The sequence below is a fragment of the Simochromis diagramma genome, unplaced genomic scaffold (assembly GCF_900408965.1).
Source record: "Simochromis diagramma unplaced genomic scaffold, fSimDia1.1 OVJJ01000685.1, whole genome shotgun sequence".
NCBI lineage: Eukaryota > Metazoa > Chordata > Actinopteri > Cichliformes > Cichlidae > Simochromis > Simochromis diagramma.
In genome coordinates, this window is record NW_024387477.1 from 14,404,213 (window position 1) to 14,526,108 (window position 121,896).

The window sequence follows — 121,896 nt, forward strand, 5'->3', positions numbered from 1 at the left end:
ATTGTACACCTTGACAGTGATACGTCTATCTTTCCGAGCAAGTTCATGACTTTGTTAAATGTTGGGAAGCTGTTTTTCTTAATCGTGGAAATCATTCTGTTATCATTTGGTGTTGCTGAGCTGGCCACTGTATTCCTTCTTTTTAAGAATGGATCAGGTTGTTGATTTTTCCAGTTTTTTTCTACGTCTCTTTGGGTCTCATATTTAAAATTAAAGTGAAGTTTTTTATGAAGTAACAAGGAAACAGGCCTCACCTGCTGATGACTGGGCTGGATTGGTACCAATCTGTTGTGGTCGAGAGAACTGAGCATAAAAACGTAGCTGTGGATTTACCGGTCTGTCTATGTTCCTGCACTCACCTGTGGTCACCTATGGTCACGAGCTCTGGGTAGGGACTAGACGAATGAGGTCAGAGATACAAGTGTCGGAAATGAGTTTCCTTTTGAAGGATGACTGGGCTCTCCTTTAGAGATAAGATAAAGAGCTGAGTCATTCAAGATGATCTCAGAGTAGAAGTGTTGCTCCTCCACCTCGAAAGGAGTCAGTTGAGGAGGTTTGGGTATCTGACTAGGATGCCTCCTTTTGAATGATTTAATGTCCTACCAGAAGGAGGCCCGGGGCAGACCGAGGACCCGCTGGAGAGATTACATATCTCGGCTGGCTTGGGAAAGACTTAGTGTCCCCCTGGATGAGCTGGAAGTGTTGCCTAGGGTAATGGAAGTCCAGGTTTGTCTGTTTAGACTCCTACCCCCGTGACGTGAACCCAGATAAGCAGTATAAAATGGATGGATGGTATCTGATCTTCAATCACATCTCGATTGTTTGATTTAAAATCGACTGTAGTTGTTTATACAAAACTACAAATTATGGACCCAACTGTATCTGCTGTTTAACAGCATTTCACAAAATAGTTTGTTATTCTATGTTATCCTCTTGATTTGTGTTCCTGAAGCTACAATTTTCAGTTTATCAGGTTCTTGAAGATTATCTGAGTACAACAGTTGCTGCTTCTTCTAAAGCGTCCCTGCCAAAGATTCTTGACAGCATATGTGCTCCACACACAAAACACTTATCACTGAAATTAGTGTCCAAGTTGCAGTAAAAAACAGGACAATTCAGTCACGTCAAGTGACTGCTGTATTACCAGCAGCAGATTTTCCTTTCCGGTGCTATATTGTTCAATGATACTATGTAAGATCATAATATCCTGCTTCAGATAGGATGATCTGGTCTAAACGGTTTGTTTTTTAGCACATTAACTGCTTCTATCGTATCGTTCACTATTTTGAGTGAAGCTGCCTGTAATGACTAACGCCATCGATGTGAGTAATCTATAGTTACTGAAAGAAGATACAAATCATAAAAGTGAAAGAACTTAGAAAGATCATTTCTAGGTAATTTGGTTTTGGTTTTAGCTTGTAACATTGTTTTAACTTCAGTAAGAAGGGGATTGCTGCTGTGTTACTTCTGTAGATCAGGTGGGGTCATTCAAACATACTCCTGCTTCAGCCACATCCCACATTAATGGCCTGTGTGTTAAGGTTTTATACCTATATATCCTGGTTATCTTCCATAGCATTTTGATGGTTCAGCACCGGCCCCATTAGAAGATGAAATGATAGAAGCCCCATTTTGCTCTTGGCCTGACCTCTGGGCTGTCCTTACGTCACTTCAGTTAATCTTAGATACTGCAGTGCCCTCTTGTGGTGGTAAAAAGCATCCATGTAATCTTAATGGTAAAGTTTATATTCACCCTGAGATGACACCAGATTAATCTACTTTTGTTTTTTTTGTTCCAGGGAGAGTGTTTTCTGTACACCCATCACTACCTGTGTTGAAAGATAACCACTGCTTTCATTCATATCCTTCTCTTCATGGCCAGGGTCTGCCCCCGGGGGCCGTGCAGCCGCTACCAAAGAGGCCTGTCTTAGAGAAGAGCAACGGAGCTGCTGCCACCGTCTTCAATCCCAGCATGTTCCACTACCAGCAAGCCCTGGCTAACATGCAGCTCCAGCAACCAGCCTTTATCCCCACTGGTGAGTCTCTGGAAACCTTAGCAACACCAGTAGGAGGTCCCTTGGATTCATACACCCTCAAACCTTGAATCCAAGAAGTGGCCTGTGCACACAAACACAAAGGTGGAGAACTGTAGGACGAAGGAGTTGCTGTGTCTGTTCAGGGCTTCTGTGCTGTGTGACGCTTCTCTTCTGTTCCACTGTCTGTTGTGTTGCTTGATTCGGATTCACTCTTGCTTGGCTTGTGATGAGGCCATAGAGTCAGAGGACACAGCTTAAAGAGACAAACACATTAAAGGCCTAAACCACGAAGCAGGATTAGGTTTTTAGCAAGGTTCAGATTTAACTTAGAGTTTTGAGTCACAAAGGTGGTTCATTAGTCACTATGGCAGCTAAAGCTGCAAACCTAACCTGCACGTAGGAAACAACCGCTGAGTCACTAACCAATTCTCAGGAAAATGCCATCATCAGTCCTGGAAAAACAGGTGGACCTTAATATCCAGGTAGGAGAAGGCCGTGCTTTAGAGAAATATAGATCCTTAAGAGCAACGTTAATGCTCATTTTTATCTAGCAAGCAGTTTTAAAGCCATTTTATTTATTTTCATTTGTTCTGCAAGGCTTAAAATCATGTCTGATCCTGAAACTGAACACTTAATACTCGTTATTACTGACTGTTCATAAAATCTGCACACCTACTGGTTTCAATTCAGTTTTTTAATTGTTCTGTCCTTGCTCTCAGACGGTTTTACACAGCCGGGGCTGCAGCTCAAAGAATAAGGTTACAAGTGTCTTGTGCAGATTTCTGAATATGTCAGATCCTATTGAGCCTTAATGATTGAGCTTTGATAATGACAAGTCAGTTAACCTAAACATTTTCTATTGTAGCATTTTTTTCCAGTCTTTTGTAGCTTTGTCTTCCTTTGTAAAATCAGCTGTTCTGCTGCCATGTTTGTGATTGGTCAGATGCTGCCAACACCACCTCTTTCATGTGAACCGGCTCCAAGATAGATTGAAGACACCTCGGGTTTACTGGTGGAGTTGATAATCACCTTCAGCTTGACTGCTGATTGTTACGTTCTCCAGGAAGTCTGGAGGGAATGCGGGGAAGTAAAAATAAAAGTGTCTGCACCAAGGAAGCAAATTTGGCAATAAAATAAAGGTTTTTAATTACAATTAAACTGAGACGACAAAGCTACCATCACCAACTAAACAGAGAAGCATAGCAAAACCTAGACGTTTGACCAATAGGATAGTACATGTGCACATACACACTTGGCATGCAGTTTTTATTCCTCGATACTTGAATGCCATTTTCTTCACTACAGCATCTAGAGATTTGAGGTGTTTCCACTTTCACTTTACCAGCAGCTTGCATCAGTGTGTTTTTGTGCGCCGGTACACATTGTGCACTAACTCCATGTTGCTTGCTTGTGCTACCTGCTCTAACCTGAACCTGTGGGCACACCTTTGTCTGCTCTCTCGTCTTAACTTTCGCTGTCATCTGTTTCTTGTTTTATGTACGTGTTTGTACAAAATGTGACCAGCCGTAGGATTGGTGTGTTAATCAGAGGCCTGCACGACCATACAGGTGACCATGTTTCGCCCAGTTAACTATAAATTGTGTAGTTCGTACATGTGCAGTAGAATTGATTAGCAGGGATTCAAGTTCATGCTTCTTGTGTTTTATGTGAAACGGTTTTCCTTTAGGGGAATGAAATTTCAAAAGCAGACAGACCTAAACCTGGAAGTGTTACATGGACGATGACTTTCTATTTGCAGCATAGTTCATGGACTATGCGTTATTTAATCAAAACCAAACTACTGGATGACCTGACAATGAGAACCGACTATTCTCCGTTGCTGAAGTCGAACACTGATTTTCTCCATCCAGTTTAACAAACAAGTCTTAAGTGCAAGTGTTTAATCATTTAAGCATTTGGATTTACATGAACTGTGCCAGCTCCGGTAGCTCAGACTGCTGGGAAAGCAGGGAGTGGAAAAAAAACCTCATCAGCTTCCTGTCAGTGTCTGTACTCACAGATTAAGGGACCTCCTTTTTTTGCTCACCACACAAGGACCCCACCTGCACCACCCTCCTTAGAGCTTCCAGAAGCTCACTTCAGGGCTGAAGTGAAGTGCCAGCTGGTTTAGAGGAAGGTTTTACAGATTTTCTTTTAAATGCACGAAACAAATGTTCACTAAACTGATGTCAGAAATATCAGAATATTGTAGTTTAACCATGGAGGATTAGACTATGTCTGAGGTCAATGCTGTTCAGGATTACATAACCGTGGAACAGCAGCAGACTGATGCAGGGTTTCTATTCAGATAGTTTAGGGATACCAACAGTGATGAGAAGCACAGACACACGATTCACTCGGTCAGTCCATCTGAACTGAAAATCTGGTAGATTAGAATCACAAAAAGTTTGCAGAAGATGTTTAGTCATGCATACGTCTGCGTGTGTGTGTGTGTGTGTGTGTGTGTGTGTGTGTGTGTGTGTGTGTGTGTGTGTGTGTGTGTGTGTGTGTGTTTCCTAACTTCAGCTCCACCTTTATTACATTTCCCAGTGCTACATACTGATATTAGGACATAAATTTAATACATTTGGAGAATAATTTTGACATAAAAGAAAAAAAGAAGCAAAATATTTTCATGTGTCTTTGCTGTTATAAATTGCAGTAAAATACTTTTTCAGGATGGTCCGAGTCCCTCTCTGGTTTTGTTTTTGGGTTTTTTTGCTGAATTTTGTCCACTTTAGTTTCCAGCATTTCTATAACGGTGGGAAACTTTGTTTGTGCTTTTGCTTACCTCACTTGAAAATATAAAAAAAAAATTAAGCAGAAGAGATAGTCTCACTTTAGTGCAATATATGGGTCAATACATGGGTATGGTTGCATGAAAAATTAATCAGAGCCTTCCACACGATCCCCTCAGAATGAGCTGGGGGTTTTTTCTTTACATGCAGTAAAGATATCGAGATTTTGGTTTGGATATCAGATTGATTTGATGCCCTTTTTAACAATGCTTAAATGTCCTAAAAATGTTGTAGTGCCAAGCTCAGGGAAGCATGTGGAAATGGAATGAATTAAAAAGGATCATATTTCAACCTGCACAGCATAGATCTTTAATGGCTTTAAAAAACAAGAATTTGTTGCACAAGTTTGAATTTATTGGGGATTTGCTCTAATCCACACAGGTAAACAGACACTCTCAGTTATATACACATAACAAACCCGCTAATATTTTGGTTAAATATTCCTTAACAGATTCCACCTCAACCAAATGCTTTTAGCAGTCATCAACAAGCAGGTGTTAGCTCTGTGTTGGGCAATCCAGTGAGTGAGCAAAGAGACGCTACCAGCCCAAAATGACCTCAATGATGAGTGTATGAAAACTTCTGACTACTACATCTCTCACAATGCAACCAAAAAAACATAATTTCATTGTATCCTTCCTACTTGCTAAATGTACAAATAGAACATAAAAGCAATAACAGTGTTTGGTGTCCCTGCTCTTCATGTATGACGACATTAATCCCAGTGTATACATCCTCACAGTCCTCAGTCGAGCTATAATTAAGAAGCTGGGGTGAAAACACCAGTTTGAGTGTCACAGTGCCGATCTATTGTATAATGAATCCACAAGTGGATGTTGTCACTGTCCTGCATCCTGCCATAGATTACAGAAGTGCACATCCTGTCCAGGGTGACAGGTCAAGGAAAACACAACAATCAAGTAACTGATCATGCCGGAAACAATACAAAGTCAATATAAAAAAACCCTTTTAAAGTTACATTGATAAAAGTGCAATTAAAAGCAACATATTAGATTAAATGTGACAATTTCAGTTCTTGTTTATGCTGAAAAGCTCCAGCTCAAGGTATGAATCAACTATATGTTTCTGTGGAGCAGTGAGACGATGACCTTATCGCCTCTGGGTGTGAGAGATGCTTTCTAATGTTGCTGCAGAGCCACAGCTGTGCTGTGTATGATGATGGACAATAGCACAGTGCATGTTTTGTGTACATATTTCAGGCTTATGTTCATATATGTGAGTTTGGTTGGTCTGACACACACCAATTGAGAATCTTAATAGTATTATTATAGTATTATACATCTTAGACAACATGTGTGCTGTTTTCAGACTTGTTGGTCTTCGCAAGTAGTCAACTAAACTTTGATTTGTTCCAGTGCCTTTTGTTTAGTTAGTAATAATAATAATAATAATAATAAAAAGCGACTCAAATGAGGATAAAAATGGACCAGTACTTTCAGTCTTTAGCACCTTCAGCTCAGGACTTCAGAGCAACGATAAAATATGATTGCCATTAAATCACTAAATTCTCAGGATTTCTCTTCCATTGTAATCGAAAGGAATAAAAGTATTTCTTATGGATCATTTGCTCTTTCCATACACATGCTCCGTCCATTCAATACAATTATCAGATACTCCAGTCTGATTAGATTGTATGACTGTGTATTGCTTTGTTTGTTTAACTGCCATTTTGTTGGTGAGCAATTAATTTTTTTTTTTATTTTGTATCCTGTCAGCTATTTAAATATGTATTTTTTTCCCCTTTTATCTCTGATTTTGTTTGCATGTGTCCTGGTACTTGTTCAAATTCATCCTGGCAATATCACTTGACTTGTGCCATGACTTTTGATCCTACACATTTTGCCATGGTAACCATATCATTCCTGTTCCCCCTCCCTTCCCCTCCCCTCCCCTTCCCTCCTCCCCGCCCATATCCTCGTCCTCTGTCTTTCGTCTGACTCGCCCGAATAAAAGTTCCCATGATGCACGGTGCCACCACCTCCACTGTTTCGTCGGCCTCGACCCCAGTCACCAATGTTCCTTTCGCTGAATCTGCCGCCTCGAATCAGGTTTGCTCTTTCATTTCAGTCCTCTTTTGATTTTAGCTCTGTAGGATCTCAGTCCTGTTCACTGTCTGCCCGTAGTGTCACGTGTTATCTTCACATTTCATCTCTCCTCACGTTTCTGTTTCTTATGATGCGAGCAAATGAAAACAACTCGTTTTGAGAGGAATCTTGAAATTGACAACTGTTTTCATCTGAGTGTCTTTGTTTGGTGTTGAATCACATCATGTCTGTCTCAGTCGTTACTGTGTGCAGTATGTGGCCTGGCATTAAAGCATGCCAGCTCTCATCTCTGTTAAAAAATATATATCATATAAAAATAAATGTTTGCAGCCAAACAGTTACTTAATTTGCTTGGATACAACCTACCAGTCAAATGATTTAGGGCACCCTCATTATTTAAATTTCTAATAAACTTGAATGGTACGAAGGTCAGCAGGTCACCAGCAAAGGAAAAAGGAAAAGAAAAATGTGTAAATTTATTCAAAAATAAGTCTAAGTTTAAGAAAACTGGTTGAACTACAGCTTTCCTGCAGCTCTGGAAGTTAATAAATTCACCCGTAAGTGTCCCAACTTTTCTCAAATACTAGAAACCCTTGGTCTGTACAGGAACAATCTACACCCTCTGATGCACCGTTGGCCCTGAAAAGCCTGAACTGTGAAAAATGGCCAGAAATGTTTTATTCTTTTTGAAACTGGAGCGTTTATTGAACCTTCTGACAAATTAAAAAAGAAAATAAATATCAATTTGCTATATGTGGTATGTTTTATTGCTTAAAACATTTTGTTTTTGAGAGGGAATAAAACAACACTGACGATGCAGACATTTCAAAAACTCACAAAAACTTGTGTATCAAATATAATACAGGGTTGAAGCAATCTGGGTCTGCAGTTTATCCCACAGCAGCACAGAGACCTGAAATTTCTGAAGAAACAAACTGGACAGAGAGTTTAACTTCGATTAACCAGACAGGTCAACCCGCAAGTGCATTGATGTGTGCGCCACTGTGGAAAGACCGGTACAACACAGACGTTACAAGAGATATGTGACAAAAAAAAATCCACAACACAAAAAGATGAAAAATGCTTGTTAAACCTTAATTTTGGCACAAAATTTTAAGCAGTTTTTTTATCAAATTTGCCTCTTCATTCTTTATGTGTGTTTTCTTTTATGTCCCAGTGATCACTGAAATTAAAGCCCAGAGCCCACCTAACAAGTGAAGGAGTCCCGGTTTGATCCCAGGAGGAGATCCAGATCCCTTTGGGGCTGCATCAGGAAGGGGATCCAGAGTAGAAAATCTGCCAAATTAAAGCTACCTGCTGTGGTGACCTCTCGTGAATAAGGAAACAACTGAAAGTGGCCACAGTGCTTCACAAATTTGTTAGACCACCTGACAAAACACCAAAAAAAATCACAAATATTTTAGAAATCTGTCAAAAACTTGCTTAAAACTAAAAATTATGTTTTTATTTATTTGGCAAACAACAAACTGAATTCACGTTTTTATTCCCGAATTTGAGCCAGCACACTTAATCAAGCGTTAGATAGCATTCAACCACCAAAACTAGTAAATAGCTGTAATTTACCATCTCGATCAAAAAACAAAAATGTGCTTTACTAATTCTTTCTGCTTTTTTGTAAAGCAGTAAATTTGATATTTTAGCAATAAAAACATCACTTTGATTTAAGAGCTTGCACAAACTGAAGGATTAACCATTACCATTATTTGCTCAGAGTGCACTGAGATATTACACAGTGTAATTGCCCTTAATATGTATAAAAATGAGAGCGCTCTAAAATCCTTTGACTGGTGGTGTTTGCTGCTTTTTGTTGTTTACTCACAGCTGAAACAGAAGTCCGTTTGCTTTGATTTTTACGAAACATGATGGGGATTTTTAATTTCAAAACCAGCAGGAAAAACTGTTTCACATTTAAGATGAAATCACATGTGGCTCGACTCTACTATGCAGCTTTAATGGAATTTACCTGAAATGAACTAAATTTGCATTCTTTCGGTTTACCAGCATCATACCAGGCCATGATTTTGAACTAACCTGCTGCTACTATGGATGAGTGCATAACTAGTCGACTAGGTATCACAGATTTTGTAAACTTTCGTTCCTGAGATGTTACACCCAACCCTCTCTCTTTTTGACGTGAAGATTCAAACAAGCAAAGGTGTAAAGTGAGGTGATAACACGCATTCGGCATTAACATCTATAAAAACAACCTCAGTGCTAACTTGACTATTTGCTTTGCCCATAATTTTAAAAGATCATTATAATTAAGCACAGATATCAGTATAAAATAATCTGCTACAGAGGTTTGCCTGCATATGTTTGTGTCTGTAAGAACTCACAGCTCCTCCTCCTCCTCTTCCCCCCCTCTCTCTCTTCCAGTAGACCCCTCAGAGCTTCTGACTTCAGATCCGGTGGAGCTCCAGTGCATTCCCATGGAAACCCATTTCTGCCCCGTCCCCAAACTGCTGGTGGCAGCTCCTGTGGCACTAAACTCAGTAAGCCTTTCCCGAAACCCCAGTTAAAGTCCCATAAACCCCGAGCACTGCAGCAAACATGTGCCTCGCCCACAGTGCACACCGACTGATATCATGTTGTGAACGTAAGAGAGCTGCGATGGTTCATGCAATACAGACCTGGACGTATTACCGTTGCTTTAAAGCAGCCACCCTGATGCATACTGACTCGATCGGGGCAAGCAATAGAGCTCCCTCGTCCTTACAGCCATACATGCCCACACCTTAAAAGTGCAGCACATGTGCGCACACATAAACACACACACACACACACATATATATTCAAGACTAAATGCCCTTTATGGGTCGGAGCCATCACATGAGGCCACCCAACACATTTGACTGTTCCAAAGTAAGAAACTCTGAGAAGTTCATTGTAGAAAATTCAGACGGACCAGCTGCCGGTCTCCAACCATGACGGGCTGTCAAAGTGAAAGAGTGTTTCATATCATGTCACGTTTACGTTTCGAGATGAGTGGAAATGTGACGTTTGTGTTGTACGACGTGTACCGCTCAGTCTGTCATCATGGTCTCATTTTGCCCGGTGATACGTCAGTAAGGGGTTGTTGTTCATTTGTTTGTGCCTTTGATTTTTTCTGCTCAGCTGCAGAGGAGACTTAGTGTCCCAAAAATAATTCAAAGAAGAATTAGTTACGTAAATAGAGTGTATTAGCCTGTAGCTGCTATTGGGATAAAGTCTACTGGTTACAGCAAATGCCTCTTAAAATGTATATTAGAGTTTCCTAAATGCAATGAATGATTCGCCCCCCCTGTTTTATTGAAAAATGTAGACTGGGTGAAAGTAACTTAGTATGTAATTACTTCTTATAAAGAAGATGGGATGAGGGATATCTTTAGGATGTGTTAAATAAACTGCCTTAAAGCAGCTGAGGTCATGTTCTCTATGTAAGGGCCCCTCTCTGTATAGTACTCTCCAGTAATAGACCAGACAGCTCCAATCGTCAAAACTGATAAACCTGAGCTGTGAAGTTTCTTGAATCGTGATTTCCGATCAGTGATTGTGTTTCTTTTGTGATGGGTAGCTGTGTAACGACTAAAAAAGGAAAGGTTCATCCTGTTTCCTCTGTGATTTGAAACCTGAACACTCTTTGAAACCGATTCTGTGTGTGTTCAGCTCGCCTGTAAATGCCACTTAAACTTTTACACCTGATGTCAGTTATTGCACAAGATGGAAGCGAGATCGGTTTCCTTTTGTTGTGCCTAAAGTCTGCGGTATATGCAAGGAACTGCCCGTTTAATGCAATATCTGGATAAATCCTCCAAATAAATGTTTCCCTCTCTAATGCAGAGATGTATTTCAAAAGGCTGTTTGTTTAATGTGGCTTTTGGACTAAATAAGTGGCACAAGATTTTTATGTTTTATGGTTCTGCAGGGAGAAAGCTTCGAACTTGAAAATGTCCTGTCTGACTTTAAAATGTCATGTCTTTCTACTGCTGTCCTGTTTGTCAAAAATGACGAGACTCTAAATATTCTTATAACCAGAATCAAGTTGTAGAAAAGGATGAACAATTCTCATGCTTGATGTCTGATGGTGAAAAAAAAATTTGGGGGGGACTTTCAAGTGTGTAAGGAATTGCTTTGTAGGTGTATACAAAAAAATGAACTTAACAGCTTTGGAAACTGGGCTGAAATCACTTATATCCAAATTCAAATGTGCCTCTTTCAAGTCTCCTCAAACAAAACTGTCAGTACACTGTAAGACCAGACCAGTGCTCAAAGACAGATGTGTTATTTGGTACATTATTATAATATGAAATCACATTTGTATCAGTTTCTTCTCTGAGACAGCTGTGCTGTCTTACTGTCAATGTAAGGAAATAAATCAGAGAGTTGTGTGCATACATACGTGTGTCAGAAAAGACGATGGATCACATATTTGGTTAGATGTAAATGCTGCAGATATTACACATCTCCCATTGAACATTATTCATTTTAAATAATGTTAATGTGTCGTGAATGTATCTAATGCAAAAACTTTACACATGCCCTTCTAAAAGACAGGCATGCTGAAATGTAATGGTTCACTCTATATAGACTATTTCAGAGGTCACATACTGTAGGTACCATGATGAAACTGTGTTAAGACATATTAAAGTATGTGTATTGTTATATAGATTTATATTTAATGTTAATGGGTGGTGTGACTACTTTTAGAAATATCTTTCACTGTCAGAAAAGGTAGAGCAGACTGCTGTACTCTTTGAAGTACAAATGTACACAATTCAGGTACATTTCAGTACCATTTATTGCTAGTCAGTTTTTCTACCCCTACCCTCTGTAGTATCCAAAGCACTATAAACAAAGCATATTCTCATTAGGCAGAAAGTCAGCATGCTACCTTTTTTCTCACATGTATTTCCCTTGTCCCAGTACTGCAGCCCTGATTCTGTTAACTTTTGGTGTGGAAAGGCTTTGTGGAGACATAACTGTGCAGAAAACCCACCCAGCCAGAGCTGCAAGTTCAGCACCAGGTATAATCCTGGGATTAACCCTCATTTTGGGCGTGTAAAAGCTTTTCCCTCCTGACCACCTAAATGCCCCGAATGGCGTATTTGTGGCAGTTTAAGAAAAAGTACACATATCTGCTTACTTTTTTTTTAAAGACAGAAGATCTGAGCTGCTCTTATGTTTCTGTGCTAATACTAAGCTGGAAAGAGCTGCTAGTTAACACAGAGAAAAGGCCAGCACACCTTAATAAACAGTTGTGCAAAAACAACCGCATTACACATCGTGACTGCTTGTGAACAGTGAGGTTGCCAGGCAACCAGCAATATAACCCAGATGGATTGTAAACTGTCCATGAAGAAATAATTACAGGAGGAAAACATCTATAAAACTACAGAGTGCCCTCTTTATATCCATTTTAAAGATTAAATGTGCAGTCTTGCATGGAAGGTGTTTACACCTTTTAGATAACTAAAAGTTAGCTTTTGGACAAACTGTGTAATGTTTGTAATAACTTAAGCCAACTTAAACAAGAATAGAGTGCCCTCTATAAGTGCGTTAACAGATATTATTGGATAATTTGTGCATCTGAAGTTGCTATTAAAGCACAAAAATGAGACAAAACAGTAGGTGGCTTTAGCTCTTATATAGTATATAAGTAAGTAAAGTTTATTTATAAAAGCACTTGTCACAGAAATGAAGTTATAAAGTGCTTGGCAAAAAATAGTGTAAAATAAATAAAAACTGTGAAAAATCACAATAAAATATAATAGAAAATGATAGACGTATAAGTAAATGTCATCTGCATAGAAACGATAAGAAACTTCTGAAAAACCCTGAATGATGCCAGCTACAGGAAGAAAGCAGAAAGAAAATAATAACTGGCTCAGGATTGAGCCTCGCATTTATCTGAGCCTTGCAGATAAATAAGAAGAAAGTTAGTCAAATGGAAACCGTAGGTCTACTAAGGAAAGTATCATGGTCGACAGTATCAGAGGCTGTGCTGAGGTCAAACAGACCGAGCAGAGAACAAATCCACAGATCCTCTACATCAGAAGCCATATGAAAGCATGTTGACTGAACAGCGAAAAGGTAGCCTAAAGTAAACGCTACTGAACTGGTCTACAAATATCAAGATGCATAACTATCTATTTCTGTGCTGTTTGTGTATTAAATAGCACATAATAAAAGCTAAAGCCAGTCTGTATTTTATCTCATGCAATGCTTTCATCCTAAAATGCTAAAACTGAGGTTTAAAATATCTATTTCAGTTTACATACTTTTAGAGGACACCTTATTTGTAATAACCTAATACCTGTTAATTTATCTGTGTAGCTCCACTTTGTATGGAAACAGGCTAGTGCCCCATACAGCTGATTTAAGCTTCATATTTACTATACAGACATAAGAGTGATATAAAATCTTGTGAATAAGTGTATCTCCCAAAATAGTTGAATAAAGTATTTTTTAAAGTATAGCTGACTTTTTATCTGCATGGTGGATCAAACAGTATGTAGGCTCATAGCTGTCTCTATGAACCTGATGATCAGAATGTCCAGACAGGTCCCTTTTTCTAAAGACTAGCTTCGTCCAGCCAATCCCCTCCTTAAGTGACCCTACCCCTAACATCAGTATGCCTTCACTGTCCAGCTGGAAAAACAGAATACTTGATTAATAAACTGTGCCTCTCGAGGGCATTTGAGGTTTTTAAATACATTTAAATGTATCTATTAAGGCTCAAGAGTGTATTAATTTGAGGATTGTGGAGCACCATGAGTAAAAAAAAAATACAAACAATGTTTTTACCTCTTAATTTTGTTCCCTCATTCATTCTCTTGTACTTGATTACCTTTGGGCCTGGTTGTAATTTTTTTTTTCCCACACGGTCCTGAATCATAACTGTTCAACGTGTGCAGAGCTCTGATCTTCGCTGTCCTGTGATCAGATCCTTCAGCATGTGGACACAGTTAACTCAGTCCTGAGAATACAAACAAAGGGCCTTAATCCTCGATCATATGTCACAGATGTGTATGAAAATGTAATAAATGTAAGATTTTTTTTTCTGACATAAAAAAAAAAAACGCGGCATGAAAATAATAATAACAATAATGACAACAAAAAAAAATCATTTATATGTAGTTAATAGTTTGTGTAGACCAATATGAAAAACATTATGATATGAAAATCGTTTGTACACAATGATGGAGTCATTGTTAATGGTAATAGTTGCTGTTGCTATGGCAACAAAATGACAACATGGCTACCTTTTTATTATCCTAATAGTGATTTTTTTTCCACAATAATTGAGATGACATACAGCACTAACCTATCCGAAAAGGGAATGTCTAATTATTAGTTTGTCTTGTTGCAACGTGATTGAAAAAACTTTAATCCTTGTAATATCCAAAGGTCCTTAGGGGAGGTCAGCCGTTTATTTTGTTTTGTTTATTTGACGTTCATTTTATATTTAGGTTTTTTTCTTCTTGTACATGGTGTTTTTGAGAAATAGGAATGAACTCTGGCTTTTAGAGCAAACATCTGTCAGGGAGGTAAAGAGACCCTTGGACTAACTGGAAGATCTTTTTTCTGTGGAGGCGAGCGGTTTTTGCCGTTTGCCTCCTACAGACCGAGAGATCTGGCTCAGGTTTTGGCCAAGAAGGTGGTCTCGAGGTCTCTTACTGCCCAGCTGTGCTGGGTGATGTCGATCCTCACTGAGGTGTATACGAATGTGTGATGTTCACCTTGTTTGCACTTATGTACATAACTATGTCAGAATACTCAAAATTTATTTTGAATAAATACAGATAAAAGAGTCAATTAAAAAAAATCTAATCAATATATTGTTAACGATATGTCTATTGTTTTCTTACATCTGCCCTTTTGTTTGTTGCTAGAGCCCTGTTCTTTGCTAAGCATGGCACTGCCTAGCTGTAAACTACAAATGATTTGCTTTATAAAGCTATTTTTTTTTTCAGTTCACTTCAGTTGATTGATCCTCTGTGGTTTAATAATATGCGACCCTGACATCAAACAGGAGAGGTGGATCATATGTAAGAACCTAATCTGAGCAGATGACATGCAGACACATTCCTCTCTCCAGTAAAGCACCGAAATAAAGCACAGAGTAGCTCCATCTGCAGGCTGGAAAAAACAAAATAGGAGCCGATATTAAATCTGACCACAGAGGAACAGAGATTTAAATTCTCCTTCATCTCTGTCATTTTGTAATTTTTTTAAACTCTCCTGTTTCTTGTCATTAACCAAAACAACAATAAATCTGAAATCTCCTCAGGATTTTAGACTAAATTGCAAACAAACGGCTTTTCCAATATTTTCCTCTCCCAGCAGCAGCAGCAGCATCCTCACATGACTCTGGTTCTGCTGATTTGAACATGTGATCCTCTTTATTTGCCCCCAAAGCCAGCGATTTTGTTGCCATGGCACTTCTCCTAGTGTTGAACTGACTGAGTCATCCTGGAGAATCGGTTCACAGCCCTCTGACTGTTGAATATTGACTTCAAAGAGTTTGTGAGCAGGGACGGGTCTCTGAACGACGTGTACCCACAACTCACCAAAGCGTCTCTACTGACTCACCAGCTCCCCTCATCATTACTGTCCCAGTTTAAGTACATGCTGTGGGTTTTAAATCACTGTATTGTTACGATTCATTTTAGTTGTGATTGTGCCTTTAATGTGCAAACTGGACTTTTAGGTTCTACATCTCAATGACTAAAACCGCCACGTGAACTGAGCGTGTGCCAATCATATCAATTTAATTACATCCTCTGTTGAGTCCACAACTTATTTTTTAAATTGGGTACAATCGCCGACTGAACGACACCCCCGTGGAAGATGATGAGGGCCAAAGACTGTTCAGGACTAAGCCATAAAAAACTCTGACACTCTTGGGCAGACTTGAACGTGACTGCTGTTTCTTTGTTTCACTCTGTTTTCTGCTTGTGGTGCTTGTATGTGCTGCTGTGCTACATGCCAATATATTTTGCAGTGTATAGCTAATTATGAGTAAGTTACTGTGCCTATGATGAGTTCTGCAATTTCTGTTTGACCTTAAATAAAACACTTCATTGTGATCCTCTTGTGTGTTTTTTCTTTTTGTCTCTTTCATTGCAGACATACACATACAGCAAAAGAAGTATACAAACCACAACGTACACCCTGAACATCTGGTAATGCCCCTAAATGTGCATATATGGCCTTAAAGGACCCCTTTATGCAACAACTGTTAATAACTAAGACTACAATAACACACATGCATCTCAGGGGCTTATCTGTATATAAAGTGTTTTGGCACCCGGGAAAGACCTTTTAACCTTTCACAAAAGAGAAATCAGGTCATTGGGATCAAGATGAAAATATTATGGGGTTAAATTTATTCAAGCATAGGGTATAGACACACTGGACATTTTGTTAGGTACACCTTGCCAGTACTGGGAACTGGAAACATTCCTCAGAAATGTTGTAGCTTCAAATCGTGGCCTCAGTTTCCTGTTCTTAGCTGACAATACTGGCACCTGATGTGGACTTCTGCTGCTGCAGCTCATCTGGGTTCACAGATGCTCTTCCTCCTTGGTTGTAACGAATTACTGTTGACCCTTATCAGCTTGACATAGTCTCGCCATTCTCCTCTGACCTCAGGTATCGACAAGGCATTTTCCCTCAGAAAACCATGCTCTGTAAACCCTGTGATTGTGTGGGAAAATCCCACTAGATCCACAGTTTCTGAAATACTCAGACCATCCCATTCATGCCATTTTCAAAGCCCCTTAAATCACAATTCTTCCCTATTTTGATGCTCAATTTGAACTCAACATGTCAATACACTGAGTTGCTGCCATGTTATTGGCTGATTAAATATTTGTGTTGATTGAGGAGTTTAAAGGCATACCTAAAGATCTGCCCAACAACATATAGTTTAAATCAATAAAATAGTCTATAGCTCAATAAAATTAAATAAAACAGGATCAAACAATTATCTTAATTATCTAAAAAATAAATTAACTCAAATATAATGAGGTAATATGACTATGCATTACAATAAAAAATGCAAAATGGCTTACTAAAGACAGTATGGCAAAAACCAGATGAAATTAAAGTTTCTTAGATAACAGAGTGCAAAGTGTGATGAATGATGCAGTTTTGAAATTAACTGCACTGTAGAGAGTCACTGTCTTCAGTATGCAGAATTAATCTGAATTAGCAGACCACTAACTTAATCTATTGCAGTTAAAAGCACTATAGTAAAGCTATTCAGAGAACTTCACCCAAATATAAATATAAAAACAGGAATCGAAACTGCTCTCAGAGGAAGTGAGGATGACCAGCTTCCTTATGCTGCTGATGTAAGACTGCAACCTCTGAGTGTGACATCCTCAGTAACACGGAGAAATGGTCAAGATGGACCTGCAGCTGATTCATTTTGTGGCTGTTTCTTTATACAAATTCTTCCTTCATATAACGGCAACATTGTGATTGCACATTAAACCACTCTTTGCTCACAACGTCCAGTCTTGGTGTTTTTCACATTGTGAACTAACCCACACTTATGCATCAGTGAAGCTAATCCCCTGGAGGATAGTGTGTAACTGCGGGAAAATAAATGAAACCACTTCATGTGACAACAATCTGCTCATTTAGATAACTTGTGTGAATAAGATAGGTCTGCATGATAAATCGCTAAATATGTAGGTTAGCAATTATCATTATTATTATTGTTGTGTATTCAACTAAACTGTAATAAAAACTGAAATGTAACAAACTGTCTATTGTGTGTGGACATAAAACTAGCTCATCACTTGTTTGAATGACTCAAACGTCAGTGTAAAACTTTTTTTTTTTAAATTGTCATCTGAAAATGGTCAGGTACAAGGACTGGACTGAAAATGAGTGAAAAGGAAAAAAGATTTTCTTCAAAAAGCCTGGAGAGGGCGCATTTTAAAAAAAAAACTAATTTAAAGGAATAAGGGGTGGCTCAAGGCATTTGCACAGTACTGTATTTAAATAAATAAATAAATATCAAGGAAAGAACATGATCAAGTCCCCGCGACCCAGAATTGGCTAAGTGGAAAACCTGGATGGATGTTAGAAACGAAAAATCGTAATTTTCTGTAACGCTTTTCTGTGCTTTTATTATGAAAACCGTCGCAGCGGAAGTCTGATTCTCGTTAGCGGAAACAGGTTGTTAGCTCCAGGAAATCAGATGGTTGAAAAAAAAGCCTTTCTTTCTGAAGCAGAACCCACCCTGTACACAGTCACATATATACCGGATCAGTAATAAACTGTAGCCAATGGACGGTGGGATTATAACACTGAGTCTGCGTCGATAACGGGCCCGGTTGCTAGGGCGCCGGGCTGGGCCGGAACCAGAACCAGGCCCGGACTAAGGGAAGGACGCAGTCAACGCTGCGGCGATACCGGCGGGCTGCTGTGGGGACTGTCATGCGGTTTGGGGTGAGGGTCTAATGTGTACCACCGTGACCTGCCGTCAGTAGACAACAAGTTCACTGACCAACGCCGGCGCTTGTGGTGAATCACATCGATCTAACGACTGAAAGCGCGAGGATGGCACAGCGGGAATTCAGCCAGGCGCGAGCTAGCTTTAACGCTAGCTAACGCCGGAGTTGCCGGACATCAACTTTTACTGTCTCACTAGCTGGAAAACGTAGAAAAACCCAAGTATGAGCGGTTGAACTGTTTATGTGAATGAGGGGGGTTATTGTATGTTGTCTAACTTTTGTGGCTTCTCTCGTTAGCTCTTGTAAAGGCCTGATAAATGTTTGTGGAGCGAGTATAGCAGTCGTTAGCTGCTGAGTTAGCCCGCCTTGACCGCCCCAATGAAAGAATACAAAGTTGTCGTGCTGGGCAGCGGCGGCGTCGGGAAATCCGCGCTCACCGTGCAGTTTGTCACCGGCACTTTTATCGAGAAATATGACCCGACCATCGAGGACTTCTACCGGAAGGAGATCGAGGTGGACTCGTCGCCCTCCGTGCTGGAGATCCTGGACACGGCGGGGACGGAGCAGTTCGCGTCCATGAGAGACCTGTACATCAAGAACGGACAGGGCTTCATCCTGGTCTACAGCCTGGTCAACCAGCAGTCTTTCCAGGTACCCCAGATGCACCACACACACCTGAAATCTGCAACCGTATGTGGTTAATCAGGCTGTGATTCATACTTCTCATGCAGGGAATGCTACAAGCCACATTATCGAGATTAAAATGGGAAGGCTAGGGCTCATTTGGACCCCCAATATCTCCATATAGCACTCATTTGTTGAAGGATGGCACCACACAGAAAACAAACAGTGCATAAGAAAGCTTAGATAACTATGAACCAGGTCTACTAAAGAAAATAGTCATCCCACGTCCTGATATTTTAGAGCCTTCAATATTAGCACTCGGTATTTAATGGATAATTACTTTTGAAGTACCAATAAATAAAAGTGCTTTAACTAGATGTGAAAAGAAGTTTTGGCCTTCCCAAAAGGAAATGTTTAGCAACCTTAAAATAGATATTTGCATATTTCCAAAACTTTCATGAAAATTCACGAATGTCTGCTGGGTAAAACAAAGCTTTATCTCAACAATGTGACCAGTTTTGAGCCAGAAAAATCGTAATTAAATGTTTGCATCGTGAAGAAATTGTGCCTGTTGAGAAATAACCAAAGTTCGCATCTGCTTGATGATTCATTTTTTGTTTTGTTTTTTAAATTTCAATATCTCACACTTCTTATTTTTCTCAATCTTTAAGGACATCAGACCAATGCGAGACCAAATAGTGCGAGTGAAGCGCTTTGAGAAGGTGCCGCTGATTCTGGTTGGTAACAAAGTCGACCTGGAGTCTGAGCGTGAGGTTGCCGGATCAGATGGACGGGCTTTGGCTCAAGAGTGGGGCTGCCCTTTTATCGAAACCTCTGCCAAGAGCAAGACGATGGTGGATGAGCTGTTTGCAGAGATTGTCCGGCAGATGAATTACTCCTCGCTGCCAGAGAAGCAGGAACAGTGCTGCACAGCCTGCGTGGTACAGTGAGGAAAAGGTAGGGACATCATCTAGCAGGGCTGTACCCATGCTCTGGACACACAGCACAGTTGGCCCCTTACTATTTTTACGAAATGTGATAAAATGTCCCTGTAGAGACGGTTCACAAGACTGTGTGGTGTTTTGAGCGCAGTGTGAGGGAGAGAGAGATTCGGCTGGAAGTGAGAAAGAAGAGTGGGTGGTGCTGCTCTGGGCAAACTGTTTGGTTTATCTTGTTATCATAAGATCGCAGAAAGTATGCAGCATGAAGAATGCAACTGTCTGAATGCTCAGGGCCGGGAGGAAGAGCAGGGGGCAATGAAGCAGATGGTCCTATGAAGCGAGTCGCAGAAAGAGGAAAATGTGACATCCTGAAAAATAATTTATGTTCCAAAACAGGAAGTTCAGTTTAGATTCTGTGAGAGATGCAACCGCGGTTTAAAACCCACCAGCCTTTTAAATCTTATACAGCTGTAGGATTCTCGCCGGTCATTTAGTCTCAAATTAAAACAAGAAAATAAAGATGGCTGCTTTAAAAATTCTGAGTGCTAAACCTTTAATCATTACTCTGTTAATTCATTGTCATCTTATGGTGATATATGAGGTTGATTCTCCATCAGTACCTTTAATTTGGACTTTTAAGTTGTTTTTAACTAATGATGACATCTGTGAAGTTCAGGATCCAAAATGTGTCAGATAATCAATAATAAGTAATCCTTAAACCCTTTGGATTTTCTTTGAGTCCATCAACACGGTAGATTACGTTTTTTGAAGTACTTCACATTTTCACGCTAGAAGTAAACACAGAACAAAACATACAGCTGAGTTTAATAGATGCTTCTGTAGACAGCAGGCACAGATGTGCGTTCCAAATTTTTGAGTTAAGACTGGAACGATATCTGATCCAGTTATTAGATCAGTGGATCCCCAGCTCAGTGTTTTAAAAAAAAAAATCCCAGTGAGCCAACAGATCAGACATTTTAATTTATTACGTATTTATAAATTAAAATGTCTGATCTGTTGGCTCACTGGGATTTTTTTATATATTATATACTGCTAGCTAAATGCACAACAGTATCATAAATGCGTTTTGGGGCATAAATAAATGTAGTAAAATAAATGATGCGCCTCTCTTGAGAATGCTGCAGATATTGTTACTACTGTAGAAAGAGAGTGCCTGCTGTTGTCATTCTGCAGCAAAGTTAAGAAATTGCCAGATCAAACAAAATTTGATATTAGATAACCCAAGTAAAAACAAAATAGAGTTTTTTATTATGGGAAAAGATCTATCCAAAATCACGAATTAACTGTGATTAATTCACAGGGGGTAAGTTCAGTTTCACTAGTACACCCTACCAGACATGTTGAATCAGGAAATCACTTAACGAGAACATGTCTAACAAAGTGAAGTAGGCTAAATTAACTCAAAAAGCAACACATCGTGCTGTGAGTTAAAGAAACTCAAACTGATTAGAAACATTGACATCTCTTAGTATGGAAAGAGTTAAAAAGCAATTTCTAAGGCTTTGGAACTCCACTGAATCATGTTGAGAGTCATAATCCATAAATATAGAGAACTGCAGTGCACATTACCAGCAGTGGATGACCTACCAAAATTACTCCCAAGAGTGCATCAACAACTCATCCAAGAGGTCACAAAAGAACTCAGAACATCTAAAGAACTTTAGGCCTCACTTCCTGCAATAAATGTCAGAGTTCATGATTCAGAAATAAGAAAGAGACAAAAGCCACCGATGAACAAAACAAACCCAAAGGCTTGATTTGTGTTTGGCTAAAAACAAATGTGAGCTTAAAATATTTCTGTTACATTAGGTGGAGAACTAACACAGCATTTCATAAAAAGAACATTGTATCAACAGCCAAACATGGTGGTGGTAATGTGATGCTTTGGGGCTGCTTTGCTGCTTCAGGACTTGGATGACTTGATGTAATTGATGGAACTATGAACTCTGCTCGCTACAAAAACAGAAACAAAAAAACCTGAAGAATATCCTGCCATCAGATCATGCTTTGAAGCTCAAAATCATTTGGGTTTTAAATTGGGATGGGAATTGAGAACCTTTTCCCAGTATTTCAGTTTCTTGCCTGCCAATTAAGCCCGGCTTATTGTCCATTCATTAGGATAGGGATTTGTGCTGATGCGTGGGACTGTAGCCTGAGGTTTATGTTGTTAAATGGTAATTATGAGATGGTATGTTTCAGGTCATTTTACTGAGAAACGCGAAAGTAATGTGTCAAATTACTTCCTCAAAGTGTTCTGCATAATATATGTAATACATTATTTGTTTTTAATGTCCACCAACACATCAAAGACAGGAAAAGCCTCCAACATGCACAAACATTTAACCACACAGCACTATCAGTAAGAATTGAATCGATAAGGAATCAATCAGTAAATGATATGGATAATGGAATCTGAATCACTAAATTCTTATCAATTCCCATCCCTGGTTATGCAGCAGCACAATGAGATAAGTCCACCTCTGAATGGGCTTAAATCAAATTGAGATGCTTTGGTATGACCTTAGACTATTTATACTTGAAACCCTCAAAAAGTATTAGTGAATTAAAATAGTTCTGTAAAGAAGAGTGGGCCAGAATTCCTCCAAAGGGATATGAAAGACTCAATGCCAGTTATGGCAAACACTTGATTGCAGTTCTTGCTGTGACTAGCTCTTATAATTAGAGGACAATTACGTTTTCACATGGGGTCAGGTAGTTTGGGTTAGTTTTCCATAATATATGAAATCATTAAAAGCTGCTATTTGTATTTTACTTGGGTTATCTTTTTCCAATATTAACATTTGTTTGATGACCTGAAACCTGTAAATGTGGAAAAAAGAAAGAAGAGAAGAGAGAGCAGGGGCAAATACTTTTTCTCAGTACTGTAACTTCACTGTAACCTTTAAGCATCAGTTGCAAGCTTTACGAATTTCCTTTCCTTAAACCGCAAAACTCAGTAATTTAAAAATAAAACATCGAGCATTACCGCGTACACAGTAAACACAACTCAAAATACCGCCATGTGAGTATCAGTTTTTATCCACAACTTGATTTTATCACACAAACCGTAGCGTTCCTTAAACATCGTTCTGTTTGGGCATTGACCTGCAGGAGGATGTAACCCTGCGTGTATTACAAATAAAGAAGAAATATACCTAAGAACAGTAAATACTGTTGCACTCCAGGATTCAAATTAGTTTAAGAAAGTAGGTTAATAAGCTACATGAGCAAATTTAATTATGTTTAAACAAAAATAATCCAGTATGAAGGCAGCCATTTTGGGTCCAGCAGGCTGCAGTACACTGGAAGAAATTCACTGGACAGTAATCCAAACAGTTTTTTTGTTTTCTTGTTTTTGTGTTTTTTATTGTGCACAGAGTTTTTAAGTTTGAGAGAAAACCATTTTCTTTATGCACCTCGGACATGGAATACTTTATGCCATATCCTTAGTGGATTTAAAGCATCATAAGGATTGTTAGTAAGGAGACGTTTGCCGTCGATGACTTTTAGTTGTACATTTTGTCTGAGCAGCAGTCCAGAAACCAGGGAAGCTTTAGTTTACCGTTACATATGGCAGAGAAAAGCATAAAAAACTGTTAAATAATCCAAACATGACTCTGACTTGTATTTGAAAATAATAACTTTGACATGCTTTGATCTTAAAAATCATTGCGTTTAACTTCACAAACCCTGAGCTAATGGCCTCCTGTGTTTCTGTTTCACAGACTCATCATTTGTCTGGATCCACCTCAAGCTTTTCGATGATCCGTTAACCCGGGCACAACCTGACTTCAACCCTGCTGATTAAAAACTTACCGCAGCTGGCAAAGTTTCTGCTTGAGGTGGTTTCTGACTTCCTGTCTCAGAGCATCTGACAGGAAAGACGTCGGTCCTATTTTTGATATCATAACTGTTAGAAGATGTTTCTGCTGCAACCTCAACGGCCTTCGCGATGACCCGGGATCAAGTTGGACTGACTGACTTTTACGAACGGCCACCTGTGAATTCGTCTTTTCGGGTTTTTTGTTTTGTTTTGTTTTTTATGTGTGTGTGGTTTTTTTTTTTTTTCTTCTGAAATATCCCTGAAAGCAGGAGTGTTGTGAGGTTGCAGCATCTTTTTAAAGCTGCTTAAATCATTACTATATACTTTAATATTCCTTGTATTATGTCTCAAGTTTGGAATTTGAAAAAATTATTTCATATTATTGGAGCATTTTCACTTTTAAGCATGCTTACTTCAGCCAGTTTCCCATCCTGGTGTACTGTGCTGATCTTATTTTGAAAATCTTATTCCGTAAAACTGACACAAATTAAAGTAACGTGAGGTTTTTTTGTTTTTGTTTTTTTTAGCTCAGCAGGGTGAATAACTGTATTAAACCAGTGATGCTTATTTTTAATTTTTCAGTAGTGTGAGGCAGTGAAACTCATCTGAAAGCACGCACGCTCAAAAGTGAAAATGTTTTTTACCGCTAATTCAACTTGAAGTGATGTGGATGAGCCATTTTGCTGTTTTCAGTCTCTACAAGGTGTGACTTGCGTGGACGCCGGTCTTCCATTTTCAGCTTTCTTGAGGGCAGTTTTTTATTTTGTTATTTTATTCTATTGGAGGGAGGGGGGAACGACTGCAGGAAGTTCAGCGTGCATATTTGTGTTTGACTCCATGACGCGTGTCACTTTAAATATTCAGAGACGCCGATTCCTTATCATTTAGAAAAAAATAACTTCCTCTGAAATGTGGATTAATAAGAAGTTCTGACACAGTTAATCAGATTTTACTTTGTATTCTTCTTTTTCTTATAGTAACCTATTTATTAAGAGCTAATGACACGGGCTAGCCAGTTTTAAACTTATACTAGTTATTTGCTTTCTGTGCATTTTTGGGATACATGCTATGTTGTATCTTTGTTTTGAAGCTAAGAATTTAACAGAGCCTTAAGATATCTGTTGCACCCCGTTTGGCCTCATATTTCTTTTGTTTGTTTGTTTTTTTTTTCCCCCTGGAAGATAACATTTGTCATCATTTGGTAATAAACATGCTGGAATCTGCTTTTGTGATGTGACACAAATTTCGTCTTTTACTTGACTAAATAACCCTGATTTGATCATTTATACACTAGGGTAAACAAGTCATTGCTGAATTATTAAATTCACCAGCAGTCCATAATGTAATTGGTGGGTTTATTTTAATAATTTAATTAAATTCTCAACAAAACTATTAGATTTACAAAAAATGTACATTTTAGTTAGTGATGTAAGTATTTGATCACCTTGTAAGACGTGATTTGGTGCTTTGTTGTCAGATGTGTCATGCATATTTGGTATAAAATATGGACATAGCGTGCGTGAACCACTGCATAATTTTGAGCCAGAGGTTACCATTAACTGGGTATTTATTATTTAATTAGTGCTAATTTCACTCATCAAAACTGGAGAATAATTTCTTGCGTGATCTGTACTTCCCAGGAAGCTGTAATGTTAGTCAGATAATCCAGAAATGATCCAAAAGGCACCAACAGCACACAAACAGTAAAGAGGTCCAGTTTAATGGCTCAAAATAGTAGCTGAGGCCTAGCAGACCCCAATCTGATCCAACTGCCTGTGTCAGGACATGCAGCTGTGATGAATGGGAGAATTATCCACAGAGGCCAGGCTGTAAAATTAGGCATATTAACATGGGAGTCTCTTTTGGAGTCGCCCTCAAGTGGCCAGTAGAGGAACTGCAGTTTCTCTTCCTCATTCCAGCTGTCAAGCATGGTGGTGGAGGGGTGATGATCTGGACTTATTTTCCAGCCACAGGCCCTGGGCATCTTTTAGTCACTGAGTCAGCTCAATGAACTCTACATAAAAGTATGCTCAAATGAGTCAAATGTGAGGACATCTGACAGATAAGCTTGGCCGAAGTTGGGTCATGCAATAGGTCAGTGATCCCAATCACACTAGCAAATCTACATTAGAATGGCTGAAATGGAAAGCAAGCACTGCACAGAGACACCTTTATTTTTTTCACATGACTGCTTATATACACAGAAAGATGGAGTTTAATTTTCTTGACTTATGAAAGTAACAAGAAATATTAAGGATGGTTTGTTTCCCTAAAGGAGAACTAAGAGCTTAAGATCTCCTCAGTTCTGCTGTGAGGACAGTTCATACTATGTGAAAGGTGCACGGTACCTGAAATCAGCTCTACCGAGGTTTCCCAGCAATATCTGGGGTTTGCAGTCAACGTGAAAAAAATGGGCCTTGGGTCCTCTTTACTGCACCTTGATACATAAATGTGTGCATGCAGGTTTTAACACCATACCTGACATGTGCACCAATAAGGCCCACACAACAACTTTTGTGATGTTTCTGGTAAATGAGCAAGAAGAGTTCCAACTTTTAATCGTCTAAAAATAAACACTGCCAGTAATAGGCGACACTTTCCATTTCCTTGTTAATGTGTTTGTTTTTTCGTGCACCAGCCTGGCAGTTTGTTATCTGTGTGTGCGCGTGCGCACCATTTGCAGAGTTTTTTTTTTCTTGCAGATTTCACACATGATGGTGCTGCAACTTCCCACACAGCAGAAAACTGGCTCATCTTCATTGCTACTGCTATTTGGCTGTCAGGTGGAGCTGTTGGGTGCACACTGAATCTGCATCCTGCACTGAGCTGGCAGATGCTTCAGCTGCTGTGTGGGGTCGCTGATGTCTCACAATCAGCAGGCTCATCTCAGCTCTTCAAGGAAACTAAAGTCCCGTTTTCCTGCTGAGTTTATCTCAATCTGCACTGTGAGTACAGCAAAAAACACCACATCAGCCTACAGGGAACAGGAGTGTGTCATCATAAATGAAAACATGATTACCACAAACAAAGTGAGTCTTTTAAATTCACCGAATGAGAAACAAGTTCAACTGTGACCATCTAAATCAGAATTTTCGTCTTTCCACCCACATCAGATGTGCATCATGGAAGAAAAGAGTCTGAAGTTTAGGTGCTACGACCTGAAAAGTGTTATTGCTTCTGGATTTAAAAGAAGCATGAATTGGTTAAAAAGGTCCTGAGCAGATGTGAGAGGATTTTGTGGTTGTTTAGCTTCACAGAAAACTAGCAAAAACCGTAAACTTTTAGGTCACTAAATACAGCACGATTTATGCAGTACACATGAGATCTCAAAGTGTGGACTCCTGGATGTCTCTTGACCTTCAGCTCCTTGATGCTGCTGCTCGTCACTTTATGCTGGTGCCCTGATGCCTCTGCAGAGCTTTGTCACCACATTTGCTGCTCTACACCTGCATGCCCCAGGTACAGGAAGTCTTTACACCACAGGCCGCCCACACTTTGATGCTTTACATTGCAGGAGAGTCTACTTGGCATAAATTGTCGCTGGCACTGGTTTTTAATGTCAGTGATGTTTCGGTTGATGTCAGCCTACTTGTTAAGTCTAATTGTTGGTTGTTTGTCATTATGCTTCTTAAATTTGTAAGGTCTTAGTTCAATCTATAGGATCAAGACATTCCTTTGTCCCTGACCACCTCTCCAGCCACTCTGTGCGGGGGGAGGATTATTACACATCCCCTGTTTGAAGTTTGGTAAGCTTCCTGCCCTTTGTATGGCTTCACTGTGTTATCTATGGTGAACCATACATTGGGTGTGGGGGAGACTACCCTCTTTATGACCAGGATGTTGTAGAAACAGTTATGATCAGGAAGACACACACACACATACACACACACACACATATACATACAGTGCCTTGTCTTTGTAACCAAGGGGGGTTTACGAGGGGAGGTACTACTGTTTATTGTGAACGTTTTCAATAAAAGGCAGCGAGAGGAGGCCGTCGTCGGGGTCATTCGTAATGAGATTCGAAGTGCGTTTCTTGCAAGTAAATCGATCGATCGCTGACTGTCTTGTTTTCTTCATGATGAATAAGTCTCTAAACCAGCGGAGCCTGTGGAAACACAGACCCAACACTACTCATAACTTGGTAAATGTTTGTGAGCAAATTATTCAAAGCATGAATGCCCTTCCTATGTCATTATACTTCTTTTTCTGCTTTTCTGAGGCTTCGTGACCCCCCCATGCCCACCTTTTTTGTCAATTAAAATGTCCATGTAACTACAATCCACCAACCAAGGCAGAGATCACCAAAGCCATCAAGTCCTTGAACAATGGAAAGGCACCGGGGCCTGACAGCATCGTTCCAGAAGCTCTCAGGGCAGACGTGGCAGCAGCAGTGGAGATGCTGCATCCTCTCTCAGTGAAGATATGGGAACAGGAGCAAGTGCCTTCTGACTGGAAGCTTGGGTACCTGGTGAAGCTCCCAAAGAAAGGCAATCTATCCCAGTTTGGCAACTGGCGAGGAATTATGCTGCTGTCCATCCCCAGCAAGGTGTTGACCAGAATCATCTTGGAGAGACTGCAGGAGGCATTGGACAAGAGACTGAGATCAGAGCAGGCAGGATTTAGACAAGACAGATCATGTACAGACCACATCGCCACTCTGCGCATCATCATCGAGCAGTTTATCGAATGGCAGTCTCCCTTGTACACAATCTTCGTCGACTTTGAAAAAGCCTTTGACAGGGAGACCATTTGGAAACTGATGCAACACTACGGAATCCCACAGAAGCGCATCAACATAATCCAAGAGCTATACGAAGACAAGTCCTGCCAGATCATCCACAACTGAAAACTGGCCAACCACTTCGCAGTGAAAAACGAAGTGAGGCAAGGCTGCATGCAGTCACCGACGAGCTTCCTGATCGTCATGGACTGGATCAAGAGAAGAACCACAGAGGGCAGCAATACCGGTATCCAGTGGACCTTCACCAAACAGCTGGAGGACCTGGATTTTGCAGATGACGTCAGCCTTCTGTCCCATAAGCAGCAACATGCACAGTCCAAGCTTACTCGGCTCGGTGAAGAGGCAGAAAAGACCGTCCTGAAGATTAACGTCAGAAAAACAGAGGTGATGCGGCTGAACAACCGACAAAAACATCCACAGCAGCTACAGGGAGAAGACTTAATGGGAACTGACCGCGTTGTCTACCTAGGAAGCATAGTCAACAGTGATGGCAGTGCAGATGAAGATGTTAGGAGCTGGATCAACAAAGCAAGGCTTGCATTCAACATCCTGCAACCCATCTGGAACTCCAAAGCCTTATCTCAGCGCAGCAAGATCCGCATCTTCAACACCAATGTGAAAGCAGTCCTCCTGTATGGGTCCGAGACATGGCGGGTGACCAACACCATTACCAGTAAGATACAGATCTTCATCAACAAGTGCTTGCGACACATCCTCAACATCAGATGGCCTGAGAAGATCTCGAACACAGACCTGTGGAAGAGAACCAGACAGAACCCAGTTGGTCATGACATCAAGAAGAGAAAATGGGGCCGGATTGGCCACAAAATTCGAAAAACCTTTCGACAACGTCACAAGGGTTAGGGGAACCCACAAAGAAAAAGGAAAGTGGGGAGACCCAAACAGACGTGGAGAAGATCTGTCGAGAATGAAGTAAAGGCCGCTGGAATGGCCCCTTCAAGTGACCAAGTGGAGTTATTTATGAACAAAGCCTGTATATTCATACGTCTTTGTGTTATTTTTAACCAATAAACATTATTCCTGTCACGTAAATTTGACTATTTGCCCTACAATGTCCCATAAAAAGTACAACATATTTACAGGAATTGGCCCACTGAAGTGGAAATATACAGTACTGTATGAGAATTTGATGGTTGTCGTTGCAGCATGGACAGCTTTGAGCCCAGCCGTGTTGTTGGTGCCGTGTCTGTGAAAGAGACCTGGCAGGGCTCACTGTAAAGCCACAGTGAAGTAAATGGACAGCAGCTTTTCATCATTAGTAGTCCAGGTGTGCCTGCAGCTACCAGTCCTGCATTCATTATGATGCTACACAATGAGTGTGTGCTGAGCTTTCAGGAGCTTGTTCAGGTGTGGCCAGCTGGTGCTTAATCCGTTTGCACTGATGTTTAATCAGATTTCACAACAACCCCTTTGACCTGTCACAGGAAAAACACAGCTGAAACAAAAACAAATGACTCAGCCTTCCAGCCAGAGTTCACCTGGTAACAACCCAGCACGTTATCATTTAAACCAGAACTACAAACCAGCTCTTACTGGACTGTCGTGAAGATATTAAAGGCAGGATGATAATTAACTTCCTCCAGTTAAACAGTGACAAAACTGAGGCTATCATCTTTGGTCCTATCAAATCTAGGAGTGCTTTTGACAGCAATTTAGGTAATCTCATCCCATATTTAAAGTCTCATGGAAAAGACCTGGGTATTATTTTTCATCCGGGGCTTTGCTTTGACAAACAAATTTGTTCCGTTGTCAAAAAATAGCTGCTATCAGTTAAAAACCATTAGCAAACTCAAATCTTTCCTTCTTTAAATGATCTGGAAACAGTCATCCATGCCTTTATTACTTCACATCTGAATTAATGTATCCATCCATCCATCTTCATCCGCTTTATCCGAGGCCGGGTCGCGGGGACAGCAGCCTAAGCAGAGAGGCCCAGACCTCCCTCTCCCCAGCCACCTCCTCCAGTTTATCCGGGGGAACACCAAGGCATTCCCAGGCCAGCCGAGAGATATAATCTCTCCAGCATGTCCTGGGTCTGCCCCGGGGCCTCCTCCTGGTGGGACATGCCCGGAACACCTCACCCAGGAGGCGCCCAGGAGGCATCCTTGTCAGATGCCCGAACCACCTCAGCTGGCTCCTTTCGATGTGGAGCAGCAGCGGCTCTACTCTGAGCCCCTCCCGGATGGCCGAACTTCTCACCCTATCTCTAAGGGAGAGGCCAGCCACCCTTCGGAGGAAGCTCATTTCTGAATTAATGCAACTCTTTAAAATGTGAGCACATCACTCCAGTCTTGGCCTCGCTACACTGGCTGTCTGTCTATTTAAAAATTCACTTTAATATCACACTGATTGTTTTTAGGGCTCTTAATAAACAAGCCCGGCTTATATTACCTTCTTTTTCATTTTCATTCAGCTCCCAGGTCTGTCAGATCCACAAGCCAAGATCTCATGAATATGTTCCAAGGTGAAACAAAGAGCTGACAGTCTTTGCAGTCGCTGCTCCACATTTGTGTTGAGCATCCTTCAGCTCTGCTTTTAAGTCTGGGCTAAAACCCCACATTTTCACTCATTTGTTGTAATATCTGTAACTCTACATGCCACCTTACTGTCCTCTGGTTATTGTTGACTCTATGTGTCTCTTTTGTTCTGTATTCTGTGCCAATTTTTACTTTTTTATAATGAAATCACATTCCTCTGTGTGTATAGGTGTCCTTGGGTCAGTTAAAGCACATGTATTTATGTGCTTTACAAATACATTGTTCTTACTCCCTTTTATATTGTTGTCTTTGTCACCATTATCTGCTCTCTGGATTCCTTATGACATAATAATTGTTTATTACGATAACCTGAAAAATGTTGAAATGTAGTCTGATTATACTATTGTCCTCATCATAATCAATATTATTAGTATAAATAATAAACATGGGACATTATGTTTGTGTTTCATGGTGAAAAATATGTTGAAAAACCAAACGATTCCTGGAATTATTAATATTTTTTCATTCATATCACCCTGCTCTTGCTTAACATTCCTGTCACTGAATCGACACCTTCCTGCATAAGCAGTAAACTGGTATTTTTCCATGCTGCAGCTCACACATACACACAGTACCCCTCGCAGAAACACCTCCGGTCCTATAGGTGGCGCCATGACGCGTTGTACGTCATAGCTGTGACGCCATCGGCTCTGAAGCGGAAGTAGCTGTCAGGGCTGCCGGTGCACGACGAAGATGTGGATGAGATGAAAACTGAAGTGCGTAAATTTAGAAAACCCGGGCAATTTCGCTGAGCAGACATGAAGACGGTGTTTGTAACTGTCGGCACCACGAGCTTCGACGAGCTGATTGAGAGCATCACTTCCTCTGAGGCCACTCAGGTGAGGAAAGTTACCTGAGGAGTTATTGAAGATGTGAATAGTGTGCAATGAAACCACTGAAATCAGCAGGGCATAGGCCGTAGAGCTTTTAAAATCTATGAGCTCCCTATTATTTTTATGCAGGAATACTTTTATCTGTGACCGATATAAGTGGGCTAAATGTGCTCTGTTATTGTGCGGACAACCTCCCAGTTTTATGTTTAAAAACCAAGTGGAAGTTATCTCTGGCCATCTGTACATGTGTTCACCGGTCAATTTATTAGGTAAACCTTGCAATGACTGGTTTGGACTCCCTTTTGTCTGCAAAACTGTCTTAAATCTTTATAACATTCACTTATAACATATAACAAGGTGCTGAAAACATTCCTCACATAGTTTTGTTCATATTAACATGCTGGCGTCACATAGCTGGTGCACATCCATGACGGGAATCTCCCATTCCAACATATTCCATAAGTGCTCCATTTGATTTAGATTTGGTGACTCGTTGTCTTGCTCAGGAAACCAGGCTGAGGATTATGTGAGCTTTTTAACACGGTGTTATATCCTGTTGGAAGCAAGCATCAGAAGATGGTACACTGTGGTCATAAAATGAAAGATATAGTCAGAAATAATACTCTTAGACTTTAAATGATAATCAGTTGGCACTGAGAATGCAAAGAAATATCAACAACACCATTACGCCAAAGGCAGCATGGAGCCGTGCTTTCATGATCCTACTGCTTGAATGTTCAAGCAGAAATCAAGACTAATCAGACCAGGCAACATTTTCCGGTCATCTGTTTTCCACCGTTGGGGAGCTCATGTGAATTTTAGTCACAGCTGCCTGTTCTTAGCTGATGGGAGTGGCACCCGGTGTGCTCTTCTGCTGCCCAGCTGTTATGTGTTCAAAGATGCTCATCTGCATACCTTGATTGTAACAAGTGGTTATTTAAGTTACTGATGCCTTCTTATGATCTTAAAGCAGCCTGGCTATTTTCCTCTAACCTCTGGCATCTACAAGGCATTTTTACCCAGATGTTCACCTAATATTTTCTGGGGTTTTTTGTTTGTTTGTTTTTTAACCATTATCTTATGGTTTTGTAAGAATATCACAGTAGATCAGACGAGTTGCTTAAATACTGAGACTAACAACAAGGCCACTTTCAAGTCAGTTAAGTCCTTTTTCTGATGCTCAATTTGAACTTCAGCAGGTTGTCTTGACCATGTATTCAGGCACGGAAACATGGTCAACACCAGTTGCTACCATGTGATTGGTAGATTGGATATTTATCTAATGAGCAATTGAAAAGGTGTACCTAACAACATTTAAAATAACAGTATTAATAAGAGTAGAATTTCATTCATGTGTGCAAAATAAAATACTGAACAATAAATATTTCTCTTCACCAAAATGGTCTCAGTATGTGCTACAGTAACTTAAATGTCTCTTAGAGCCCTAAATTTGCATTTTGTTTGATTTCTTTTTTAAAAAGGCGTTTGATACAATTGATCATTCTATATTAATGAATAAACTAGAGAGATATGGCATAAGAGGGATAGCATACAAGTGGATGAAAAGTTACCTGGATGAAAGATATCAATATGTCGAATTCATTAATGTAAAATCTAAGCAGTTGAAGGTAACTTGTGGTGTTCCTCAGGGCTCTGTGCTGGGCCCTAAATTATTTATATTATATATAAATGACATATGTAGTGTTTCCAAACTGTTAAAATGTGTATTGTTTGCTGATGATACCACTCTGTACTGCTCAGGTAAAAACTTAGAACAGCTTCTGACTACAGCGGAAAAGGAGTTAAATATATAAAAAAAACTGGTTTGATGTAAATAAGTTATCATTAAATATAAAGAAAACAAAATTGATTATTTTTGGCACTAGACAAATGAAAAATGTATCTAAAATAAGGGTTAATGGAATTGAAATTGAAAGAGTGTACGAAAATAAATTTCTTGGAGTGATAATTGATGATAAGCTGAGTTGGAAGTCTCATATAAACCACGTGAAAACAAAAATGTCAAAAACCATCGCTATTCTCTATAAAACAAAGCACGTCCTGAGCAAAAAATCATTATACACACTTTATTGTACTCTGTTGCTTCCATATATGACTTACTGTCTGGAGATATGGGGTAATGCATATAAAACGAACACTCTTCATATTTTCAAGTTACAAAAAAAAGCTATAAGAATTATAAACCAATCAAACTATATAGAACCAACTAACATTTTGTTTATTAATCTGAATACCCTGAAATTTTATGATTTAGTTGAATATAAAATGGCACAGATAATGTATAAAGCACAAAATAACTTGCTTTGCCCCAGTACTCAGAAGCTGTTCAAAGTCAGAGAGAGTCAATATGACTTAAGGGGAACAGATTTCTTTAAAAAAACAAGATAAGGACAAATATAAAGCAGAGATGTGTTTCTGTTAGAGGAGTTAACCTGTGAAATAGTTATGACAGTGATTTAAAAAGGTGTAGTTCATTTTCCTTGTTTAAAAACATGTTTAAAAATAGAGTAATAGAAAAATATATAAATCAAGAATGAAAAGAGCAAAAAGGAGAAAAAAAAACAACCTCTTGATTCTTTTGCTTTGATGTAGTTACTTATCTAAGGTGGAAAGTTTTTTTTTTCTTTGTTTTTTTTTTTTTTGTTTGTTTGTTTGTTTGGTTGGTTTTTGCTTTGTTTTATTATTTTCTTCAAGCCCTGTGTACAGGAGCTGCATACAAAAGATATTTTGTGAAAAGGGTTGGCGTAATAAGCAAATGCTTCAGCCAATACCTTTTGATTAGCCTTGTCTCATGCTTTCTTTCTTTATGGTAGATTTTTGTTCTGTTTTCACTGGGTTTTTTTTTGGTTTTTTTTCACTGTTTTCACTGAGATTTGAATTTGAATGCTAATCAATAAAATCAAAATCAAATCAAAAAAAAAAAAAAAAAAATCTCCCTTCAGCACCACAGTAATCATTTTGTCTTACTAATTTTCTAACAATATTGAAGAAATATAACTATAACGTGACAAAATATGGAACAAGTGAAGCGCTGTTCTCGAGCTTGATGGAAAATTAGCTGCCATTAAACAGGATGAGCAAATATTTATCAATTAATCCTGAACTACAACATGTACCATTATGTAGATTAATTAATTATAGGAAAATCTGTATAATAATAATAATAATAATAATAATAATAACAAATCCAGTATTCACAGCTTTTAAGTTGTGTTAGAGGTTAAAACACTGCACTGTGGTGATATAATGACATACGGGACTGTCTGTGTGCAGACAAAAGGAAATATGAAACCAAACCTGTGGCGCTCGCAGGTATCAAGTTATGAATAAGGTTCTCAGGAAACTAATTCAAAAAGGTGCCGCAGGTGGCTCACACCTGCACAATGTGTATATCATATGACTGAAAGATATTCCCTCTAAAATCTTTCTGAAGTCTAAAAATGCCAATAGTGTGTAAATTATTGATGTGAATTTGTGCTGCTTTCATACTATTATTTTCTCCCTCAGGCTTTAAAGGCTCGTGGATATGAGCGTTTGGTGCTTCAAGTTGGAAGAGGTTCAGTTCTTCCAGCTGCTGACAGCTGTCCACACATCAGACTGGAGGCTTTTCGATTCAAAAACTCAATAGCAGAGGACATCAGTCAGGCCGATCTCGTCATCAGCCACGCAGGTAGGGCGATCAGGTGTCCTACACAGCTAATGCACTCCCGTCCCACACATGGTGACAGTTTATTTCATTTTTATTATCTCTAGTTGCCCCTCGTGTCACAGCAGGAATAAATGGAGGAAAGAAGATCTGCAAATCTTGAGCCTCACTCAAGCATTTCTTGAATGACTCACAGGATGAGCCAGTGTTGTGTCGACACATAACTATTGTTGCTAGCGGCCTGTCACAAAAACAGATAATTTGTTCTCATTTCTTTAGTTCTAATTGAAAACTTGACATACCTCGACATGGTGTGCACTGTGTCCTTAAAAAAGTTTGAGTAAATGGCAAAGACCTGAGAGATGCACCTGGTCCATCTACTGTTCACTGAAGCCTCATTAGAAACGGTGTGGACGGGTGGCTGTTAGGAAGACATTTATAAGGAGGGGAAATGGAGAGAAAAGACTGAGGTGGAGCAAATTACTCAAGAACTGGACTGAAAATCAGTGGCAACAGCTTTTATGGAGTGATGAATCTAATTATGTATGCATATTTCATAAATCGCTTCATATATCATGGTTTTAAAAAAGAAGACAGTTTTTTTTGTTTTGTTTTTTTATAAAAATATCACACCAACATATAAGTATGCAGCCAGGATCCTGCATGACTCCACTCCAGCCAAATGAAGGTTAATCCACCAACCATTGCAGCTCTGATATGGATGTGGGCCCCGTGTGTTTAATGAACACAAGGAAAGCATGCGATAATTTTTAAGTGTTAAAAGACCTTCCCGGAAAACATAAGTCAAAGCAAAAGAAATGTTTCATCAGTGTACAAACACAAGACTGATGATTAATGGTGCAGCCGTACGAGGGCCTCCGAGTGGAGTTGGAGTTACAAACAGGAGGATATTCATAACAAAGCAGTTTTCAGACAGAGCTAAACGCTTTTAAAATATGACTGAAGACCAGGCCTTTTGCCTCTAGAGGCACTTGAAGCTGCAAATGACTGTTTCCTTTACAAGTTACTACTGTGTATCTGTTGTGTAAATAGATCGGTCTGTAAAGTGTCAGAATGGCTGTAAAAGGCTGGTAGGGATGGGGATTGATAAGAAATTAGCGATTCAGATTCCATTGTCAATATCAGTTATTAGATTCCTTATTGATTCTCATTGGCTCAGTTTTGAGAGTCACCACCATTGCTAAGCAGCAATAAAGAAATTACTTTCATGCAAAGTCGTTACTCATAAAGTAATTATTACACATATTACACTTACTAACATTTCCAAGGAATTAGACGACTTGGAACTGGTTTTCTACAAGAACCAGTTCCCATCCCATCCCATCCCCACAGATGGGACATTTTTTTTTTTTTTTCTCATTTCCACATTTTTACTCCTGACCCAGTGTCTAAAACTGACAAACATCCCGAGCTTACTGTCACACAAAACAAGAGCAGAAAACTGCAGCTGGAGCCATCAGTGTTGACAAATGGTTGTCTGGTTTAAATATAGTAAATTCTTCTTTTAATCGGCTGAGTTTGCTCTTAGTCTTGAGCCACTGCTGTGTCTTTTTACTTGGTCCTGTTTTCCTCTCCCAGTAGACCCATTTACACAGAAGACATTTGACATGTCAGAGAAGGAAAAGCACAGGTGCAATTAATAACTCTCATGATGGCTGTTTTCCGTCTGGATGAGTCAGGTCTGTGGTTTGTTAATGTACTGTTGGCTCTCTAGAGAGGCCTCCTGGGATATTTAATGGGCCATTATTAATGTTATTTGTATTAATTATAAATAGGTGGTTAATTTAGAGAACTAAGAAGAAAATGTCAAATAAACTGTAGAGAAGACCGAAGTAAGGATTTAAAAATATGGTAATAATAAAAGTGCAGCTACAGTACAGTGTAAGAGTGACAAACAAAACCATTAAAGTGAACCTATTACGTTCATTTCCAGCTCCCTATTTTTCTACTTGGGCTCTATTAAAGTATATTTGTATGAGTCACAGTTAAAAATGACTCTCGTTTATCTTACTGTGCAACTCCTGAGTTTGTCCTCTGCCTGAAACGAGCTTTTTTTCTTTTTTCTTTTTAACCCTTTAAGCCATCTGTCTTCTGACTGGGTGCCTGTCATAACCAGAAAGTTTAAACAGCGTGTAGGCGGGGCTTCAGTGCACGAGGTGGTCAAATTAGAGACATCTAATTTCAGTGATGTCTAAAAGCAAAAACAGGAGAAAAAACTGCCTTTTTGCTCTGATTGCGTTTTTAGACTCATAACATCAAGATAAACACATTGGAAAGATTTCTGAGGTCCTGTTGAGACATAATTTGTCTAGAAACTCTTAATATTCTTAGATTTTTGTCATTTACATAATAGGCCACCTTCATTAATTCAGCCAACAATAAACAGGCCACAGCATGCTCATGTGATGGATTGCCAGTTGCAAGATTACAATGAAGTCGCTATAAAAAGTTCCAACAAAACGATTTTTTTTCTTTAACTTGGGTTCTAGTTACAAATAATCCTGGGAATACAAACAGTGCAGCTGCCCAATAAAGACAACTGCAGATCCACCAAATGTGCTGCAGCGGGTTTCATAAGCAGAATCGTCTTTCTGCTCTGTGTTGTTGAAGAAATGGCTCAAAGGCATGTTTTCCATAGCTGTGATGGTATTTTAGTATACAGTGGGTTTACCAACCAGGAGAGGGGGTTGGTAAAGTGAGCTACTGACAAGCATACTGTTTATATAGAAGCACAAGAGGATGGGAGAGGGCAACAATCAGTGGGGTGTATAGTTTGTATATAGTTGTAAAACATCAAGGGTCAGGTAGACAATGAGGGAGTGTTGTGACAGGATCATGACTAAGACATAAACGGGGTAAAACAGAGGGGTGATCAGGAAGTCACACTCCAGGAATAGAAAACTTCCTACATGGACAGTTTGCTACTGTTTACTACTCCGTAGTAGCGTCGACACAGTGAGACTGTCTGACAATCTTCAACAGCATTGACCTGCACAGAGCTGATGAGAAGCGCAGGAATGAGATACAGGAATGCACTTACCCGCAGCTGCAAGTTTCTGCGCTTGAGTGGGTTCTGACTTCCTGTCTCAGAGCAGCGGACAGGAAGACGTCGGTCCTATTTTGATATCAAAACTGTTAGAAGATTTTTCTGCTGCAACCTCAACGGCCTTCGCAAGAGCCCGGATGCAAGTTGGACTGACTGACTTTTACAACGGCCACTGTGAATCGCTTTTCGGGTTTTTTGTTTTGTTTTTTTTTTAGTGTGTGTGGTTTTTTTTTTTTTCTAAAATATCCCTGAAGCAGGAGTGTTGTGAGTTTGCAGCATCTTGTTAAAGCTGCTTAAAATCATTACTATATACTTTTAATATCCTGTATTGGTCTCAAGTTTGGAATGTTGAAAAAATTATTCATATTATTGGAGTCATTTCACTTTTAAGCTCTTACTCAGCCGTTCCCATCCCTGGGTACTGTGCTGAGCTTTTTGAAAATCTTATTCCGTAAAACTGACACAAATTAAAGTACGTGGGTTTTTGTTGTGTTTTTGTTTTTTTGCTCAGCGGGTGTACTGTATAAACCGTGATGCTTATGTGTAATTTTTTGTCAGTAGTGTGAGGCAGTGAAACTCATCTGAAAAGCACGCACGCTCAAAAGTGAAAATGTTTTTTTACCGCTAATTCACTGAAGTGACGTGGATGAGCCATTGTGCTGTTTCATTCTCTACAGGTGTGACTTGCGTGGACGCCGGTCTTCCATTTCAGCTTCTTGAGGGCAAGTTTTGTATTTGTATTTATCTATTGGAGGAGGGGGGAAGCAACTGCAGGAAGTTCAGCGTGCATATTGGTTTGACTTCCCATGACGCGTGTCACTTTAAATATCAGAGACGGCCGATTCCTTCATCATTAAAAAAATACCTTCCTCTGAAATGTGGATTAATAAGAGTTCTGACACAGTTATCAGATTTTACCTTTGTATTCTTCTTTTCTTATAGTAACTCTATTTTTAAAGCTAATGCACGGGCTAGCCAGTTTTAAACTTAATTACTAGTTATTTGCTTTCTGTGCTCTTTTTGGATACATGCAGGTTGTACTCTTTGTTTTGAAGCAAGAATTTAACGAGCCTTAAGATCGCTGTTGCACCCCGTTGGGCCTCATAGTTTCTTTGTTTGTTTGTTTTTTTTTTTCCCCGGAAGATAACAAATGTGTCACATTTGGTAATAGAACATGCTGGAATCGGCTTTTGTGAGGTGACACAAATTTTGTCTTTTACTTGACAATACCCTGATTTGATCATTATACACTCGGGTAACAAGTCATTGCTGAATTATTAAATTCACCAGCAGTCCAAATGTAATTGGTGGGTTTATTTTAATATTTAATTAAATTCTCAAAACAACTATTAGATTAACAAAAAATGTACATTTTAGTTAGTGATGTAAGTATTTGCATCACCGTGTAAGCAACGTGATTTGTGTCTTTGGTTGTCAGATGTGTCATGCATTTTGGTATAAAATATGGACATAGCGTGCGTGAACCACTGCAAATTTTTGAGCCAGAGGTTACCATAATAGGGTTTATATTTAATTGTGCTAATTTTCACTCATCCAAACTGGAGAAAATTCTTGCGTGATCTGTACTTCCCAGGAAGCTGTAATGTAGTCAGAATCCAGAAATGATCCAAAAGGCACCACAGCACCAAACAGTAAAGAGGTCCGTTTAATGGCTCAAAATGTAGCTGAGGCCTAGAGACCCCCAATTGATCCAAGCCTGTGTCAGGAACATGCAGCTGGTGAGGATCGGAGAATATCCACAGAGGCCAGGCTGTAAATTAGGCAATTAACATGGGAGTTCTCTTTGGAGTCCGCCCTCAGTGGCCAGTAGAGGACACGCAGTTCTCTTCCTCATTCCAGCTGCAAGCATGGTGGTGGAGGGGTGATGATCTGGATTATTTTCCGCCACAGGCCCTGCATCTGTTAGTCACTGAGTCAGCTCAATGACTAGGGACTAAAAGTCTGAAATAATAAATGAAATGAAATGAACTCTACAAAAAGTAGCTCAAGGTGAGGACATCTGACAGAAAGCTTGGCCGAAGTTTGGGTCATGCAATAGGTCAGTGATCCAATCACACTAGAAAATCTACATAGAAGGCTGAATGGAAAGCAAGCACGCACAAGACACTTTCTTTTCACATGACTGCGTTTTTAGACACAGAAAGATGGAGTTTAATTTTCTCCCGACTTATGAAAGTAACAGGAAAATAAGGATGGTTTGTTTCCCTAAAGCATAACTAAGAGCTTAAGATCCCTCAGTTCTGCGTGGGGACAGTTCATACTATGTGAAAGGTGCACGGTACTCTGAAATCACTCACCACGAGGTTTCCAGCAAATATCTGGGTTTGCAGTCAACGTGAAAAAATGGGCCTTGGGCCCGTTACTGCACTGACACATAATGAGTGCATGCAGGTTTTAACACATACCTGACGTTGCACCATAAGGCCCACACAACAACTTTTGGATGTTTCTGGTAAATGAGCAAGAAGAGTTCCAACTTTTAATCGTCTAAAATAAACCTGATGCCAGTAATAGGCGACACTATTCCATTTCCTTTAATGTTTTGTTTTTTCGTGCAACCAGCCTGGCAGTTTTGTTAGCTGTGTGTGCGCGTGGCGCACCATGTGCAGAGTTTTTTTTTCTTTGCAGATTTCAAACATGATGGTGTCTGCAACTTCCCCACACAGCAGAAAACTGGCTCATCTTCATTGCTACTGCTATTTGGCTGTCAGGTGGAGCTGTGGGTGCACACTGAAATCTGCATCCTGCAATGAGCTGGCAATGCTTCAGCTGCTGTGTGGGGTCGCTGATGTCTCAAACGCAGCAGCCTCATCTCAGCTCTTCAAGGAAGCTAAAGTCCCGTTTTCCTGCTGAGTTTATCTCAATCTGCACTGTGAGTACAGCAAAAAACCCACAGTCAGCTACAGGGAAGGAGTGATGTCATCTTATATGAAAAACATGATGACCAAAAACAAAGTGGATCTTTAAATTCACCGAATGAGAAACAAGTTCAACTGCGACCACTAAATCAGAATTTTCCGTCTTTCCACCACAATCAGATGTGCATCAGGAAGAAAAAGAGTCGGAAGTTTAGGTGCTGCAACCTGAAAAGTGTTATTGCTTCGTGGATTTAAAAGAAGCATGGAATTGGTTAAAAAGGCCTGAGCGATGTGAGGAGGATTCTGTGGTTTTAGCTCAACAGAAAACTTTAGCAAAAAACCGGAAACTTTTAGTCACTAATACAGCACGATTTAGCAGTACACATGAGACTCAAAGGTGGACTCCTGGATGTCTTTGACCTTCACTCCTTGATGCTGCTGCTTCGTAACTTTATGCGGGTGCCCGATGCCTCTGCGAGCTTGGTCACAACTTGTGCTGCTCTACACACCTGCATGGCCCCAGGTACAGGAAGTCTTTACACCACAGGCCGCACACAACTTGATGGCTTTACATTGCAGGAGAGGTCTACCTTGGCATAATTGTCCGCTGGCACTGGTTTTATGTCAGTGAGTGTTCGGTTGATGTCAGCCTACTTGTTAAGTCTAATGGTTGGAGGTTTGTCATTATGTTCATAAATTTGTAAGGTCCTTAGTTCAATCTAGAGGATCAAGACATGCCTTTGTCCAGACCACCTCCCAACCACTCCTGTGCGGGGGGAGGATTATTACACATCCCCTGTGTTGAAGTTTGGTAAGCTCCTGCCCTTTGTATGGCTTCACTGGTGTTATCTAGGGTGAACCATACATTGGGTGTGGGGAGAACTACCCTCTTATGACCGATGTTGTAGAAACAGTAGATCAGGAAGACACACACACATATCATACAGTGCCTGTCTTTGAACCAAGGGGGGTTTACGAGGGGAGGTACACTGGTTATTGTGAACGTTTCAATAAAAGGACGCGAGAGGAGGCCGTCGTCGGGGTCATTCGTATGAGATTCGAAGTGCGTTTTCTGCAAGTAAATCGATCGATCGCTGACTGTCTTGTTTTCTTCATGATGAATAAGTCTCCTAAACCCAGCGGAGGCCTGTGGAAACAAGACCCAACACACGCATAACGGGTGAATGTTTGTGAGCAAATATTCAAGCATGAATGCCCTTCCTATGTCGATTATACTTCTTTTTCTGCTTTCTGAGGCGTCGTGCCCCCCCCATGCCCACCTTTTTTGTCACTTAAATGTCCATGTAAATACAACCACCAACCAAGGCAGAGATCACCAAAGCCCATCAAGTCCTTGAACAATGGAAAGGCACCGGGGCCTGAAAGCATCGTCCAGAAGCTCTCAGGGCAGACTGTGCAGCAGCAGTGGAGATGCTGCATCCTCCTTAGTGAAGGATATGGAACGGAGCAAGTGCCTTCGTGACTGGAAGCTGGGTACCTGGTGAAGCTCCCAAGAAGGCAATCTATCCCAGTTTGGCAACTGCCGAGGAATTATGCTGCTGTCCACCCAGCAAGGTGTTTGACCAGAACATCTTGGAGAGACGGCAGGAGGCATTGACAAGAGACTGAGATCAGAGCAGGCAGGATTTAGACAAGACAGATCAGGTACAGACCACACGCCAACTCGGCGCACATCATCGAGCAGTTTATCGAATGGCAGCTCCCTGTACACAATCTTTCGGCTCACTGTTGAAAAAGCCTTCGACAGGGAGACATTTGGAAACGGATGCAACCACGGATCCCACAGAAGCGCATCAACATATCCAGACGTATACGAAGACAAGTCCTGCCAGAATCATCCACAACGGAAAACTGGCCAACCCCTCGCAGTGAAAAACGAGGGTGAGGCAAGGCTGCATGCAGTCAACCGACGAGCTCCTGATCGCATGGACTGGATCAAGAGAAGAACCACAGAGGGCAGCAATACCGGTATCCAGGGACCTCACCAAACAGCTGGAGGACCTGGATTTGCAGGACGACGTCAGCCTTCTGTCCCATAAGCAGCAAAGGCACAGCAAGCATTAACCGGCGCGGTGAAGAGGCAGAAAAGACAGCCTGAAGATTAACGTCAGAAAAAACGAGGTCATGCGGCTGAACACCGACAAAAACAATCCACAGCAGCTACAGGGAGAAGCTTAATGGGAACTGACCACGTTAGTCTACCCTAGGAAGCGTAGTCACAGTGATGGCAGTGCAGATGAGATGTTAGGACTGGATCAACAAAGCAAGGCGTGCATCAACATCCGCGCAACCCATCTGGAACCCAAAGCCTTATCTCAGCGAAGCAAAGATCCGCATCTTCAACACCAATGTGAAAGCAGTCCTCCTGTAGGGGGTCCGAGACATGGCGGTGACCACACCATTACCAGTAAGAAAAGATCTTCACAACAGTGCTTGCGACACATCCCACATCAGATGGCCAGAAGACTCCGAAAACAGACCTGGGAAGAGAACCAGACAGAACCCAGTTGGTCATGACATCAGAAGAGAAAATGGGGCCGGATTGGCACAAAATTCGAAAAACTTTCAGCAACGTCACAAGGGTTAGGGAACCCCACGGAAAAAGGAAAGTGGGGAGACCCAAACGACGTGGAGAAGATCTGTCGAGAGTGAAGTAAAGGCCGCGATGAATGGCCCCTTCAAGTGACCAAGTGGAGATTGTGACAACCAGCTGATTCATACGTCGTTGTGGTTATTTTTAACCCAATAACAATTCCTGTCACGTAAATTGACTATTTGCCCTACAATGTCCCATAAAAGTACAACATATTTACAGGAATTGCCCCACTGAATGGAATATACAGTAAATAATGAGAATTTGATGGTTGTCGTTGCCAGCATGGACAGCTTGAGCCCAGCCGTGTTGTTGGTGCCATGTCTGTGAACGAGAGACTGGCGGGCTCACTGAAAGCCACGTGAGTAAATGGACACGAGCTTTTCATCATTAGTAGTCCAGGTGTGCCTGCACTACCAGTCCGTGATTCATTGATGCTACACAATGATGTGTGCTGAGCTTTCAGGAGCTTTGTTCAGTGTGGCCAGCTGGTGCTTAATCCGTTTGCACTGATTGTTAAATCAGATTTACACAACAACCCCGTTGACACCTGTCACAGGAAAAACACAGCTGAACAAAAACAAAGGACTCAGCCTCCAGCCAGAGTTCACCTGGTAACAACCCAGCACGGAATCATTAAACCAGACCTACAAACCACCTCTTACTGGACTGTCTGGAAGATAGTAAAGGCAGGATGATAAAAACTTCCTCCAGTTAAAAACAAGTGACAAAACTGAAGGCTATCATCTTTGGCCTACCAAATCTAGGAGTGTCTTTTGACAGCAATTTAGGTAATCCATCCCATAATTTAAATCTCAGGGAAAAGACCTGGGTATTATTTTCATCCGGGGCTTTGCTTTGACAAACAAATTTTGTTCCGTTGTCAAAAAAATAGCTGCTATCAGTTTAAAAACCATTAGCAAACTCAATCTTTCCTTCTTAAACGATCTGGAAACAGTCATCCATGCCTTAATCTATCACATCTGATTAATGTAATCCATCCATCCATCTTCATCCGCTTATTCCGAGGCCGGGTCGCGGGGACAGCAGCCTTAAGCAGAGAGCCCAGACCTCCCCTCCCCAGCCACCTCCTCCAGTCTTATCCGGGGGAACACCAGCGTTCCCAGGCCAGCGAGGAGATAAACTCTCCAGCATGTCCTGGGTCTGCCCCGGGGCCTCCTCCTGGGGGACCATGCCCGGAAACACCTCACCCAGGAGGCGCCCAGGAGCGATCCTGTCAGATGCCCGAACAACCTCAGCTGGCTCCTTTCGATGTGGAGCAGCAGGCTCTACCTGAGCCCTCCGCGGATGGGCCGACTTCCACCCATCTCTAAGGGAGAGGCCAGCACCCCTTCGGAGGAAGCCATTTCTGATAATGCAACTCTTTAAAATGTGACACATCATCCAGTCTTGGCCTCGTCCCTGGCTGTCGGTATTTACAAATTCACTTTAATATCACACTGATGGTTTTTAGGGCTCTTAAGAACAAGCCCGGCTTATATACCTTCTTTTTTCATTTTCATTCAGCTCCCAGGTCTCGTAACCACAAGCAAGCATCTCATGAATATGTGCCAAGGTGAAACAAGAGCTGACAGTCTTTGCAGTCGCTGCCCACATTTGTGTTGAGCCTTAAGCTCTGCTTTAGTCGGGCTAAACCCCACATTTTCACTCATTTGTTGTAATATCTGTAACTCACATGCCACCTACTCGGTCCCCTGGTTATGTTGACTCTATGTGTCTCTGTTGTTCTGTATGCTGTGCCAATTTTTCTTTTTTATAATGAAATCAATTTCCTCTGTGTGTAGAGGTGTCCTTGGGTCAGTTAAAGCACATGTATTTGGTGCTTTAACAAATACATGTTCACTCCCTTTTATATTCTTGTTCGTTGTCACCATATCTGCTCTGCTCGGATTCCTTATGCACATAATAATTGTTTATAGACGATAACCTGAAAAAATGTGAAATGTAGTCTGATTATAATTGTCCTCATCACATAATCAATAATTAGTATAATAAATAAACATGGGACATTATGTTTGTGTTTCATGGTGAAAAATAGGTTGAAAAACCAACGATCCGGAATTATTTAATATTTTTTCCATTCATATCACCCTGCTCTTGCTTCATTCTGTGCACTGAAGCGACACCCTTCCTGCATAAGCAGTAAACTGGTGGTATTGTTCCATGCTCAACTCACACATACCAACACGTAACCCCGCAGAAAAAGAAACCCCGGTCCTATAGGTGGCCATGAGCGTTGTACGTCATAGCTGTTGACGCCATCGGCTCTGAAGCGGAAGTAGCTGTCCAGGTCCTGCGGGTGCACGACGACGAGATGTGGATGAGATGAAAACTAAGTGCGTAAATTTAGAAAACCCGGGCAATTTCGCTGAGCAGACATGAAGGACGGTGTTTGTAACTGTCGGCACCACGAGCTTCGACGAGCTGATTGAGCATCACTTCCTCTGAGGCCATCAGGTGAGGAAGTTAACTGAGGAGTTATTGAAGATGTGAATAGTGTGCAATGAAACCACTGAGAATCAGCAGGGCATGGCCGTAGAGCTTTTAAAATCTATGAGCTCCCTATTATTTTTATATGCAGGAATAGTGTTATCTGTGACCGATAGAAGTGGGCTAAATGTGCTCTGTTATTGTGTCGAACACCTCCCAGTTTTATGTTTTAAAACCAAGTGGAGTTATCTCTGGCCATCTGTACATGTGTTCACCGGTCAATTTATTAGGTAAACCGTGCAATGACTGGTTGTGGACCTCTTTGTCTGCAAAACTGTCTTAAATCTTTATACATTCAACTATAAACAATAACAGGTGCTGAAAACATTCCTCCATATTGGTTCATACACATGCTGGCGTCACAAGCTGGTGCACACCATGACGGGCATCTCCCATTCCAACATATTCCATAAGTGCTCCATTTGATTTAGATTTGGTGACTCTTTTCTGCTCAGGAAACCAGGCTGAGGATAATGTGAGCTTTTAAAACACGTGGTTATATCCGTTGAAAGAGTATCAGAAGATGGTACATGTGGTCATAAATTGAAGATATGTCAGAAATAATACTCTTAGACTTTAACTGATAACAGTTGGACTGAAGAATGGCAAAGAAATAGCAAACACCATTACCACAAGGCAGCATGGAGCCGCTTTATGTCCTACTGTTGAATGTTCAAGCAGAAATCAAGACTAATCAGACCAGGCAACTATTTCGCCGTCACTGTTTTCCACGGTTGGGGAGCTCATGTGAAGTAGTCACAGCTGCCTGTTCTTAGCTGACGGGAAGTGCACCCGGTGTGCCTCTTCTGCTGCCCGGAGTCTGTTATGTGTCAAAGATGCTCATCGGCATACCTTGATGGTAACATGGGTATTTAAGTTCTGATGCCTTCTGTACTTCTAGCAGCCTGGCTAGTTCCTCTAACCCTGGCACTACAAGGCATTTTACCCAGGATGTTCACCGAATATTTTCTGGGTTTTGGTTTGTTTGTGTTGTTTTTTAACCAATTTATGGTTGTAAGAAATCCAACAGTAATCAGACGAGTTGCTCAAATACGGACGACAAACAAGGCCACTTTCAAGTCAGTTAAGTCCTTTTTCTGGAGCCATTGAAACTCAAGCAGGTTGTCTTGACCAGGTAATCAGGCACGGAAACAGCGTCAACACCATTGCTACCAGGTGATTGGAGATTGGAATTTTATCAATGAGCAATTGAAAAGGGAGTACCTAACAACATTTAAAATAACAGTATTAATAAGAGTAGAATGTTATTCAGTGTGTGCAAAATAAATACTGAACAAAAATATTTCTCTTCACCAAAGGGGTCGCAGTGTGCTACAGTAACTGTAAGGTCTCATTAGAGCCCTAATTTGCATTGTGTTTGATTTCTTTTTTAAAATCTCCTTCAGCACCACAGTCATCAGTTTGTCTACTATTTTCTTTAACATATTGAAGAATATAACGATAACGTGACAAAATAGTGGAACAAGTGAAGCGCTGTTTCTCGAGCTTGATGGAAAATTAGCTGCCATTAACGGATAGCAAATATTTATCAATTACCTGAACTCAACATGTACCATTATGTAGATTATTAATAATAGGAAAATTCTGTAATAATATAATAATAATATAAAAAAATCCAGTATCACAGCTTTTAAGTTGTGTTGAGGTTAAAACACGGCACGGTGGTGATATAATGACATACGGACTGTCTGTGTGCAGACAAAAGGAAATATGAAACCAAAACCTGTGACGCTCGCAGGTATCAAGTTATGAATAAGGTTCTCAGGAACTATTCAAAAAGGTGCCGCAGGTGGCCACACCTGCACAATGGTGTAATCAAGATGACTGAAAGATATTCCTCTAAAATCTGTCTGAAGTCTAAAAATGCAAGAATGTGTAAATTATTGATGTGAATTTGTGCTGCTTTCATACTATATTTTCTCCCTCAGGCTTTAAAGGCTCGTGGATATGAGCGTTTGGTGCTTCAGTTGAAGGGTTCAGTTTCTCAGCTGCTGACAGCTGTCCACACATCAGACTGGAGGCTTTTTCGATTCAAAACTCAATAGCAGAGGACACAGCAGGGCCGATCTCTCATCAGCCACGCAAGGTAGGGCGATCAGTGTCCTACACAGCTAATGCACTCCCGTCCCACACATGGTGACAGTTTATTTCATTTTATTATCTCTAGTTGAAAATAAGATAACAATAGCTGGAAAGATATTTTTACTGGGGATACATCTCTACAGAAACCCAAACGTCTGAATGTTATGGCTTTGGAATAAAAGGTGAGAGTCTTGCAAAAGAACTCAGCTTCCATTAATTTTAAGAAACACATTCAAAAACTTGCAGAGCCTCACGTTGGTTGGTTGAAGCGCATGTAAAATCAATGCCCCCGTCACGAGGTAAATGGAGGAAGAAGATCTGCAAAATCTTGAGCCTCACTCAGCATTTCTTGAATGACTCACAGGATGAGCCAGTGTTGTGTCGACACATAACTATTGTTGCTAGCGCCTGTCACAAAACAGATAATTTGTCTCATTTCTTTAGTTCTAAGGAAAACTTGACATACCTCGACATGGTGTGCATGTGTCCTTAAAAGTTTGAGTAAAGGGCAAAGACCTGAGAGATGCACCTGGTCCATCTACTGTTCACTGAAGCCTCATTAGAAAGGTGTGGACGGGTGGCTGTTAGGAAGACATTATATAAGGAGGGGAAAGGAGAGAAAAGCTGAGGTGGAACAATTACTCAAGAACTGGACTGAAAATCAGTGGCAACAGCTTTTATGAGTGATGAATCTAATTATGTATAGTACACCCTACCAGACATGTTGAATCAGGAAATCACTTAACGAGAACATGTCTAACAAAGTGAAGTAGGCTAAATTAACTCAAAAAGCAACACGTCGTGCTGTGAGTTAAAGAAACTCAAACTGATTAGAAACATTGACATCTCTTAGTATGGAAAGAGTTAAAAAGCAATTTCTAAGGCTTTGGAACTCCACTGAATCATGTTGAGAGTCATAATCCATAAATATAGAGAACTGCAGTGCACATTACCAGCAGTGGATGACCTACCAAAATTACTCCCAAGAGTGCATCAACAACTCATCCAAGAGGTCACAAAAGAACTCAGAACATCTAAAGAACTTTAGGCCTCACTTCCTGCAATAAATGTCAGAGTTCATGATTCAGAAATAAGAAAGAGACAAAAGCCACCGATGAACAAAACAAACCCAAAGGCTTGATTTGTGTTTGGCTAAAAACAAATGTGAGCTTAAAATATTTCTGTTACATTAGGTGGAGAACTAACACAGCATTTCATAAAAAGAACATTGTATCAACAGCCAAACATGGTGGTGGTAATGTGATGCTTTGGGGCTGCTTTCCTGCTTCAGGACTTGGATGACTTGATGTAATTGATGGAACTATGAACTCTGCTCGCTACAAAACAGAAACAAAAAACCTGAAGAATATCCTGCCATCAGATCATGCTTTGAAGCTCAAAATCATTTGGGTTTTAAATTGGGATGGGAATTGAGAACCTTTTCCCAGTATTTCAGTTTCTTGCCTGCCAATTAAGCCCGGCTTATTGTCCATTCATTAGGATAGGGACTTGTGCTGATGCGTGGGACTGTAGCCTGAGGTTTTGTTGTTAAATGGTAATTATGAGATGGTATGTTTCAGGTCATTTTACTGAGAAATGCGAAAGTAATGTGTCAAATTACTTCCTCAAAGTGTTCTGCATAATATATGTAATACATTATTTGTTTTTAATGTCCACCAACACATCAAAGACAGGAAAAGCCTCCAACATGCACAAACATTTAACCACACAGCACTATCAGTAAGGATTGAATCGATAAGGAATCAATCAGTAAATGATATGGATAATGGAATCTGAATCACTAAATTCTTATCAATTCCCATCCCTGGTTATGCAGCAGCACAATGAGATAAGTCCACCTCTGAATGGGCTTAAATCAAATTGAGATGCTTTGGTATGACCTTAGACTATTTATACTTGAAACCCTCAAAAAGTATTAGTGAATTAAAATAGTTCTGTAAAGAAGAGTGGGCCAGAATTCCTCCAAAGGGATATGAAAGACTCAATGCCAGTTATGGCAAACACTTGATTGCAGTTCTTGCTGTGACTAGCTCTTATAATTAGAGGACAATTACGTTTTCACATGGGGTCAGGTAGTTTGGGTTAGTTTTCCATAATATATGAAATCATTAAAAGCTGCTATTTGTATTTTACTTGGGTTATCTTTTTCCAATATTAACATTTGTTTGATGATCTGAAACCTGTAAATGTGGAAAAAAGAGAGAGCAGGGGCAAATACTTTTTCTCAGTACTGTAACTTCACTGTAACCTTTAAGCATCAGTTGCAAGCTTTACGAATTTCCTTAAACCGCAAAACTCAGTAATTTAAAAATAAAACATCGAGCATTACCGCGTACACAGTAAACACAACTCAAAATACCGCCATGTGAGTATCAGTTTTTATCCACAACTTGATTTTATCACACAAACCGTAGCGTTCCTTAAAGATCGTTCTGTTTGGGCATTGACCTGCAGGAGGATGTAACCCTGCGTGTATTACAAATAAAGAAGAAATATACCTAAGAACAGTAAATACTGTTGCACTCCAGGATTCAAATTAGTTTAAGAAAGTAGGTTAATAAGCTACATGAGCAAATTTAATTATGTTTAAACAAAAATAATCCAGTATGAAGGCAGCCATTTTGGGTCCAGCAGGCTGCAGTACACTGGAAGAAATTCACTGGACAGTAATCCAGTTTTTTGTTTTCTTGTTTTTGTGTTTTTTTATTGTGCACAGAGTTTTTAAGTTTGAGAGAAAACCATTTTCTTTATGCACCTCGGACATGGAATACTTTATGCCATATCCTTAGTGGATTTAAAGCATCATAAGGATTGTTAGTAAGGAGACGTTTGCCGTCGATGACTTTTAGTTGTACATTTTGTCTGAGCAGCAGTCCAGAAACCAGGGAAGCTTTAGTTTACCGTTACATATGGCAGAGAAAAGCATAAAAAACTGTTAAATAATCCAAACATGACTCTGACTTGTATTTGAAAATAATAACTTTGACATGCTTTGATCTTAAAAATCATTGCGTTTAACTTCACAAACCCTGAGCTAATGGCCTCCTGTGTTTCTGTTTCACAGACTCATCATTTGTCTGGATCCACCTCAAGCTTTCGATGATCCGTTAACCCGGGCACAACCTGACTTCAACCCTGCTGATTAAAAACTTACCGCAGCTGGCAAAGTTTCTGCTTGAGGTGGTTTCTGACTTCCTGTCTCAGAGCATCTGACAGGAAAGACGTCGGTCCTATTTTTGATATCATAACTGTTAGAAGATGTTTCTGCTGCAACCTCAACGGCCTTCGCAATGACCCGGGATCAAGTTGGACTGACTGACTTTTACGAACGGCCACCTGTGAATTCGTCTTTTCGGGTTTTTTGTTTTGTTTTGTTTTTATGTGTGTGTGGTTTTTTTTTTTTTCTGAAATATCCCTGAAAGCAGGAGTGTTGTGAGGTTGCAGCATCTTTTTTAAAGCTGCTTAAATCATTACTATATACTTTAATATTCCTTGTATTATGTCTCAAGTTTGGAATTTGAAAAAATTATTTCATATTATTGGAGCATTTTCACTTTTAAGCATGCTTACTTCAGCCAGTTTCCCATCCTGGTGTACTGTGCTGATCTTATTTTGAAAATCTTATTCCGTAAAACTGACACAAATTAAAGTAACGTGAGGTTTTTTTGTTTTTGTTTTTTTAGCTCAGCAGGGTGAATAACTGTATTAAACCAGTGATGCTTATTTTTAATTTTTCAGTAGTGTGAGGCAGTGAAACTCATCTGAAAGCACGCACGCTCAAAAGTGAAAATGTTTTTTTACCGCTAATTCAACTTGAAGTGATGTGGATGAGCCATTTTGCTGTTTTCAGTCTCTACAAGGTGTGACTTGCGTGGACGCCGGTCTTCCATTTTCAGCTTTCTTGAGGGCAGTTTTTTATTTTGTTATTTTATTCTATTGGAGGGAGGGGGGAACGACTGCAGGAAGTTCAGCGTGCATATTTGTGTTTGACTCCATGACGCGTGTCACTTTAAATATTCAGAGACGCCGATTCCTTATCATTTAGAAAAAAATAACTTCCTCTGAAATGTGGATTAATAAGAAGTTCTGACACAGTTAATCAGATTTTACTTTGTATTCTTCTTTTTCTTATAGTAACCTATTTATTAAGAGCTAATGACACGGGCTAGCCAGTTTTAAACTTATACTAGTTATTTGCTTTCTGTGCATTTTTGGGATACATGCTATGTTGTATCTTTGTTTTGAAGCTAAGAATTTAACAGAGCCTTAAGATATCTGTTGCACCCCGTTTGGCCTCATATTTCTTTTGTTTGTTTGTTTTTTTTTTCCCCTGGAAGATAACAATTGTCATCATTTGGTAATAAACATGCTGGAATCTGCTTTTGTGATGTGACACAAATTTTGTCTTTTACTTGACTAAATAACCCTGATTTGATCATTTATACACTCGGGTAAACAAGTCATTGCTGAATTATTAAATTCACCAGCAGTCCATAATGTAATTGGTGGGTTTATTTTAATAATTTAATTAAATTCTCAACAAAACTATTAGATTTACAAAAAATGTACATTTTAGTTAGTGATGTAAGTATTTGATCACCTTGTAAGACGTGATTTGGTGCTTTGTTGTCAGATGTGTCATGCATATTTGGTATAAAATATGGACATAGCGTGCGTGAACCACTGCATAATTTTGAGCCAGAGGTTACCATTAACTGGGTATTTATTATTTAATTAGTGCTAATTTCACTCATCAAAACTGGAGAATAATTTCTTGCGTGATCTGTACTTCCCAGGAAGCTGTAATGTTAGTCAGATAATCCAGAAATGATCCAAAAGGCACCAGCAGCACACAAACAGTAAAGAGGTCCAGTTTAATGGCTCAAAATAGTAGCTGAGGCCTAGCAGACCCCAATCTGATCCAACTGCCTGTGTCAGGACATGCAGCTGTGATGAATGGGAGAATTATCCACAGAGGCCAGGCTGTAAAATTAGGCATATTAACATGGGAGTCTCTTTTGGAGTCGCCCTCAAGTGGCCAGTAGAGGAACTGCAGTTTCTCTTCCTCATTCCAGCTGTCAAGCATGGTGGTGGAGGGGTGATGATCTGGACTTATTTTCCAGCCACAGGCCCTGGGCATCTTTTAGTCACTGAGTCAGCTCAATGACTCAGTGACTAAAAGTCTGAAATAAATAAATGAAAATGAAATGAACTCTACATAAAAGTATGCTCAAATGTGAGGACATCTGACAGATAAAGCTTGGCCGAAGTTGGGTCATGCAATAGGTCAGTGATCCCAATCACACTAGCAAATCTACATTAGAATGGCTGAAATGGAAAGCAAGCACTGCACAGAGACACCTTTATCTTTTCACATGACTGCTTATATACACAGAAAGATGGAGTTTAATTTTCTCGACTTATGAAAGTAACAGGAAATATTAAGGATGGTTTGTTTCCCTAAAGCAGAACTAAGAGCTTAAGATCTCCTCAGTTCTGCTGTGAGGACAGTTCATACTATGTGAAAGGTGCACGGTACCTGAAATCAGCTCTACCGAGGTTTCCCAGCAATATCTGGGGTTTGCAGTCAACGTGAAAAAAATGGGCCTTGGGTCCTCTTTACTGCACCTTGACACATAAATGAGTGCATGCAGGTTTTAACACCATACCTGACATGTGCACCAATAAGGCCCACACAACAACTTTTGTGATGTTTCTGGTAAATGAGCAAGAAGAGTTCCAACTTTTAATCGTCTAAAAATAAACACTGCCAGTAATAGGCGACACTTTCCATTTCCTTGTTAATGTGTTTGTTTTTTCGTGCACCAGCCTGGCAGTTTGTTATCTGTGTGTGCGCGTGCGCACCATTTGCAGAGTTTTTTTTTTCTTGCAGATTTCACACATGATGGTGCTGCAACTTCCCACACAGCAGAAAACTGGCTCATCTTCATTGCTACTGCTATTTGGCTGTCAGGTGGAGCTGTTGGGTGCACACTGAATCTGCATCCTGCACTGAGCTGGCAGATGCTTCAGCTGCTGTGTGGGGTCGCTGATGTCTCACAATCAGCAGCCTCATCTCAGCTCTTCAAGGAAGCTAAAGTCCCGTTTTCCTGCTGAGTTTATCTCAATCTGCACTGTGAGTACAGCAAAAAACACCACATCAGCCTACAGGGAACAGGAGTGTGTCATCTTATATGAAAACATGATTACCACAAACAAAGTGAGTCTTTTAAATTCACCGAATGAGAAACAAGTTCAACTGCGACCATCTAAATCAGAATTTTCGTCTTTCCACCCACATCAGATGTGCATCATGGAAGAAAAGAGTCTGAAGTTTAGGTGCTGCAACCTGAAAAGTGTTATTGCTTCTGGATTTAAAAGAAGCATGAATTGGTTAAAAAGGTCCTGAGCAGATGTGAGAGGATTCTGTGGTTGTTTAGCTTCACAGAAAACTTTAGCAAAAACCGTAAACTTTTAGGTCACTAAATACAGCACGATTTATGCAGTACACATGAGATCTCAAAGTGTGGACTCCTGGATGTCTCTTGACCTTCAGCTCCTTGATGCTGCTGCTCGTCACTTTATGCTGGTGCCCTGATGCCTCTGCAGAGCTTTGTCACCACATTTGCTGCTCTACACCTGCATGCCCCAGGTACAGGAAGTCTTTACACCACAGGCCGCCCACACTTTGATGCTTTACATTGCAGGAGAGTCTACTTGGCATAAATTGTCGCTGGCACTGGTTTTTAATGTCAGTGATGTTTCGGTTGATGTCAGCCTACTTGTTAAGTCTAATTGTTGGATGTTTGTCATTATGCTTCTTAAATTTGTAAGGTCTTAGTTCAATCTATAGGATCAAGACATGCCTTTGTCCCTGACCACCTCTCCAGCCACTCTGTGCGGGGGGAGGATTATTACACATCCCCTGTTTGAAGTTTGGTAAGCTTCCTGCCCTTTGTATGGCTTCACTGTGTTATCTATGGTGAACCATACATTGGGTGTGGGGGAGACTACCCTCTTTATGACCAGGATGTTGTAGAAACAGTTATGATCAGGAAGACACACACACACATATACATACAGTGCCTTGTCTTTGTAACCAAGGGGGGTTTACGAGGGGAGGTACTACTGTTTATTGTGAACGTTTTCAATAAAAGGCAGCGAGAGGAGGCCGTCGTCGGGGTCATTCGTAATGAGATTCGAAGTGCGTTTCTTGCAAGTAAATCGATCGATCGCTGACTGTCTTGTTTTCTTCATGATGAATAAGTCTCTAAACCAGCGGAGCCTGTGGAAACACAGACCCAACACTACTCATAACTTGGTGAATGTTTGTGAGCAAATTATTCAAAGCATGAATGCCCTTCCTATGTCATTATACTTCTTTTTCTGCTTTTCTGAGGCTTCGTGACCCCCCCATGCCCACCTTTTTTGTCAATTAAAATGTCCATGTAACTACAATCCACCAACCAAGGCAGAGATCACCAAAGCCATCAAGTCCTTGAACAATGGAAAGGCACCGGGGCCTGACAGCATCGTTCCAGAAGCTCTCAGGGCAGACGTGGCAGCAGCAGTGGAGATGCTGCATCCTCTCTTAGTGAAGATATGGGAACAGGAGCAAGTGCCTTCTGACTGGAAGCTTGGGTACCTGGTGAAGCTCCCAAAGAAAGGCAATCTATCCCAGTTTGGCAACTGCCGAGGAATTATGCTGCTGTCCATCCCCAGCAAGGTGTTGACCAGAATCATCTTGGAGAGACTGCAGGAGGCATTGGACAAGAGACTGAGATCAGAGCAGGCAGGATTTAGACAAGACAGATCATGTACAGACCACATCGCCACTCTGCGCATCATCATCGAGCAGTTTATCGAATGGCAGTCTCCCTTGTACACAATCTTCGTCGACTTTGAAAAAGCCTTCGACAGGGAGACCATTTGGAAACTGATGCAACACTACGGAATCCCACAGAAGCGCATCAACATAATCCAAGAGCTATACGAAGACAAGTCCTGCCAGATCATCCACAACTGAAAACTGGCCAACCCCTTCGCAGTGAAAAACGGAGTGAGGCAAGGCTGCATGCAGTCACCGACGAGCTTCCTGATCGTCATGGACTGGATCAAGAGAAGAACCACAGAGGGCAGCAATACCGGTATCCAGTGGACCTTCACCAAACAGCTGGAGGACCTGGATTTTGCAGACGACGTCAGCCTTCTGTCCCATAAGCAGCAACATGCACAGTCCAAGCTTACCCGGCTCGGTGAAGAGGCAGAAAAGACCGTCCTGAAGATTAACGTCAGAAAAACAGAGGTCATGCGGCTGAACAACCGACAAAAACATCCACAGCAGCTACAGGGAGAAGACTTAATGGGAACTGACCACGTTGTCTACCTAGGAAGCGTAGTCAACAGTGATGGCAGTGCAGATGAAGATGTTAGGAGCTGGATCAACAAAGCAAGGCTTGCATTCAACATCCTGCAACCCATCTGGAACTCCAAAGCCTTATCTCAGCGCAGCAAGATCCGCATCTTCAACACCAATGTGAAAGCAGTCCTCCTGTATGGGTCCGAGACATGGCGGGTGACCAACACCATTACCAGTAAGATACAGATCTTCATCAACAAGTGCTTGCGACACATCCTCAACATCAGATGGCCTGAGAAGATCTCGAACACAGACCTGTGGAAGAGAACCAGACAGAACCCAGTTGGTCATGACATCAAGAAGAGAAAATGGGGCCGGATTGGCCACAAAATTCGAAAAACCTTTCGACAACGTCACAAGGGTTAGGGGAACCCACAAAGAAAAAGGAAAGTGGGGAGACCCAAACAGACGTGGAGAAGATCTGTCGAGAGTGAAGTAAAGGCCGCTGGAATGGCCCCTTCAAGTGACCAAGTGGAGTTATTTATGAACAAAGCCTGTATATTCATACGTCTTTGTGTTATTTTTAACCAATAAACATTATTCCTGTCACGTAAATTTGACTATTTGCCCTACAATGTCCCATAAAAAGTACAACATATTTACAGGAATTGGCCCACTGAAGTGGAAATATACAGTACTGTATGAGAATTTGATGGTTGTCGTTGCAGCATGGACAGCTTTGAGCCCAGCCGTGTTGTTGGTGCCATGTCTGTGAAAGAGACCTGGCAGGGCTCACTGTAAAGCCACAGTGAAGTAAATGGACAGCAGCTTTTCATCATTAGTAGTCCAGGTGTGCCTGCAGCTACCAGTCCTGCATTCATTATGATGCTACACAATGAGTGTGTGCTGAGCTTTCAGGAGCTTGTTCAGGTGTGGCCAGCTGGTGCTTAATCCGTTTGCACTGATGTTTAATCAGATTTCACAACAACCCCTTTGACCTGTCACAGGAAAAACACAGCTGAAACAAAAACAAATGACTCAGCCTTCCAGCCAGAGTTCACCTGGTAACAACCCAGCACGTTATCATTTAAACCAGAACTACAAACCAGCTCTTACTGGACTGTCGTGAAGATATTAAAGGCAGGATGATAATTAACTTCCTCCAGTTAAACAGTGACAAAACTGAGGCTATCATCTTTGGTCCTACCAAATCTAGGAGTGCTTTTGACAGCAATTTAGGTAATCTCATCCCATATTTAAAGTCTCATGGAAAAGACCTGGGTATTATTTTTCATCCGGGGCTTTGCTTTGACAAACAAATTTGTTCCGTTGTCAAAAAATAGCTGCTATCAGTTAAAAACCATTAGCAAACTCAAATCTTTCCTTCTTTAAATGATCTGGAAACAGTCATCCATGCCTTTATTACTTCACATCTGAATTAATGTATCCATCCATCCATCTTCATCCGCTTTATCCGAGGCCGGGTCGCGGGGACAGCAGCCTAAGCAGAGAAGCCCAGACCTCCCTCTCCCCAGCCACCTCCTCCAGCTTATCCGGGGGAACACCAAGGCGTTCCCAGGCCAGCCGAGAGATATAATCTCTCCAGCATGTCCTGGGTCTGCCCCGGGGCCTCCTCCTGGTGGGACATGCCCGGAACACCTCACCCAGGAGGCGCCCAGGAGGCATCCTTGTCAGATGCCCGAACCACCTCAGCTGGCTCCTTTCGATGTGGAGCAGCAGCGGCTCTACTCTGAGCCCCTCCCGGATGGCCGAACTTCTCACCCTATCTCTAAGGGAGAGGCCAGCCACCCTTCGGAGGAAGCTCATTTCTGAATTAATGCAACTCTTTAAAATGTGAGCACATCACTCCAGTCTTGGCCTCGCTACACTGGCTGTCTGTCTATTTAAAAATTCACTTTAATATCACACTGATTGTTTTTAGGGCTCTTAATAAACAAGCCCGGCTTATATTACCTTCTTTTTCATTTTCATTCAGCTCCCAGGTCTGTCAGATCCACAAGCCAAGATCTCATGAATATGTTCCAAGGTGAAACAAAGAGCTGACAGTCTTTGCAGTCGCTGCTCCACATTTGTGTTGAGCATCCTTCAGCTCTGCTTTTAAGTCTGGGCTAAAACCCCACATTTTCACTCATTTGTTGTAATATCTGTAACTCTACATGCCACCTTACTGTCCTCTGGTTATTGTTGACTCTATGTGTCTCTTTTGTTCTGTATTCTGTGCCAATTTTTACTTTTTTATAATGAAATCACATTCCTCTGTGTGTATAGGTGTCCTTGGGTCAGTTAAAGCACATGTATTTATGTGCTTTACAAATACATTGTTCTTACTCCCTTTTATATTGTTGTCTTTGTCACCATTATCTGCTCTCTGGATTCCTTATGACATAATAATTGTTTATTACGATAACCTGAAAAATGTTGAAATGTAGTCTGATTATACTATTGTCCTCATCATAATCAATATTATTAGTATAAATAATAAACATGGGACATTATGTTTGTGTTTCATGGTGAAAAATATGTTGAAAAACCAAACGATTCCTGGAATTATTAATATTTTTTCATTCATATCACCCTGCTCTTGCTTAACATTCCTGTCACTGAATCGACACCTTCCTGCATAAGCAGTAAACTGGTATTTTTCCATGCTGCAACTCACACATACACACAGTACCCCTCGCAGAAACACCTCCGGTCCTATAGGTGGCGCCATGACGCGTTGTACGTCATAGCTGTGACGCCATCGGCTCTGAAGCGGAAGTAGCTGTCAGGTCTGCGGGTGCACGACGAAGATGTGGATGAGATGAAAACTAAAGTGCGTAAATTTAGAAAACCCGGGCAATTTCGCTGAGCAGACATGAAGACGGTGTTTGTAACTGTCGGCACCACGAGCTTCGACGAGCTGATTGAGAGCATCACTTCCTCTGAGGCCACTCAGGTGAGGAAAGTTACCTGAGGAGTTATTGAAGATGTGAATAGTGTGCAATGAAACCACTGAAATCAGCAGGGCATAGGCCGTAGAGCTTTTAAAATCTATGAGCTCCCTATTATTTTTATGCAGGAATACTTTTATCTGTGACCGATATAAGTGGGCTAAATGTGCTCTGTTATTGTGCGGACAACCTCCCAGTTTTATGTTTTAAAACCAAGTGGAAGTTATCTCTGGCCATCTGTACATGTGTTCACCGGTCAATTTATTAGGTATACCTTGCAATGACTGGTTTGGACTCTCTTTTGTCTGCAAAACTGTCTTAAATCTTTATAACATTCACTTATAACATATAACAAGGTGCTGAAAACATTCCTCACATAGTTTTGTTCATATCAACATGCTGGCGTCACATAGCTGGTGCACATCCATGACGGGAATCTCCCATTCCAACATATTCCATAAGTGCTCCATTTGATTTAGATTTGGTGACTCGTTGTCTTGCTCAGGAAACCAGGCTGAGGATTATGTGAGCTTTTTAACACTGTGTTATATCCTGTTGAAAGCAAGTATCAGAAGATGGTACATTGTGGTCATAAAATGAAAGATATAGTCAGAAATAATACTCTTAGACTTTAAATGATAATCAGTTGGCACTGAGAATGCAAAGAAATATCAACAACACCATTACGCCAAAGGCAGCATGGAGCCGTGCTTTCATGATCCTACTGTTTGAATGTTCAAGCAGAAATCAAGACTAATCAGACCAGGCAACATTTTCCGGTCATCTGTTTTCCACGGTTGGGGAGCTCATGTGAATTTTAGTCACAGCTGCCTGTTCTTAGCTGACGGGAGTGGCACCCGGTGTGCTCTTCTGCTGCCCAGCTGTTATGTGTTCAAAGATGCTCATCTGCATACCTTGATTGTAACAAGTGGTTATTTAAGTTACTGATGCCTTCTTATGATCTTAAAGCAGCCTGGCTATTTTCCTCTAACCTCTGGCATCTACAAGGCATTTTTACCCAGATGTTCACCTAATATTTTCTGGGTTTTTTTTGTTTGTTTGTTTTTTAACCATTATCTTATGGTTTTGTAAGAATATCACAGTAGATCAGACGAGTTGCTCAAATACTGAGACTAACAACAAGGCCACTTTCAAGTCAGTTAAGTCCTTTTTCTGATGCTCAATTTGAACTTCAGCAGGTTGTCTTGACCATGTATTCAGGCACGGAAACATCGTCAACACCAGTTGCTACCATGTGATTGGTAGATTGGATATTTATCTAATGAGCAATTGAAAAGGTGTACCTAACAACATTTAAAATAACAGTATTAATAAGAGTAGAATTTCATTCATGTGTGCAAAATAAAATACTGAACAATAAATATTTCTCTTCACCAAAATGGTCTCAGTATGTGCTACAGTAACTTAAATGTCTCTTAGAGCCCTAAATTTGCATTTTGTTTGATTTCTTTTTTTAAAAATCTCCCTTCAGCACCACAGTAATCATTTTGTCTTACTAATTTTCTAACAATATTGAAGAAATATAACTATAACGTGACAAAATATGGAACAAGTGAAGCGCTGTTCTCGAGCTTGATGGAAAATTAGCTGCCATTAAACAGGATGAGCAAATATTTATCAATTAATCCTGAACTACAACATGTACCATTATGTAGATTAATTAATTATAGGAAAATCTGTATAATAATAATAATAATAATAATAACAAATCCAGTATTCACAGCTTTTAAGTTGTGTTAGAGGTTAAAACACTGCACTGTGGTGATATAATGACATACAGGACTGTCTGTGTGCAGACAAAAGGAAATATGAAACCAAACCTGTGACGCTCGCAGGTATCAAGTTATGAATAAGGTTCTCAGGAAACTAATTCAAAAAGGTGCCGCAGGTGGCTCACACCTGCACAATGTGTATATCATATGACTGAAAGATATTCCCTCTAAAATCTTTCTGAAGTCTAAAAATGTCAATAATGTGTAAATTATTGATGTGAATTTGTGCTGCTTTCATACTATTATTTTCTCCCTCAGGCTTTAAAGGCTCGTGGATATGAGCGTCTGGTGCTTCAGGTTGGAAGAGGTTCAGTTCTTCCAGCTGCTGACAGCTGTCCACACATCAGACTGGAGGCTTTTCGATTCAAAAACTCAATAGCAGAGGACATCAGTCAGGCCGATCTCGTCATCAGCCACGCAGGTAGGGCGATCAGGTGTCCTACACAGCTAATGCACTCCCGTCCCACACATGGTGACAGTTTATTTCATTTTTATTATCTCTAGTTGAAAATAAGAGTAAACAATTAGCTGGAAAAGAGATTTTTATATCTATGGATACATCTCTACAGAAACCCAAAGCGTCTGAAATTGGTTTAAATGGCTGTTGGAATTAAAAAGGTGAGATTCTTGCATAAAAGGAACCTCAGCTTCCATTTAAATTTATAAGAAACACATTCAAAAAACTTGCAGAGCCTCACTGTTGGTTGGTTGAGAGCTGCATGTAAATATCAATGCCCCCCGTGTCACAGCAGGAGTAAATGGAGGAAAGAAGATCTGCAAATCTTGAGCCTCACTCAAGCATTTCTTGAATGACTCACAGGATGAGCCAGTGTTGTGTCGACACATAACTATTGTTGCTAGCGGCCTGTCACAAAAACAGATAATTTGTTCTCATTTCTTTAGTTCTAATTGAAAACTTGACATACCTCGACATGGTGTGCACTGTGTCCTTAAAGTTTGAGTAAATGGCAAAGACCTGAGAGATGCACCTGGTCCATCTACTGTTCACTGAAGCCTCATTAGAAACGGTGTGGACGGGTGGCTGTTAGGAAGACATTTATAAGGAGGGGAAATGGAGAGAAAAGGCTGAGGTGGAACAAATTACTCAAGAACTGGACTGAAAATCAGTGGCAACAGCTTTTATGGAGTGATGAATCTAATTATGTATGCATATTTCATAAATCGCTTCATATATCATGGTTTTAAAAAAGAAGACAGTTTTTTTTTTTTGTTTTTGTTTTTGTTTTTATAAAAATATCACACCAACATATAAGTATGCAGCCAGGATCCTGCATGACTCCACTCCAGCCAAATGAAGGTTAATCCACCAACCATTGCAGCTCTGATATGGATGTGGGCCCCGTGTGTTTAATGAACACAAGGAAAGCATGTGATAATTTTTAAGTGTTAAAAGACCTTCCCGGAAAACATAAGTCAAAGCAAAAGAAATGTTTCATCAGTGTACAAACACAAGACTGATGATTAATGGTGCAGCCGTACGAGGGCCTCCGAGTGGAGTTGGAGTTACAAACAGGAGGATATTCATAACAAAGCAGTTTTCAGACAGAGCTAAACGCTTTTAAAATATGACTGAAGACCAGGCCTTTTGCCTCTAGAGGCACTTGAAGCTGCAAATGACTGTTTCCTTTACAAGTTACTACTGTGTATCTGTTGTGTAAATAGATCGGTCTGTAAAGTGTCAGAATGGCTGTAAAAGGCTGGTAGGGATGGGGATTGATAAGAAATTAGCGATTCAGATTCCATTGTCAATATCAGTTATTAGATTCCTTATTGATTCTCATTGGCTCAGTTTTGAGAGTCACCACCATTGCTAAGCAGCAATAAAGAAATTACTTTCATGCAAAGTCGTTACTCATAAAGTAATTATTACACATATTACACTTACTAACATTTCCAAGGAATTAGACGACTTGGAACTGGTTTTCTACAAGAACCAGTTCCCATCCCATCCCCACAGATGGGACACTTTTTTTTTTCTCATTTCCACATTTTTACTCCTGACCCAGTGTCTAAAACTGACAAACATCCCGAGCTTACTGTCACACAAAACAAGAGCAGAAAACTGCAGCTGGAGCCATCAGTGTTGACAAATGGTTGTCTGGTTTAAATATAGTAAATTCTTCTTTTAATCGGCTGAGTTTGCTCTTAGTCTTGAGCCACTGCTGTGTCTTTTTACTTGGTCCTGTTTTCCTCTCCCAGTAGACCCATTTACACAGAAGACATTTGACATGTCAGAGAAGGAAAAGCACAGGTGCAATTAATAACTCTCATGATGGCTGTTTTCCGTCTGGATGAGTCAGGTCTATGGTTTGTTAATGTACTGTTGGCTCTCTAGAGAGGCCTCCTGGGATATTTAATGGGCCGTTATTAATGTTATTTGTATTAATTATAAACAGGTGGTTAATTTAGAGAACTAAGAAGAAAATGTCAAATAAACTGTAGAGAAGACCGAAGTAAGGATTTAAAAATATGGTAATAATAAAAGTGCAGCTACAGTACAGTGTAAGAGTGACAAACAAAAACATTAAAGTGAACCTATTATGTTCATTTCCAGCTCCCTATTTTTCTACTTGGGCTCTATTAAAGTATATTTGTATGAGTCACAGTTAAAAATGACTCTCGTTTATCTTACTGTGCAACTCCTGAGTTTGTCCTCTGCCTGAAACGAGCTTTTTTTCTTTTTTCTTTTTAACCCTTTAAGCCATCTGTCTTCTGACTTGGGTGCCTGTCATAACCAGAAAGTTTAAACAGCGTGTAGGCGGGGCTTCAGTGCACGAGGTGGTCAAATTAGAGACATCTAATTTCAGTGATGTCTAAAAGCAAAAACAGGAGAAAAAACTGCCTTTTTGCTCTGATTGCGTTTTTAGACTCATAACATCAAGATAAACACATTGGAAAGATTTCTGAGGTCCTGTTGAGACATAATTTGTCTAGAAACTCTTAATATTCTTAGATTTTTGTCATTTACATAATAGCCACCTTCATTAATTCAGCCAACAATAAACAGGCCACAGCATGCTCATGTGATGGATTGCCAGTTGCAAGATTACAATGAAGTTGCTATAAAAAGTTCCAACAAAACGATTTTTTTTTTCTTTAACTTGGGTTCTAGTTACAAATAATCCTGGGAATACAAACAGTGCAGCTGCCCAATAAAGACAACTGCAGATCCACCAAATGTGCTGCAGCGGGTTTCATAAGCAGAATCGTCTTTCTGCTCTGTGTTGTTGAAGAAATGGCTCAAAGGCATGTTTTCCATAGCTGTGATGGTATTTTAGTATACAGTGGGTTTACCAACCAGGAGAGGGGGTTGGTAAAGTGAGCTACTGACAAGCATACTGTTTATATAGAAGCACAAGAGGATGGGAGAGGGCAACAATCAGTGGGGTGTATAGTTTGTATATAGTTGTAAAACATCAAGGGTCAGGTAGACAATGAGGGAGTGTTGTGACAGGATCATGACTAAGACATAAACGGGTAAAACAGAGGGGTGATCAGGAAGTCACACTCCAGGGAATAGAAAACTTCCTACATGGACAGTTTGCTACTGTTTACTACTCCGTAGTAGCGTCGACACAGTGAGACTGTCTTGACAATCTTCAACAGCATTGACCTGCACAGAGCTGATGAGAAGCGCAGGAAGTGAGATACAGGAATGCAGCAGAGAATCCAGTTAGGTTTCAGACCCTCTGCAGAGTAAAATCTCAGCGGAGAATGAAACAGATACTTATTAGCGGTGTGACGTCACACAGATACACACCCGGTGTATTCCCTGGGTAAGAATCTCAGTGTTGTTCTTCCTCCTCAGGGGCAGGAAGCTGTCTGGAGGCTCTCGGTGCAGGCAAATCTCTGCTGGTCGTAGTCAATGACAAACTGATGGACAACCACCAGCTGGAGTTGGCCAGACAGCTGCACATAGACTCCCACCTGTTGTACTGTACGTGCAGGTATGTGCTCCTACACAGAACCCACATGCAGCTGATTCATGTGAGAATTATCAGTCAGATTGAAGTAACAGCTGTTTGTCTCTGGATGAAATGTTTCAGCACCCTGACAGAAACTCTAAGGACCATGGACCTCTCAGTCCTGCAGCCCTTCCCGCCTGGACAGCCAAAGAAATTTGCAGACTTTATGGACAAAGCTCTCGGCATTAAGTGAAGCTCTATATCTGCGTGATGTCGTGTTATGTACCTGTACGATACACAGATGACACTATGATGTGTTATATTTTTGTATGCAATAATGATACACATCTAAAAACAACTCAATACAACCCTGCTGTATATTTTTAATTATTTTGTATGTTCTAGGTTTGTCTTCTAAAGACGTTTTATATGAATGCATCGAATTTTAAGGTGCTCATTTCAAATGTTTGGTGTCAAGGAAAAATTGAGGAAAGAGAAAAGAGTGAAGCTCTCTGACCTAGTTACATTTCTTTATTGTGTTGACATGTCCTATTTAGATGTCTCTGTGGAGCATCCAGGTGGATGCTGGGGCGGTGGATGGGTTAAAACTGCAAGCTGTGATGGAGGGTAATGACATATCAGAGGGAGAAATGGGGGAATCTGCAGCTTTAATAGACTGCCAGATTTTTTTGTGTGTGTGTGTGTGTGTGTGTGTGTGTGTGTGTGTGTGTGTGTGTGTGTGTGTGTGTGTGTGTGTGTGTGTGTGTGTGTGTGTGTGTGTGTGTGTGTGTGTGTGTGTGTGTGTGTGATGCAATCCAGCTTGGGGTGCCTGCCTGAACTAGCTCACAGGCTATGCTTCATTTGTAGCTATTCTTAGAACTGCTGTTAAATTTCTTGGGGGAAAAAGACTCACGTGCACTGGATATGATGAATGATTTCAAGTTAAGTGAGTGTCTTTCTCTGGAAAGAATAACAGACATACTGAGAAACAATTAAAATACATTTAAAAGGTGCTGGAAGCCTGTTTGAACTTTAGAAATGATTTGGACGTTACAGAAAGCCGAACGGGGTGAGGGTTGTAAATCATGTAGTGTTTGGTTCATTGCATCGTGTAGATTTTTCTGTAAATTTAAACATCTCTTAGACTGAGTGAAAATAATGTTTACAAGATTGCTTATTTATGAAGTAAACACGATCTGCAGTTTATCTGTTTTATTATGGTGTTTGTTAGTATTTATTGCCATGTTTGATTTATTTAAAGTCCACTGTGACTTTTTGAACGCATGTGTCATAGTCTTGAGAGACTGCTTGACTGAGGCCTAACTCTGGCTGCAGGCCTGTGATTGTGCATTTTTCCACCTCATTTATTTCTGTGTCCGCTGCCCTCCCACGACTCTGACTCGGAACAAGCTTTAGGACTTTGAAAGTCCACAAACTCCAGAACAACCTGAATAACTGTGCATGGATTTCTCAATGTAAATGATTTCTACTTCAAACAAAAGGCTGCTCTGGTTGTTCTCATGTTTGCCACAAGGGTGAGATGATGTTTAAATTTGTAGCCATGTGGGGGAATTGCTGCAGGGAGTTTTTGCAAAACAGTAGAGGAGAAGTGGTATTTTAAAATAGCTTAGCTTGGATAAGAGCCACCACCATCTGCTTCAGTGATCAGTCCAAGAGGTGCTTTAATAAATCATCTAGCATCAGAGAAGAGGTATACACTATATGTATCTTCGATGCTTTGAAATGAGAGGCTTTTGTTTTAATACATATTATATGTTTTCTGTTTTTGAGCCAGTGTAACACTTTAAATGCACTTTTATAGAGTCTGTGCATCAGAGGTGGAGTCAGTGGAGGACCACAAGCCTACCAAACATAGAACTGAAGCTATATCCAGTCTTTCTTTTTTCTTTCTTTCTCTTTTCTTTTTTTTTTTAAAAAGCTTTTTTTATTACATCCAGTTTCTGGTGCTTCTGCCAGTCCTGATTGCAGTCTGAGCTGGCCACCACCTCCAGCTCTTCCAGAGGGAACTGAGGCATTCCCAAGCCAGCAAAGAAATGCCATCTCTCCAGCTGTACCCTGCGGTCTCCTCCAGGAAGACGTTTTTTGGGGTTTTGTTTTTATTTGTTTTACAGAACCATTTCTCTATGCCCCGAAATATCTGATTTAACAAAAAAAAAGGAAAAAGTGCTGATTCATCTTTGAAAAAAACCTAACCTCAAGGTAAGCGGGGAGTGGGGAGTGGGGTGATGCTAATTTATTTAACTGTGCAGATCTTAAAGGGAGATTAGTCATATAAACCAGTTTTATAGCAAATAATCTGTAAAAACGGTCACTGTCGATGATCTTTTTAAAAAAGTACACTGTTTACATTATGTGTTAAGAGATAGTGATCCCCTTCCTGCTCTCTACACACTGCGAATCATGTACAGATTATTACCACACTCCTCAGTATGTGAGCAGAAAATACAGATCACTTGGTAGGTAGGTAAACTCTGAAAACTAGCATAAAGTTAAATGCATTGCTTAACATAAAGTAGGACCCATTTATAGTGTAATTAGCCTATGAGCTGGTTAACAATTAAAAATAAATAAATAAACAAAAAAGCAAACTTAAATATGTGAGTCTTCATGGTGTGGTTCTACATGGCAGCCAAGTCTGCAGAAGCAAATATGAGTGAAAATATCACAATTTAGACGATTTGGCCTTCAGTGAATTGCTACACAGGGAAGAAAGGTTACATCAGTTTCTGTGCTGCGTCACTGCAAGTAATGACCATCCCTACAAGGGTGATCTGGCTCCTGTATTTCACACAATAGAGTAAAAGTGTGAATACTGGTCATGCACTGCTGAGTCTTCATTTCTTCATCGAGACAATGGTTTGCTAAACAGGAAATGATTGGTGAGAGGCAGCACGTCGCAGATTTGGCTCTTCAGCCTCTTGACAGTGTTTAAAGTCACAACAGGAAGTATTTCAGTCCACTGTGACCACAGACGCTGGAGAGCAACAACTGATAAGCTGCTAATGTTTCACCAAGTCGCATATTAAACCTGTTCATGTCCGAATGATTGTCATTTATTGTTAACTTCCCATATTTCCACAAGTATAGATGGCTTTTAAATCAGTTTCAGTTTCAGATTTTTGTATAGGAGGAGTGAACCCGAACACGGCAGATTTTCTTCTCAGGAAAGTCCCTGGTCGTTGTTTCTAGACGAATTTCAGTGGAAGCGCAGGACTTGCTCTGAAAGGAACTCGGGTTATAGTGCAGCTTTTTTTTTTTCACCAATCAAGTGTGTCACAGCTGCTTCTGAGGAAGGTGCTAAAGGAAGTATATTCATAGAATCGAATTCTATAAACCAGGTGGCTCTTATATCCTCATCAGCTTAATTAAATAAATAATTGCTTTGATATGACAAATGAAAAGAAATATAAATGATGGGATGACACCACATAATGACACAGCGAACTTCATATAGGCAAGTACTCAAAACACATTAGTGACAGGCTATATTTGGTGTTACAACCCGAAATCAGATCTAACTGAATAGAAGCCACAAGGCACAACATGCAATCTGAGTTATTACTTGAATTTAAAGCTGCTTTCCATACATAGATACACTTATGCCAAATTCATTAGGTACACCTTAAACCTCTTATTAATGCAGATTTCTAATGATCCAATCACAGGGAAGCTTCTTGGTCCGTTTAGTCATGTAGACATGATCAAGACAACCTGCTGAAGTTCAAACTATCAGAATGAGAAAGAAAGGTGATATAGGGGACTTTGAATGTGGCATGCTTGTTGGTGAGCGTAAGGGTGTTCTGAGTATTTCACAGACTGCTGCTCTGCTAGGATTATTTCTCACACAGCCATCTGTAGGGTTTACCAAGAATGGTCTGAAAAGAGAAAATATCCAGTGGATGGCAGTTCTCTGGGTGAAAATGCCTTGCTGATGCCAGAGGTCAGAGAAGAGTGGTCACATTGCTTCAAGATCATAAGAATGCAAATGCACAAGAAAGCTCTGAATGTATTTCAAACCTTGAAGCAGATGGACCACAGCAGCAGAAGACCACACTGGGTACTGGCCAGTAGAAGATCCTGCTGTGGTTTTTAGATGATGGGGTCAAAATTTGTTGTAAATGACACAAAAAAATGGATTCCTCCTTCCTCATATTAGCAACTCAGGCTAGTGGTGATGTTATAATGGCGTCGGAGATATTTTTTGGCACTATTTGGGCTCTGAGTACCGACTGAGCATCGTCTAAATCCCACAGCCTTCTTGAATATCATTTCTTTATGATCACAGTGTGCCCATCTTCTGATGGCTGCTTCCTGGAGGATAACGCACCATATCAGAAAGCTCAAATTTTCTCAAACGGGCTTCTGGAAAGTGACAATTCAAGAATGTGACAATTTCACTCAAATGGCCTTCACAGTCCCATCACGGATGTACAGCTGAAACGACTTTGTGATGCTATTGTGTCAATATGGCCCAACATCGCTCAGGAATGTCTCCAGCTCCTTGTTGAATCTGTGCAATGAAGAATTTAAGCCAGTTCTGAATGCAAAAGGATGTCCAACCCAGTTCTAGGAAGATGTACCTAACAGAGTGGCCAGTATGTACACTTGGGCTCTTCTGTATTTTAATTTCCCCGTCAAATGTTATTTAAATCTATTACTATTCTTAACCTTCAAGTCACTGATACCACACACATATATTTAGAAGTACCTGGCTAACAGTTTTTGATTGAATCATGGGTAACAGGCTCACAGCACCAAAAGGTACTCCTGCCAGTGCCTCAAGGCAGATACTTTATGGCCCAAGTGATGATGAAAACAGCTCAGGTTAACTTCTTTCTCTTTTTTAAGCAATTGAAACCTATAATTAATTATACTGGGGCATTTTAGAATATCTGTCATAGATACAATAAACAGTGTAGGCATGATAAACACAAATAGAGCCATATAATGTGGGTCATTATGAACCCACTGGGTCATTTCACTCATCGAATAGCTTCATTATGTGAGGGTTAATGTCTGACTGAAAAACCTCCTCAGTCTAAACGACCTCTCAGGCGTTTTACTTTTTTTCTTTCTTTATTTAATTCAGCTCCAGTTTGGACTGCTTCTGTCTGGCACACAATTAGATTCACATGATGTTTGTGCAAACTGCGGGTTAATCTAATAGAGATGAACTGACTAAAGTTAGTAAAGCTGTTGTGTGGTAATGTTTGATGAGTCATGGCTGTGGCAACAATGCCTTCATGTTGCTTAATGGCCCTGTATACTCCCCCACACTCTCTTAAAACTGGCATGCCAGGAATTCCAGTTTTCAGATTTAAAGAAAATCTAGTTATTCAGCAAATTTGTTTTACAAACACATCAACTCATAGCAAGGAAATATGTGGTTATAAGCAATCTTTTGCATATTTATATGGTTTCTTTTCTTGTGTTTTGTGCACTCTTTTATATGTTTACAAGTTGGAAATTGGGAAATATTACTTTAATGTTACTAAATTCTTAATAGAAATGAAGTGCTTGTAATGTTAGTGAAAGTTATGACTCCTGCACGCAGAAAGCAACTGGATTTGAAGTATAGCAGTAAGCTCTCTGATACACAAATGGCTCATTCTGAGTGGACTGAATACATCCATACAAAAAGTAACAGCTGGGTCAACGCTGAGGGTCAGTCAAACAGCTCTGAATGCAGTGGTCAGTTGTGGATATCACATGGCAAGAGGAACTTGAATCAGTGCTGGTTGTGTGCTACATCAGATCATTCCTTTTAACTGATTCACTGTGTGACAGCGAGATGATTGAGATTTTACCGTCTCCTCTGCAAAGTTTTGCGTGACTTACAGACTTGTTGGAGATAAGCCACATTTTATGAAGCTCAGCTGTTTAATCGGATGTGTGGTTTTATTTCAACTTCCCCTTGTGGCTTTGAAAAGTCAGTAATTGATCCATCCGTCTTAGTTGCACTGGCTCTGTTGCTTCAGCTTTAGTGGAATTATCCAGTTTGGTAATGTTGCCATACCAGTTGGTTAATGGCTGGACACAGTACACTGTGGAATATTACGTGTCTGTGTAGCTGCTAAGCATCTTGTGCCAGTATTCCTACCACATCCTTCCATGAAGATTTTACACAAGATTTTTGAATTATGTAAAATGAGTGCGTTAGCTGTAATGGTGTTGCTACGATCAAATTTTGAAATTTGATTGTTTCATTTAATTGTGTTGCTGTGCCAATGCAGCCATAGGGGGAAATTACAGGGGTAAAAGGGAGATTCCCTTTTTCTGGAAAAAGGTCCCCCTCAGTGGAACTCTGTGAATACAACTATTTATCAAAAACAATCAAGTTAAAGTTTTCGAAACTGGTAGTTCAGTCCACTGCCATCATTTGTGTGAGACACTGTTCTTTATTACCATTCGAAATAATAAAGCATTTTTAGAGATGGAGAAGCATAAAGGACGGATGAGGCCACTGTGACAGCACCCATCGGTCCTGGTAGAGGGCCGATATGGTTGTGTGTTGGTTCGATGATGGGCTTTGCAAACTGTTGTCTCCCCTGCTGTAGCTGTTTACTCCCTCCAGGGTTCAGGGCCAAAAATGTGTGATCCGTGGGCTTCTCTTTGTTTGTGTTTGTGTTTTTGTTGTTGTTGGTCATTTTGCTTAGCTGCTGCCCTGGAGAAGTGAAACTAAGTGTTAGAAATAATGAAACCTGCCCCCTGGGCCACACTGCCTGTGCTTTTCATTCTGCCCAACGCACAGCATTACCACTGTCAGGCTATGCACAGCAGTTTTTTGGGACTACACGCAAGGACATCTGCATAGGTTGCATGCCTGAAATCTTTCAGTATGTATGGCTAGAGACATGAAATCCTCTTTATGAAGGCTCAAGCTGAGCAATTATGCTGTCGGCATCGTGGAGATTTGAGACCAGATGTGACGAAGCAGGGGTGGATTTGACTGTAACTGACAAACCTTTAGTCTGTGAGCATGTTCTGAATAATCCTCCTTTTTAATAATGATCATAATTTACAACATTAAATTCACAATTTATTCAGTGTGACGTGAAGCAACAGAGCCCATAAAGATGTGGGGCAGTTAAAACAGACAAACAGCCAAAAATCTTTTTGGATCCACAGAAGTCGCCCTTGCAGATGTCAGGCATTTCACCCTGAAACCCTGAAGCTACGTCCATCTTTTATATTGCCTATGTCTAACCAGAATGCATTAAGTCACAGTTAAATCTTCTGCTTTATTGTAGCAGCTTATTGTTACAAGACAGCAATGTCTCCTCATGCAGCATCTCCTGAGGTCTATCCAGGATTACTCAATGAATTATCAGATGATTTAGTAGGGTATTTTTTCCCCTGATATAATCTCCTGATTTCATATACACCCCCACATACACTGATTCTTTCTCCCCCTATTTAAATCCTGTAAATCCCCGTGGTTAGCTTGAGGTTGAGGTTGGAGCTCTGCACAAGCTAGTCAGCCTCTTTCCCTAAACCAAAACTAGGAGCCTCATTTCTTTATGGAAGTATAAATCACACGTGGTCTAAAATAACATTGTATATTGTGCCATTAACTGAGAAGACTGATTATCAGACATGATGATCAGTCCTTGTGATTAGTCACAAGGAAAATTACTGGTGTCTCTAAAGGAGGAATGGTGAGAAAACCAGAAAACCTGTGTTGAAAACTTGGATGGAGTGTTTTTTTCGCAGTCTTTTAGCAGCCTTTGCAGTCTTAATGAAAATGCCTGTTAATGTCAGTAAACAGGAAATCAAGAGCAAGGCATGAACAGCCCCTGCTTGAAAAACAAAACAAAACATGAGGCCAGGGTGTCTTTATATCTCTGCATATACAATGCAGGCCTAAAATCAACTCACCTCCTAATCTCTAACCTGAAAGCAGACTAACTGAATAACTTTCACATGCAAAAGCTGGAAATGCTCCTTTTTTAAACTCCAGGTATCAGATTAATATCATATCAGATTTATATCAAAACTACCAAGACAAGGGTGTATTTATAGCCGATGCCTTAGAGCAAACTACAACTAACTACATTGTGGGTGTCATGCTAAGAGCTTCTTTTGTCTAACAATAAATATATAAGAGAAGAACTGATGATAAATTAGATGACAGAGGACTTTTCCCAAACATAGGAACCTGTGGTAGACTACTACACGGACAACAACTACATCAATTAACCTGACCTAAACATACCTACTACACAGACTTGGGATTATTTTGTATGTTTGTTAACTTCTGCTTTAAAATCAGTGTAGTTTCAGTTTCCTGGATGACATTGCTCATTTATTTTCACTTTTGTTGTTAAAAAAAATGTTTTATTTCACCTTAGTTCATTTCAAAGGTTCACACTATAGATTCGATAGTCCTCCCCCCCAAACTACCGTCTACTGTTAATTTGATTTGAATTTACTAAAATGTTTTTTTTTGCTTGTTTTCTCACAGTTGCTTGAGTTTTTAGTTCAAATTTAGTTAACCATCATAACCTCAGCCAGTGTGGGCAGGGGCTGTCTACACCAAGCAAAATGTCAAAAGTGGGAACCTGCCTACCCACAGTCATTTTCAGTGATATACCAAGAAGTGCTGTTACAGTACAAAATACTGTTTTAAAGGTGAAGATTTATTAATAAGACTGTAAATGTGTCTTTTGTGGGCTGGAAAATAAAAGTATTTTTCATCTGTTTTTCTACCATAAACACACTATTTTGAACAGGTATAGCTACCTTTATAAACAATGCCAAGATAAAAAAAATATATTTTACTTTACCCAAAATAAGTTGAAAAGAACCTATCCTGACCTTCTTGCTGTACCAACATTCACAGCAGGAAGGTCCTGGGTTTAAAACCACTGGGCAGGTAGGGACTTTTTCCCTGTGACTGGGTTCCCTCTGGATACTCCAGCTTCCTCCCAGTCCTAAGACATGCATGGGGTTAGGTTAATTGGTGATGCTGAAGTGGCTGTAGGTGTGAATGGTAGTGTGTTAGCCATGTGATGGGCTGGTGTACCCTGCCTCACACACCATGACAGCTGTGGTATGTTCAAACCCCACCATGACCCTGAAATGGATAAACAGCTAAGAAAGAAAAGTAATGACTTTTGTAAAATTCCACAATCAGGAACCACGTACAGGCTTTGTTGATGGGTCTAAACAATATAGCACCTCCTAATATAACGTAAAAATAAGACATAAAGCCATTCTCCTTATTGAATCTTTTTCTTCTTCTTGCGACTGCTCTACTTCTGTCACAAATCATGCCTGACACTCTTCTCTACCCTCTCTGCACTCTCAACTTCACCTCTCTTGTGCCCCATCTGTTGCTTTGGATGGTTGACTCCAGGTATTTAAACTCGTCCGCCTTCACTACCTCTGCTCTTTCTAGCTTCAGTGTTAAACCTGCCTCCCTCTCATACACACGTGTCATTTCTTGCTTCTACTGAGTTTCATTCCTCTTCTATCCAGAGCGTACCTCTTCCACCTCTTCTCTACTCTCACTACAGATCACGAAGTCATCTGCAGACATCAGAGTCCACAGAGACTCCATTCTGGCCTCATTTGTCCACCATCACTGCAAACAATTAGGGCCTCAATGGTGATCCATGATGTAATCCCACCCTCACCTTGAAGCCATCTGTCACTCCAGCTGCACACCTCACCACTGTCTTGCTGTCGTTATACATACCCTGCACCACCCTCACGTGCTTCTCTGCCCCTCCACTCTTGGTATTGATCATACCCTTTCTCTAGACCCACAAAGACACAGTCCAGCTCCTGAGCTCCTCTACACTTCTCCATCAAAAATCTCAAAACAAACATCACATCTGTATGTGCCCTCTTGGCATCGCTAATCCCAGTGTCTCTTTTCTAAACCTAACTTTAACACCTTTCCCCACAGCTTCATGGCTTAAGTGTTGCTACAACTCTGCACATCACCCTTGTTCTTTAAAAATTGGCACCAGCACACTTCTCCTTTCCTCATTCTTCAAGATTGCGTTAACAAATCTGGTTAAAAAGTCCCTCTCCCCTAGACATCTCCACACTTCTACAGGCATTCAGTTGCATTTCTACTCTTCATCATCTTCATAGCTACCTTCACTTCCTCCTCACTAATCCTCTGAAATGGATAAGCAGTTAAGACAAAGAATTAAGATGCATCTAATTTCCACCCTGGCATTATTACATATAATCGTGTTTAGTATAGTGTTTTGTTTGTTCTCTTGTTTGCTTTTTCTTCTCCTTGTTTGTCTCTTTTTCTTTCATCTGTGGACTTTTTTGCAGTTCTGTTTATGATGTTGATGAAAATAAAGTTGGGGGAGGGGAACCTGTGCGTTCTTGAAGTCTTTAGTGGCAGCTAAAATAACACGCAGTGCTCCTTCCTAGTAACTTTCCCGTCCCAGGGTAAGTTAGTAGTCCAGCCCCGCGGTCTGCCCGGCCTGTTTTCGCCTCTCTCTGCTCGGTTGTTTGCAGATGTTCATTAGCATTTGGAGCTCCGCCCCCCTGCGCTCTGATTGGACGCACTGTTACTGGAGCTGTCAGCTCAGCTGCAGGAAGGTTTTCGTCTCAGTCCGGTCTGCAGCTACAGACTGACTGAAGCCAGCAGCGGCTCTCTGCCTTTGTTAGCTAGCTGGTAAAGCACCAAGAAAGGACGTAGCCGCATCCATGAAATAGCACACTTTTTTGGAAAATGATCTTCTGTACGAATAAAATGGAGTACCCCCTGAGAACCCAGTGCCAGCGAGTCCAGAAACAGGTAGGTTATAAGGTTAGCTGAATTTCGACAGAGAAGGGGGAGGGGGGTAAGTTAGTTTTAGGACAATTGAAGCTAATAGCGGCTAACTCAGTAGCGTTCATTCATTTGCCTAAGGGATCATTTATATCAAAGAAAACATCTCCTTTTTTTGGCAGCTCTTGAATTCACTCTCAATGCCTTTTAAAGCTTAAAACGAGGTGATAGACGACGGCTAGCTTGCATTTAACTGTTTTTCAAAGTTTTTAACGAACGGTTGGCTAACATTAGCGACCAAAAAAAAAGGAAAGGGGAAAAAAACAGTCGCAGCAAACTTACGTTGTAGCTCGCTAACGCTTAACAGTTCACAAAGAAAACTAGTTTGACTTAGATGACATTTTGACGGCGGAGAAGTGGGGTTTTAGTGGTTGAATATGGGGGTTAGGACCGCACTGAGCTCGGTTTCCATCTCCAGCCGTTAAAGCGTCACGTAAAGCTCGCAGCGCTTTCTCGCTGTTTTAACGCTTAATTTTGACCGATAAAAACTACAAATTTACCTGTTTCTCTTTTTGGGTTTTTTTCTGTAAATAAAACCAGGCCCGAACACATTACCCTAACCGCACAAACTGCGAGATGACGGCTCTGCCTTTGTTCTGCCACAGGAGGGAGAAGATTTAAACGCTTCCTTTTAATATTTGTGTTAAATTTGGCTTCGCTTTTGCGGATTATTAATGTGTCCGTGCACTAAGAGCCCGATAAGACGGTGCAGTGTGAGGAGAAAGCTGCAGGTGACGATGACATCATCTGAAGGTTTGGGGAGAGAAGTGGCTGTGAAGTAATGCAGCACCATATATTTACTCCTAAATAACACACAAGCACGGGTTTTGCAGGACACATTCAGCGTGTAGACATACCTAATCCTCAAGGATTGACGGGCATTGTGCGGGTTTTGTCGCTTGCGGTGCCTCTAAATGTTGGCAACTTTTTTTTTTTTTTTATTGTGCTGTTTTTTGCTGGCTTCAACTGGACTGCCAATCAAAGTTGTTTTTCTCCTCTGCCGGTGTTTTTCCACTTCACAACAAAAGGGGGGCGCTGTCCCAAGTTGTAGCCCGAAAGAGACGTATTTGCTGCAGATTAGAGGTCCAGAAATGGAACAAAACAAGCAGGAATGTGAGCAGCTACTTTGTGTTTAAAGACTAATATGCGCTGCTTTTTTTTTTTTTTCTTTTTTACTGCTGCTATACTTTTACATAAATTTGCTGCAACTGGAGACAAACGATAAGCAACATATACTGGCCGTGCATTTGCCTTTTGATTTGATAACCTTAAACCCTTTTCTTGTTTGTGAGACCTAATTATCAGGGAAAGTCTTTTCTACCCCTACAGTGTCCTTGCTCTACCTGCATGCCATGTTTTCTGACAGGTCCCATCGTTCATGTGCAGTATGTATGCTCGCCTTTGTCCCCCCCCCCCCCCCCAATCATCCTGCAGCACAGTGTTTTGTTTATCTTGGTTGTGTTGTATGTGAAGCTCCAGCTTCTTTCCCTTCCTTCTCCTTTTCCAATCTTGGCTGCAGCTGGTTTGTTTTGCACTACTCCCCAAGTTCAGGTTGCAAGAGCAACACCTCCCCACCCCCCCAAGCTGCTTCTTCTGGTGATAAAGGTGGGCGCATGATGAGGTTGAACCCCTTCCAGACTCAGTAAGGAATGCAGATTGAATGTCCTTCTCCTATATCTGCAGCAGCCCCCTCCTGCAGCCCACCACGCACCAACACACTGAAGCGGCTGCTGGTGTAATTTTCCTCTCTTCTTTGTGTGTCATCTTAGTCCAGCGCTCTCCTTCCTAGCCTTGCTTGTTTGTCAGCCAGCTATCAAAGCCTGTCTTTGTCTCCCTTTACCTTTCCTCCTCTCGGTGACGTCATCCCTGTTTTTCATTTCATCCGTAGTCCTCTCTGATCAATACACAAATTATCTGTCCTCTCCCGTGTTGAGGAAAAAGGAGATTTCTTTTGAATGTCAAATGATCTGCACCTGTGAATCTTTTTCTTTCACAGCAGGCCCTACTGTGGGTTGTTTATGTTAATATTTTGCAGGCAAGCCACAAGTTTGACTGCATCTTGTGATTTGAATACAGCAACGCTCTAATGTCACCCCCTCAGGCCTGTTTTTGACTACAAAAAATTGCTTTGTTTCTGCGTGTACTGTAAGCTGAATTGATAGGCTTCCGAGTGTACATGTGAAACCACAATATGCTTTGTAATAGCATACACAGTTGCAGACATGATGCTGCTTTATATGACCACCCACCCTTACTTGCCCTTTTTTCTCTCTCTTCTTTCAGTGCAATTTTTTTTTTTTTTTTTTTTTTTTTTTTGTTCATGTGGGTGGCCAGTAAGGAGTGTATCGCCTCGTCAAAGCTATGTGCAGCTTCTCTGGGTTGTTATCAGGCAATAACAATAAAGCTGGGTATTGGGACAATAATACATCTGCCTAAAGCTTTTCCCACAGCGCATATAAATCAGAAAATGTTGATTAGTTTGGATAAAGATAGATCACTTTCAAGACAGAGCTAGGACATGAAAAAATAGCAAAATTTAGGATTTTTGAAATGAAATGTATTGATGAGCATAGTGTAAACTCTTTGTTTTCTATTTGATTTCTGCTTCTGTGTCCTCAACAGACACCATAAACCTGTAGGATGTGTCATTTCCTGCTTTCTGAATGCCTTCACATCCACTGTAGTTCCTGTTTCAGTTTGACTTATTACCTTGTATTTGTCCAGACATGTTTGAAAATTTGCAAAATACCAATTTCCTCTTTGATTATGTGATGGCAAATCCCATCTCCTCAGTCTCTAAAAGAGTAGGTTTGTTGCTTATTTTACTTCAGATTTGAAAATTAACAGAATATGACAATTAGAGGGTTGCTTTTTCTGATTTCTGTGTGTTTCTATGAGTGTTGTCAGTATTTTTCTGTGTGATGACGAATGCAGGGTGTTTGCTACAATTTGACAATACTGCTTAGCACTGTGGGTTTTTAGTTCTTTGCACAAGTCCTTAATTTTGGCTTTGACTTCTCTAACGGTAACCTTTTTAGCTGAAGTAATCACACCGAGAAAAGATGCATCAGCAGGGTGAGTGTCAGTGCCATTTTCAGGGTTAGTTTCCCATTTTGCCGAGGGTTTGTCATAATGTTGATGGGATTGTAGACTGGTGTTTAACTGTTAACCATACCCATCTCTGATTTGAAATACTTTCCCTTTTATATATGTTTACAGTTGCTTATTTTTCTCATGGGAGTATTTAAAATATAAAATCACACCCAAGCATAGACAGGTGGAGATACACAAACATGGAGATAGCTTCAGGCTCTAAAACGAGAAGCCAGTGCATTCTTTCTCACAGCTGACAGTGTTGTAAAAAGATTAACGATCCTATAGAAATGGTTTGGAAAACAGCCCTTGGACCCTCTAAATCATTAGAGCTGTTTTATAAATTTTGGTCATTTTAAGTGTTAAAAGGATAATCCAGGATATGTTCTGTACTGGTTGACAAGTTGTGATTGAGAAATTGTGAGGTTTGCTGCCACAGTCAGTCTCCTGCTCATATAATCTGGTTTTAAAACACCAAACAATCGGCTGCCTTACATTCCTATTTTATACTGTCTGTGGTGTGGCTGAGCTTGCTGAGCCTCGTGCACAGTCTGAGGGGTCAGAACAAGATTTTGTTTTTGGGGTTTTTTGTAATATACTGAAAAACTTCCAAATGGCAGCAGCCACAGCTCCTTTCTTGGTGGCAAGTTATTTTGTAGCCTCTGTGCTCTCCTCCATCATAATCCTAACCCATCCTGAGCCCTTTCCAGCTTGTTCCTGATGAAATGGTGTCTCACTTTCTTATATCTGATTTATGTAATATGAACTGTGAGGGAGAAGGGTATACACTTGAGGCAGGATTCCTCTTTCATCGCAGGTACTAGTGCATAATAATAATATAAAACAGTAATTTTAGCAACTTGAGTGTCCCCAGTGGGTACTTTATCTGTTCACTGAGTTGGCAATATTTCAAAAAATCACAGCAGTACATCTTTTATATTGTCCAGCAAAATTACTTGGAAAATAATTAGTCCTATAAAGAAGTTTTCTGTGCTTGCACATCTTGGTCATTGTTTTTTGTATTTGCCTAAAAGTATGATCGATCTATGTTGGAGTCCATTTCATGCCGGAATGAAAAGACTAGGAAAAAAAACAGGCGCAGATCTCCTTACATGTTAATTATTTGACTGGTGTGTTTTCTTCACGGTGCAGGCCCCATCGAGCCAGTTAGTGCTTTGATGGAGCTGTAACCTAGATTCTGCAGCTCAGCATACTAATCAGACCTACTCTTGTGAATGTGCTCTTGTCAGGTTTTGATTGGCAGGCACCTGTGCACTCTACATTCCCATTCAAACCATTTCTCATGTATGATGACAGATAAATGAGGGTCAGGGTTTGCATCTAAGCTTGCGTTATTCACTGCCAGCTCATTTTATTCCCTTGCATTCTCCTTAGAGTTAAAATAACTCGTAGTTTATACAAATAAGTCAGTCTCAGTGTGACGTTTGTTAAATCTGTGCTGTCTTGACATGTTTTTTAAGATCTGAGCATGGAGTCTATAATAGGTCAAGAGGTGGAGCCTCCTTCAGGATCAGGAGGAAACCCTGGTCGACTGCAGGGAGAAGTGAAATACCACATGGAGCTGAATACCAAAGATCTGTACAAGGCTAAAATTAAGCAGCGAGTCCTTCTAGTCGCCATTTGCTACGACTATCTGTGACATAAGCTGAGGCGTCTGTGATTTGACAGGACAGTAGTAATCCTTGACAGACGTTCAGCTGTTAAAGGGAGAAGTCTTTGCCAAACTGGAGTGAAACATTTGGCTTTGATGAGTGCCGTCCACACTCGGGTTTCACATACAGTGGAGCTGATTCCTGCTCATGGCTGAGTTCCCAAACACCTTTTTCTAGAACCGATTGTAAGATGGTGACAGAGGCTGTGCCCATGAGGGCGATCCAGCTCCCCTCTCCGCATGGGTCTGTTTCTCTTGGCCTCTGGCTCCTGAGCCCAGTCGCTCCCTTGTTTGTCTGTTAGGGCTTATGAATTTCTTTGCTGCTGCTGCTGCTCATGAGCTTCCCTCTTCAAGGCCTCTTAAGCTCAACTTTCACATTAGTTGCTTCGTCTGTGCTTCCTCCCAGCATGTAAATCCCCTTTTCTAAGGAAAACATGGGTGTTTTTTTTCCCCCTGTAGTTTTAGCAGGCTGCTGTCCATTTTCATTTCACAGAAGTAGAAGTACCTTTGGAAGAAAAAAAAAAAATCCACAGTGCTGCTTCTGTGTTTGATAATAATGAAGTGGTGTTGAACTAGGAAGCATCTGGCCCTGCTGCAGCCAACCTGCCATGGTGTCTGTTTGTCTGACGAGCTCTCAGCTGAGCTACTGTTGTTTGCTTGTTTTATTTGGAGAAGGAATAATGCAAGGAATGCGCTCACTTGCCAGTGGCGCCTGTATCACTGCTGTTTTCCCAAGGCTGTTTTTCTTTCAGCTGATTTATGGGGGATAAAACAAGTTCGGTCCATGTCACGGACACAGAAGTCTAGCCTGTTTTTTCCTACAGATCTAATGATTACTCCAAAAAGTCATCCTCGGGTTACTGAATTATTTTTATTTTTTGTCCCATATATTTATTTATTGCCAGTTTTAAATAATAAAATGTGTTCCCATTGTGGATTAACTGATTGCTTTGTCTGTAAAATGTCAAAGTCGCTCTTTAGTGACGTCCAAACTCCACCAAAGAGCCAAAGCTTTTGGATTTACAGTGGTGTAGTTCAGAGCAGCTTCATCCAGCATAATTTTAAGATTTTTCACAGCCATTAATGTTCTCATATATATATATATTTTTTCTTCTGTCAGCACTTTGTTTCAGCCATTATAGCGATTTCCCACAAAATGGGAGAACTATATCTTATGGTACAATATGGTTTTAAGGTCCCTCTTCCAGAAACCAACCGTCTCTCTCGTCCTTGTCGCTGTTTCTGCAGATGATGGTGAATGGTGAGAAGGAGCGAGTGTCACTGCTGGTCAGCAGGGGGAGTGTAGATGCCGTGTCTCAGCAGATGGCGTCTCACCCTCAGTACCTGGAGAGCTTCCTGCGCACACAGCATTACATCCTGCACATGGATGGCCCCCTGCCGCTGCCATACCGCCATTACATCGCCATCATGGTTAGTGACCTGGCTTTTCTCTCTAGGATACATCCAAACCTCTCACCAGCTGTCATCATGCAGCCAAACATACACAAAGCTTTTTTTTTTTTTTTTTTTTTGAGTTTTCATCTTTGTTCCTGTGACTAACAGGCTGCAGCACGTCATCACTGCAACTACCTGGTGTACCTGCACTCAACGCATTTTCTGAGGGTGGGCGGGGATCCCAAGTGGTTGCAGGGTTTGGAGGCGGCACCCCTTCGCCTTCGGCTCCTTGACAACATTAACAAAGTGCTGGCCCACCAACCCTGGCTCACCGCCTGCTCGCATATCCAGGTACAGCAAAGACAGGCCACGGATAAAATGTAACATTTGCATAAGTATTTAAAAAAAAAAAAAAAAAAAAAAAATACTTGGATGCTTTGTTTTATTTCATTTCCTCGTTCTAAATGTGTGTTTGTTTTTGCCTCTGCTCTCCAGACGCTGCTGAAGGCGGGCGAGCAGTGCTGGTCACTGGCTGAGCTGGTGCAGGCCGTGGTGATCCTGGCCCACTGCCACTCCCTCTGCAGCTTTGTGTTTGGATGCGACACAGACGCAGACTTTGTCCCTCTCTCCTCCAAATCTCCCAACGGTACTCCGCCGACCTTCTGCCCCTGTGACGCTGCCAACGGCAACACCAATGTGCCTCAGTCCCTCGCCACTCCCTCCGAACACATAACTCGACGACGGGTAAAAATATACTTATATACATATCTGAAGCTATAAACTGAAATTAGTTCATAAATAGTTAGAATAGCTTTAAAAAAGGGACCAATATGTGCAATACTGGTGTCACTCAACCCACTGGTGCTTGTGGAAAGGAATAAGAAGAAAAAGGCCAAGATAGCCAAAGTAAATATCACCAGTTTTACCAGATGAAAATGTATTTTAGGAGTGTATTTTTTTTTTTATTTCACTGGCCTTACATCATATAATAAGGATTGGAAAAAATGTTTAATAGTGTAAAATGACCGATTAATTTGTTCAGTATTTTTCCTTTGATAAATATCATCAAATTCAGTTGGATATTTTCTGATGTTGCATACGCAATTAGATTATTTCTGTACCCTTAGCAGTTGCTTTAATATATCAAACTTGATGAGATACTTTTTTTTTTATTTTTTTTTTTATCGGCAGTCTCTGGACTCAAGTGGTGATGTGACGTGTCTGAAGGAGAGGATCCAGAAGTCCCAGGAAGAGCGTGAAAAGCAAACACTCCAGCAGACAGGTAACACCACCGAGACATTCCCACTCACTCCTCGAGCGTTAGTGAAGTCGCACAGTGTGAAACCTGAGCGTTTACCACTCCTTACTTAGCCTCATCATCTCCTTTGCTTTCATCATTTCTTTTAAAGACACGGAGGAGGAGGAGGAGATGATATGCCTCGCAGATCCTTCGCGTTTTATCACAGACCCTGACTTTTGCTATCAGGAGTTTGCGCGCAAGGAGGAGGACCACTTCCAAGTGTTCAGAGTTCAGGTGAGTGTCTTTTATAGCAGTGAACGTGTCAGTGTGATTATGTGTAGGGTTTTGTTTTTTGTTCTGAGTTTCCGATTGTCTGGCTGGTGTCTATTAAAGACATTAGCACAGTTTTATTACTCTCCACTGCTGAAGTGCATCTGTGCCACAGTCTGAAGCACTTTGAGATGCTGGTAGCCAAATTAACATGTAAATTTGGTATCGGGCAGCCCGAGGCAGAGTGAGTTAATCAGTACTTTCTTTGACATTTTAACACACTGCTTTGGCTCACAGACCAACAGGAGAGGAATAACTAACAAGGTGTGAGTTGAAGTTTTTTCCCCTTCATATTTTAATTAGATGCGTTTTCTTAATCATGGTCCAGTTCATAAGGCACAATATAAAATGAAAATAGATATGAGAGCTTTTAGAAATGTAAGTTTTGTGTAAATTACCAGAAAATCTGTATTTGTTAACAGGAGAAGAAGTAGTACAACAGAGAGCTAGGAGTCTCTTTTCTCCAAGTCCTCTACTTTTTTCCTACTTTCACTATAAAAGCTAAATCCCACAGCTCAAGCTGCCCCCAAATGGCATCATTTAACTTGTCCTCCATTTGTGCTTGTTAGTGGCATCATGTCCTCTCTGTAGGGGCGGCTGAAAAATGTTGAGGACCACCACAATAGAGACCTGGCTTGTGAGGCAGCTGCTCAGGAAGCACATGGCAGGAAGAGCCCGAAGCTTGTAGTTTAGCAGTTACTAAACACTGAAAACAAAGCGAAGGTGATGTCCGCTAATAAATGTATCGCACAAGGCATAATTCTCTGATGGGAAGCAGCACGGTGACACAGTTGACTGTTGCCTCAGAGCAAGAAGGGCCTGGGTTTCCATCATCTGGCCAGGATCTTTCTGTGTGGAGATAGGACTTAGTACATATCTGGGAGAAATCTTGAAGAATCATAACAAAATCATATTCTGCAACGCTTTTGGATCATTTTACGAATGAATGCCTCTTAAAAACCACAAAATGAAGAACAGCATGGTACATAGATTGGTGGGGTTAGCCTTAGGAGATCATAATAAAACAAAAGTAGAGCAAATAAAAGCATTACTAATGCTGAAAAGTAGTTTCAAATATTTACTACTTAAGCTCTATAGATTAAAGGTTTGGCATCAATCACGAGGAAAAAAAATGTTATGTTCTTCTATTTGACTGCAATTTTCAGAACTCCTCACAATGAGGAAAACTCATGTGACCCCTTTTTTTTCCCTCTAGGACTATTCCTGGGAAGATCACGGCTTCTCCTTAGTCAACAGATTGTATTCTGACATTGGGCACCTCCTGGATGACCGGTTCAGGAGCGTAGCCACCCTCTCCTCATTGCACAGTGACGACCTGAAGAGGGCGATCTGGAATTACATCCACTGTGTGTTAGGAATACGGTGAGGCTGCCACTTTGTGCCGAAACAATAAAAATAAAAATAAAAAATACAGGAGACGTACAGAAACCTGCTTTTTTTTGTGTGTGTGTGTTCAATAGTTAAAGTTGTGTTTGCTTTTGGTCGCAGCTACGATGATTACGATTACGGTGAAGTGAACCAGTTGCTGGAGCGAGATTTGAAGCTGTACGTCAAGGCTGTGGCCTGTTTTCCGGACTCCACCAAAACTCCAGTGTGTCCGCTGAGATGGACTCCACTTAAGACTTCAGAACGGGTAAGACTATTTTTTTTCGTGTTACGAAGAAAGTTGTCATGTCTGCAAACAACGTATGACGCTAGAAGTGAGAGCCGCAATATTTAATTTGGCACAAATGCAGGAAAACAAGGATCTGGCAGGATCAGCAGAGCTTTCGCTTTTGAACTGAGGTCATTATCAACTAAAACTAAACCAAGAAACGCTAAAATCAGGTGGGAAAAGAACCGCATTGACTCTAGCCACATTGATACAGGTTTATACTTGGTCTAAGGAGCTTAAAAAGAAAGCGACTTAAGTTTCTTGAAAATGTTTCACCTCTCATCCGAGAAGCTTCCAGTTCAGGTATTTTATGCTCGTACTGGTGTGCCTGCATTGCTCTGGGATTTCTCTCTCCAAGCTGGTCAGTTCAGCACTTTTTCTGCCAGCTTTTTTCTGAACCAACTGAAGAGCTGGAAACAAGAGTACTGAACAGGCCATTAAAGTTGCAGGATGTTGCAGGTGGATGTCAGGGTGTAGGGTTATGGTGTATCTGCAGTGTAGATTTTTAAATATATTCTGTGATTTTTAGCTTTTAGATGGGAAAGCAGGGACAAAGTGCAGAAGGATGAAATGCATTGTGGCTCATGGTTTACATGTTCAAACCAGGGAGAAATACTGGCGCCCCCTACAGCACAGATTTGAACTAGAAGCATAACTCCAACAAATGTGCGCATTCCCCGTCACATCAACCTGTCCACTCAACACATTCCCAGAAACTGTTACTTATCACTAGCATCAGCCCTCGGTGTTAATGTTTAGTTTTTTCTCTCCTCAGATACACATAAACTTACTAATCATGGAGGCCCGGCTGCAGGCGGAGCTGCTGTACGCGCTGAGAGCCATCACTCAGTACATGATTGCCTAAGAGGATGTAGAGGCACGTCATTAAAACTCTTCGCCGGTACAGAGAGACCCGGAAACAAGAGGATGAAGACATCTGAAGAGCAGCCGGTGACGTGGGATGAGAGCGGCACTTTTAAGGACACAGAGCTGCACCGTTTGCAGCTGTGCCTCTTTGAATGTGCTTTTTCTCCTCAGATCCAGTATATTTAAACCATAGCGTGCCACACCCCTCCTGCAACTCATCTTATTGTGAAGTCCTCTTATCAGACATCTTGGCTCTCGAAGGTTATGTGCAATTATTGCTAGTTATTTTAATTTTTACCTGTCGTCTTGTGTTCCAGTCGGTCGCAGCAGCAGTGTGTTACCAGTGGCCAATACTCTCCTCTTTAGTTTGAGAAGTCTCCTTTTGTATTAACTATGCTTTTCCAAAAACGTATATCTTTGTGTACACGTTGAATGAATGTTAATGGGAGACCAGTTCTTTGGGGTTTTTTTTTTTTTTTTTTTTTTTTGTGGACAATCCTTGTCAGTGTTGGAGGAGGACTGTGAAGGACGACCGTTTTGCTCTCCCTGACATTTCGTATTAATGCTGGTCAAGAACAAAAATGAGAATGACACTGCTGGAAGTTATCACATCACTATAGTTTCTTTTAATAAGCACTTTTTTAAACTTTATATATTTATAATGCAAGGTAGCTAATGAGTAGACATACTGAGTTTGTGGGTCTCGTCTTTACGACGTGTTTAAAAAAAAAAAAAAAAAAAAAAAAAAAAAAAAAAAAAAAAAAGAGAAAAAGATTTGACTGTTTGTCCTCAAACTTTCAGACTCTGCTTTTGTTTCCCAGCCCCGATTTTGAGTGAAGGTACACATTTCAGGATATTTCAGTGAAATATTGCTCTAATATTTTCAGTTTAGCTCTGGCACAGAGACTCTCTGAAACTAATCTGAAGAAGTCAGTAAGCTGTTTCTTACAGCGACGAGTAAGCTGAGCCACTTTTTTTTTTTTTTTTTTTTTTTTTCCTCCCCACTGACACGCTTCAGAGACTATCAAATCAGAGACTAAATGTTAGACCACGGGTCCTTTAAGACCTCAACCTTTCACAAAAGTACAAAAAATCAATTGGAGCAATTTTAAAAATAAATAACACTTAAGGTTGATCTGCGGCGGTGATGATGTGAGTTCAGACTTTTGTTCGGGGCTTTGTGTTAAAGCTTTTCTTTCTTTGTGTGAACTGTATCGAAGTAGATCATCACAGCAGAGAACCCGTGGTACACTTAGCAGAGCGATGTGCAGAGTAGCTGTTAATAACACCTGTATCTCCTTTCTGTCTTTTCTTTTTACAGTTTTTTTTTTTTTTTTTTTTTTTTTTTTGTAAACTTTTGGAGTACTTTTTGTTTTGTTTGTTTCTGGGTGACAGTAGGACCTACTTGTCATGCTGCGGCCTGGGTAGTTGTAGAAGTGTGACAGACTGTAGATTTAGAATTGGTAACTGCAGGATGTAGAACAGAAACTGAAGTCCATATCGACTAAAGCAAAAAGCGCTGTTAACACAGGTGCCTTCAGGCTAAAACTGGAGTGCTGCTGAAGTGGAAGGATGTGACGACTGGAGGCTGAACGTGGGCCGGAAACGAGCCCGGCTGACAGGCGGGAAAGCTTTTCCTGCCAGAGTGGGAACAGTTCATATTTTCTTTCTTGGTGTTGGTCGGAGCCGGTTCTGATGAACGTTGCAGCTGTGAACGCCCATGTTTTCTAACAGACACCTTCTACAAGCCCCAGCAACTCAGCAAGAGCCTTTGACACAGATGGATGTTAAAAATGTTCAACTTTAGTAGACTTAAAAAAAAAAAAAAGAAGGAAAAAAAAAAAAAGGACCTTACCTTAAAATAAATAACCTAAAAAAAGAGAATAAGTGCAAAGACAAAAAAATGTTTTGTTTTGTTTTTTCTTTGGAAAATGTGAAGAAATGTTTTTCTATAAAGATGCTCTATGAAAAATAAATCTGCCTACTGTTGTCTGTTCCTCCAAAGAGAAAAGCCTGAGGCTACTTAGAGTTTAAAAGCTCTGTGGTCCATCCAGACATTTAATTTCTTATAAATCCTTTTGCCAGCTGATACCTTTGGCTCAGTTTTAACTCTGATTCACAAGTCATATTTCAAAAGGTGTGATTTAAATCTTATTGGTTTCTTTTATTTGATTTTTTTCCTGTTTATACTTACAGTAATTGAAAACATAATTGTATAAAAAACATCTCTTATTTTACATAGGCCACTTGCAGCTTCTTGAATGCCCACTGGGGGGCAGTGCTATATCAGTGCTGCTGCTATCAGTTCAGAAACAAGCGCTCGTAGCCTGATTTTCTGTTTTCAGTTGTTTGATTTGATGTCTTATCACTTCCCACGACATCAAATATCTTTGAATTACCTATTTTTAGGTAAATGGGGCATCACATATCATCAGCACAATCTGAGGTCACTGCAAAGAGACTGCTTGCTTCTAGTGATAGATTTCATCAGTGATAGTGCTGAGTGCCAGAGAACTGGCCAGTGTACTCGTGATATATGCATGGAAATACAATATGCAAGGCAAAAACAGTGTTTGTACAAGTCAATATTTAATATGACCTTTATTCTTCAACACAGCCTGAACTGGTCATTTCTTTAAGTCGTCTTCAGGAATAGTTCTCCGGACTTCTTCGGATGTTTGCCGTGTTTTTTTCTGTTCTCTGTCAAGATTTTTCAATAATTCTGAGGTTCTGGGAATGCCAGTCCAGGACTGAGTTCAGTTGTGAGTTTTTCTATCCAGGTATCCTTTTATTGTATTGGCATTGTTTGGGGATCACTGTCACGCTGAAGAATTAGGCTATTGCCTATCAGATGCTTTCCAAATGGTATTACAAGGATGGGGAGGAAGGCTGTGACGTGGTTTTAAGATGAATAACTACCAGCACAAAGTGCATACCTGTACGTAAGTGACGGGATCCTTGGATCACAGCGGCCTCTAGTGGAAGACCTGCACAAGTGCACCATGTCTGAAGCGTCACAAGTCATCAATGAGCAGGAAAAGTGGGTTAAACAGTTTATTGAATCGATTTTTGCTGTTCAGAACTGTTTGTCATCTCTGGCTGACTTTAACAATGTGTAAAGAAAGAAAACTAATAAAGAGGGGCGCAGGGGATGAAAAAAAAAACTATCAACATGATTTTAAAAAAATCATTAACATAATTGGCTTATGCACAACTTCCCACCCTCCCCAATGGAAAAAACAAATCCACCCTTGCCAAATGCTACAATACTGTATCAAATAGGGGCGATTTAAAATGTAAAAACATGAAGGGACTAACTGCTAAAAAAGCTGAAGGATGAAGAATATTCACAAGTTACATAAGGGGAGACACAAGAGAAGTAATAACATCACACCTGACTGCTTCAAGGAGGCAACAGTAAACTAGAGACATCAAAGTAGATTCTCACCAACCAGCCGCCGCTCCTTTAGTCAGATGTTACTAAAATTTCCCCAACTGTGGAACTCGGTTAAGGGGGAAAAAAACAGAAAAAAGGGTGCAAAACATAATAACAAAAGTAATCGTGTTATGATTCAAAATAAGTGCAGTTACCCTGCTTTTAGATTTAAAAGACCAGGTTGGGTCAGGGGTCGGGTTTATAAAAATAAAAATAACAAGGACGAGGAAAGTATGGAGTCTTTTTTTTTTTTTCAAATCTTGTCTGCAAAATATAAATTACTAGTGCATACAAGGTAAATAACTCCTGCAGGAGATAAATAACTCTTGCACGAATTAAAATAACCCCTGCGGACATAATTAACTTGTGTGCACATGATAATATCCTCACACGGCACAGTAGGGGTTCTGTATTAATTCCTACTGATTGCGTGTGAACTTCTACCATAACACCAAGTCGTTATCCTTGTGCCGTATACAAAAAAATTCCCCCGATATGCACCCCTTGCATTGTGGCATATTCCAGGATAACATCACAACTGATATGACATCTAGCACCATTACAAAACCAAACAAATGAGAATTTTAAAAAAAGGAAATATTTGTGGGTGACAAAAACAAAACAGAAAGAAGAAGAGTGCTTTAAACATATCAGAGGCTAACATATTCACACAGCTACAGCGAAATGATGAATAATAAACTCCAGGGATTTTTTTAAATTAAATTAAAAAAACGAAACAAAAACACAAAAAGTTAGTTAAGAAAGGGGAGAGATGACAAAATAAAGCGTCGCTACAGAGTAAAATCGTGCTATAGTGTTTTAAATATTGGCAGCAAAACAAAACAAAACAACCGAGGGGACAAGCTAGCTGTGATTTACACGGCTGAGAAGCTAAAATTAAAGGTGAAGTCAAATTTGGGATGGGAGGGGGGGAGCTGTGAGTTCGTTTCCAGTCTGCATACAAGACAAATTGTGCAAAATAAAGTTCATTTATTCATTTTTGTTTATTTTTTTGCCGGCATCTGATTAGGTCTGTGCACAAGTGTTGTTTTTCCTGAGAGGTAACGGTTGCATGAGCCTCGTTTTGAGATGAAAGTTTTTTTCCTATTTGATGCATTTTTTAAAAATCGTTTTTTTTACTTGGACTCAAAGAAAGAAAAAAGAAAACAGGAAGCACGAGGCAGGCGGCTGGAAATCTGCTTTAAAACTGTCAAGTATTTGCCTCTTTCAACTTTTAAAGTCACCTTACAGGTATCTCTCGCTTGTATATATATATATATATATATATATATATATATATATATATATATATGTGTGTGTGTGTGTGTGTGTATGTATGTATGTATGTATGTATATTTGCTGTTTTGCAAAGCTTATGTACACTGAGTATACTCAGGCCCAAGCGCTCCCTACATGCCATGCCAATGCAAATATTAGTGTTCCTTTGGTTATGTAAAAAAAAAAAGAAGAAAGAAATCTACATGCATCTCATTCTTTACAAAAATAAAAGTATAGAAAATTACAGTTAAAAATGATCTGAGAATGCTTCTTCCAATGTGTAAAAAAACATCACTTGTCATTAGTAATATATTCATACGTATTAATATCTGATTTCCATCTAAACTGTATATTAAAACTATCATCAAATATATTCTTTTTTTGTACTTCTCACACAGTGAATTAATTTTTCTTTTCCAACGTTAGTACTGAATAATAAAAAAAAACGTCTAACAATATATCGGGAAAATGTTAAATAGCAAAAACAAACCCTTGAGGGAGGGACTTTTTTTTTCTTTCTCAAATTTCCTTCAAAAGATAGGTCTGCATAGCATCGTGTACCTGCGCAATTTGTACATTTACAGGATCATAAACTCTCTTCTTTTGAAATGGTACAACCTAATATGGATGCATCTTTTAGTGTGGGGTCCCTGTGTTGCAGGAAACCTAAGTGCTTTGAAAATGCACAGGCTCGAGGGAAATAAAGGAAGAAGAAGAAGAAGGAGAAGTCAGGTTGGACAGTGGAGGCATGTCAGCTGTCTAGGACAATGTAATACTTGGCCAACCAATCACTCGTTAGCGTATGGATTTACCCTTGAATGCCCCGTGTGTAAATTCACAAATCCCATTTCTTCATTTTGTTAGTTCAACTGCACATCAGAGATTAAAAAAACAAAACAAAACACCCTCTGACATCTACCTTAACACAATGGATTGAAGTAAAAAAAAAAATGCCAAACTGCAAGTACATACCCTCTCAACTCTTTTCTCTAAAATCATGAATTTAAAATCGTACATTTAATCAGGGCAAGATGTGCAACCACATGTTTCATGCCTCCGGCCGTCCCATCTTTATCTTCCACCTGTTCACAACAGTCCTCTCGCTCGCTTTATCTGTATCGAGGTCGGTGCAGCAGGGCAAGTGTACCTCATTCAGACGAGCATTTGGTCTGGCAAGTCACGCCGAGCGGGAAAACTGGCCATTTCTCCAAAAATCAAAACAAAACAAACAACAACAACAAAAAAACAGTCCATCAAGTCTCTCAAACCAGCGCCTTTGAGATCCGGAGTACCATATCCGCCCTAAAGCTTTTGTCGTGTAACATAACTAAAGTGGAAACTCGTTCCAGCCAGAGGGAGGGAGGGAGGGAGGAGGGGTGGGGACGGGGAAATAGGTGATTTGTCTTGTCAATCTAAAAAAACAAAACAAAACCAAACCAAAAACCATCAAGTCACACATTTAAAAAAAAAATCAGTTTGCAGTGAAAAACAAACAAACAAAAAAACAAACAACAACAAAAAAGGCTAGCAGCCCAATCGTCCGAGTGTTATTTAAAAACCCCCAAAACAAAACAAAATAAAAATAAACAGAAAGTTGTGCATAGTAGCCTGAATCTCCTCCGCGTCCTCTGCATGTCTTGGCACGTGATATGAGTGAGGTCTTCGTTTGTAAAAGTCCAAGAGAAACGGCGCGCTTTGAAGACAAGCATCTTCGGCCAGCAGGGAGGAGGGATCAACCGGTGGTTGCGTGACGTTATCTTGATGGGAGATTAGTTTCCTGCAAAGACGATAGAGAGGATCATTCACCTCGCTGTCGCTTAAAAAGGCCGTTTGAGAAGATCTGTTAGCCATATCTGCATGCAATGCTGTGAGTAATGAGCAGATCTTTGTGAAAAAAACTAAAAGGGGTGGAAATATTCAATCTACAGTGACAGAAAAAAACAGAATAAAGATAAAAACGCTTTAGATTAGAAAGTCGGAAAATACTGAAAATATTAAGTTTTTTTCATTTAATAATATAGATTTTTTTTAAGGAACAGTTGATCACCGAAGGTCATTTTCACTAAATCCTGAATTAAAATGCTAAATATTCTCTAGATTTGCTGCTTTTCTTTACTTCGCACCACCGTGAATTGAATATATTTAAGTTTTCAACACCTAAAGACAATTTTTTAAAAATTCTTTAGACTAGTAAATAGTTCGTGTCTCTGACAGTGGTTGTTGTACCTGGCTAACACCGTGTGGTCAGGTGAGTGATTAGCTGGGCACCCAGTTGTGAGCGGAGCCCTGCGTGGTGGTCGGTCCCGGGTAGCCTTGGCCTCCAGGCAGCATGGGGTCGAAGTTGAAATCGAGGCCGTCTCCGTCCATGAGGTCACTGTTGATTATGTAGTCCACATCGCAATCCAGGTTTTCGGTGAACATGTCAATGTCAATGTCCGTAGGGAGCCGACCCGGACCGGTGGGGAAGCAGGACGGCACTCCAAACGGACTGATCTCCGGCAGGGTGGTGATGGGCCCCCCGTGTTGCGAGCCAACGGCTGGTAGCGCGGCGTGTTGGGCTTTGAGGGCAGAGACCTGTGACGGGTCCTGAGACAGACTTGAGAGGATCATCCCCAACTCCATCTGAGAGTGATGCTGGTGTTGTTGCTGGTGTTGTTGCTGCTGCTGCTGCGCCGGTGGTGGTGGCTGCTGCTGCTGCTGGTGGTGAAGGTGATGCTGCTGAGGCTGCATCTGTGCCTGCAGCCCGATGGGGGACACGGTGTTCGGCTCCAACCCCTTACCCAACCTTACTCCTGCAACAGACGTGCCCAAACCTATCATTCCCACCCCTCCAGAATTCGGCATGATGGAATCCACTTGAGCCATCAGGACATCGCTGGGAGGAGGGGAGTCGGAGGTGAGCAGCGCTTCCAAGCTGGAGGGTACGTGGGCGCTGTAATGGCCGCTCCCACGGGAGCTGGGGGTGGGCATTGGGTTGAAGAGGGAGTTGCTGAACGTCGTCTGCTCTTTGCTGCCGGGCCCGCAGGGAGACACGGAGGTTGTGGCCCTGGTGTGGGTAGGGGCCTGTGGGAGGCTGGATGAAAGCTGATGGAAGGAGGGGAAGCTGGAGCCTCGAGGCAGCAGGGTGGAGGCGGAGGGCAGTGGAGTGGGAGGTGCTGGTGGGGCTGTGCTGGGACTGGCCCCTCCCTGCTGTCCAGTCATCAGAGTGAGGCCATCGATCAGGTCCAGCTCCTCCATGAGCGTCTCGGTGAGGGTGGGAGTCAAGTTGCTGGCAGAGAACCGCCCCAGCAGGCCGTCATCAGGCAGGTTGTCGTCATCCTCCTGGCCCGGAGCTATGGGGGACAGACGTCCGCTCAGGGTGCTGGCGTTAGAGCTCGTGCGCGGGCGGAAGGTGGTCCACATATCCGTGTCGTCCAGGCTGCCGCGGGACGAGGGGCTGCTGCTGTTCACCCCCCATTTGGAGAACTGCTGGGATGAGTTAGGGCTGTCCGCGCCCGCCGAGCCCGTGGCACCATCGCCCTGCAACACACCTGCGGTGCCTCCCAGGCCGGCCGCTCCCGCCTGCTTCTTGGTCTGCTTGGCCCTCATGCGGCTCTTCAGCAGCTTACTGCTGTTGTCCATAGATGCAGCCCGGCGACGCGGCGCCTTGCCGGTCTTGCCTCCTTCGGGGTTGAGCATCCACCAAGAGCTCTTTCCGGTCGATTCATTGTGTACCCTCAGGAACTTGTTGTGGAGTGACAAATTGTGGCGAATTGAATTCTGAAAATCAAAAGGTAAAAAAACAAACAAACAAAAAAAAAAAAACACAAAACACAACAATGAAGAGAGAGTCATGAATTGAAACTCACAGGAGAATCCAGCAACAGAAAAGATGCTGACTGAATGAAAACTTTCAGGATTAAAAAGCATTTTAAACCTTATTTTGGAGCAAACTTTTCTACTTTTTTTGTGTTTTTTAACAGATTTGACTTTTTATTCCGTGAATGCATTTTTACATCCAAGTAGCCACTGAAATTAAAGTTTATTTATTAAATAATGCTTTACAATAACTCCCCAAAGGTATTTCAAGTTGGTTGCAGAGTGGTGAAACTTGCTTTTATTACACTGGTGATTTGCAGATTAATCACTTATCTTTAAATGAGAATAATAAAATTAAAGTATGGCTACTGTGGATATAATCTTTAGTAAAGGATTTTCAAAATAGTTTTTGTCTCATCTTGGATGACACAAAATGTATTTATTATCTTTGAAAAGGGTTTATACCAAAACAGACGATCTTAGACGGTAATAAGCCCGAGCAATTACAACTTTGTTTCGAAGGGTTCACACCAACGCTTGCTGGGAACCACCCGTCTGCTAACAGTACAAAAATGTATCTCAAAATTCCCTTCAGAGCTAATCATTTATTCTACAAGAGTTAAAAAAGGTGTCATTAGTTATCCAGAGTTATTATATTTCAGAATTTTTTATAATTTTGTTTTCCATTCGTTTTTTAATGCTCAGCATTTTTTGCTTTTTTCATGTTGTTTTCACACATGAAGTCAGTTTATTCTCATTATAATCAGTTTTTGAGTTTGTAAACTTGTAGCTTTTTCAGGTGTTTGGCTTATTTTCACAAAAATAAAACTCCAAATGAACTAAAAGAAAAAAATAATTTAAAAAAACGCATCACTTCAAATCATGTGACCAATTAATGGACTCCCCCAGAAACATCCAAGTATTGGCCAGATTTGTCTGGGCCAGGAGCAACAAAAAGAGTGAACAGTAAGGTTTTCTTGACTAGTGGATAAGACGGAGAATTTACATTAACTTTACAGTAAAGTACTCTGCAGAATGCTACAGGAAGCTGTTTAGCTTATACTTGCACCTGCTAGTTGTGTCAGATCGGGATCAGATCATAAACAAAATGCTCTGGAGTTCATTTGTAATCGGACTAAGATCACCTCATCCAGAGGGTCTCGGTGTGGCTGTTTTCGATTACAGGGTCCACATCAGTAGAAATGAGTGTGGCCTCAGCTTTAGTTTTATTGAGGAGGTATCTGTCTCCTCCTAGCATAACAATATCAGAAGAGGTATTAAAATACAAACTCAATATGCTGTTTAGGCAGCCGGCGTGACGCAGACACCACAAGTATGAATAAACATCTGCACCAAAGCCTCCTCGTGCTTCTTGTAGCTTGACAAAATTGTCAAAAGTGTAAAAATGAAGATGTTTCCAGTGCTTTTTATTTAACTTGGACTGCTTCTTATTGATCGCTTCTTTACACGAGCACTCAAAGCATGTACACAACATGCCTCACTCACACCAGCACTTCTTTTTCTACCTGGGTGCCTCCTATCTAACATTCAGACTGTTCAGTATCTTGCCCAAGGACAACCAGAAAGTTGGTGGATCGATCCCTGGCTGCTCCAGTCTCCACCCCAAACATCCTTGAGCATCCCTGATGCAACCATCAGAGTGTGACTGTTAGATAGAAAGCACTTAAGCGTTTGGGGGGCGTTTGTGTAAATGAGGCATGTTGTATGAAGCGCTCCCAGTCCTCCCAGTGACAGTCAACAACCAATGCCAACCACCTAGCAACTAGTAGCTGTATCACCTCCAAAATGTTTACAACTCTTAACAATGTGCACGAGGTCACGTGATTAACCTCAGTACTGCCTGTAAATGCCATCCAGGGGTTTTCCTGCCCACTAAAAGGAAAATAAGCAGAACTGTGATTAATAATATGTTTAACCACTTTTCCCAAAGCTTATTTACTTTATGTTAAGTATTTTAGTTTATTTTTAAAACTAGGACAACCAGAATGGCTAGCCTATGCACAAACTTGGGTTAAATAAGGAAACACACACACTCTCTGCCTTAACTCTTAATGCAGCTCTGTGGTGTGCCAGGAAAAACTCCTACTGACACATTTACCTGGTGGACCTAAGTGTTTATTTTATTACAGTTCAGCTTAACTCTTAAAACTAAAAGGCCCATAAACATAAAGATAACCTTGGCTGTGTACTGACTCAGATGATTCCCTGCAGATGAAGCCCTCACCTTCCAGCCGGCGGAGCTGTTGCTGTCTCCTTTGTCTCTGAAGTAAGGCACAGTTTTCACCATCCACTCATATATCTGCGCTAGCGTCAGCCTCTTCTCGGGTGAGTTCTCGATGGCCTGGCTGATCAGGTCCGCGTAGCTCTGGTTCCCCCACGCGTTGCGCCGGGAGGATCCTTTGCGCGGCGTCGCTCCGGGTCCGCCCACGCCGGCCACGACCCCGCCCTCCACGGACGCCGCAGCCGCTTTCTCGGGCTCGGACGCGATTTGCTGGGGCTCGGGCTTGTCCTCGTCAGCGGGCGGGGTCCCGGCGGCGGACTCGGCGCCGTCCGCCCCCTCCGACTTGACAGCCGTGATGTCGGGCCTCGGCAGCGGCCACGTGCAAGAGCGAGGTCTGCTCTGCGGCTCAAAATCTGGGTCAATCGGGGGCACTGGCGACTCCTCCATGGCGGTCCTCTGAACTTCCACTCAGAGAGGTGTTCAACTTAAAACATTTAAAGTTTGACAGGTAAGTTTGAGCCGATGACACCTTAAGAGAAAACAAACACACCAGCTTTAAAATAAATAAATAAACAAACAAAAATAAACAAACAATATACTTCACCCTCCGCGGGGGTGTCAACCGAAGGGCCTAGAAAAGAGACGTAATAATCTGAACACGCCAATAGCCTCGGTTAATCCTCAGATTGGAGATTAGGGAACCCAAATAATCTCCTTAATAGTAACTATCATAAACCTTCAGATTTATATAGAAATAAGGAGGGCTGGGGCGGGACTCTCTTTGTTTGAATGAAATCTAAAAAGATAGTCGCACAATGACAATGAGCACCAAAACATCTGGACCTAGACGGGGTTTGGGGCCGCATCTGGAAATTATTATTATTATTATTATTATTATTATTATTATTATTAATAATAATAATAATAATAATAATAATAAATAAGAAAAAATAAATATATATGAACATGTGTGGCTAAAAATAGAAATTGAAGCCATTTAAAATCGCTTACATTGCTATATTTTACTTTCAAGGAGAGAGTGGTTTATATGCGGGTGGAGATTTTATAATTATTGCGGATTAAATTTGTGAACTCACACGTGAAGTTTTCTTGTGAAACTATGCAGTATGCATGCGAGGATTAGCTGGCTGCGGTTACAAAGGAGCTTCGGGCTGTTCTTGTAAACAACCGGGCAGTCTGAGGTCTCCACAAGACCAGAAAAAGGGAGAGAAAACGACCAAAGTTTATTTATTTATTTATTTTAAGTTCCGCAGACATCCACTAACCGGTGCGGCTTAGTCAGTCAAAGTGAAGATGTGCGGCGGCTGACTGTCCGAGCTGGCGGTCTGTTCAACACTGCCCCGGTACACTGGCACACGTCTCTGTCTGTCTTCTGGTGGGAAAAACGAGCCTCCGGCGAGGATAAGATGTCAGTAAGGACGCTTCGGGGTTTGTTTATAACACTAGAGAGATGACAGAAATGTGCAACGAGAAGTCCGCGCCTCAGGTCTGCACGGTCCGCCACATTGCGGTCGGGCGCATGTCACCATCTGCCATGTTTCCCCACAGTCCTGCCGCGGCACACGATACTCGAAGAAGCGGGTTTTAAAAAGCCCACTCGACCGCAGCCCGGAACTCAGCCGACCCTCGTCTCGTTGTGTCGCTAACCAAGCCTCACAGTTTCTCCGCAGGCGCTTGGGTGAAACTGGGGTCGCCCGCAGGTCTGTCGGCTCCCACTCGCCGCACTTTGAAAACAGCACCGATAGCCTCCGTAACGTTAGCCGCTTAAGCTCCTGCTACTCCAGAGTTTACAATCCGTGGAAAAGTCCGTGAAAAGCCTCCGATAACTTCATCCAAGTTCCCGTTTCTAGTCCGCGCTGACTTTTCTAAAACTTCCTGTTGTTGTGTCGGTACAAATATTCACTCCTTCGGGATCTTTTCGACTTGTTTTGTTTTGTTTTGACTCGAGGCGAAGACTCCCTTCTGACGTCTGTTTACCACTGTCAGGCAACGCACTCTGCGCCTGCGCACAATGGAATTCTGGGAAGGCGAGTCCTGTGTGTGGCAGACGGTTCCGACGTAAACAGCCGCGCTCGATGGCAACACGTACCTGTAGTGGAACATTATGTAACAGTTTATGAAAGTGTCCTAAGTACTCTTAGGCCATTTAAGGTATTACCGGTAATTAGAAACACGAGACAAGAAAAGACTGCAAAATTACATTATTTCCAGAAACAAACAAACAATAATTATAACCTTAAATTTTAATGTTTACTCATACATAGAGGTCCCTCTGAATACCTCCTCAAATTTCCAGTTTTTAATAATACATTTAGTAAACTTGTATTGATTCTGTTTTATTTAGCTTTGTTGAATTTGACTGTGCTTTATTACTTCATTACTTGTGATATTACTTAATAATTTGTTTTAACTTTAATGTAGTTATTTGTGATTTATTGTAATTTTCAGATTAATTACATTTTACTGAGCTATATCCTAATTTAAGCTATTCGTTAATGCTATTTAAAAACATCTTGTCTTATTACCTGGGAAACGAATAAATACGATTTTATGGCATTTTATAAATAATTATATTAATTAGCAATATGTACACTCAGGAGGAGTAGAGACACCAATCTATTAGGTACTGCATCAGTTATGTGTAAAACTGTGCCAAATCAAATATGCAGTTCTACCCACTGTGGCTACTACAACTAAAAAACAATTTTGCATCCATAGGTAATTCAGAACCCACCTTAAGTGTGTTAAAAATCTAAATTTATCCATTTTCTTCCACTTATTCAATTCAGGTTGGGTTGGAGCCTATACCAGTTGCCACAGGGTGAGAGGTGGGGTACACCCTGGACAGATTGCCAGTGTATCACAGGACTAACACATAGAGACAGAGAACCATTTACATTTACATTAACACAGACACGTGAAGAACGTGCAGACTCCACACAGACAAGGCCCCAGACTGGATTTGAACCCGAGAATTTTAAATATGAAATCGAAATGGATGAAGAGCGACATAGTCTTCATTATAGGCCTCAGGCCAGAGTTAAATGCAAGGATTTGGGTTGGAATATCCAGTTTGGCACAGGCCATGCCACCACTGAAGGTCTGTGGTTCAATAACTTGTTCTTTCAGTTCACATGTTGGAGTGTCCTTGGGCAAGATGTCGCACCTGATGCAAGCACCGAAGAGTGAGAAAAACATTATAACGTGTACCAAGTAAAGCTTTGTATGAATGTGAATGGCTGGATTTGGATACTAAATACCAGTCAATTAAAATTAAAACCTTGATATTCCTATTACCAAAAACATAGGTATATTCATTTATTTATTGGTTTATTTATATATCATGACAGAGTAATATATGTGGAACAATAGAGTAGTCTGTGTTATAAATGGAACGAAACAAGAGATATGAGGAGGGCACTTACATTAAACCTCATGAAAAACCTGCTCTATTTTCAACTTAAACTTTAAGACTTTTTGTGAATTGAAAATGTGATGATTGCTTTTAAGTTTCCACTCAGGCACAGTGTATCTCTGTATGTATTCTGTAAGTTATATGTTCAGTTATTCAAAACATAAAAAAAAAAAAATGCTTGGGCCAACCTAGTTTTTAGGTCTTGGATGATCCAGGCATGCTACAGGTGTGTGTCTTAACCACCGGATACCCGATGCTCCGTGTGAAGCTAATGCATACTCAGTAACCTAGGCTCATGGCTGTTAATCCAGCTTTCTTTTACTAGATTTATGCTAGACTTTAGTCACAGAAGTCTCCTCTCTCACAAGCCAGAGTACTCCCTGTGCTGCCCGGATAAATGGGAGGGTTGTGTTAGGAGGGGTATGCAGTCTAAAATCTGTGGCACATCAAACACGTGAAGACCCCTGGGGAAATAATGGAGCTCCACAGAACTGTACAGAGGACATGTGGCATCTTTATAGAGGGAAGGGACAGAGTTGTTCTTCATGCTTTGCTATGGCTTTCACTGGGACAAGACCTCAACCCCAATAAACACAAAGAGGAGATTTTTGGATCCAAATCAAAAAATCAGGAAATATCTTTTAAAGAATGGTGTTGCATCTCTTCAGGATACCTCCAGAGACACTTTATAGGGTTTTTTCCTTTAGTCTGTCACCCGTCTGACTCATGAAGCAACGACACATAATCGAATACAGAAGCATTTTTTTTAAGAAGACTCAACTCTCAGATGGTGTTTTCTGTGTTTTGGTCTTTGTGTGGTGGGAGCTTAATGAGCAGTGAAAAACTTGTAAATTAGGAAGTGAGAAAAGGCTTAGCTTACTCCACCATTGTTTATTAAAGGCAGGTACATTAGCCCGTCTGATCTCTCTTTGAATGGTTCGTGCTTTCACCTCCACATACCTTTTTTTTGTGGTAATCCTTTTTCATTTTGAATACTCGTGTGGCTTCCTGCTCATTGTGATGAAAAGTAACACACCCCACCGATACTGCGCTTAATCTCCATCTTTAATGTTTGTCTTTAAATCCTGCACCCTTCCTCATTAGCTGAGTCATAATTCAGAGGAGGTAGGTAAAAGGCTTCCTGTGTAAAATGCTTCAGTGGCACCAAGTGTCTGACTGCCAGGTGCAGACAAAGTTTGTCTGCCGCTCTGCTATGACTAATGCTCTGTAAATGTACATGCTGCAGGATCAACATGTGCAATCAACATGTCGATTAGCTCTGTCTGTGTGTGGCTGTGCACCCTTTAACCCCAAAAGCAGACTCGGTGTGAGCGTTTGTGGTGTTTTAATTCACATTAAACACATTTTTGTAATTCAGTTTTTTGAAGTTAAGGCTTCAACAGGGGCTTACAACAAAAAAGGTGAATGTAGCACACAGGCCATGAGTCTGCACAGGAAAGGGGTCAGAAAAAGCTCCTCTATATCACTGGCTTATTTTATCCCATCTCATTTAATTACTTGGTCCACTGCCACGTTCAGTATTGTGCAAGCCTAAAATTTGATAACCTGGTTCAACGGGAAGTTTCACAGTCTATTAAAAGCTCCAAGTGTATTTTGTATGAACACTCAACCCGGCTCTGGCTGTCATCTGGTAATTCTACTGCAGTCCATTTATATGAGTTTACCTGATAACACTATATGGAGCGACAAATAAAACATCGGTGATAAAACCTGTGAAAGTTTACTGCCCTTAATTTCTTTCCGGGGAATTCTCATAAAACAGATAAAACATTCACTGTACCAATGCTTATTTTCTATTACTCTGTCACTGATGTTAAATTAGTGCAGCTTTGCTAAGGAAACTGTGATTATATCTCAACGCCTTGATTCATACCATTCAAGTGGCCCTTAACAACTTGCATGAGGGTGGGTCAATAAACCTCAGGACCACTTTGAACGAGACAGCCTCGTGGTGGCAGAAATCTCTTGAATGAGAAGTGAAAAACATGCATACCATCATTACTCAGTGATCTCCTGATGGTGGACTTGTGAACAATGGCATTACTCAGTGCGATAGAGGCCTTTGGTTACTGGAATCCTGTGTTTCCTTTTTACATCAAGGACTTTTACAACCTTCAGTTACTCCTGTGTGACAGTGACAATGATGTGGATTAGTTGTGATGATCAGACCGATCAACACACCTGATTCTAAATTCACCTTCAAGTTGGCTGTTCATCCTAGAAGTTCGCGAACTTTTGTTTATATTGGATAATTTCATACCAAAGCTTTCATCCATTTGTCTAACTTTATGACTTAAACATTTCAAAATATTTTGGGTCATATTTATGCATAGATATGAAAATAATGTATTTAACTGTATTTAACCTTTAACCATCAAAAATGAATAAACTTACTTTTACTTACTTAGACTTAGTTCCTCCTGCGCCGCATGGCGCATTAGGCGGCAAGGGATCGCCAACAAGCTTGGTTTGCAGCCACACCTTCAGCCTCGTCCCATGAAAGATCGACCGCTTTTAGGTCCTCAATGAATGACTGTCTCCATGTCTGTTTTGATCTCGATACGAAATCTTGAAAATCCGTCGGAGGCTGCGCTGTTGGAAAACATTCAGTCATCGGGTGATTGTTGCCGTCGACTTCCATGTTTCACTCGCATAGATAGCCATTGTTACGACTATTGTATTGAACAAATGGACTTTGGATGATATCGAGATGGTGGTCGATCTCCAAACCAGATTCAAGTTGCGCATGGCCGATGCTGCCTTTCCGAGCCGACAGGCGATGTGCTTGTCCAAGCCACCGTCCAGTGTTATAACACTGACCAGATTGGACCAACGTTAACTGGAAGGTCATCCACGGGGCGGAAGGCGTGTCGTCGACATAGGTGCCGGTTGATTCAGGATTTCCTTGAAATGCTGGACCCATCGTTGGTCTTGTTCCTCCGCTGTTGTTAAGAAGCGGCCGTCCTTGCGCTTGACTGGTACTCCTCTGCCGCTTGGAGCACCGCTCAATTCCTGAACGATTCGATAAAGCGTTTTGGTATCATTCTTGTTTGCTGCCTCTTGCGCTTCTTGTCCTTTCCGTCCGATCCAATCCCGTTTGTCCCATCTGCAACTCCGTGTGACGATTTGATCTATCAGCCGATAACGCATGTCCACTGCATCCAAGACTTGTCCTGGTGGCTCTCGTTCGCATACTTGCTTTACCTTGTTCCGCTCATCAATAAGGTCCCCCGTCCAATCAATACTGGCTGGCCATTTCTAGATCCTTGAGACGAGTGACATCGAAAGGCTTGGGGCACTGACCGTTGGACACTGTTCTCATGAGCCAGAGTCGACGCTTGGCGATGAGTGTCCGCTCCCCGCCAACATCGCACGTCGAGTAACAATGACCGCAATAGTCTCCGTACACAAACGAAATTGGTTTTGTTTTCGTATGTTCCTCCCTGAGCCCGCCACGTCGTCTTGTGTGCTCTCTTGTGTTGGAAAAAGGTATTCCCAAAGCAAAGGTCGTTCGTGGCGCAAAATGAACAGAGCCGGTCGCCGTTATCAGTCGTGCATGCCCCCAATCCATGGGGCCTGATGGTCGATTCAAATCCAGCCCGGTCCCCGTCCAGTTGTGCGTTATAGTCGCTAACCATTAACAGGTGATCGTGCCACGGAATGGCTGCTAAAAAGTCTTGGAGCTGGTTGTAGAAGGCATCCTTGATTGTATCGTTCGTCCTCCTCCGTGGGGGCATAGTCCTGGATGAACGTGATCTTGGCCTGCCAAGTTCGAAATCAAGCCGAGACGATGCGGTCGGAAACTGGTTCCCAACCGATCAATGCCTTTGAAGCCAACTTTGAAGTTGGCTTTGAAGCCAACTTCAACAAGTCGATAGTCGATAGTCATCGAAGACCTTTAGCCTTTGCATGCGAGGTATCCCGTTCGGTAGAGTGAGCTGACATTCCATGTCCCGATGCGAGTTAATATCCTTGCGTTGAGGAATGGTCGATCCATCGAGGGACGGACGGTCGCGAGACTTTGGTCCGTCCTCGTCACTAGCAATTGACCTTCCTCTTCGCTAATGGCTTGTTGGTTTTCACTTGTCGTTTCTGTAGCACAACAGGTTTTTACAAGAAGGTGTTGCTAGCCCCGACCAAACCCTCCTCCTTTATCCGGGCTTGGGACCGGCACTGGGAAGCGAGCTATCCAGAGGCGGAGTTAAAAAAAAGAAAGAAAAAAAGATAAAAACAAAACAGATATAGTTGTTGACTAAGATTTGCATGTTACTGTGAGACTGTGATGTCTGGGTTTCTGGGTGTTTTGCGACCGCTGGAATGAGGAGGGAGACATGTCAGCCAGCAGATCAGCAGATAACAGAAACCCCTCGGTATTCTCCCTCAAATATTAACGCTGAGTCAGGTTTTGTTTTGCTGCCAGACTCTGTGTGTGGTCTGTGATTGCTGTGATTTGCAGTCTGCAGATAAAGTCTGGTTAGTTACAATTAAGTAATTTTGGGCAACGCTATAAACAGTAGTAGTAAACCAAATAGTTTGACTTTGACTTTGACTTTAGTTGTGCCGTAATGTCTTATTACAGATCCATAGCCACAGTTTTCTGGTGGCTTCTCTAAAGACGGTTTATATTAATATGTTGATGTCATCAATCCTGCTTGTTAATAGTTTTTTATTTGTATTTTTAACTTTATTAATAAAAGTAGGGCAATAATGAAACAAGGTGTGGATATAGACCATGCAAAACAAGACAAACTGGGATAATCAGGACAGATGAGGGGATATTAGGATGTGTATGGTGTGTGTTGGCTTCCACATTTAAAGTGGTGCTGAGCATGTTAACCGTGTTCTGACCATGGTCAAATGAGATAAAGAAAAAGTAAAATAAATAACAATATTAATACTATCAATAATGCTGTGCAAAAATCTTAAGTCAAACTTCCTTTCTTTGAATTTTGGTTCTAAGCAACCAAACTTTCCTGTAATTTGTAAAGTGGTACAGAATATATTTAATGTAATTGATTAGAGATGGACCGATCCGATATTACGTATCAGTATTGGTCCGATACTGACATAAATTATTGGATCGGAGAGAAATAAAAAATGTAATCGATCCATTAAATATCAAAAAAGCACCTCACAAAACTTGCAACATGGCATAACTCGCCTCATAACCGTTGCACGTTGGAGCAGTGTGCTCACGTGATAGAGCGGCTGTGTGTATTTGTAACCTCACTACCAAACCAGCATTTCATCTCCGAGGAAGTTATCCCAGAGAGAAGTAAAGCAAGTGTGTAAGTTCATCTCTGAATGTTTGTAAAGCATTCCCACGTTAACCGATATATGGATATATTCTCTCTCCCTCCCTCTCCTGCTGCTACTTCAATCGTGAAACTGCTTAATGATCAGCTGATCAGCTTTTCTGTTGCGAGTCCGTTTCTCTTGTTTGTTTTTGGCCCACTTTGCACCAGAAAGAGGAAACCAGCGGCTGAATAACAGCAGCACGTTTAAGCTTGATAAGCTGTTGTTAGAATTTATTTAATATTACTTTCTACACCAGGATCCTTTCAGGGGCGGATCTAGCAAAGTTTAGCCAGGGGGGCCGATAGGGCATTAACAGCGAAAGGGGGGCACAAAGACATACGTTTCTTTCTATTCTCATTTAAAATGTCTAGCTTTTAATAAATAATTATCCGAATCTTACACCCAAAGTTTTAATCTGATGTAAAATGTATAGAAGTCCATTACTGTATATAGTAACTATTAAGTCTAATATACCCTAGTAAGCTATACTACTTTTTCCTTTGGGAAGATAAATCTGTGCAGTCTGCAATTTGTTGAAGAAAGATGGTTTGAAATCTATTTAATTATTCTTGAAAAATAATTTGATTCTGTGTATTTTTTTTTCACACTGCATCAAATTAAAGTTGATTACGTCGATTAAGCATCATGAGGTGGGGGTGGTTCCCTATTTTTTTTTGCTGGGAGTTTACAAACCTATTAGTTAGGTTGCTTAATATTTCTGCTAAGTACTCTTCAAAATACCAGAATAGGAAGGATGGTGCAGGTTTAAGTTTATTAGATTGATCAGTATTGCTGAACTATGAAATATTTTGGGTGCAGTGTATTTTTTTACATACAGGTATAACAGAATAGCTTTAGTGTTGTTGTTTATTTAAACTTGAGTATGAACTTATACAAAATGCAACAAGATATTTAAAAAACAGTTTTATTGATTAAAAAACACACTATATTGGATTCATATCGGTATCGGCAGATATCCAAATTTATGATATCGGTATCGGTATCGGACATAAAAAAGTGGTATCGTGCCATCTCTAGTAATGATACAATAAATAGTTGTATATAATAGTGTTTTTGTGGATATTTTGTTGAGTCCATTTACATATAGGGGATTTTAGTATACTTCACTGAAGAGCTAGGTGCCACCCTGCCTAGAGCTCTTGCCCCTCCTTTTCCACCCAATCTAAAATTCTCTCTATCTGCCACTGATGCAACAGAAGACAGAGTCAAAAATATATGAAGGAATACTGCATCATTCAAGACTGCTTTCTATTGTTTTGGGTTTTTTTGTTTTTTTGTTTGTTTTTAGATTTTTATTGTATTTTCTTTTTACTTTTGGGCTGGATGGGTTGGATTCAGGATACATAAGTATACACAGCAGATGATATTCTGTAGAAAGTGTTTTTTTAAAATATACATTTTCCTGTCACTCTAAGTCTTTATGTCATCAGCCCACACCTCTGTTTCCAAGATGTGACATATTATGGTCAGCTATTGTTAAATATATCATCATATGGGACTTCATTGTCATTATTGTCATTATTATTGTTCACTTTACCCTTTTGGTATAGCAAAAAAAAGTTCACAAATATGGGATGAATCAAGAAGACCCTGGAGAGACTCATCCTGGACCAGCTCCAGGCTGTGGTCCACCCACTGATGGACCCACTCTAGTTTGCCTACCAGCCCAGACTTGAATTTAAGGAAGCCATTCTTTGCCTGCTCACCCATGTCTCTACCCACCTGGACAAAGCAGCAAACACTGTAAGAATCGTGTTTGGGTTTTTTTTACTTCTTCGGTGACTTCAATGCCATCCGGCCGGCTCTACTGCCTGATAAGCTGACAGTGATACTGACTTGTATGGTTGACTGACTGCCTAACTGGGAGACCAGAAAATGTACTCCTACAGGACTGTGTGTCGAACAGGGAGGTCAGCAACACAGGAGCCCCACACGAGACCCTTCCATCTCACTTTCTCTTCACCCTCTACACTATGGACTTCAGCTACTGCTGGCAGTTCTGATGGCAATGATGGTGTGTGTGTTTGTTAACTTCTGTTTTTGTTGTTGTTTTTATTGCCATAAGACACAGTAGACCTGCATAGTTTCTTCTGTTTTATCTCTTTTGTTAATCACACTGAGTTCGCATGTGATGGAATGTGCTATATAAATAAAACTGACACTAACAGAATGGCACAGAAAATCATTCCTACTTGTGGCCATCAAACTTTATAACTCCTTGTGATATGTGGATTATATAATACCTTGTCTATACTCGGTATTGTTTTAACTTTGGAATATAGAGTTTTAATTTAACATTTCACTTTAATCTTGGTTGTAATTTGTTTTACATGTTTTCATCTAATGTTTACGTTTTAAAAAGCACCACTGAACGACACAGGAAATCATTCCTGCCCTGTACAACTCCTCCATCTAATACACTGTAAACACTGCAATAGTTACACCCTTTTGCACATGCTCTACAGTCAAATGACAAAGTTCACAGGTTAGAGTTAAATGTCAATCATGTATATTTTTCTGTAATATACATGACTTTGTAATATTCTTGATATTTATAATTGAGCAATTTGTATATATTAGTGCTATTTCTTAAATTTGTAAACTGTGTACTATATTGTCTTATTTAATTAGTTTAGTCTGTTACTGTTACTCTCTTGAAGCAACTGTAACCCACATAATTTCCTTAGGGATTATTAAAGTATTCTGATTTTCATCTTTCATATTTATATTTTTAGTCTGAATCAAAACACCCCCCCCCCCATTTTTCTGCTTCTTATAATAATAATAATAATAATAATAATAATAATAATAATAATAATAATAAACTATTTCTCATTTCTATTATATTTTCTCATACTTGGACTCGGACTCCCAGAAGCCTTTGTAGTTCTTCTCTGTGTTTACTACCAGCTGACTTCCGGTGTCTTCCCGTCCATTAGCCTCTGATACCCAGAGTCAACCATAACGCCATCCATCTACACTCGATCATTTCCCCATGGAAAACGTTTCCCGCTGACTGGTTGACTCAACTGAATGCAAAATTTCATCGTATTCATCAGATGCAGGTGAGGCCCGCAGCACGGAAACCGTCCTTAGGCTGTTAGCCTGCAGGTAGCCATCGACAGGAAGATCGGGCTAACATAACAGCTAATGCTAACGTTAACAGCGGTAGCTTGTTTAGCTTGCAGGGCTTTGTTTATACACCTTATCTGGGTGAAACTCTGAGGTGATCGGTGTCTCCGGGCGAGACACACTCCCACCTAATGCACCGCTTCAGCTTCCAGTAAATTTATGAGCCGTGATGCCTGAATGGGATGTAGCCCCCTAGCGTAACGTAAGGCTAACTGTGGGATTAATCTTTAAAGCTCGTCCTAGTTTAACACGCCAAGACTACTAATTTGGGTTAGTTAAATCACGGTGTGGTAAAACACAAGTTGCTCGGTGCTGTTGCGGTCCAGGCAACTAATCGATCATGTGCAGTTTCGACCGATAGTGTTGTCATGTTAGCTGCAGCGTTAGCCTCCTTCGAGCTCGGTGGGTAACAGTTTGTGAGCGGTGCAATCTTATGGTGTCAGGTTTTTGTTTTGTTTTGCTGTTTTTGTGGAAGTCAACCTGACAGTGTTGGTGTTTGTATCAGGGCTCTGGCCCCGTCTCCAGCTGCTGAAGCACACCGATCCTGTCCTCTCTGCTCCCCGTCCACGGCCTTCCTCCTCGCTGAGCCATGACCACTCAGAGGGATCTTGATATGGTGAGTGAGGCTCTGTCACATTTCAAAACACACAACTGAGGCGATGCTCTCTGAGTACTCAAAACATCATTTAACATTAATACGTTTGATTATCTCTGTGACTGGTGTAGGTGTTTGTATGGGGGTGGGGGTTGTTTGTGGATTAGCCAACGTGCACAAACACTTAGCTGGATAGTGACTGCTGTTCCTGTGAACACCATCTGTCTAATCTGAGTTAAAACGTTGGCCTACTTTCCTTTCAAGGTTTAGATGCCAATTGATTGCACCCTCTTATTACATCCTGCCCCCACCCAATCCAACCCAACCACAGGAATGGATACAATAATACAAGTTTTTGTTGGCTTTGTTTACTTATTAGTACCATTATTACCAAGAAAAAGATGACAATTATTTGCATTTTGGGGTATTAAACTGCAGTTTGTCTGTAATTTTTATGTAATTAAAAGTTCTGCTGTAAATAAGAGCAGCGACAGTATCAGAAATTAGAAGAAATAAAAAGTCAAAAGAGGCGACATTTATCAGTCAGACAGGCTGATGTTTGGCTGTAGTTTTAGATCAGTTTGTTTTATTTATGACACAATAATTAAATAAATGTGCCCGGTTCAAATAGGATTAACAAAGAACAAAGAAGTAGCACCATGTCACCTAAGCTTTAGAAACAAAGGTAGCCACTTCTAAACCCAAAAGATATGAAACAGCTGTTTCTTTCTGTTATCAACTGCTCACCAAAACATAAAACATAGATATCTGGAGCTTGTCATATTAAGGGCAATGCTAAATGCTATTTCTCTTGAAATAAAATATTTTCATATGGGATTGCCAATTTTTTGTTTTTTAATTCAAATGTTATTACTGGCCCACATTTTTACAATTGCTGTCTCCATACTGAGTTCCTAGTATGAAAATGTACAGCATTGATCACACGTGTGTGCATATTTCAGGTTTTGGATTGTTGGTGAGGCAAAACATAACTTTTTAAGGACAATGATTCAACTTTTTGTGTTGTTCTATGTTATTTTAGTGTTATTTGTGTCATTTAATTTTATGATATTTCTGAAGCGTACGCTTTATTGAATAAGAAGAGTGTTAAACTGCAGATATTAGAATAGGGGTGCCAGACATAAAGCCCTTAGGGCAGAACTGGCCCAGCAAAGACTCCAATCTGGCTCACTAGGCATCTTAAGAAAATGTGAAAGCATGGTTAGTTTTTGAATTTTTAACTCTATTTTCACAAGTTTTCAGCTTTTCCTATTGCTCCAGTTATACTACACCAACGCACAAGGATATTCTAAAATTGTAATTACAGGACAATCCAGAACCTTTTCTGTTACTTGGTAGTACTTTTGCCTACTTCATATCAAAGTGGAATGTATGTTGCACATGATGTAAAATGAGTTTGACATCCCCGTATTAATGGAACCCATGTTTAGTTTTTAAAAAAGAATAAATGTTGTCAGATGTTTTATGTAGGACACCAACATGAGGTAAAACCCACAGGAGGCCAGAGTGGGATTTAATAGATCATCTCTCTTGGCAGCTATCCTGAAGCTCGTGGCTGACTATGTTTTTAGGAAACTTGACCAGCATGAAGAACAGATAAGCCTCTGCTATTAGCTTTAACCCTTAAAAAGTAATCATAACAGCCACTTGGAAGACTTCCTTTCGATTGGTGAACCTCAATGACTTTGTGATGCAGGATGTTGCCATGGCAGATTTGACTTTGTTTTTGTTTTGTTCAGGATGAAAGGGAAGGGGGACAAAGCTTGTCAATAATGACATGGGTATGCAATCCCACATTGAGGTTATTCAGTTCACAGGGGGATGGGTGAGCAGGGGACCACCGAGAGGAAAGGGGGGGGGGGGGGGTGTATTTGTAAACAGATCAGAGAGGAGGGTTGTCCCTTCCTCACGTCACACCTCCTGATTAAGTCTCTTTGTTCTCTCCTCTGTGATTTGTGAACCAAAGAAAGTTTATGTTTCACGTTTTTTTTAAAGAAGGGCAAATGTAGGGGGAACGTTCCCCCATCGGTCAGCTCTGAATCTAGAGTAGAGATGTCCCAGCAAAAAGATTTAGTATTGTTCTTTTTGTATGTTTTTGTGGAATGATTGATCAGAGATGAGAGCTCAATGAGGTCCAGCGACAGAGGTCCAAAATGGGCTCAAGATAATTATTCAGTTAAGGGTGATGTTTTTAATCCTGACCACGAGCCTACCTTCATGTAGTCTAATGTTAGTGGAAAAATTTGACTAAAATATTCACAGTTTTTTTTTATTATTTTTTAAATTTAAAATAGTGTGTGAGGAGGGCGACACATGCAGCAGCAATGAAGCATTATGGTGGAAAATGAAACCATATTTTATAAAAATGCCTTAAACGGCCTAACTGTGGGTACAGATACAATGAAATTTTTGTAGTTGTTAAACGTCTGTAAAGAATAGAATGAAATAGAATAGAATTGCCCTTTTATTGTCGCGAAACTGTGTTCTATTAAAATATAAGTAGTAGACAATTAAACCAGAGTTACTCCACTAATCATAGTAATCATAGTTTTCTCTTGGTTAAAACGTTTTACACCTTTATCACCTGGGATGTCACACATGTTAAAGCACTTGCTGATCACAGTCTGCTTCATAGAAGCTCTACACTGTCTTGCTTTAATCTTCAACATTAGTTTTGCTTTACTATTTTCCATAAAAGTACACCCAACCATTTTCTACCACTTATCCCCGTCTAGGTCGTGATAGTTTGTTGATAGGAAAAGGTGCAGGATCTACATTCATGAGCGCAGCCTTGTGATGATTCTCAAGAAAAGGCTGTTAACTGATTATTTATTACATTAAACAATTTCTTTCAATTGCAAAACCAATGAATAAATGACAAAGAGGTTTCTGTGCGTGAGGGTGCAGCTAGCCCCTGACTGCTGGGTGATTTTTGACTGTAAAGCCAGCGAGTTTCAGCTTTTATGGAGGAGCAAGTACGCTTGGTCAAAGTCCTGGTAATTTCTTTTTTAATTGCATATGCAGGGGAAAAAAAACTTGAGGTAACTGTTAGTGAAAAAGATTTTATGACACATTGTTATGACCTTCAGTTGTGACATTTACTCTGTTACATTCATTTTCAAGCTTACTACTTATTTTCAGATACAGATTTTAAATCTAAATCAACCGATAATTTATGTGATACTCTTATATTTTAAGTTGGCGCCAATTAAAGTAATTAAATGAGCTTTTTTTTGGTGTCCTATTAATAGTCTGATCTTCTGGCTCCAGTGGGCATAAAATGTTGGACACTGCTTAAAGGCATGTTGCCCATGAAGTTTCCCCTTTTATTTGTTTTTTTAACAGATATCTTTGTGTAGATGCCCAGAGGATTTTTTTTTTTTTTTTTTTTTTTAAAGAAGAAGAAGGAAGCCCCTCTGTTAAGAGACCTTCCCACACACACTTGCACGAGTCCCCCTTGGGGCTACGCACTGGCCATGTAAATTTAATAACATGGCCCAGAGCTGTCTGGGACACCTGGGGTTATCGCATTAGGCCGACAGCCCGGAGAGGAGCAGCAGCACCCTGGAACTAAAGGCCCAGTGTTCTCCCCCCTCTGCCCCACCCTTATCTGGTGTTATCTCCAGCAACAGAGGCTCACTTCACCGTAAGCCCTCGATGAATGAAGTCGCCCAGTCAGAGGGTGAAGATCTGGTGTGGCTAAATCTAATTAGACTGGAATGTCCGTCTGTTCGCACCCTTCAGAAGGTCACCTCATGTCTGAGGAGGTTAGAGGAAGTGAAGGGATTTCGCCACGACTAATTGAGAAGAATTTTAATGGAAGTGTGGCTGGCATGACATTTCTATGGACCCATATTTGAATGCTTTTGTTTGTCGCTTTAGGTACACCTCCGCCTTATCCTGGTCAGTGGCAAAACACAGGACTTCACCTTCTCCCCAAATGACTCGGCCACGGACATCGCCAAGCACGTATTTGACAACTGGCCTGCAGGTACGTTTTAAAGGGTTCAGTCTCCTGTTCTTCACTTTTAATATATTTCACACTTTGAACCTCAAAGTCAGACTGATTCAATCTCATACAGTTTGCCAGTTTCTGCAAATATTTAACAGATGTGGAATCAAAACCTGATATAATCTCTGTTTAAAAATATGCAAGTATTCACACTCGCTGATTTAAACAAACTGACAAGCTTTCGAAGTCCAAAGCAGACAGGTGAGTTTGTAACAGTGTGAGGTGGGCAGTAAACTCTGCTTTTACTGCCTCATCCAGGGGGACAGATTTGCTGTGCACAACCATGTGAGTGTCAAAAAATGGCAAGCACGCTGCTGGGTTTGCTCATCATGTGACACGCAGCCTTTGGACTTAGAAACTGCAGACTCTTCAAATGAAAACTCCTCGGCTGAAGCCTCTCGAGACTTCATGAATTCATTCATGAATGAAAGCAGCGCTGAACTGCCAGAAACTGCAGTTTCAACTCAAGAGCCACTTGAGTCAATCCCCATAGACTCCCATGTTTACAGCCTGGTAAGACAGCGATATTGGCCTCAGTGGAGAGTTTAGCTCTTCATAATAATTCTGAGAGTTATTGTGGATACTGGAGTTGGGGACAAGGCTGCAGTACAAGTGGTCAGGACAGGCAGCCATGCTGAAAGTCATCCGGACCTGCCCAAGGAGATTATTGCGAGGTTTTTGAACTTTTTTTTTATCACCCTAATTTTTGGATCACACCTCGTGTTATGGTGTTGGATGGGGGAATTAACATTGGAGCCAGGGCAATAAACTAGCCAGGCCAGTACATTAGCTAGTATCAGCTCATTGATGTACTGGGTACCAGTGTGCATGCCAGCTGATTAAAATACAAGAAACGGCCAGTTTGAGTTCATTTGGAAACAGAATCCAGAACTTATTTAAAGGTTTAAATTGTAAACTGTGGGCTTTGCATATATCACAGTCTTCAGAAATATGCTCAGCAATCTGTATCTTGGCTCTTGTGTTTAGTGTTTCTAGGACAAAAAAATACTGCTGGCTGCATCAGTTGGGAAAGTGATACATCTCTTCTTTCCCTCCTTGGCAGGGTGGGAGGAAGAGCAGGTGAGCAGTCCCAGTATACTCCGCCTCATTTTCCAGGGACGCTTCCTTCATGGCAACGTCACCCTGGGAGGTAAGACCATCGCTGGCCAGAGAAAGCATCAGAGAGAAACAGAATGGCATCTTTATGCTTTTATCTTACTGTAAACGCTGTTGTTAACTTACTAATGCCAAAAACGGCATGCGGGCATATCTAGCAGCAGTACACAAAGCGATTTACAGTCATGAACTTCTGCCAGTGTCCTCAGATTCCCAGGCAGCATCCTTCCTCCTTTGCTGCTGTTTGGATTATTTCACTGTACCCAAAACATGAACTGAAGCAGACAGTATTTCCTGATTGAGAACCAGTCTCAGTGCTTCTGATCTCTCACACTGGCTGGACATTTCCCTTTAATCAGAGCGATGTGACGCAAGGATGTGTGTCTCTCTGTTTCGTGTAGAAATAAATGGGAAGTGAAATCGAAAACAGCCTTTATCTTCTGAGACTCATCTGAGAATTATCTGCTGGTATGAGTTTTTATTCATGCAGTATGCAGCGGTAGCAGTAGGTACCATTTAGATTTTATGAACAAATTATACTTTATTAATACCAGAATTTGTAAACTTGTTACATTAGCTAAAAGACTGAACACAACCTGTGATAGCTCAATAAAAAAAAAAAACAAACAACCCAGAGTGAAATGGCTCAATAAGAAATCATATAAAATAAATGCAGGTATTGTGGTATGAGGCAGTGAAGATTTCCTGTGTCTGTCCTTGTGAAATGCATCTTAAAGTGCTCCGCTGCCTTCCAGTAAATGATGCAGAGGATGGTCCATGATGGTTAACAGTTCTTTAACCTCCTCTCCAGCACAGCCTCAGTCATTTGGATGCTGGGTTTGCAGGCTTGCTCCAGTGGAGCGAGTGATGCCAATACTGAAACTGCTTATCAACAATAATGGGGTAATATGACCTGATTTGTTTTATGCATGTCCGAAAACGCCATACCGGAAACGTGAGCTTTGTCCACACATACGAAATGGGCTTCTTCCTGTTCCTTTCACAATAAAGGTCCTTGACATAGTCACTGCTTGGCTGTTGTACATAAAATGGCTTAAAAAGCACAACAGATTATGGGATTAGAGTCAAGATTTTTCTTTCTTTCATTTCAGTACTTATGGGTTTTTTGTTTTTGTTTGTGTTTTTAAATAAACTTTTTTTTTCTTGTTTTAAGAATGTCTAATATAAGACAATGAAAATCGCCATGTCAGAAACTCTTTTTAAGAAGCCAGTCTATGAAGCCGTTTCTGAGATCCATGAAGAAAATGTTGGTTTAGTTGTATAAAGTAATTATATTGCATTAAGCGTGGCTTTAATTCAAGCTTTACTTTATAAATTTATACTTTAGAAAACACACAAAGTTCAATGTGCAATAGAAGAAATCGAGTCGGTCAGATAAAAGAAGATCTCTCTGTAAAAAGATACAAAAATATAAAGCTTACATTTCTATATAACGCCAATATTCACAATATTCAGATGTCCGGTAACATCTGTATATCGTGTCGCTGCCTTCAACAGCCCATCAACTTCTTTCTTCTTGTGATTTGTTGTGGAGTCTTCTGATGGTGGCTGCAGTTCCTCTTTCTGCGTTTCTGTTCAGAAATTTTAATCAAACAGTACCAGGAAATCTGCCTTTTACTCTGTAACCGTGACAGGAAGTGCACGTATTTTTGCTCACGTGTAGAACAAATTGTTTGCCAGTATGAATCATGGTAGTGATCATGTACCTCTGACCTCAGATTGCCTACATTTAAAAGGCTATCCACTGAAGAAGGTGTGGCTGCTGATTGTCTTAGCACTCATTAGGAACATTTAAAGAAGTCCTCAGGACTTCTTTAAAAGTCAGATTAAACCTTCTAGAATGTGACCTTGGTTTGAGATTGAGAATCCCATCAGCATTGTACATGGGAAGCTGCACTGAAGAAGCTTAAGCTACTCCTTAATTCTGAAGTATGTGGTGTTCTCCACCTCTACCTGAGGCCTGTCACCCTCATCACTCTTGTGGAGACTTAGAAACACATTTGGGCTTGGCTTTAAAAGCAGAGTTTGATTTTTTTTTTTTTTTTTTAAAGGATTGTCTTTCTCTTCCAGTTGGAAAATTAGTGTAGATACAACCTAGTGCATCAACAGTTTGGAGGTTGCTTGGTGTTGCTAGGTGAAATCTGTTGCAAAGAGAGTACTGCACCATGGTTGCCTGTCGTTTGTATGGAAGACACCAGCTGACTGCAAACGCTCGCCAGCTGCACTCTGAGTGGTATTTAAACTGTAAATGTTTGAAGGAAAGTGCTCTTATTCTCCAGCTTTTGTTGAACTTTTCCATCTGAGTAATCTTTGTCTCTGGTTTGCATCGCATTTTTTAAACCGTTTTACTAGTGGTCAAATAGTTTGCAAATGTTTGCAGAGAAATCACTGTCTTCCATGCAACCTGTTGGCAACCTTTGATCTCATCTCCTGTGTGACTGAGGAGCTTTAAACTCTGTATATCACAGTGCACTGCGATTCGTCACTAGTGTCACATCTGGTGCTCATCACTGTTTTGCAATCAAGAAAAAAATGGCTGGTTTTGCACGTTTTCTTGTTCTCAGGTCTCTTGTAAAAGATTTTAATCTCAGTGAGGTGAGACTGTCTGATTAAATATGTATAACAGAGGAAACAGAGGTGGTTTCTGGTGCAGCTTCACCGACTTCTAAATTGCAGAGAGTCTGAAGAAGTGAAAGCGACAGCAGCACTTTTAGTATATAGAACAGTTTTTTTACGTGACAATCTCATTTCAGCTTCAAACCTGATGCCAGGTAGACTTATTAATATGTGTAAGGAAAGTTTTTACAATTAAAGATATCCTAGTGGCACATGTAAATATTCATGATCCAGCTTGGTTAATTGAAGGTTACGATGTTGAAAATAAAGTGATTCCTAGGCGAGACAAATATAGATACTGACAAGGTCATAATTCATAGCATTCGTATGCAGCTGTTGTTGCTGCCAACATTTGATTAGATGGGAAAGTACAAGGATGAATCCTAACGTGTTTTATGTGTTTTCAGCTCTAAAGCTGCCGCCGGGCCGAACAACTGTCATGCACTTGGTTGCCAGGGAGACTCTTCCAGAGCCCAACTCTCATGGTGAGGAACTTTCATCTGCTCCTTGTTTTAGTTTTTTCTCGAGGTGCCAAACTATTAAAAAAAAATTGTTAAACTGTCACTGGCTCTAATATACCATCATGCATAAACCATCATGCTTCTTCAGTACTTTGATGTAAAAGTTCTCAGCCGTATGTTGGATGTAATCCATCCCGTCACTACCAGCAGCCAAACTCATGACAGGCGTGTGGATGCCAGCGTGTAAAGAAAGAAGATGAGCGCTGCTAAAAAGACTAACTTTAGCCACACTCGGCTAGCTGAGGCTAACACACGGTTTTCCTTAGCAACAGGTGGTTGCCAGTAACTCGTCTGTACACCTGCATGACTGGGAATTCAGCAATCATTTTCCTAACAATTGCACTCAACCAACAGCAACCGGATGGAGAATACTCGTTTTTCCCTCAAAACCTGTGGTTATCAGATGGTTGCTGACCAGTCTCTAGGCCTGTGTGACTCAGGTCTAATTCACTTGACGCTACATTGTCACTGTGATTATAGCTACGGACATTTTTTTACACTGTGCGCAGTGCAGTGGCCCACACATTTCAGCAGCTTTTTGTATGTTTTGATTGTTGAAGAATGCGTAAACAGTTTTGAGAAGCTTTTAATAATGATCAGATGACCCCCACATGAACAAACTCTTTGCAGCTGTCGGGAGGAAGAACCCCCTTCTAACAGGAAACAGATCCCAGTGAGGTCTGTCTCATGTCAGCTGGATGTTTTTGTGGGTTTTTTTGTCTCACCTCATGTCTCTGCTCTCTTGTCTTTGTAGGTCAAAGGAACAGAGAAAAAACAACAGAGAGCAACTGCTGCCTCCTCTTGTAAAGCTACAGAAACAGCCCCTTCCCTTCCTTTAATTACACACACACACATCCACACACATGCACACACATCCACACACATATATATATATATAAAACACACACATTCAAACAAGCATACACTCCCTCTCCGCTCTTTCCTGCCTGTTGTCCCGTCAGCTGTGGATCTGGAATAAAATGCAGGAAGTCCGTTTGGGGTCCCCCTCCCCCCTCTTTCTTTCTCTCTCTCTCTCTCTCTCTCACACACTTTGGTTGAACTGTCCAATCTGAGGCTTTTTTGTGCCAATAATGTTCACTTTTCTGCCCCCAAACTTCTACTGTTGTTACTACTTTTTCTTTGAACATCATGACATTGAACAACATCGCAGATCCCTTCACTGCTGGAGACATTTTTGAAGAGCTGTCATGTAGTGAAAAAACAAAGCAAACAACAACAACAAAAAAACAACAACAACAACCCAGGAACTCGCCTCTCTTCATGGACACAGAAGTGCTACAAAGGATGTGTGGGCTTTAACCCTTCCCTACTAGTCACTTGGATGTTTTCCCCAGGTCTTACTGAATGGTGTTAACCCTCTCGTTGCACTTAACCAGTTTAATTCTAAAGTGTTTGCTGTGTTTCATCTCCTCCTCCTTTGTGGCTTTTTGTTTTTGGTCAGATGAACAGACCTTAACTCCTCCCGAACCCAGGTGGTAGAAAACGTGCCATCCTCCTCACAGACTGTTTCTGCCTCTCAGTAACTGACGGTCAGTAGGCCGTCACCTGCGTCTGTTCATGGACCAATCGAGGAAGTACTTTTATCTGGAAGAGTAAAAACACCTGAGGGTCCGCGGGAAACGGGAACAGACTCCCCGGCGAGGCTTGAATAAATGCGGTCAGAGGATTTCAGCGGATCATGTGCGCGCCATCAGGTGTCGTGTTCGTTCCTCTGGTGGAGACTTTAATGACTAGGCTGTCGATGCTCCCTGGTGATGGGAGCCGGCACGGCGGGCCAGTTAAACGCAGACAGAAGATGCGAGCGGGTATCGGTTTGACGCCCTCCTCTACAGGACACTGAAAACGAGGCTGAGTTTCTCTCGTTGGATGACTAGAGAGAGAAAAAAAAAAAGGAAAGTTTTGGAAGTGTTTCGCCTCCTTTTTTCATTTGGATGCTGTCGTTTCTTCTCGTTTGCCTTTTATTGTGGAATTCAGTAATATCATTAATATTGAAATTTAAATATATCAATTTTTATCTTGTGTATATGTATTTGTTGAATTTTTGTGCGGGTGAGTTTGTGTGCGAGTGTGTCTGAGGGTGTGTGAATGCGTGGCATAATGTGGACTAATTTGGGGGGGGGGGGGGCAAGTGGTCTTTAAAAAAAGAAGAAGGTGGTGCACTGGGCGTGTTGATGGGCTGTGGTTTCTTCAGAAACAGTCGGAAACCTTTTGATTCCTTCCATCGAGTGTCTTTTGGTTTGTGTTTTTGTCAATCAATGTCACTGCTATGAAGATTAGCTCAGTATGAATAAATGTAAAAACTAAAATGCAATGTGGTCTACATCAAAGCTTGTATTATAAATTAATAAATCTTTACATAAGGCAACTTCTTCTGCATATTTGACTGTTTACTTTCTTTTGAGTAGCTTTGCATGACTAATGTTACTAAAGGCCCTTATTGATCTTATACCGCACCTTGATGGTTCAGCTCATGCTCTGAAACATTTCAACTGCTGCTCCTTTAAGACAGTATTGTTGTGATTGGCTGTCCTCCACATACAGAAGGTTTACAGCAGGTGGGAGGGGCTAGTGTCCCACAAGCCAAAATAAGGTGTGTTTTAAGGGCTTTGTGCTTTTTTTTTTTTTTTAATGTACACATTTCCCATAAAACAAGCCTATAAAGAAAAATGCCACATAATCTGTGTATGCAGCTACAGGATACTGAGTCATCAAATGATGTGACTGACAGTGAGGAGGTTAATAAGGATGAAAAGAAACTAAAAAGGAGGGAAGTATCACAAAAACTTCGCCTACAAGCTAAAAGAGGCACCAGGACCAAAAGTCCCCTTGAAGGATTTCACAAGAACCTAAATGTTTTGTGAAAGTGTCTGATAAGATGTTTGGAGGACAAGCACACATTATACATACAGGCAGTACTCAGCCACGATGCTCCCAGCACAGAGTGTTTATGCCAGAAGATTGTGGAATTAAGAAAATGAAATGTCACTAAGTGACTTGTGACAGCAGTTGCATCCCATTACACATTTCAATGAGCTCTTTAGACCAAATCTTTCACAAGTCATTGTAAAGTCAGACTGTGTGGCTAGGCACTTGATCTTATACACAGTGGCAATGGGACTGAAAACACTTGAATTCAAATATTAAAGAGGTGTTGCCTAATACTTTTGTCCATGTTGTTGATGTGGTAATGGAAAAACTGTTGCAGGTATTGTATTCGATGTTAACCGTTTCACCTATAAAAATGACATGTGACGAGCTCCCCTGTAACCTTAAGGATGAGTTTTCCTCAGTTCATATCAATAAAGACGTAGTTTGATAACCATCAGAATAGAGTTTTTCCAAGGGTAGCTACACAGGCAGAGGCCACCCTCACTAACGTCTTATGCAAACTCTGTCATTCTGTTCTAT

At 40.8% G+C, this 121,896-nt stretch overlaps 7 protein-coding genes and 3 long non-coding RNA genes across 19 annotated transcripts in view; 8 read left to right on the plus strand and 2 right to left on the minus strand.

The window, feature by feature from the left end:
* mbnl3 (muscleblind-like splicing regulator 3) overlaps positions 1 to 15,989 on the plus strand; it is a 38,018-nt gene extending 22,029 nt beyond the window's left edge. For 4 of the 7 annotated variants that reach the window (XM_040015249.1, XM_040015251.1, XM_040015250.1 and 1 more), the window contains 2 exons: positions 1,883 to 2,036; positions 9,298 to 15,989. In XM_040015249.1, the coding sequence (XP_039871183.1) occupies positions 1,883 to 2,036; positions 9,298 to 9,440 (297 nt within the window). In that variant the 3' untranslated portion in view covers positions 9,441 to 15,989. Of the gene's footprint in view, positions 1 to 1,882; positions 2,037 to 6,808; positions 6,904 to 9,297 lie in introns of all 7 variants that reach the window. The other 3 variants (XM_040015254.1, XM_040015255.1, XM_040015253.1) reach the window with 3 other exon arrangements.
* LOC120723655 lies at positions 6,910 to 8,300 on the plus strand. The gene is made up of 2 exons (XR_005693804.1): positions 6,910 to 7,788; positions 7,871 to 8,300. It is a non-coding gene; the product is annotated as an uncharacterized LOC120723655 (long non-coding RNA).
* A 2,072-nt stretch (positions 15,990 to 18,061) lies between the features above and the next one.
* Positions 18,062 to 25,004, plus strand: rap2c (RAP2C, member of RAS oncogene family). The gene is made up of 3 exons (XM_040016056.1): positions 18,062 to 19,022; positions 19,667 to 19,952; positions 23,683 to 25,004. Exons 1-2 carry the CDS (start codon positions 18,750 to 18,752, stop codon positions 19,943 to 19,945), a joined length of 552 nt encoding a protein of 183 aa, XP_039871990.1. The 5' UTR covers positions 18,062 to 18,749; the 3' UTR covers positions 19,946 to 19,952; positions 23,683 to 25,004.
* A 6,728-nt stretch (positions 25,005 to 31,732) lies between these two features.
* LOC120724231 (UDP-N-acetylglucosamine transferase subunit ALG13 homolog) lies at positions 31,733 to 36,479 on the plus strand. The gene is made up of 2 exons (XM_040016322.1): positions 31,733 to 31,921; positions 35,444 to 36,479. Exons 1-2 carry the CDS (start codon positions 31,841 to 31,843, stop codon positions 35,687 to 35,689), a joined length of 327 nt encoding a protein of 108 aa, XP_039872256.1. The 5' UTR covers positions 31,733 to 31,840; the 3' UTR covers positions 35,690 to 36,479.
* Positions 36,480 to 59,894: 23,415 nt separating this feature from the next.
* LOC120723785 (UDP-N-acetylglucosamine transferase subunit ALG13 homolog) lies at positions 59,895 to 67,987 on the plus strand. The gene is made up of 4 exons (XM_040015499.1): positions 59,895 to 60,095; positions 62,142 to 62,304; positions 65,713 to 65,851; positions 65,951 to 67,987. Exons 1-4 carry the CDS (start codon positions 60,015 to 60,017, stop codon positions 66,060 to 66,062), a joined length of 495 nt encoding a protein of 164 aa, XP_039871433.1. The 5' UTR covers positions 59,895 to 60,014; the 3' UTR covers positions 66,063 to 67,987.
* LOC120723786 lies at positions 60,951 to 77,927 on the minus strand. Its single transcript, XR_005693822.1, has 3 exons — positions 77,819 to 77,927; positions 76,736 to 76,740; positions 60,951 to 60,963 (listed from the first exon to the last, which is right to left on the minus strand). It is a non-coding gene; the product is annotated as an uncharacterized LOC120723786 (long non-coding RNA).
* sesn4 (sestrin 4) lies at positions 76,389 to 88,731 on the plus strand. The gene is made up of 9 exons (XM_040015498.1): positions 76,389 to 76,598; positions 82,645 to 82,827; positions 82,960 to 83,142; positions 83,287 to 83,535; positions 83,983 to 84,073; positions 84,201 to 84,325; positions 85,578 to 85,744; positions 85,871 to 86,015; positions 86,812 to 88,731. The coding sequence occupies exons 1-9, from the start codon at positions 76,533 to 76,535 to the stop codon at positions 86,899 to 86,901; spliced, it is 1,299 nt and encodes a 432-aa protein (XP_039871432.1). The 5' UTR covers positions 76,389 to 76,532; the 3' UTR covers positions 86,902 to 88,731.
* Positions 76,605 to 81,909, plus strand: LOC120723787. Its single transcript, XR_005693823.1, has 2 exons — positions 76,605 to 79,240; positions 79,271 to 81,909. It is a non-coding gene; the product is annotated as an uncharacterized LOC120723787 (long non-coding RNA).
* A 1,212-nt stretch (positions 88,732 to 89,943) lies between the features above and the next one.
* Positions 89,944 to 99,704, minus strand: foxo4 (forkhead box O4). Of its 4 annotated transcripts, none has more exons than XM_040015497.1 (4): positions 98,944 to 99,704; positions 97,661 to 98,141; positions 93,844 to 95,376; positions 89,944 to 93,394 (listed from the first exon to the last, which is right to left on the minus strand). In XM_040015497.1, exons 2-3 carry the CDS (start codon positions 98,102 to 98,104, stop codon positions 93,874 to 93,876), a joined length of 1,947 nt encoding a protein of 648 aa, XP_039871431.1. In that variant the 5' UTR covers positions 98,105 to 98,141; positions 98,944 to 99,704; the 3' UTR covers positions 89,944 to 93,394; positions 93,844 to 93,873. The 4 variants fall into 4 exon arrangements, with proteins under 4 accessions (XP_039871431.1, XP_039871430.1, XP_039871429.1 ...); XM_040015496.1 differs by having other exon boundaries at positions 98,755 to 99,704; XM_040015495.1 differs by having other exon boundaries at positions 97,661 to 98,186; positions 98,944 to 99,703.
* Positions 99,705 to 109,338: 9,634 nt separating this feature from the next.
* Positions 109,339 to 120,853, plus strand: ubl3b (ubiquitin-like 3b). Its single transcript, XM_040015922.1, has 6 exons — positions 109,339 to 109,498; positions 110,071 to 110,181; positions 114,064 to 114,172; positions 115,257 to 115,343; positions 118,354 to 118,431; positions 119,222 to 120,853. Exons 2-6 carry the CDS (start codon positions 110,155 to 110,157, stop codon positions 119,272 to 119,274), a joined length of 354 nt encoding a protein of 117 aa, XP_039871856.1. The 5' UTR covers positions 109,339 to 109,498; positions 110,071 to 110,154; the 3' UTR covers positions 119,275 to 120,853.
* The last annotated feature ends 1,043 nt before the right edge of the window (positions 120,854 to 121,896 follow it).

Coding starts and splice junctions, on each gene's coding strand:
- ubl3b (XM_040015922.1), top strand. CDS start 110,155: ATGACCACTCAGAGGGATCTTGATATG. Junction 110,182..114,063: donor CTCAGAGGGATCTTGATATG/GTGAGTGAGGCT, acceptor TTGTCGCTTTAG/GTACACCTCCGCCTTATCCT. Junction 118,432..119,221: donor TCCAGAGCCCAACTCTCATG/GTGAGGAACTTT, acceptor TTGTCTTTGTAG/GTCAAAGGAACAGAGAAAAA.
- rap2c (XM_040016056.1), top strand. CDS start 18,750: ATGAAAGAATACAAAGTTGTCGTGCTGGGCAGCGGCGGCGTCGGGAAA. Junction 19,023..19,666: donor TCAACCAGCAGTCTTTCCAG/GTACCCCAGATG, acceptor TCAATCTTTAAG/GACATCAGACCAATGCGAGA.
- sesn4 (XM_040015498.1), top strand. CDS start 76,533: ATGATCTTCTGTACGAATAAAATGGAGTACCCCCTGAGAACCCAGTGC. Junction 85,745..85,870: donor CACTGTGTGTTAGGAATACG/GTGAGGCTGCCA, acceptor TTTTGGTCGCAG/CTACGATGATTACGATTACG. Junction 86,016..86,811: donor CACTTAAGACTTCAGAACGG/GTAAGACTATTT, acceptor TTCTCTCCTCAG/ATACACATAAACTTACTAAT.
- foxo4 (XM_040015497.1), bottom strand. CDS start 98,104: ATGGAGGAGTCGCCAGTGCCCCCGATTGACCCAGATTTTGAGCCGCAG. Junction 95,377..97,660: donor ACAGCTCCGCCGGCTGGAAG/GTGAGGGCTTCA, acceptor TTTGATTTTCAG/AATTCAATTCGCCACAATTT.
- LOC120723785 (XM_040015499.1), top strand. CDS start 60,015: ATGAAGACGGTGTTTGTAACTGTCGGCACCACGAGCTTCGACGAGCTG. Junction 60,096..62,141: donor CTTCCTCTGAGGCCACTCAG/GTGAGGAAAGTT, acceptor TTTCTCCCTCAG/GCTTTAAAGGCTCGTGGATA. Junction 62,305..65,712: donor TCTCGTCATCAGCCACGCAG/GTAGGGCGATCA, acceptor CTTCCTCCTCAG/GGGCAGGAAGCTGTCTGGAG.
- LOC120724231 (XM_040016322.1), top strand. CDS start 31,841: ATGAAGACGGTGTTTGTAACTGTCGGCACCACGAGCTTCGACGAGCTG. Junction 31,922..35,443: donor CTTCCTCTGAGGCCACTCAG/GTGAGGAAAGTT, acceptor TTTCTCCCTCAG/GCTTTAAAGGCTCGTGGATA.